Source organism: Schistocerca serialis, chromosome 7 (genome assembly GCF_023864345.2).
Source record: "Schistocerca serialis cubense isolate TAMUIC-IGC-003099 chromosome 7, iqSchSeri2.2, whole genome shotgun sequence".
NCBI classification, from domain to species: Eukaryota; Metazoa; Arthropoda; class Insecta; order Orthoptera; family Acrididae; genus Schistocerca; species Schistocerca serialis.
Genome location: NC_064644.1, coordinates 525,465,250 through 525,600,141, shown reverse-complemented (window position 1 = coordinate 525,600,141; position 134,892 = coordinate 525,465,250). Strand labels below are relative to the sequence as shown.

At 42.4% G+C, this 134,892-nt stretch overlaps 1 protein-coding gene and 1 long non-coding RNA gene across 3 annotated transcripts in view; both read left to right on the top strand.

Moving 5' to 3' along the window:
* LOC126412768 (uncharacterized) overlaps positions 1–1,255 on the top strand; it is a 464,306-nt gene extending 463,051 nt beyond the window's left edge. For both annotated transcript variants that reach the window (XR_007575338.1, XR_007575337.1), the window contains exon 3: positions 1,093–1,255. This is a non-coding gene — a long non-coding RNA (uncharacterized LOC126412768). The remainder of the gene's footprint in view (positions 1–1,092) is intronic.
* Positions 1,256–22,282: 21,027 nt separating this feature from the next.
* Positions 22,283–114,012, top strand: LOC126413203 (uncharacterized). Its single transcript, XM_050083099.1, has 4 exons — positions 22,283–22,353; positions 91,760–91,933; positions 105,301–105,453; positions 113,868–114,012. The coding sequence occupies exons 1-4, from the start codon at positions 22,283–22,285 to the stop codon at positions 113,872–113,874; spliced, it is 405 nt and encodes a 134-aa protein (XP_049939056.1). The 3' UTR covers positions 113,875–114,012.
* Positions 114,013–134,892: the final 20,880 nt, after the last annotated feature.

Here is a 134,892-nt window from a genome sequence, read left to right as displayed (position 1 = left end):
ATACCTTATGAACTACCGGCGCTTGTTCATCTTCGCGATTGTGAAACACATCTCTTCCACTGAACAAGTTCTCCTAACTATAAAGGTATACATTTTAGAGTCCATATATACTAGACAGTTTTTCCTTATTTTGATCCATACTGCCTCCTCCCAAAATATGGAAAGCAAACAGCTAGCAGTAGAAGAGATTTTTCAGAGTATCAAAGGTGAAGAATTGCTGGTAGCTCGTAAGATGTGCATTTCAGAGCCCATGTTTATTGGACATTTTTGCTCCGAATTCTCGTTCCTGTCATATACTTAATGTTGACCATTCCTTTTGGGGCACCATGTATGCTTTGGATATTTACGCTGTATACTTTCCTCTCTAAGAGTAATTTAGCAAAAAACTGTTTATGGAAAACTGAAAATGATTACCTGCTACTTATGAGCCATACAAAGCTGCGAGGAAACTTACCATCAAACTTTGCAAACAGCTTCTTATGCCATTTTTTACCTTTATTATTACCAAGTCTGTGTCGTTTGCCAGCCATGAATGGATAGACTGAGTTACAAAACTGATATTACAGTAGAAATAATGTGTAACTTAAAATGGTTTATCTGTTAAAATTTGTTTTTAATCTGGATATATTTAATCTACTGCTGAAATTTGAGTTCTCTGATAGTCACTAGTTTTGGAGGAAGTTCAGTAGATCCATTCATTGCGAAGAAACTGGAGGAGACGATATTTGGAAGGTCTCATGGTAATTAGACGCGGTCCAACTTTCGTTCTGCTTTGTGCAGCATTCATAATGGGCCGAAGAAAACTCATACAGTCGTATGTACTTTTAAAAATTCTAGACTTTGAACTCGTGAATAGAGAAATCCTAACGCTCAGTCAAATAATGATGCTGAGAATGATGATTACGACTTAACGTCAATTTTTGCAGCACAAGATTTGTTCTTCTAGTACTTAACGAATCAGTTTTTTGACAAATGTACTTCACAGCAAGCTTGATATTTTAAATTGAATATTCTACAAGCCTAAACAAACGCATTATGTCCATTACATTAATATGGAAATGTATTTAATTTCAGCATTATGTTCTGTTTCAGAATGCAAAGGCTGACGTTACCAGGAGCGATACGACGCCAGCAGCACTTTGATGACTGATGTATCAGTCGAAGAAATGGTTTACAGATGTTTTTAGAGGCTTTGTGATTTGCTGACGGAAACAAATTAATTGCAGAAATTAAATACAGACATGTGGGCGTGTTATTTTCATTGTGTATTATTTTTTCATGTTTCCTGCTTCGTCTCGACTATTTTATTTCACTTATGTACCACATTTTAGTGCGAATAGGTATTCGATGACGTCGGCGAACTTACAACGTCCACGGTTCGCACGTTCATTTCACAGCCAACCTTTTCTCGGCTACTGTTCGTTTCATATTTTTCAGTTTGGAATTTTTATTACAGCTGAAATTTTTACAGCATCCCAAGCCTCTGTAGAATTTCTTAAATCAAAGACAAGTGAAACCACAGTGAAACAGCATTGCTGTTGTATGAGACGTCGTCACTGTAAAAATTATTTTCGTAAAAGCTGATCGCTGTCTTACGTAATTAAGTAACGCACGCAACTTACGTAATTAAGTAACGCACGCAAATTTACATTTAATATTAATCCACTGACCTTACACAACATTTCACTTACATTATGTTTCAATTGTTAGCTCTTTTACAGTCTTACACACAGACTCCTCATAATAATAGAACAAATTCCTTTTCATCCCTGATTGCTGTATCATTGTATGACTGGTAGTTGCTTTACACTTTCGAAAAAGATTACCGATCAAGTTACCACAATGTTCGCAGATATATTTTTGATTATGTGTAGTCTTGTCTAGGATATATTCATCAAGTTTCTATTTCTAGTTTCGTAAATATGGACGCTGGCCCAAGTTTAGTACAAATAGGCACTCCTTTTGGACGTTGGCAGAAACAAGGAATACGTACAAGTTGGGAAAAGCAAATATTTTGCATTCATTGAAGTCTTTTTATACAAGAAATTGTGCTCTATTATTCAAAAATGCATCTTACAATATTCTTCTGAAAGAAGAAAATATTATTAGCGCCAGTAGAGTTTCCCAGGAGTCTTACATTAGTTCATAGTTCTTTTTTTTTTTTTTTTTTTTTACTTTATTGTTATTTTAAAACCTGTACAATTCAGGTAGGCTGGCAGCGGCACACTACGCCGCTCTTCAGCCATAGCGTTTTACAAGAGTATAAAACATGGTGAATGACAATGAACAAAGTGACGGGCAAAAGAGAGAGGTCACAGAGACATAACAAAAACACGGAGTCGTTCACATGTGACGATAACAACACGGAAAACACGTCGGCACGGCGCACAAAACACTGGTGAGTCCGACGGCACAAGTGAACGTAGGAGTGGGATGGCGGACACCAAAAACACTATATGACGTCACACACACGAAGCACAAAAGGCGACGATCTCCGGCGCGCGAATGTTCACTATACGTGTGCGAGTCCGGGGACCTGCCAAGAGAGAAGGAGGAGGAAGGGGAGTGGGAGAGCGAGAGGGAAGAGCAGAGATGCCACGGGCAGGGGAGATAGGGGGGAGGGAGGAAGGGGGAGAGGAAGCCCGGGGGAAGAGGGGGAAGGGAGGGGACAGGGAGATGGAAAAAGAAGGGAAGAGAAGAGAAGGGAGGGAGGGTGCCGAAAGGAAAGGACACGGGAAGTGGGGGGTGGGGCAGGGTCAAAGTTGATAGGAGGGGTAGATGGAGGGGACGAGGACATCATCAGGGAGAGGGAGCTGGCGGAAGCCACCTTGGGAGAGGGTATGGAGGGTGGAGAGATGGAGACCGGGTGGGACGTGCGAATACAGGCGCTGCAGCGGGCGGGGGTGGGAGAGGAGCGAGGAAACGAGCGGGTGAGGAGGATCAAGTTTACGTGAGGTGTACAGGATACGTATCCTTTCAAGGAAAAGGAGGAGGTGGGGGAAGGGGATGAGATCATACAGGATCCGTGTGGGGGAGGGGAGACGGATGCGATAGGCAAGGCGGAGAGCATGGCGTTCAAGGATTTGGAGGGATTTATAGAAGGTAGGGGGGGCGGAGATCCAGGCTGGATGGGCGTAACAAAGGATAGGGCGGATGATGGATTTATAGGTGTGGAGGATTGTGGAGGGGTCCAGACCCCACGTGCGGCCGGAAAGGAGCTTGAGGAGACGGAGTCGGGAACGTGCCTTGGCTTGGATTGTCTGGAGATGGGGAGTCCAGGAGAGGCGACGGTCGAGGGTGACGCCAAGGTACTTAAGGGTGGGAGTGAGGGCGATAGGACGGCCATAGACGGTGAGATAGAAATCAAGGAGGCGGAAGGAAGGGGTGGTTTTGCCTACAATGATCGCCTGGGTTTTGGAGGGATTGACCTTGAGCAACCACTGGTTGCACCAAGCGGTGAACCGGTCAAGATGGGATTGGAGAAGGCGTTGGGAGCGTTGCAGGGTGGGGGCAAGGGCGAGGAAGGCGGTGTCATCGGCAAACTGGAGAAGGTGGACGGGGGGCGACGGCGGCGGCATGTCCGCCGTGTACAAAAGGTACAGAAGGGGGGAGAGGACGGAGCCTTGGGGCACACCGGCGGAGGGGAAAAAGGTGTAGGAATCGGTGTTATGGATGGTGACATAGGAAGGACGGCGGGAGAGAAAGGAACCGATCAGACGGACGTAGTTAATGGGAAGGGCAAAGGTTTGGAGCTTGAAGAGGAGACCGGAATGCCAGACGCGGTCATAAGCGCGTTCGAGGTCAAGTGAGAGGAAGATGGCGGAGCGACGGGAATTAAGCTGTTCGGAAAGGAGATGAGTGAGGTGAAGGAGAAGATCGTCGGAAGAGAAGGATGGCCGAAAGCCACACTGGGTGACGGGAAGGAGGCGGTGCTGGCGGAGATGCTGGTGGATGCGGCGGGTGAGGATAGATTCTAGGACCTTGCTGAAGACCGAGGTAAGGCTGATGGGACGGTAGGAGGAGACGGCGGACGGCGGTTTGCCAGGTTTAAGGAACATGAGGATACGGGAGGTTTTCCACAGGTCGGGGTAGTAACCGGTGGACAGGACTACATTGTAGAGCCTGGCCAGGGTGGAGAGGAAAGAGACAGGAGCTTCACGAAGGTGACGGTAGGTGGCACGATCGTGACCAGGAGCGGTGTTGCGTTTTGTGCGGAGTGTAGCAATGAGATCCTGTGTAGTGATAGGGGCATTGAGTTCCGTGTGTGTAATGTTGTCCAAGTACTGGAAGCCAGGAGCGAGGGGAGGGGAAGAGGTGTCAGTTCGATCGGGGGTATCTGGGAAGAGGGAGTAATCGAACTGGGGATCATCGGGGACGGAAAATACATCGGAGAGGTAGGAGGCAAAGTGATTGGCCTTACTAAGGGAGTCAGGGAAAGGGTGATCATCATGGAGAAGAGGATAGTAGGGGGAGGGTTTAGTTCCGGTAAGGCGAGGGAAGGCCGACCAGAACTTGGACGAGTTGATTGGTAGGGTTGCATTTAAACGGGTGCATGTCTGTCGCCAGTCCCGGCGTTTCTTGGCCGCGAGCAAATTACGAACGTGTCGCTGGAGTTGCCGGTGGCGTCGTAGTGTGTCCGGGTCACGCGTGCGGAGGAAGGCACGGTAGAGACGACGGGATTCACGGAGGAGGAGAACGGCCTGTGGGGGTAAGGTAGGACGGTGGGGGTGGATGGCGACAGTAGGAACGTGGGCCTCCACGGCCTCAGACAAGGTCCGCTGGAGAAAGGAGGCGGCATGGGTGACATCGTCAGGGTGGTGGTAGGTGAGAGGGTGGCTATCGACCTGGGTGGAAAGGGTATCCCGGTAGGCATTCCAGTCGGCTCGGGAATAGTCGTGGACATACTTAGGGGGAGGGTCAGTACGAGGGTCGGGGCGAGGGCGACGACCGTCTGAAACGGTGAGGAGGACAGGGAGATGGTCGCTACCAATAGGCTCCAGGACATCCACCGTGATGCGGCCAAGGAGGTTGGGGGAGGAGAGGATAACATCAGGAGTGGAGTTGGATTCAGGACGGGTATGCCGGGGGATGGGGACGAGGTCACCTTGAAGGGTGGAGAGGAACCGATGCCATCGCCGTAACTGGGCAGTGGAACGACTATGGATGTTGAGGTCGGCGGCGATCACGTAGGAGGAAAAGGTACGATCGACGTGGGAGAGGAAGTCGAAGGGAATAGGAGCGTTGGGGCGGACATAGATGGTGGCGCAGGTAACGGTAAGGCCGGGGAAGAAGAGACTAAGGATCAGGTGTTCGGTGGGGTCGGGAAGGAGAGGTTGGAGCCGAATGGGGATCTGGCGGTGGTGACCAATGGCAACTCCGCCACGCGCAATCGGGAGGGGATTATCGGAGCGGTGGAGGAGGTAGGGCGAAGTGTGGACTGTGTGGTGGGGTTGCAGGAAGGTTTCATTGAGGAGGAAGGCATCCACGCGGTGGGTGGCAAGGGTGTGCAGGAACAGGTTTTTGTTGGCGGGAAGGGAGCGTATGTTGTTGAAAAGGATACGTTGCTGTCGCGCCATGACTGGGATTTAAACGAGGGTGTCAAGACGGGAGAAGGTGAAATGGGCCTGGTTGTTGGAGTAGGTGGCGTACATCTTGAGTTGGAAGATGGAACGGGCAGCAAGGGAGATCTGCTGGAGGGTGTGAGGGCGCTGAAAGGGATGAACATTCTGGAGGACGATGGTGAGGAACCTGATGATGTCCTCAGCGGTGGGTGGGGGACGAAGGGAATTGCCAGGAGGGGTGGGGGCGTCCAGAGGACGGACAGGTACGGTGAGTTCAGGAGTGGTTGGAGGGGGTTGGGCTTTACACTTTTGGGAGTAGGTGGGATGAGGGAGATTGCAGGTATTACAGGAGGGAGGGGATTGGAGGTTAGGGCACTGCCGGAGGAAGTGCGCCTGCCGACAATGCGGGCAGGTGGGGGCCTCGCGGCACTCAGCTGTGGGGTGCGCATTATAGCGCAGACACCTCTGGCAGCGCAGGGATTGAGGAGGGGAACGGGAAGGGTCGACCTTGTACCGCTGGTGGAAGAGGAGGGCACCCTCCTTCAGGAGACGGTCAATGGAGGGGGCGTCCTCAGAGAAAACCCGCATAAGGCGGGTGGGGCCGGCCGAGTTGAAAATGCGGCGGACCGCCCGCACCTCCAGCGTGGGATGGGCCTGGAGCTCCGCCAACACCTCCTCCTCCGTGATCGACGGACTGAGCCGCGTGATCACGGCGGTGAGGGTCGGCGGGCGACGCGGGGGTTGGGGTTGGCGGGTAGGAGATGGAGAAGGAGCAGGGGTAAGGGAGGCGTTGGGACCAAAACGGGTGATGGGGAGACGGGAGAGGATGTCAGTATGGAGGGTTGGGCTGGGGGAGGAGATGAGAACAGAATCTCGGCGAGGAGTGAGGAGGGAGATGGGGGCACCAGGACAATGCTGGCGAAGGAAGAGGGTGAGGTTCCGGGCTTCAAGGAGAGAGGGATCAGGACGGGAGAGGAGGTAGCGGTAGGAGGAAGGGAGAGAGGAGGAGGATGAGGGGGCAGGGACAGGCGGGGAGACTTCCATGGCATCAAGGGTGGGGGAAGGAGGACGAGGTGCAGCCTTTTTGGAAGCAGAGGAAGCAGGGGTGCCACCGGGGCGCTTGACGGCGGTGGAGGAGGTGTGGGGGATGGGAACAACGGGAATGTGGCGGGGAGGGGCAGGTCCCGGGGCCGGAGTCGGCGCCGGAGATGGTGACGGTGACGGTGAAGGCGACGATGACGATGACGGCGGCAGAGGCGGCGGTGATGGCGAAGGTGACGGGGAGAGCTGGGCGTGGGCAGTGGCCCGACGGGCCACCACCCGAGCTGCAGCTGCAGTGACAGGCTGGGGGAGTGGGGGGAAGGGATCAGAACGAGAGGAGCGGGAGGAAGAAGCGGGAGAGGGGGCGACAAAGATAGAGGGTGAAGGGACAGTGAGGAGAGGTGGAATGGAAGGAGGGAGGTGGGACTGGGCACACCAAGTTATAGTGGTGGAGGCGGCGGAAGGGGAGGTATAGACAATGGCGGTGGTGGTAGTAGTGACAGTGGTGGTGGGGGCGGACATGACGGGAGAGAGAAACAAGAACGAACAGAACGAAGAGGAGAGGACAGAAACCGGGGACAGACAAAGACGAAGACGGATGAAGACGAAGACGGCCGTAGACCAGGGTCAGGACGGCGGCGATGGCGGCGATGGTGGCGACCAGGCGGCACCGGATGGCGGCGGCGGCGGCGGCGGCGGCGGCGGCGGGCACCGGCGGCGGCGGCGGCGGCGGCGGCGGCGGCGAGCACCGGCAGGCGGCGGGCACCGGCGGCGGCGGCTGCGAGCACCGGCAGGCGGCGGCGGCGGGCACCGGCAGGCGGCGACCAGGCGGGGGCGGCGAGCCCCGGCAGGCGGCGACCAGGCGGGGGCGACAGGCGACGAGCCCCGGCAGGCAGCGGCGGCGGCGGCGGCGGCGGCGGCGGCGGCAAGGACCGGCAGGCGGCGACCAGGCGGGGGCGACGGGCGACGAGCCCCGGCAGGCGGCGGCGGCGGCGGCGGCGGCAAGGACCGGAAGGCGGCGACCAAGCGGCGGCGGCGGCAAACAGACGACACGGCAAGGATCTTCCACGTCGAAGGCGCACCCTGAGAGTAGCCCAGGCAGTGAAACTCTTCGGTGAAGAAGAGAGGGAATCCAACCCTCGAATGGTTCATAGTTCATCCAACCGACTAATAAATCAGGACATCATTGTCTCCTGAGGTATGCTATCATCATTAACTTATTACACACCTTTTTTGTTTAGGTGTTCCGTACATACAATGTGACCAAAAGTACCCGGACTTCTGTTAGTGGACATTATTTCTGTTGCTACTGCTTCTCAGCTGACGTCACTGTAGTCCCCAACTCCTTTTATACTGGCGGATGCGTCTCTTGTGACATCTGGTGGTCGACTGCGCATGATATACACTGATGAAGCAAAACATTATGACCACCTGCATAATAGCTTGTTCGTACATACATACATTAATACTTGTTCCATAGATCATAAATACATTTCGTAATGATGTGAAACGTGTGACTTTAATGTAAGTTTTCTTTACACAAAATAATTGGTTTTTACAGTTACTACTTCATACCTAAAAACTCGTCTATTGAGTAGGAGTTGTCATTCATAAATTCTTTTCATGTGTTTCTAAATGTTGGTTGGCTGTCAGACTTTTAATGCTATTTGGCAAATGACCAAAGATTTTTGTGGCAGTATACTCCAACCATTTCTGTGCCAAAGTGAGATTTAATCCAGAATAATAAAGATCATCCTTTCTTCTGATGTTGTAGCTATGCACCTCGCTGTTATTTTTGAAATGGGATGGGTTATTAGTAACAAAACTCAAATGTTCAAATGTGTGTGAATTCCTAAGGGACCAAACTGCTGAGGTCATCGGTCCCTAGACGAACACACTACTTAAACTAACACTAAGGACAAACATACATATCCATGCCCGAGGGAGGACTCGAACCTCCGGCTGGAGGAATAACAAAACTCATAAGTGAATATACGTATCGCGAAGGTGCTGTGAATATTCTGAGTTCCTTAAAATAAATGTGTGCAATGTGATATTTGATGGGCTCCAGCCATTATTCTGATTACACGCTTTTGTGCAATGAATACTTTCTCTCTTAATGACGCCCCAAAATATGCCATATGAAAGGAGTTTACTGATATATTTATAGCCGAAATTTGCAATAACCCTAACAGCATAAGTAGATGAACCTAACCGTTTCAGCAGATCAGCGATGTGTTTCTTCCAATTCAATTTCTCATAAATGCATACACCCATAAATTTCAAATATTCTGCCTTAGCAGCAGACTTCATAGACTATATTTATCAATGATGTTATGCCATTTACTGTACAGAATTGTATAAACTGCTTTCTCAAAATTTAGTGAGAGTCCATTTGCAGAGAACCACATAATGATTTTCTGAAAGATATTATTTGCAATTCCCTCAGGTGATTCATGTTCGTTAGGTGTGATAACTATACTTGTATCATCAGAAAAAAGAACTAGCTTTGCACCTTCATGAATATAGAGCGGCAAGTCATTAATATATATTAAGAACAATAAGGGACCCAAGACTGAAGCATGTTGAACACCATTCTTGATACCTCCCCAGTTAGAGGACTTTGCTGATTTTTGCAGACTCTGTACTATTAATTTCAACCTTCTGCATTCTTCCAGTTATATACGAATTAAACCGTTTGTGCGCTGTTCCACTCATACCATCATACTTAAGCTTATCTAGAAGAATTTCATGATTGACACAATCAAAAGCTTTTGAGAGATCACAAAATATCCCAAAGGGTGATCAGATATTCAATGCATTTAATATTTGAGAAGTGAAAGCATATATAGTATTTTGTGTTGAAAAGCCTTTCTGTAAGCCAAATTGACATTTTGTTAGTACTTCATGTTTACAAATGTGATACTCCTATTGAATACATTACTTTTTCAAGAATTTTGGATAAAACTGTCAGAAGTGAGATTGGGCGGTAGTTGTTAGCATCAGACCTATCCCCTTTTTTATGCAATGGTTTAACAACAGCGCATTTCAGTCTACTGGAAAACTGCCCTGTTTCAGTGAACTACTACATATGTTGCTGAGAATTCTACTTATTTCTTGGGACCAAGTTTGTCCGTCCTTAGAACGAAATACATCGCTGATTCTGCGTATCACTGATCCGTTAGTTTGTTGGTAGGTTTGTGGAGGTATGTGGCATTAGAAGTCTATGCACAGGTCATGTAATTCGCGTAAATAACGGGCCGCTGATTTGCGTATGCGACGATGGCTCCGGATGCCGACCCATATGGGTTTGCTAGGATTTACGTCAGGCAAATTTAGAATTTGGACTCTGAGACATCAACGTGAGTTCACAATAATGCTGCTCAAACCACTGTTTTATGGTCAGACGCCGAGACACGGATAATTGTACTGCTGAAAGATATCAAGCATGAAGTAATGCAGGTGATTCGCAGCTGTCAGCGTGTCTGCCATTGCTACCACAGGTCCCGTGCAAGCGCAGGAGAATGCCTTCCATAGCACAATACTGCTTCCACCAGTCTGTGTCCGTGACGCGCTGTACGTTTCGAACCGCCCTTTAGGTCGGTGACGGCGTTTGTGGAGGCGACCACCGACCTAGTGTAGCAAAATTCTGATTCACCCGAAGAGCCGACCCGTTTCCCTTGATCGACGGTGCCCGCAACAGTCGTGAATCACTATGTCGCTGGGTCAACATGTGGACACGTAGGGGCGGTCTGCGATGGAGCTCCCTGTTGAACAATGAAACACTTGTGTGTGCACCAGCGATGTGCTCGTTCAGCAGAGATGCCGCAGATCACCACCTATCCTACTTCGCAAAGCAGACAAGCAACTGAACCCCACTTTCTGTGAAGAGCCGTGGGCATCCAACCATTAAGTGCCTAATCGTAGTTTCAATATCCTTTTACCTCTTTCTGTAGATGCTCACGACAGTATCACGTGAACATTCGACTTGCTTCGCCGTTTTCGAGACGCCTGTTCGCAGGCTCTGAGTAATAATAGTGTGCCCTTTGTCAAAACTCGATTATCTGAATGGATTGCCGCATTCGCACCATCTTCGCTTGGGTGATACCCCATCTGTGTCTGCTCCGCTTGCTACCGCGTCACTTGCCCGCAACGCCACCAAGCGGCATTCAACGGCGCGGTGGGCAGTGGTCGTAATGTTTTGGCTTATCAGTGTAAGTGTGCCCTTATACTTCTGATCACGCACTCTAGCTTATCGTTGAGATGAATATACAACAATCTCAATGACTTTTTCGCAAGACCTGGCACGCCAATTTCAACATTCCATGACGTGAAGGGAGGATATACAGGGCGAAAAGTAGTGAAACCGACAAACTCTGGGAGGTTGTAGGGGACATAAAAACATATTTTTCCCTAATGTCATTTTTTCCTATGAGGAGTATTTAAACCGGTGGAGGCCGTATTACGATCTTCTGTTGTAGGCAACTACTGTCCACCAGTAATAGTGCGTTATCTCTGTTTACTAATGGAGCGATACACCTGGAGCGAGAACACTGATATGGTTGGTGCGTACTACGTAGCGCACCGCAACGGACGAGCTGCACAGCGGGTTTATCAACAACAATATCCTAATCACCGTATCCCGCATCATACGACCTTTGCTGCAGTGTACCAACGTCTGCGTGAGACCGGGTCATTTAGCAGGTTACCTGGACAGGGACGCCATCGCACGGTAAGAACGCTGCAATTTGAGGAAGCTGTCTTGCAGCATGTGGAGCGGGATCCTTCAATCGGCACTCGTGCAATTGCACGTAACATGGGGACGAATCAGACGAATGTACGAACAGTACTTCGAGAGCAATTGTTACGCCCATTTCAGTTACAGCGTGTCCACAACATGGAACCAGTTACTTATCATCCCAGAGCACAGTTTTCGCAGTGGTACCTGGAACAGTGTGAAATGCAACCTACATTTCCATCCTCTGTGTTGTTTACCGATGAAACAACGTCCGGGCGTGATGGAGTCTTCAACATGCACAATTCGCATGTTTGGAGTGAGGATAACCCACACGTCACAGTTACTAGCGCTCATCACGTGCGGTTGTTCATTAATGTGTGGATCGGTGTTGTTGGGGATTGTTTAATTGGGCCGTATCTGCTACCTACGCCATTAAATGGCAGGGAATATTACAATTTCCTCGCCAGAATTGCTGGAAGGCGTCCCGCTCCCTACAAGACAACGCGTGTGGTTGCAACATGACGGGGCGCCGGCACATTTCAGTCGTCGTGTGCGTCGATTCCTGGACCGATGGTTCGGCATTTTTGAAAATCTACTGTAACTGAAACTTGGTTGTGGTAATGTGTTGTCTCTTGGTCATAAAAAAATGGAAAAGTGTTTGTTGGTTTAATTAATTAGCCGCCAGAGAAATACTCCTAATAGGAAAAAATGACATTAGGGAAAAATATTTGTTTTGATGTCCCCTACAACCTCCCAGAGTTTGTCGGTTTAAATACTTTTCACCCTGTATACAGTACGTGCAGTTTTACCGTTTAGCTGTTAATCGTTGAACTATTAGGGTACCTCCCTCATTATGAGGTAAATTATTTGAACCATAGCATTCATATCTGTGAGAGATGTAAGTGTCATCTGAATGCTTACCGCTTTAAATAACTCAATAATCTGTCAGATCATTTGAAACCTCCCATTAGAAAAATTATGAATGACTGTGCTGGTAAACCTCTTACATTATTTGATGCTCAAACAGTTGAGCAAAACTGAACGTACTCACATATTTCTCTCTTTACTTATTCTGAAAATCACTAAACTGACAATCAATATTTTTTTAGCGCAACGCAATCTGACTTTCAATAATCCCTAAAAAAACAATGGCCCTGACTAACAATAACCTATACCTTTCATGAATCACTTACCTCACAAAAATCTTCGTTACTCTAACTACTGCAATACAGCGAGCGTCAATACTGCCAGCTAAATAAAAGATTCTAACTACTGAAGGCACTAACTACTGATAGGCACATTATTACGCAGAGCCTGCGAACGAGCATCTCGAAAACGGCGAAGCAAGTCGAATGTTCACGTGGTAATGTCGTGGGCACATATATATATATATATATATATATATATATATGAGACATCCATCTTTACAAATTTCCTTTTTCTGGCGGACACATGTCCAGATCGTCCTCTTATAGCGAGTGATCTCTCAAGACTCTGGCGTCTCTCTCTCCACATCCACCACTGCTGGCGGCTCACCTCCAACTGCCCAACGCTACGTGCTGTTCGCATCCTATTGCCCAACACTACACCAGCGAATATTTCAACAATGAGTCCAACCAGCCACAGACTGCACACAGCACTGTCAGTGATTTTCATACAGAGCGCTACGTGGCGTTACCAACATAAAAACCTAAACAGCCCACTTACACATGTCAGAGTATAAGTCTTGTGGGGGATAGTACACAGGCATTTAATCTATGGTGGTCAAGCATAGTTATTAAAATACTCTGTGATAAAGTATCAAAGGCCTTGTACGTCGTGATGAAATGTAGTATGGCATGGGTTATTTTGAAAACATAACAAGATCGAAAATATGATACATTGAATTGTCTTAATGGCAGGCAGCTCATTTCAATATCCTTGCCAGCTTTTATTTAAAGATGGCTCCGATAGTTTTTGAAATTACTGGCACTATTACAGTAGGCTCTTTTCTTTCAACTGAGTTTCTGTCTCCTTTCTTATACCTCGGCAACACGATAGTTGATAGGGAACTGTGTCTGGTTTTCACATCTGATGTGTGACGGAATACAGAGACCAGCTAACTGTAATTACTTTTTTTAATCATAAAGTTAGAGAAACTGTAGATATCGTCTGCTCTAGAATTGAGCAGTTTGGTGACTGCATATGCAATGTTCGTAGATTAGTTAATTTTCCAATGGAAAATACCTACGTTTACCAAGATTGTGCTCGTTATAGTTAACCCCAGTAGTCACTGGACTGGGTGTTATTTTGAATTGTAGCCACAGATTACGTCAAGTACAATGCAATCCACAAATTTTATACAAAATGACTAGGTATTCTATTCAGTCTATTTTTTTCCAATCATATGTTCCTGAAATATATAGTTTCATGTCTCCTACCGTGATCTACACATCGAGCATCAATGACAAGTGAGAGAAAACAATTTTTACAAACCACTGAAAGTGATTAAATATTTATTCGTATCTTATCGACCAGGACGCAATGTCTTTGATATTAAGGATGTGTCAGAGACGAAAAAACAAGGGATTAATGAGTAGGAGGTGTGTATCATGCCAGCACTGAAGTAATTGGGACTGCAGATGACAGCTACAGAATAAGATATGTAGCTACTCATGTGGGCTATCAGAATGTCATGTTGTTTAGTCTTGGGGGAAATCGAAAGGGACATTGTTACTGACATTTCAATAAGATTTTGTCCAATTCAATGCAGGACACCGTAAGAGAAACTTAAACTAACTCCAATCCAAAGAGAATTCATCATGTAAAATTGACTTAAGTGTATGACGTGGTTTTGCGATTATCAGTGCCACATCCTTCACCCACAGGACACAATAGAAACAAGGATGAGGCTAAACTAATGCATGAATGACAGTCTGGAGACGCAACGAGGCAGCACCTCTGTAGTGTCACATAATGAAAAGGCTCCCAGTGTGAATGGGCCGTGCCGCTACTGCCGGCCATTCTAGATCGCAGCGGCAGAGGGAGCTCGTGGTTCGGAGCTACGTGGCGTGTGGCTCAGTGCGCACGCTCCATCGGGTTCGCCGAATCCCACACGACTGATGTTAGCATTTGATGCAAATGTTGCAATTCTGTTGCCAACTTTGACACCCGAGGGATCGTACCGATACATGATGACACATTTTTCACGTAAAGTTTAGATCCACGATTTTCACGTAAAGTTTATATCCAAGAAATGATACCTAACGCAAGTTGACTCTATTTCAAAAAGTGGAAAGGAACATATTAAAGGCGGTTACTACTTGCTTTGCACAATGGAAAGAATAGTGGGTATAAGTGTGTATTTAAGTGAATTTGATTATTCAACTTCATTTCTACAAGCTAATGATCTAATTTCAAGAATGTGGATTTAACATCCCTTATAGCCAAGTAACATGCAATGAGCATACGTGGCTCAGTCTGTTAACTGAACACTTTGTACCTATAAACGTGACGCCTAAAGAGAAATAGCAGTCACATCACACATAATAAGACATGCAGCCAGTTCTCTCAGTATTTTCAGGCCGTCACTTACCTTCTGACCTGTAAGGCATACAAAGACCTATAAAAGTGTGTGTTTGCTGATAACATTAGCGACTCTCATCGACTACTGTGTCTGCCGAAGGCAGAGAAGATGTAAGGGTTCATGAAGTTAAATGCCTATTGCGCTGTGCACACAGTAGCAAGACAGTAATAGAATCCTTAAACATGAACTTTTCGGTGACAAGGAAACAGGAATAAATTGGTAATTATTTATTCCAAAACATAATCATTGGTACAAGAATGCATACGATCGTCTATACGTGAAACACACAGCGTAGTAGACTACTAAAAGAGAAATATGCGATGGGTAGTTTTGGAAACATATAATCAAATTTTGGATAAATCAGTAATACATTAAGAGACAGAAATATCTAATTCTTTGCCTAATTTTATCTCAGACACAAACATGTCAACGCAAAATAAATTATAACAGCATGCAGAGTGAAGTCTCCTTTCCAAGGGATTCACAATCAGCTGTGCTGACAGGATCATATCACCACGCAACCTAGAATAAAAAGTGAAAAACAAGTTAAGTATTGCAAATGCAATCATTAGAACGATTTGTTTTACGAATTTCAACATTAAGTTCTCTTCTTCTGGAACGAATGGAAATATAACGGATTTTTAGTATCTTATAACTGTGCACTGCGCTCCACATTCCCACTGCGTTTGTAAAATTTCGGAATTGCTTAATTCACTCGCTCGGAAGGCCGCACAACTTGCAAAGAATGTCAGTTTAGCCAAGAAAACATGGGAACAGGCCGGCCGGTGTGGCCGTGCGGTTCTAGGCGCTCCAGTATGGAACCGCGTGACCGCTACGGTCGCAGGCTCAAATCCTGCCTCGGACATGGATGTGTGTGATGTCCTTAGGTCAGTTAGGTTCAAGTAGTTCTAAGTTCTAGGGGACTGATGACCTCAGAAGTTAAGTCGCATAGTGCTCAGAGCCATTTGAACGTGAGAACACGTCGCTGCACAGGTAGCTCCCTTCCACCTCAGGAGAAGATAGGATATAAAATGCATACTGGAAATAGCCAGCAAAGCATTTCTGAAAAAGAGGAATTTGTTAAAAACTAATATAGTGTTAGAAAGTATATGCTGGGAGTTTTTATCTGGAGAGTAGCTTTATACAGAAGTAAAAAGTGCACGGTAAGCAGTTGAGAGGAGAAGAGAATCTTTTGAATTGTGACTCTACAGAAGAGTGCTGAGGATGAGATGAGTGGATCTAATAACTAATGAGAACTGAATAGAATTGCGGAAAAATGAAATTTGACTAGAAGTAGGGATCGGTTAATAGCACACATCAAGAAATAGTCCCTCTGGTAAGGCAGGAACGTGTGTGAGATTGCAATTGTAGACAGAGATTTAGGCATGAGTGCTGTAGACAGGTTCAAAAGAATGTAGGTTGTAGTGGTGACTGAGAAATGAAGAGAGTCGATCTGCCTCTAACCTAGAGAGCAGCGTCAAACCAATCTTTGGTCTGAAGATCACAACAACCCCAACAATAACAATAACAACAAGCATTGTAACCATTATTATAATAACTCCCGCAAATTTTGTGAAACACCCGGTCATCAATATTTCATAGCACATTTGGGAGTGATATTTTTGGGGGTGAAGGTGTATCTTCAATTTGATTTGTAGTTTCTTCAGTTGATGCACACGGCTTTTCGGAACTGTTGGAGCTCTCATACCCATGTGCTATGTCCCCACGCATTTCTGCGTTATGATGTATATATAATATGCTTGCAAACAGCACATCTTTCACTTCAAATAAATCTTCATTATCCAGAACTTAAATTCGACGTGCGTTTCACGCAGCAGGTTAAAAACGTTCACAGGACTTTGATGATGAAACTGAAATTCAAACATTAGCTGCTGTCAAGCACTGAAGTAAATTCAGAGGTGACAAAATTTGACTCTAGCACGGGTTTCAGCCTTACGCGAGTGGTCGACTTCAATTCTTCGGCTATCTGAGCAAGCTTCACGTCCAACCCAATTTTCCAACTTGTCACACTGTACATACGTAGCGTCTCCTGTCCATTACCCTCATGGGTCGCAGTCACACTTTGATTCCCGGAAAAGGTCAGACTAAGAGTGCATCTGCACTGAATGATCGTTAATTGCCGTCAAGGTGTATATACTATGTGATCAAAAGTATCCGAACACCTGGCTCAAAATGACTTACAAGTTCGCGGAACCCTCCATCGGTAATGCTGGAATAGCCTTGATAACAGCTTCCACTATAGCACCCATACATTCAATCAAGAGCTGGAACATTTATTGGGGAATGGCAGCCCATTCTTCACGGAGTGCTGCACTGAGAAGAGGTATCGGTGTCGGTCGGTGACGCCTGGCACGAAGTCGGTGTTCCAAAACATCCCGAAGGTGTTCTATAGGATCCAGGTAAGGACTCTGTGCAGGCCAGTCCATTACAGGCCGTACATTATGAACAGGTGCGTGCTCGATCGTGTTGAAAGATGCATAGATTGACATATGATCAAGTGCCAATATTATAGATTAATGCATTAACTAGATAATCTTGCTCATGCACTGGTACGGAGTTTTATCATTCTTTTCTTGCAACGGCTTGCCGCAGGGTACGAGGGGTCCTCTGGGGTCACGTTCCTCCAACCACTTCTTTCCTATGCGTAATTCTGGCGTTAGCGCTAACACAGGGCGCTGATTATGTGCGGAAGTACGTTTTCTTTCATTGCTTCTGTAGCTATTTGAGCCGGCCGCTGTAGGCGAGTGGTTCTAGGCGCTTTAGTGCGGAATCGCGCTGCTGCTACGGTCGCAGGTTCGAATCCTGCCCCGGGCATGGTTATGTGTGATGTCCTTAGATTAGTTAGGTTTAAGTAGTTCTAAGTCTAGGGGCTGATGACCTCAGATGTTAAGTCCCATAGTGCTTAGAGCCATTTGAACCATTTTTGTAGCTATTTGTTTGATAGTGTTTTATATTATTCTGTGTATTATGAAAGCTGTTTACTGTTTATGTCATTATCTATAATATTGGCTCTTGAGCATGTGCCAATTACTGTCTCTTATCTCTTCTTCTTTTTAACATTGTCTTTTGCCGTGTTATATTTCATCGCTTTTTATTACTGTAATGCATCTTACAAGCCCATTACAGACTTTACCGATTGTATCCCCCCCCTTTTATTTTATGTTGTGCAATTAGTCATTGAAGACTATGTGTATACCCACAGTAGCGACATCTGGTGGACTTAACAACACAAACATTTTGTGGCTACTGTACGGCAGTTTGTTTTGAACAATAGTGCTGCTGACAAGACGACTCTTGCATATGCTGTTACTTATATATATTTGACGACGCTGGTGCGATTAACATTTGACGATGCCACACTGGCTGCAGTACATTAGGACATGATTTTATAAAATAAGTATGCCTCTTCAAACATAAAGCGCAAGAATGTTTATGTATGTCAGTAGTACTTATCATTATGGTCTATTTTATTGTTTTAGGGTGTAGACAATCTGCTAGTGTATTTATGTTTTTCCCTATTTTGCTGCAGATCTGAAGATGGTCATTATGCTCCGAAACCGATGGTCTGATGACAAAAAGTTTGTGACCATAGACGTAAAGTAAAGGAAATTTACTTGTCAAGTCTTTTCCTCAGACCTTAATGTTGTTTCAGATTTTCATCTCCTGATGACATATGAAGTCCTCATTGATCCTACTTCCAAGATATTTAAATGCTCAGCGTCAATCAAGGCGTTTTAATTTATTGTTTCTTTTCTACAAACTGTTCGCAACACATTTGCAGATGGTATCCGCATACACCACTGAGTGTACATGCAAAATTAGATCATTGTACGACACACAGTTCAGGAGATATCAGGTCATGAACACTGTGTTGCGTGAAAAACTAGCTTTAGTTAAAACGAAGCGAAAATTATTCCGACTATACTCATCAAGTGTTTCATAATGAGTGTACTTAGTGTCTTCCAACAAATTTTAAACGTAAGTAGTCAGGCGCCTGAAGCTGTTTTATACATGTATGTTCGATTCTTTAAAAAATTTGGGGAGGGGCGATGACTGGTTCATAGTTAATCAGATAGGTACAGCTTTGTATTTTAAGAGCGTTTTTACCCAATGGAGACCTATGGAGACCAGAAATAAGTACCGTCTTTCTGCTGACAGTTGTGCACTTCCATGAGACAGGGGTTGTTGAATTTCTTGGTGACGCCTCCCTTGCAGCGAGCCGTAAGTGGGCGGAATTCTCGGGTGCAGATGGATGGGCACTGCGCCTCACAGCTCGCCAGCAATGACAACAGCACTGCACAAGAAGAAAACACGGGAATAGCACCACATTATCGTGTAATTCTAAACACGGCATTATCAGTAAAAGTATAGAAACCCTTCAGATTCCAACATTTGCTAGCTAACGTAAAATCATACCTCTCGTGACAAAAACAGTCGTGAAAATCGTTTATATAGTAGCACACTGCAAGCATTGATTCACTGAAGAGCCAAAGAAACTGGTACACCTGCCTAATATCGTGTAGGGCCCCCGCGAGCACGCGGAAGTGCCGCAACACGACGAGGCAGGGACTCGACTAATGTCTAAAGTAGTGCTGTAGGGAACTGACTCCATGAATCATGCAAGGTTATCCATAAATCCGTAAGAGTACGAGGGGGTGGAGATCTCTTCCGGACAGCACGTTGCCAGGCATCGTAGATATTCCAAATAATGTTAATGTCTTGGGAGTCTGGTGGCCAGCGGAAGTGTTTAAACTCAGAAGAGTTTTACTGAAGCCACTCTGCAGCAGTTCTGGGCGTGTAGGGTGTCGCATTGTTCTGCTATAAATGCCCACGTTCGTCGGAATGCACAATGGACATGAATGGACGCAGGTGGTCAGACAGGATGCTAACGTCCATGTCACCTGTCGGAGTCGTATCCAGACGTAAGAGAGGTCCCATATCACTCCAACTGCACACGTCCCACACCATAACAGAGCCTCCACCGGCCTGAACAGTTCCCTGCTGACAAGCAGGGTCATGGATTCATGAGGTTGAAACTTCCTGGCAGATTAAAACTGTGTGCCGGGCCGAGACTCGAACTCGGGACCTTCGCCTTTCGCGGGCAAGTGCTCTACCAACTGAGCTACCCAAGCACGGCTCACGCCCCGTCCTCACAGCTTTATTTCTGCCAGTACCTCGTCTCCTACCTTCCAAACTTTACAGAAGCTCTCCTGCGAACCTTGCAGAACTACCACTCCTGAAAGAAAGGATATTGCGGAGACATGGCTTAGCCACAGCCTTGGCGATGTTTCCAGAATGAAATTTTCACTCTGCAGCGTAGTGTGCGCTGATATGAAACTTCCTGGCAGATTAAAACTGTGTGCCGAGCCGAGACGCGAACTCGGGACCTTTGCCTTTCGCGGGCAAGTGCTCTACCTCCGCTGCAGAGTGAAAATCTCATTCTGGAAACATCCCCAAGGCTGTGGCTAAGCCATGTCTCCGCAATATCCTTTCTTTCAGGAGTGCTAGTTCTGCAAGGTTCGCAGGAGAGCTTCTGTAAAGTTTGGAAGGTAGGAGACGAGGTACTTGCAGAACTAAAGCTGTGAGGACGGGGCGTGAGTCGTGCTTGGGTAGCTCAGTTGGTAGAGCACTTGCCCGTTAAAGGCAAAGGTCCCGAGTTCGAGTCTCGGCCCGGCACACACTTTTAATCTGCCAGGAAGTTTCATATCAGCGCACACTCCGCTGCAGAGTGAAAATCTCATTCTGGGTTCATGAGGTTGTCTCCATATCCCTACACGTCGATTCGCTCGATACAATTTGAAACGAGACTCGTCCGACCAAGCAACATGTTTCCAGTCATGAACAGTCCACATGAGCGGGCCTTCGGCTACGAAAGCCCATATCGATGACGTTTCGTAGAATGGTTCGCACGCTGACACTTGTTGATGGCCCAGCATTGAAATTTGCAGCAGTTTGTGGAATCGTTGCCTTTCTGTCATGTTGAACGATTTTCTTCAGCCGTTGTTGGTCCCGTTCTTGCAGGATCTCTTTCCGGCCGCAGCGATGTCGGAGATTTGATGTTTTACAGGATTCCTGATGTTCACTGTACACTCGTGAAATTGTCGTACGGAACATCCCCCACTTCATCGCTACCTCGGAGATGCTGTGTCCCATCGCTCGTGCGCCGACTACAACACCACGTTCAAACTCATTTAAATCTATTTGATGACCTGCCATTGTAGCAGCAGTAACCGATCCAACAACTGCGCCAGACACTTGTCTTATGTAAACGCTGCCGACCGCAGCGCCGCGTTCTGCCTGTTATTTGAATACGCATGCCAATACCAGTTTCTATGCCGCTTGAGTATAAATGAGACGCTGGTGTTATAGGACAGGTGGACGGGAAAGGCTCTTAACTACACATCTGTGGGCTGTGGAGGAAGGAAGGGGCAGGGGACTGGCCTGTTAACACGATGGATTGTCAGGAGAAATGAAAGCGACAGGAGAGAAATGGTTTACAGTGGTTGTCCCACGTAATTGCACCAGTAGTATTTCGTAAACCATCCAAGGGACGAACTTTTAGACAAATGGAAGAACACAAAACTCCGAATATTTATTTATGTGCCATATGCAGTTTAGCATAGAGTTTCGAAAACTACTGGTCTTTTTCAATGTGTTTGGAGAACTAAATTAGATTGCTTTTAAGAATTACAGTACAATGATCAAGCAAGTGTTAATATTTTATAAGAGCTTTAACTGAAGTTGGCGTTAAGGCTGAAAAGGAAGGTTTCACTTTACCAGTTTTTGCTAGTGACAGACTGTACTATTGTGGTACTTTGTGCCTTCACGTATACGCATCGTTTTAAATCCATCATGCAGTAAATGTGTGTTATTTACCAAACATTTTTTTTCTGTTTCTTTCAGACCTATCTACTTTATGTGCAAAGATATTATGTCTTTCATTTTTGCTTATTAAATTGAAACAGGCGATTTTCTCAAACATTGCAGTATTGTCATCCGATAGCGACTTCAAAACCGAATATCAACGTGTCACCTGTGGACAGGAGAAGTCATCACGGAGCCGTGTGCTCTCAGCTGTCCTCCGGGGTTTCACTCGTGAGTCCATCTCGCTTTTCTCGCTTTATGTCAATGACATTTCATCTGTGCATCACTCTTGTGACTACCACTTATTCGCTGATGGTCTCCAGTTGTACCTGACTGCCAATCCAAAGAACCCTGCTGTGGCTGTCGTAGGTATGAATGACAATTTGTGATCAGTATTATAATGGGCACAAAATCCATGTTTTAAACCTACAACTAAGATGTCACTGATCATCCTTGATGCGTCGTCCGAAGAGCGGTGTGCCAAAGCAAGGCATGGCCACACCTGCTCCAGATTCTCCACCCCACCGCAACGGCTCGTCTACTGCAGCTCGGCCCAATTTGGGGTCAGTGATCAAGGCGACAGCAACGTCTTAGATAGGCCACCAGTGTGTTAAATGCCCTATGCGGAACATTATGTCCATTAGCCTTCAAGTGAAGAGTCTTGTAAATTTGTCAGTATGAAGTGATATTTTATTACTCAGAGACAGTTTTAAATGCTCAGGACTTTCGTTTGGAAATGGATTACACAAAGTTATGCAAATCTTCACATCTTACACGTTATAAGCTCCACTCCATCTCCTTCTGGAGCAAATCAAAGAACCCAACAAGGGCCAGCGAGTGCACTTTCACATGGCAGAACAATCCTTATACCAAACTGAAAGTTGATCAGCTGACATTTTGGGGAGATACCTCTTAATTGTATCCAAATATACATATCACAAAACAGTAAAAGACCCTGCGATAATCTTAGAAGAGTATCTAAATTGCGAAGGAAAAAAAGCTGTTTCATCGTGCAGGAAAGATCTTTCCTTTCTACATGAAACGCAAAAATTTAGAAATATTCACCCACCTCAAATTAGACAAAAACTAGAACATTCTTTGGTCCCGCCAAATTTTCATTATTGTGATGTAGTTTTGCATGGCGCAAATGTTGTAGTAAAAACTGCAAAACTGCAGACGACGCTAGCTAGCTGTGAATACTTGCGTAAGATATGTCTGCAACATCTGGTTGTTTGATCACATCAGTCCTTCCTGTACTCAATTAAGTTGGATGTGATGTTCACAAGCTCAGTATACTCGTCAGTTTCTTAGTCACTGGGTCGGTAACACCTCACCTCACATATCAGATACTTGCCATAGCAGCTGTACCAGATGGGATACTTCCAGCATCTGGGCTGTACCTTGCATAAAACTAAGTCTTTTTCGTTACGTTATCCGTTGCAGCTATAAATCTTTGGAACAAGTTACGCTGTGGCCTGCGCCTTGCCGAAAACCACTCGGCATTCAAAAGGATACCAAGCTTTTCTTTTGAGGATCGGCGTAGGTGGAACCAATGTCCCTGTAACGTTGTAAACTATCTATGCCTTTCTCATCCATTTCTGTTTCTGTTTTTTATCTCTCCATCTCATCTGCTAATATTACCCTGTCATTTCTCGCTCTTCCTCTGACTGGTCAACCTTTTCTCCACATGGATTCCTTCTGTGCTGTTGCCACACATTCGTGTAGTATCATTATCCACGTTCGATAAGAACCTAATAAGGAAGTTGTTTGATTAAATGTTAGTAAGAGTGACTTTTCTCAAATTATATGCATTCATTATTACATGCTGTCATTATTATTATTGTTGTATGTATAGCTCACATACTATACAGATTGTAATGTTTATACACTGAGGAAGTCTGACTGAGGGCCTCAAGGCTTTAATTTTGCCAGGTAAAATAGATGCATGGATAAATAAACAAATAAATGTACTGGGTGCAGCAAACAAAGTCTTCCAGAATTTCAGGACACACTTCCCATACCTACAAAAATGCTCACGTTGTGTACAGCTATGATATGGTTGGGAAACTTTTCAATATGATGCCTCTCGTCATTGGTTTACATCCCATTTTGTTGGCTTCTTTACTGAAATTATAACACGATATTAGCAGTGGTGGTAGTTCTACAATAAGAAATGAGGCCGCATCTACATTATAATTATGCTACTTAAATACACTGCCTAACAAAAAAGTAACAGATCCGAAAGACATGGTCGGTTATCAAGTAACTTCGTACATGTACACAACAAAGGCAGGTATTTCAGATGATTAGAATTGCAATTTTTTGTGGCTTGGTAGAATGACTACCGGCGTGAATTAGCGCTGTTCGTGTTTTGTGTTGTTACCAGGACTGGTAGGATGATCAAGGGGCTTGAAGAGCGTCAGATGTTAAATGACCAGTCTGAAGGAGACGGAGACGCCGCACACTCGTGTGGGCGGTGTTGTCAACATCTGACTGCTTTCGAAAGCGGTCTCATCTTGTGTCTTCATTTGTCCGGCTGGTCGAATTGAGCAACATACAGTTTTGGGGCACTGGAATGTGAGGACAGCATGAGCTTTGACTGCATGGGAACTTGAGGGCAGCCGTACTCTTCGTTTAGGTTCCTGTCTACCAGTTTTGACCACCACGAGGGAGGATCGCTGTTTTTTGCTCCAAACACCTCATAAACAGCTATACATCTGCGCCTGCCATCCGGCAAGTAATGGTCTCCCTGCAACACACCGTGTCATCACATACCATGAGTCAAAGACTTGCAGCAGCCATACTAAGGAATTAACATTCCATGCTTATAATTACATTTTCCCTGAGACATTTCAGTCACGTCTTTACGATAATGTTGGAAGCCGAAGAAATGAATTGAAACTTGTCCCGCGGCCGGGACTCAATCACAGGTCTTCTTGCTTACTAATGCGAAAATGCTGACCATTACACCACCGCACCACTACGGTCCACTGCGCTGCACAAACTATCCAAGTCGAATGACCTCCCTAACAAACTTCAGTTCATCTCCAGCTTATTTCCCTCTTACATTGTCACTGTTACCAGGGCTCTCCGTCATTGAAATTGCATCCCAGCGTTGGACGTAGTGTGAAAGTCCTGTACTACATGTGATCGTATAGATCTTATAATTAAATTTTCCCTGAGACATTTAATAGTGACAATTAAAGGGGGAAATAAACTGTAGATATTAACTGACATTTGAGAGGGCATTCGACTCCGGTAGTTCTTGTAGGAATGTCGACCGTAGTCTTGTGGTGGTGTAATGATCAGCATTTCTGCTTAGTAAACAAGAAGACACGGGTCGCGACACAAATTTTATTTAATTTCTTCAGCTTCCAATATTATCGTAGTTCCATGCTTAGATTACCGTTACCACCACAACACAAACGGCTGCGTTTGGAGCGAAGCCGTGGCTGGAAAGCATGGACGATATCAGCTATCAACTGCAGTTCTGCAGTGCAGTGTATCAGATGCATCATCTGCAGCTAGCATTGCCAACACCGACTCAAAGGAAGGCCTCGGCGCTTGTTCATGACGTCACGTCAGCTAGGCACGGCGAACGCCGGGTCTGTTGCAGGCATACTCATAATGGTGGTGTCTCCCTCTCTGATGCAGGAAAATGTGAAACTATTGGCGGTAGTTGACCAACACACATTGTTCTGAGAGATTTCTGCAACAATTAATTGTGCAATTATTTACACTTCTTAACAAATAGTGTACTCCTAAACGTAAATTTCCACCTGTTTTAAGGCTTGACATACAAAAACAACTTCATGGTCCAGCAGCAACAGAATTCGTGCTTATTTACCCTATTTGTAAATCTGAGGAAGTTACGTTTGTACTGGGCTGCTCTTACAAGAAACTGCGAACATATTGGTGCTCTTCTTTCGGTATTTTGGTTGACTATGGGGTCAGGAACGCTGAATGTTAATGAAATATCTTGCGATTGTACACGTTGGGGGAGGGGGTGGGGGACAGAAGAAGAGGCAAAAGAGAGATACTTGTTTTATCAAATAAAATTTTTTTATCTTATAAAGTTTCTCATTTCAGTTGCAAGAGGGGCATCTTTATCTTTTCTAATGTGCATTTTTAAAAAAGTTTAAGCTCAGCAGTATTTTCGATCTATGAAGCTATTTTGTTTCCTGTTTAGAATTCCTTTCGTTGAAAACGACTGTAATCTAATGACTGGCAACAGTTGGACATTTACACATGTAAATTAGTTCACATTTCCAGTGACGATGTCAAACGAAATAAATAAATAAATAAATAAATAAAAAACGAGTTAATTGTAAGGGGGTTGGGATAAGTTTCGATAACAAAATGGATGAAGTAAATATAGTTACTTGAATGTAAAATTTCCGAAGCTTGCAATGGGGCAAAGCATCTTCTCATATCGATCTACGTTTGTTTCGACAGGATTCAGTAATACAGAACTATGATCTTCATTTGTAGCTTTACGATAGTAAGAAAATCTTTCATCTAACTAAAACTGCAGATTCCAAAACAATACCAAACATTTTGTCCAAAAATAAGATATTTACAGTGATAAGCACGCCCAGGCGTTTCTGCCTGCAACAGACCTGGCGTTCGCCGTGCCTAGCTGACGTGACGTCACCAACAAGCGCCGAGGCCTTCCTTTGAGTCGGTGTTGGCATTGCTGCCTCTGGCTCACAGAGTCCCGGGTTCGACTCCTGGCCCGGTTGGGGATTTGCTCTGCCCAGGGACCGGGTATTTGTGTTGTCCTTATCATTTCATAATCATCATTCGTGCCGGTGGCTACGCTGTACCGTGTAAAAATTGGGACTTTGTACGGGCGATGATGACCGCGTAGTTGAGCGCCCCACAAACCAAACATCGATGAGTATGTCAGTGTCCTGGGAAGAGCTCTTCCAGTGTTTTGGAGAGGCGCAGCGGTGTTATTCCGCCATGCAGAGCCATCAGGTGTGGCTGGTAGTAACTGGGGGAACACTGGTGACGCAACAGCACGTGACGGATAACGTCCGCCCTCCCGCGTTACTTCTCATGCCACAGTTTCGTGGTGCCCTTTAAAAACATGACAATGGTGTCCAGACATGGCACGTGTCTCTAAGAACTGTCTACGTGATGCAAATCTTCACATTTATATTGTAATAAAGTGAACTAATATCTTACACGTCGTAGCTCTACTCCATCTCCTTCCGGAGCAAACCAAAGAACCCACCGTGGGACCGCGCAGTTGAGCGCCCCACAAATCAAACATCGGCGAGTATGGCAGTGTTCTGCGAATCGAACCCGGTACCCTGTGAGCCAGAAGTAGCAACGTTAGCTGCGGTCGATGCATCTGATGCACTGCACTGCAGAACCGCACTTGATAGCTGATACCGTCCATGCTTTCCAGCCACGGCTTCGCTCCAAACGCAGCCGTTTGTGTTGGGGTGGTGACTAACATGATGTTCAGGCCTGTCCCCGATAGAACATGTATGACAGACCACCTCGGAGAGGATACTAGGGCCTGATGACACCCTCTCCTACAGTAACAGTGCAGACACCGCGGCCAGAGGGTGTGCGACCTCTTGTGGGAAACGGCCTCATACTGCCAAGTTCTACGGGAATCATCACTGGAAGATAATCACTTACCCTCTCAGTAGGGCATGTCAAATATTTTGACTTCTTTTTTAAAAAATGAGACAGCATAAAGTGGTGTTTTGGCTAGCAGTTCCCAGCTATATTTACGACAAAAAGGTAAAAAGCTACTTCCATTTTGCGATTTTTCTACGTTTCACGTAAAATTCTCAGCAAACTTTCTTCTTTTAAGAAATGCCTTCTTATTATTAATTCTGTCTGTACTTCTGCTCTAAGGATAAGAATATCTTTAAAACGTACAAACTCTTTTTATGACACTTGTAAAAGTTTTTAACTCGTAACACTCGTTCGTAGTGTCGTGTCTTTCTGTTAATGTCATGCAGGTAGTGACATTTTCTTGTCTGTCGTTTCTTCCACTTGCAAAATCTGAAATTTCAGAAGAATGGGTCGTAAAACGAAGACGAAACTGGTAACTATGACTCAAATCAGTAACTTCATTGGAACTGGTCGTGAAATGCTGCCTTCCGAACTATGCGTGAGATTATAAGATATGGGTGTCTGCTAAGAGACCAGTATGGAGAGAATATCAGAAATTATCCAGAAACCACCCTTTCGAAGGATATTTATCAAAACTACTTGAAAAATGGGTTCTAGCAAACGGCTTTTGTGTGAATTAAAGCCACAGTCCTGAAGAAGACAGTAGAAAACTTGGAAAAGGCCAAAAACATATCACTTAGCAGAGGAAAATGAAAGAAGTTTTCATAGTAACGGTAGACAAGCTTTTTCATATCCTCAACTGCAAGTGTGAGATCATGCTGTATTCAGAATTTGAGGGTCCACGTCCAGGTGGTGTTGTCAGTAAACATGAAGTGTACATCTCCTTCTCAGAACTAGTGTTTATTAAAGAACTAGTGTTTATTAAAGGTTAAAGAGAGAAGGTAGGATCTATTGGTGGGCATAAAATTGGATTACCAGATGTACTTGAGCACAGAAGACAAATTAAAAATCGGAAGAGGCAAGAAGATGAATTAAGAAGAATTTCTGAATATAAACAGAAAATTAAGGAAGGGTTAACATTAGAACCAAATGAAATTCTTTTCTCCAAAGAAAATGGAGGGACAACTGATATTAAAGAGGAAGATTGTGAAGATCCTTTGCAGACACCATGTCATGATTCTGATGTTCCTTTTACTTCCTTTTCTTCAAGTGCATGTCAGTAAATACATCATAATTGCACGTTGTTGTATTGTGCAGTAGTATGGCATGGTGTTGGTCTACATGCTACAGCTACTATTGCAACAGCTCCATATTTGGATCCTGGATTACTTATTGAAGGAGACAGGAAACTTGCTGTTGATCACAATAAAGTAAAGTGGACCCAAGAAAAAGCATGAAATCACATGACGAAAAATGTAATACTCGATGCAGGATATGCAACATTGAATATATCTTCTTTAATGAACGCCAAGATTCAACAAGCAGCTAACTCAAGTCTTCAGTTTCCAAGTACGGTGAAAGAAGAACATTACATTGTACGCAGTGAGCAAGGAGGAAGATATCTTTGACATTTTACTCCAGAAAAAGATTTAACGAAAAGGAAACTCGCTGAAGTTATTCGTAACCACTTGTGGATCTTCTAAAGAATTTCAGCACTAATGAAAGTTTTCAGGTACTGGTGATGACTTGACGGATTTTAACACTGATTGGGAGGGAGGGATCACGCATTGGGTTGAGACAAAGCTGAATCGTAAACTCATTTAGTTGGTTTGTGCTCTTCATATTAATGAGCTACCTTTATGCCACTTGATCAAACAGTTGGATGGGGAAACTTTGTCTAAGAACAAGTGTAGTGGTAACATTGGCAAAATGCTTGATTGTGCAACAGAACTTGAAATCAGTCTCTCATTCGTCAGAATATCCTTTCCAGAGCATTTGGTTTTACTGAGTGACAATATTGTCAAAGTCGTCTACAGATCAGGCTTATGGTTGCGGACAACTCAGGCTGTTAAGACAAGTCCGCTTGCAACTGATCTGACATTATTAGAAATTGGTCCTGCAAGCCAGTCTCGGAAGCTAACAGCTGCAAGTAGGATATGTCGCCTATGGGTTTAAAACATTGCCCTAATGGTGACAACTTGAAGGCGTTACAAGTGATTGTGGAATGCATTGATGGCGTTTACTGTCGCTGCTGGTTTACAATCAAACCGAAAGTCCCTTGGATGGAAAGATCCCATCACATTCCTGATCAACTGAAGCTCCTCAAATCATGAAAGAAGCAGTAGCAGATATTGTTTGACCAAGAATCCTACATTCATCAGGGTTCACATTTAGTGAAATGGTGCTTCAGATATTTCTGTGCTCGGAAGACCAAGAAGAAAGAAAAGCAGGTCTCAAGAAGATAACTGAAATGAGGAATGAAGACGATGATAGACGTAAATCCAGCTTCACTTTTGGAACTGATTGACTGGTCAGAAAAAGTATATGACCAACCACTTACTTGTGAGCTCAAAACAGCAGAAATGAAAAAATTCGTTCAAGGCGAGATGTGTAAAACGTGTAAGAGGAGCTTCTGGGAAAATGTATACACATGATAAGCGAGAAGGCTACACTGGAGGCCAGGAAACAACCAGAACAGTGAGGTGTAGAAATTAATCGAAGCAGGATTTGATGAATACGTCTTTTTTACAAAGTGTTTTGTTTGTGATAGAAAGAGAATATAAAGAAAATTGTTTCAGTTTGTAAGTAGGTTGTTTAGGTTTTTATGTTGGTAACGACACGTAGCGCTCTGTATAAAAATCACTGACTGTGCTGTGTGCAGTCTGTGGCTGGTTGGACTCATTGTTGGAATATTCGCTTGTATATTGTTGGGCAGTTGGATGTGAACAGCGCATAGCGTTGTGCAGTTGGAGGTGAGCTGCCAGCAGTGGTGGATGTGGAGAGAGAGATGCCAGAGTTTTGAGCGGACGATCTGGAAGTGTGTCCGTCAGAAAAGGAAATTTGTTTGATTGGATGTCACAAAATTATGTATATAATGACTTTTGAACGCTATTAAGCTAAATACATTGTTTTTTGTCTATCAAAATCTTTCATTTGATAACTATGCCTATCAGTAGTTAGTGCCTTCAGTAGTTAGAATCTTTTATTTAGCTGGCAGTATTGGCGCTCGCTGTATTGCAGTAGTTCGAGTGAGGTTATTGTTAGTCAGGGCCATTCTTTTGTAGGGTTTATTGAAAGTCAGACTGCGTTGCGCTAAAAAAATATTGTGAGTCTGTTTAGTGATGATCAGAATAAGTAAAGAGAGATCTGTCTGAGTACGTTCAGTTTTACTCAGCTGTCTTTGTATCGAAGAACGTAGACGTTTTCCAGCACAGTAATTCATAATTTTTCTAAGGAGACGATTAGAAGAATTTTGAGCACATTTTCGTGGAGTTTATATTAATTTATGCACTTTTTCCGGAAATTTCGATATACATTACAATCAAGAGCAAATTCACCAAGCTAACTGTATTTTTGACCTCTAAAATGGCACGCCCTACCTCTTAGCCTATGAAATCCTATTTCGTTCCTCCTCCCCTTGTGGGCCGTTCACTTTTTGTTACACAGAGTGATTCACAAGTTTATTTGGAATGCTAGACTCGCTAAGTTCGTTTTATTTAATTTTTATGTTTTTATGTTTATACACTTGAATTTCAGAACAAATTGTAAATATTTAATCTGAGCTGGAGTGTACTTTAACGTTACCTCTCTCGAGCTCCACTCAAGCAGTAGAAGTCTTGCCGTCGGTTTTTTAAAACCCAAATGATAGAGGGAATCAAGTTTCATCTCCTAGGCATAACATTGTGATCCAGGCGCGACCGTCCCGCTTACTTTAGTTACACACTGCGACAGCAGCGCGCCTAGCGTTTAGTGAGCCACACTTTAGAATACGATATCTGATGAAAGCGAACAGTATCGTCTATATGGATCGTAACATGATTTTTACCAAAAAAAGGACCACCTTTGTCATGTTTAACGTTTCGTGAAGACTGTGTGAGGTATGTCTTGTAGCCTACAGACATTTAACGAAGGTTAATGTATATCTTTAAAAGTAAACAGTACAGCGCGTATTAGACCACAGTCTCTGTAACAAAGTATGATTGAATAAATGGTCTCTAGCATGGAAATCATGCATTTCCGGACGTGTTCATTAGCTCTTTTTTGTTCCTTATCCTCTCATCGAACAATTGCTAGGCTTTGTACACGATGGAAAAAATCACCCTGTATGTCTTAATTTACCCTAAGCTATACATGTTTATGTATATAATATTAATAGATTTACCGGAAGCTGTCCAAACGGTACGAAGCCATATTTACTCACAACGCTAAAAACACCAGTGATGAACTCTCTCCTACTAATCGGTGAGCCATGTAATCGTAACGCAGTCCACTTCCTACTTTCCCCTCCCGTCACACAATGTCACGCGAGTTCTCTCCATACAAGTTCAAACTGTATTTTGGTGGTCTGTTAAAGTAGCCCCAAAGACGGTAAAAATTGCCTTGAAAGTCAAAATAACGTCGTTTTACGGAATGTCTCTGATGATCTTCAATACTTTCGAAATTGCGATCTGCCAACTCCACATTTTTGTACAATTCCATTGAAGTAAACTGGAAAACAAGTCCATAGTTATGAGCCCGCCAAGTAACAGATGATCACTTGTCCGGTTGATGCTGTGAGTACAGTAGGTAATGAAGTCATCGCATGTCAACTTAAGCGGTGACGTACCTCAACTGTTTGTCTCAGCATCAATCACGTGAGGAGGGTAGTCGAGTAAAACATTGAAAACTTTATTAACATCTGTTGTTTGGATAACTCACAAACTGCATCACAGTATATTGATAATTTTTACTTATGGACTGTCTGACAGCAACTGAATAAAGCACAATTTTAGTGCCATACGCGTTTCGCCTTTATTTTCTGCAAGGCATCATCAGTGACAGGTTGCGTGGACAATTTCTTACATATTACCTTCCTGTTGCATTTTTGGCGTTGTTCTTCATCTTATGAATGCCAATTTGCGGTTTTTTTCCACATTCCACAGCACTATGAACTGAACGCTTGTTTCAATGCAATGCCTTGCAGAAAATAAAGGCGAAACGCGTATGGCACTAAAATTGTGTTTTATTCAGTTGCTGTCAGACGGTCCATAAGTAAAAATTATCAATATACCGTAATATTCCATGCAACTGAGGAAGATAGGACGACAAAAGTTGAAGATGTCAGAAATTGCACTTTGATTTTGTGGTGCAATGAACAATGGAACATCAGCTCAATAACACGAACATTCAAAATGGAGAATAAATCGCATGTTTAACACTAAATTGTTGGTGAAGCACACACCGTATTACCCACAACTGCAAAATACACGATTCACGTATGGAAAAGAAGACCGACATGTGATGGTCAGTAGCACTTTTTAATTACATTAAGCAATTTGGGGGAATGACTATTAGTGTACTACTGACCCAGGACAGCATATTAATCAAAATACAGTGTGTAACTGGCATACATGTAAATATTTTTATTGCTGGCTGATGACACTGAACCAAACAACATTACATCAGTATTTACTTAATTTGTAGATTAATAATTATATTAGAAGATCGTTTTTAGGTTGGTTAGTACCTTCAAGTACATGTGGAAAGAACAAGCGATTAATACGGCACAGCAGGTGAAGCGCTGAAGCGTGGAAGCGAGAACGTAAAACATTTAGCCTATACTTATAGATGTAGTCTACTTGGTTGTGCAGTTACGACGGTGCAAAAACATCAGGTAGTAAATTATGTGACGTGTATGTGCAAAGACTATTCGACTCAGAGAAAAACAAGCAACACTCTGATGTGTGGACATATTAAGGTATCATATACAAAAATATTTGCGCTTACGTCCTGTATACGGCACACGAAAGTTACAAAAACCTAACTCGTCTCATAGCACAGAAAAACCGACCTCTCATCATGTGGTCCAGTACAAAAAGAAAGTAGAGTGAAATCGGACATAAATACGGCAGGTAATTTATAGGAAAGCAGTAGCCAAATAGTTCCCAACATTTTCAGTGGTGAAAGAAACTAAACGAAAATAGCATGACTAAACTAACCTATAGTGATGTGGTCCAGCACACAAAAAAAGTGGGATGGAATTAGACAACTGAATATTTGCGTAGTATTTACAGCAGTGGGAAGAGAACTACTGAAACGTTTACTCGTTTTATAGCATGACTATACTGACCTATGGCCACGTGGTTCAGTACACAAGCGAAGTGGAATATAAACAAACACTTAAATCGGTGATATACGGGAAAGTAATAGGCAAAACTATCCTGTGACGCATGTGGAGGGAACGACAATTTCATTAAAACATTTACGTAACACTCATAACATATGTTTATGAGGAAGAAATGTAATTACTTCACACGCCTGACCAGGTATACATGAGTGGACTAAACCTGATGTGTCTGTCCCCAAGCACCAAGAAAAAAGTCCCCTTTGTCCGTTATTGAGCACACACGATTGGAACATCTGTATGAATAACCAAATCATTAAATATGGGGATAACCCTCGGTATCCTGGAGTAAGGCTTGGCTGGACTCTAACGCACAGAGCCCACTAGAGGATACAATACAAAAATTGAAAACTAGAAATATCGTCCATTCCGAAATCATTTGAAAAACCTGGAGGTGTGTTCTTTCCGAACTTCAGCGATGGCACTGGCACATAGCCTAACAGGGTATCGTGCACCTGTATGGGCCAGAAGCGCCCACCTAACGAACATCGATACTCAGCTAAGAAAAGCATTGATGATAGTTGGACCGCTTAGTCCTGCACATGTTGATTGGCTACACGTATTAACTAATAGAGGACCACCAGAAATCGGAATAACTAAGTTACTATTAAGAGAGAGTGTACTGTGAACATTTCAGTGACAGGGTTGTTCTCATCAGAATCGACAGCAAACCAACACCGACAACGATAGTTCAGGTATACATGCCCAGGTCGCAAGTTGAAGATGAAGAGATGTAGGAAGTATATGAGGATGCTGAAAGGGTAATGCTGAACGTAAAGGGAGATGAAAATCTACTGGTCATTGGGGACTGAAATGCGGTTGTAGCAGAAGGAGTAGAAGAAAGAGGTCACTAGAAGCGTCCGATACCACCCGTCGGCTTTGACCCGTGACGTAAGTCTGTTGTGGTATGTGACGTCACCACGGCATGAAGTTCAGTTTGCGAGTGTCGCGTATTTGTAGATGTCTTGTTGTGCTGCCGGTGGTGCTCTCTGGCGGCGTGTTTGTAGGTTGTGGGTAAGATTTTGTTGTTGATTTAGTGTGCGCTTGTGATGTGTTTGTAGGTGGCGTGTCGTTGAGGTTCGGTGGTGCTCTCTGGTGGGGTTTGTGGGTTGTGTGGTGTGTGTCGTATTGGGTTCATTTGAGTTGTTGACGTTGTCGGCTGTTGTTATGGTTAGAAGTGAAGATCAGTGGCATACTGTGCAGTGAGTTGATGGTTTAATTTTTGTTTTTTTTTTTATGGTAAAGTAGTGTTGTATGTGGTTTGTCGTGTTTGAATTTTTGAGATTACTTTTTTATGTCGCTGTTAGGAATGGATATGACCGACAAAGTGAACAGTTTTCGGCTGTGGAGTATGATGGATGACACTGCTATGTCACTCATCAAATTTTTGCAGCTTTTTGGATTACTGGCCGAGCTGTTGAAGTGCTCTGTATGTGGCGAGTACATGAAGTTAACGGAAGTTCCGGTGTCTCGGACCAGGGACGGCTATATGTGGAGATGCCGGCGTGACAACGTTTGGCGCTCCATTCGCCGGCGTACCTGGTTCGAGAAGTCTAGGTTGGGCATGCGTGAAATATTGTTGATGAGTTACCATTTTTGTTATCAGTCCTCACACAATTTTTGCGCGCATGAGGTGGGTGTGAGTGAGCGAACGGTCCGTGATTGGGATTCTTTTTGTCGGGAGATTAGTTTGGAAAAAATTAAATACAGGGGTAAGTTGGGTGGGCCTGGAGTAAAGGTTGAGACTGATGAGTCACAGTTTGGTAGGAGAAAGTATGGGAGGGGTGAGCCTGTGGTTGGTTTATTGGTGGGGGTGGCTGTGGTATCGGGGTCTGGTTCTTCTGAGCGTGTGTTTGGCGTTGTGGAAAATCGTAAAAAGAGGGAGTTAGTGGGTTGATACAAGATTATGTAGAACAGGGGAGTACTGTAGTTTCTAATGGGTTTGCGTCTAATAGTGGGTTCGGTCAGAAGGGTTACAATCATTTAGTTGTTAATCACAATCTAGAGTTCAAGAATTATGAGAGTGGGGCCTGCATAAATACTATAGAGGGTTTTCAGGGGGTGGAGCTGTTAAATCTGTGATAGGGAGGGGGAAGAGGCCCTCTTCCAGCCTTCAGGCTCATTTAGATGAGTACTGTTGGCGGAAAAGTGTGCCTGAGGGGATTTTTAGGGTTTTCTTAAGGGCTGTTAGTAAGATGTACAGGTCCAGGGTTGTGGGTTAGTGAGGTTTTGAGGGTGGTAGGGGGGGGGGCTGGATGGTTGGCTGTGGCTCTGGGAGGGGGGTTGGTGAGGTTTGGGGAGGTAGATGGGTGGGGAGTGGTTGTGGATTTTTGTTTTTGTTGTGGAGGATTCGTTTTGTTGTGTTTTTTTTAGTTGTAGGCTGTGTGGTTTATTTTTGTTTTTGGTTAGTGTTTGTTTCTTTGGTTTTGATTTTTTTGGAGGGGGGGGTTGGGAAGTTTGTTTGGTTGTTGTTTATTCTGTTGGTGTGTGTGTGTGTGTGTGTGTGTGTGTGTGTGTGTGTGTGTGTGTGTGTGTGTGTGTGTGTCCGATCTACACTCCTGGAAATTGAAATAAGAACACCGTGAATTCATTGTCCCAGGAAGGGGAAACTTTATTGACACATTCCTGGGGTCAGATACATCACATGATCACACTGACAGAACCACAGGCACATAGACACAGGCAACAGAGCATGCACGATGTCGGCACTAGTACAGTGTATATCCACCTTTCGCAGCAATGCAGGCTGCTATTCTCCCATGGAATCGATCGTAGAGATGCTGGATGTAGTCCTGTGGAACGGCTTGCCATGCCATTTCCACCTGGCGCCTCAGTTGGACCAGCGTTCGTGCTGGACGTGCAGACCGCGTGAGACGACGCTTCATCCAGTCCCAAACATGCTCAATGGGGGACAGATCCGGAGATCTTGCTGGCCAGGGTAGTTGACTTACACCTTCTAGAGCACGTTGGGTGGCACGGGATACATGCGGACGTGCATTGTCCTGTTGGAACAGCAAGTTCCCTTGCCGGTCTAGGAATGGTAGAACGATGGGTTCGATGACGGTTTGGATGTACCGTGCACTATTCAGTGTCCCCTCGACGATCACCAGTGGTGTACGGCCAGTGTAGGAGATTGCTCCCCACACCATGATGCCGGGTGTTGGCCCTGTGTGCCTCGGTCGTATGCAGTCCTGATTGTGGCGCTCACCTGCACGGCGCCAAACACGCATACGACCATCATTGGCACCAAGGCAGAAGCGACTCTCATCGCTGAAGACGACACGTCTCCATTCGTCTCTCCATTCACGCCTGTCGCGACATCACTGGAGGCGGGCTGCACGATGTTGGGGCGTGAGCGGAAGACGGCCTAACGGTGTGCGGGACCGTAGCCCAGCTTCATGGAGACGGTTGCGAATGGTCCTCGCCGATACCCCAGGAGCAACAGTGTCCCTAATTTGCTGGGAAGTGGCGGTGCGGTCCCCTACGGCACTGCGTAGGATCCTATGGTCTTGGCGTGCATCCGTGCGTCGCTGCGGTCCGGTCCCAGGTCAACGGGCACGTGCACCTTCCGCCGACCACTGGCGACAACATCGATGTACTGTGGAGACCTCACGCCCCACGTGTTGAGCAATTCGGCGGTACGTCCACCCGGCCTCCCGCATGCCCACTATACGCCCTCGCTCAAAGTCCGTCAACTGCACATACGGTTCACGTCCACGCTGTCGCGGCATGCTACCAGTGTTAAAGACTGCGATGGAGCTCCGTATGCCACGGCAAACTGGCTGACACTGACGGCGGCGGTGCACAAATGCTGCGCAGCTAGCGCCATTCGACGGCCAACACCGCGGTTCCTGGTGTGTCCGCTGTGCCGTGCGTGTGATCATTGCTTGTACAGCCCTCTCGCAGTGTCCGGAGCAAGTATGGTGGGTCTGACACACAGGTGTCAATGTGTTCTTTTTTCCATTTCCAGGAGTGTAGTAGGCAGCGCTGGAGCTTTCATGTGGTGAATTTTCGTTTCTTTTGATCATGTTTTTATCTGGTTAGATGATCATGTGTCGGAGGGGTTGTGTTGCTGGTATTGGTGAGTGGGTTTTGTGTGTTTCTTTTGATCCTATGAGATCAAGGGAAGTGTTCGATTCCAGATTTGGTGTTTTCTTGTGGTTTTTGAGGTAGTGGGGTTTATGAATTAGTTTTGGGGTTTATGATTGGCACGGCATCGATACTTTCCGTTAACCTATATACAAGGGCGGTTCAGAAAGTAACCTCCGATTGGTCACAGTGCGGGTTGTGGGGGGAGTAGCGACGCCTTCTGTGCGTTCACGCACTCAACAGGTCAGTCGGCATCAAGCCATGGTCGAGTGAACGTCGTATCTGCGCTAGTTTAGTTTTTGTGGCAGTTTGAAATGTGTGCTGCAATAGAAAACCCCGCCAAATGTGAAGTGCGTGCTGTCATAAGGTTTTTTACAGCCAAAGGATATTCTGCAGCAGCTATTCATCGTGAGCTTTGTGCCATGTATGGACCAAGAGTTATGAGTGAAGGAGTTGTCCGTGAATGGGTACGTTTATTTAAAAGTGGACGAGAAAACGTTCATGATGAAGAGAGGAGTGGTAGACCATCATTGGTGACTGACGAACTCGTTCAGACAGTTGATGCAAAAGTTCGTGAAAATCGACGTTTCTCAATGTCGGAGTTGTCTACTGGTTTTCCACAGATTTCTAAGACTCTCTTGTACGAGATAGTGACAGCAAGATTGGGTTACCGTAAGTTCTGTGCACGATGGGTGCCCAAAATTCTTACCGACCACCACAAAACTCAAAGAATGGCCTCTGCATTAGACTTTCTGTCACGTTATGAGGACGAAGGAGAACCATTGTTGAACAGAATCGTGACCGGTGACGAAACCTGGATTAAGTACGTGAACCCTGAGACAAAAGAACAATCAAAGATGTGGGCACATTCAAATTCGCCTACCAAACCAAGAAAAGCCTCGCAAGATTTTTCTGCCAGAAAACTGATGGCAACGGTGTTTTGGGATGCCAAAGGGGTGTTGTTGGTTGAATTCATGGAACGTGGTACGACCATTAATCAAGACGTGTACTGTGAAACAATAAAAAACTTACGACGGGCTATACAGAACAAACGCCGTGGTATGCTGACTTCCGGTATCGTTTTTTTGCACGATAACGCCCGTCCTCACTCTGCTCGCAGAACAACGGCCCTTCTTGAGTCCTTTAAGTGGGACGTTATCAACCATCCACCTTACAGCCCAGACCTGGCGCCAAGTGACTATCACCTCTTCATGCATTTGAAGAAATGGCTCGGGTCACAGCGGTTTGATGACGACGAGGAGCTCAAAGATGCGGTCGCAGGCTGGCTCCAGGCACAAGCGAGTGATTTTTATGCAGAAGGAATTTCAATGCTTGTGAAGAGATACGATAAGTGCCTCAATCGCTATGGAGATTATGTAGAAAAATAGTGCAAAGATATAGTTGTAAGATGTATATATTAAAATATTTTTATTTAACTTGGTGTATTTTTTTAAATCAACCGGAGGTTACTTTCTGAACGGCCCTCGTAGGTCAAGGGAAGTGTTCGATTCCATTGGATATTGTTTCTAGTTGATTTTGAGAATGTTGTGGTCGGTTTATTTTACTGGTTTTGTCATTTGGTTTAATGGTGCGTGAGAAAAACTTAGATACACTAAAAGTAACTGCGAAGAGACCGTGGGTAACACAAGAAATACAACAGCTGATCGATGAAAGAAGGAAGTACAAAAACGTTCAGGGAAATTCGAGAATACGGAAATTCAAGTCATTGAGGAATGAAATAGCTGCATGAAATATGTGAAGAAATTGAAAAATAAATGATTCTCTGAAGGATTGACTCAGCATATAGCAAAGTCAAAACAACCTTCGGTGAAATTAAAAGCAAACGTGGTAACATTAAGAGTGCCACAGGTATTCCACTGTTAAATGCAGAGAAGAGAGCGGATAAGTGGGAAGAGTACATTGAAGGTCTCTGTGAGGAGGAATATATATGTGTCTGATGTGATACAAGAAGAAACAGGAGTCGATTTAGAAGAGACAGGAGATCCGTTTAGAATCATAATTGGAGGACTTAAGGTCAAATAAATGATAGATAACATTCCATCAGAATTTCTAAAATCACTAGGGGGAAGTGGCAACAAGACAACTATTCTCGTTGGTGTGTAGAATGTATAACTCTGGCGACATCTGACTTTCGGAAAAATATCATCCACACAATTCCGAAGACTGCAAGAATTGACAAGTACGAGAATTATCGCACAGTCAGCTTAACAGCTCATGCATGCAATTAGGTGACAAGAATAATACACAGAAGAACAGAATAGAAAACTGAGGATGTGTTGGATGACGATTAGTTGGGCTTTAGGAAAGGTAAAAGCGCCAGGGAGGCAATTCTGATTTTGAGCTTGATAGTGGAAGCAAGACTAAGGAAAAACGAAGATACGTTCATAGGTGAGATCCCTTGCTATACCCGCAGGACAGGACAGATAGTTTAACTTGTGGAAAGGGGCCAAAATGAGTGGCTGTCAGTTGCACTCGAACGTACTACTTTATTCATTTGGCGAACTTTACAAGAGTAAAGAAAACGTTAAAAACGGAGCAAGCCAAAATTAATTTGAGAACTTAATTCCCTGTTAAATGCTCCATTCAATCTCACGCCTCAAGGGCAAAATAACTTTAATTTAAAGCCGGCTGACGGCCAACTACTTAAGACTCAAAAACAGGAATTTGAATTTAAAATACAGAAAGCCTTATCTTAAAACATTTCTCTAAATTAGGTTGAAGGCCCATACAATCTTAAGCCCTAAGGGAAAAAGAACTTTAACTTAAGATCGGCTGAAGGCCTATAACTTACGACTCAAAACAGGAATTTGAATTTTGAAAGGCAGAAGGTCTTATCCTAAAATTTCTTTAAATCAGGCTGAAGGCCCAAACAGACTCACGCCTTAAGGGCAAGACAATCCTTAATTTAAAATCGTCTAGAAGCCACACATAAACAAACAACAAGGACAAATAAGAAAAGGCAGCACATCAAACGGCGCCAGAAGTTTCCAACGATCGGCCTGGAATTCAAACACTAATGATCGCTTAGGTGAGACAGGCAGTCGGCCCAACAATTCTCAATCCGACGGAAACCCAACCGACAGACAGTCAACGGACCAAGCGACAGGACAACTTCCACTCCACCCGACCAGCGCACAACAGGGAGTCCAATGGAACAACGCAGAAGGTATCGGCGCCCACAACGAATTACACATTCAGCTGTCAAACTACACGCCGTGTTGTACAGCCACAACACAACAAGGAAAATACACTGCCTGAATTTACGTCAATGGCCAGGGCACATAACCGGAACGTTAACGGCCACAAGGCAGAAGATTCCGATGGTACACTTTAATTAAAAAATAATCGAGTTAAGCTAAACTCTACAGGAGAGCGGCTAGAATTTCGCCAACTTGAAAACAGACGTTGTTGTTCGCGGCATTGTCCCAACAGCCCACAACGAATTTCAAACGATATAGTTATGGGCTGGTAGATTAAGTAAGTGTCCGGTATCGGTGAACCATGGACCTCGTAGCAATGGGAACAGCCCCCCACACTCCGACTGCGAGTGGACACCACCAGCGGCCCCGGCCGGAGACGCCCCCCGGAGACATCCTCGCTGCTCCACGCCAACCGATCAACTGCCCGCACACGGCACAGCCGGAAACTATATGCGCGAGGCCAAAGATAGTACAAGGGTGCGAATATCGATACATGCTGCTGCTGCGACTCGCGGAAAGAGAGGATAACAGCATAATCGCGATAACCGCGGGAGGCTAATCACAGAATAGGAACCAAGTTTTAATGTACAGCATAAACGAGCCAGCCACGCCCACGGCTCAACCTTCCTCCCTTAAACTCAACACAGGTAGGGGGTGACTCAACCCCTGAGCTACCTGAACTTAACTTGGCTAAGGTGAACCCGATACTGCATACCCGAACAGTTATCCTTGACCAACAGATTTACTGTGCCTAAAATACGCATGATGGTGCAAGGCCCCAGAAAACGGGGAGTAAATTTACTAAAATTCCCGCCACGCGCCTGCCTCCCCGGGAAATTGCTGACGTAGACTTGATCCCCTGGGTTCTCGATTGTTTATTATGGGCTCTGAGTGCATTACGTCTGGCCCGGTTCCAGTTTTCCTTGATAACTTGAGGACTAGTATCCACTGGAATAAGATCTTGAATTCCCCGTAAGTTCGAAAGAGGGGAATTAATGGGATAGGAAAGGATCAAGGAGGTGGGCGTAGCTCGCAAAGCTTCATGACTGGCGGTATTAAAGCAAAACTAAGCCACGGAAGACTGTAGTCGCATTTACTAGGCGTTTTCTGATGATAAATAATCAACGTGGACTTAAGATTTCGGTTAACTCTCTCCGCAAAGGATCCCTGAGGATAATACGGGGTGGTCGTCATATGCTTGACACCGTTCTGAAAACAGAAGGCCTTTAAAGGAGCCGAAAAAAAAAGCAGGAGCATTATCGCTAACAAGCTGCTTAGGTGGGCCCGAAACACTGAAGACATTAGTTAAATGAGAAATAGTGGTGGCAGCGGTAACGTTACGGCTCGGGAGGAGCCCAGTAAATCTGGAGTAGGCATCGATAATAACTAGCACATATCAATGACCTTTCTTAGTACGAGGTAAAGGTCCTAAATAATCAGAGCTTATGCATAGGACAGGACTCTCGTTCAGAACTGAATAAACCCTGTTGAAGAGCATTCTTGGGTTTGGCTACATTACACAGGTGGCATTGGAATATCATCTCTCTCACATCCCGGTCCATGGAGGGCCAAGTTAAATGCTCCTTGAGATTTTGGAGAGTCTTATAAGTACCTATGTGGCCACGCACCAACGAATCATGAAAATAACGAAAAACCAGTAGCACCAAAGCTTCAGGCAAACAGATCTTGCACTGCTTAGCATCGCCCACTCTCTTACAGAGAATACCACTCTTAACAACATACTCATCCGACAGCTCTCCTGCCAACACACGTTGCTTAATCTGGGCCAAAACAAAGTCCAGATCCTGATGCTCAGCAACATCCTCAAACAAGAGGGGAATTTCACTCAACACCACACAATTAAGACTGTCTCCCTCTACCTTACTATGTGTAGTTTCGGCGAACATCCGGCTGAGGATATCCGAAAGGATATTTTCAGAGCCTCTCACATGTTTAACTTCAAACTAAAATGCCGAAATACGTACCACTCACCTGGTAGTACGGCCAGTTTTACGCGGCCTAGCTAACACACAGCTCAAATCCTGATAGTAGGTTTCTAAGTGGAAACCCCGATGTTCAAGGTAGACGCGGTACTTCTCTAATGCAAATAAAACGGCCAAAGCCTCACACTCGTAGACAGAGTACTTGAATTCGGCGTCAGTTAACCGACGTGACGTGTACGCTAATGGCTGTCTTTGCCCCTCAAACTCCTGGAGGAGAACAGCTGAAATACCGGCATTAGAAGCGTCAGTTTGAACAACAAACCTTTTATTAAAGGATACTCCAAGAACCGGAGGATTGGCTATTGCTGCCTTTAGCTCAAAGGCAGCTTCAAAATTCTCGCCCTTCCGGGGTAACTTCAAACTACCGCCAACTGAGCAAAATTGGGAGCGAAACGCCTAAAGTAATTCGCCATGCCTATGAATTTAGTAATTCCCAACTTATCAGTAGGCGGAGGCAACGCCCGTAAGTTCGCTCCTGGTCAGTGCGAATACTCTGACCCGACACTATATGACCTAAAGAAAGATACCTTCTGCTTGGCTAGCGTCATCTTACTAGGCTTAACGGCTAGCCCGGCTCCCTGCAATCTTAAAAGAACTTGCTAGATATGCTCCAAATGGTCCTGAAACGAACGGCTATAGATAACTAAGTCGTCCAAACAGCCTAACTTCAAGTCGCCAAGGATATTAACCAGCAAACGAGTAAGCACAGCCGCACTAGTCGCTAGCCCAAAAGGAACTCTGTTAAACTCAAACGAGTTCCAGTCAGTAGAAAATGCGGTAACATGTTTACATTCTTCAGCCAAGGGAATCTGATAATAGGCCTGATTCAAATCAAGGACCGTAAGCCAATTGGCTCTGGCAAACCAAGTAAAAGAATTATGCAGATCAGGTAGGGGTACAGATTCAAGGACAATCTTAGCGGTTAAACGGCGGTAGTCAACCACGGGTCTGAAATCGTGCCCCTGATCTTTAGGTACAAAGATATTGGGGAAGCATAAACGAGATGTAGAAGGCCTAATCACTTCTTGTTGGAGCATCTGAGATATTTTAGCCTTGAGTATCTACACCTTAGGGGGTGAGAGGCAATATGGGGACTGCCTAGCCGGAATACTGTCGGACAGACGGATATGATAATCAAGATCGTTAGTAACACCCAAGTTATCACTCAGGAGCTGGGGAAAACTGTGCAGCAAATCGCGTGACTGAGAAGCCTGATGGAGCAATAGATGGACCAGATCAGACTCGTTAGCTACGGGCTCAACGGCCAACGCGCCGACATTTCTATGCACAATAGGTTTAGCGCATTTGCAAAGGCCAAACTTCTCCTCTGGAGCGAACAAAGGAAAAGGTATGCCCAGAATAATCCAAGACCAACCCCGTTTTATTGATGAAATCACACCCCAAAATTAGATCAACCGGCAGTTCCTTAACCAAAGCTAAAGACATAGGCCAAGAAAAATTGCCGACCGATACTCCCCCGGACTCAACCTTGCAGGGGCAACAGTTGGCCATTGGCCACCCGAAATCTCTGCACCGGGGAAGTGACCGACCGAAGTTTCGTAAGTTTCCCAAATTCCAAAAACCACTCGAAGCTCAATAATGAAAAGGAACAACCAGAATCCAAAAGAGCACAAATCGGCTCTACACCTACCCGAGAACAAACGTAGGGCAAGGGCGTTGATGAAGGAGCGACCACACGAGCACGCCAAGTTCTGAATGCTCGATCCCGAGTTCGCGGGCCAGCCCGGCGTCATCTACTGGCTCTGTTGCACGAGGCTGAACACAAGCGCGCACCAAATGAGTCGTACTGCCGCACCTGAAGCAACGCCGGGGTTCCCTTCTGATAGCTTCACTGGACGCAGACACTCCGGAATCGGCGCCGACGTCGCGCCCCTTAACCTCGTGACGTACATGGTTCTCAAGTGGTAATGCGGATGCTGCTACGACCACGTCACGGAGCTCTTCCCAAGCTGAAGGCTGCTTACGGTAGACAAAATGCGACTTATCCGCGGCGAGCATTCCCCTAAGAACGATAGAGACCAACTCTTGTTCAGGTAAATCACTTAACAAGGCCAAAAAGGCTGTCTGAACTCTATCGACATACTGATGTAACTGCTCCTCAGCGCGCAGCACTTCCCAAATGTAACGACACTCAAGCTGTTTAAGAATCCCGGTGGTCAACCTTTGCCTAATTACGAGCTCCCTTAATTGTTGCTAGGAAATCCATTCCCCCATCGCTCGCGAGAGGAGATTCTGCAACTCTCCTCTAGCTAACGGGTACAACAACGACAAAATTACTTGGTGCGGAATGCGAAAGGCAGCCGCTTGTTGTTATAAACGAACCAATAACCATAATAATTTTTCAACCTGATCAAGTCGCTCCACTACCAACTTGGTAATATCTCGGAAGAAATAGGTCAGAGGATTAGGCAACTTGTCAAATACAGAATATAACTTGACAGAGGATGTAACAGTACCACTCCCGGGTTGGCACTCACCCTCTCCCTGACAGCCCAAGTCCCGATCTTCAGTCCTCCTCCCATCCAACTCCAAACACGTAAGCTTAAACTGCGCTCACAGAAGTTCGCAACTCAACGGTTAATTTTCTGTGATGATCTTCAAAAGCTAACGCGCCTAAATCCGCTATCCGTTTAGTTAAATGCATTAACTGTGCCCGCACCCTATCCAGCCGACTGTCAATAGGTTGGGTTCCCTCCAAAACACAAATAGTGTGCTCAAGGCCTCTTAACAGCCTGAAACCAAAATTCAATTGTCGCTCCTGTCTCACCCACCACCGCCCATGTGACGTCAACCGGATGAAGAACGGTAGCGCGCAAACGGGGTGCTAATTCTGGAACACTGCCCTCAATCGGCTGGTGCCTTATTGCCAACACCTAAACAAGGTGGTCCTTTCTGAGCAGGCCGATCCCCGGACACTGTCTGAATGCGATTACGATACGCACCTGAAACAAGTGGCAGCCAAAACAGTATGGTGCCAGAGAACACCAAAAGAGAACAATAGTGACTGCAACTGGAATGGCAAGCATAAGCGAAACCACGCTCTGCTACCAGTGAGATCCCCTGCTATAGCTGCAGGACAGGACAGATAGTTTAATTTGTGGAAAAGGAGCAAAATGAGTGGCTCTCAGTTGTACTCGAACATACTACTTTATTCATTTGGCAAACTTTACAAGAGTAAAGAAAACACTAAAATCAGAGCAAGCCAAACATTAATTTTAGAACTTAATTCCCGGCTAAATCCGCCATTCAATCTCACGCCTCAAGGGCACAACAACGTTAATTTAAAACCGGCTGAAGGCCAATCACTTAAGACTCAAAAACAAGAATTTGAATTTTAAAAGGCAGAAGGCCTCATCTTAAAACATATTATAAGCGCGATGCCAAAGATAATACAAGGGTGCGAATATCGATGCACGCTGCTGCTGCGACTAGCGGGGAGAGAGGATAACAGCATAATCGCGATAACTGCGGGAGACTAATCAAAGAATAGCAACCAAGGTTTAATGCAAAGTATAACACGAGCCACCCACGGCTCAATAGGATTAGATCTGGAAAAAGCTTTCAACAATGTAAAATGGTGCAAGATGTTCGAAATTCTGAAGAAAAAAGGGGTAAGCTATAGGGAGTGACGGGTATATACAATATGTACAAGAGCCAAGCGCGAATAACTGACGTGGACGACCAAGAAAGAAGCGCTCGGATTAAAAAGGGTGTAAGACAGGGATGTAGTCTTTCCCCCTACTGTTCAATCTGTACATCGAAGAAGCAATGATGGACATAAAAGAAAGATTCCGGAGTGGAATTAAAATTCAGGGTGAAAGAATATCAATGATACGATTCGCTGATGACATTGCTATCCTGAGTGAAAGTGAAGAAGAATTACATGGCCTGCTGAAATGAATGAACAATCTAACGAGTGCAGAATAAGGGTTGAGAGTAAATCAAAGGAAGACTAAAGTGACGAGTAGTAGGAGAAATGAAAACAGCGAGGAACTTAACATCAGGATTGATGGTCATGAAGTAGATGAAGTTAAGGAATTCTACTACCTAGGCGGCAAAACAACCAATGGCGGACGGAGCAAGGAGACTTCAAAACCAGACTAGCAATGGCACTGTCATTCATGCCCAAGAGAAATCTACTAGTATGAAACATACGCTTTAATTTGAGGAAGAAATTTCCGAGAATGTGCGTTTAGAGCACAGCATTGTATAGTAGAGAAACATGAACTGTGGGAAAACCGGGACAGAAGAGAATCGAAGCAGACGACTATTGAAAATTGGGTGGTAAGGAATGAGGAGGTTTGGCGCAGAATCGGAGAGGAAAGGAACACGTGGAAAATACTGTCAAGAAGAAGGGACGGGATGATAGGACATCTGTTAAGACATCAGGGAATAACTTCCACGGTGCTAGATTGAGCTGTAGTGGGTAGGAAGTGCAAAGGAAGATAGAGATTGGAATACATCCAGCGCAAACACAGGAGAGGAATTCGTGGCATCAAACTAGTCAGGAAGAAACAAGAAAAAAACCGCCGGAAATCAAGGTCACCACATCGCAAACATATGAAAAGGTGTTTCCCCACGATCCGGGAAAGTAATGGAAAAGCTTGTGGAGTAGAAGGAAAGTGAAGAATAGAAGCCAGATTGATGATCCAAACAATACAAAAGAGGGATTTAACTTTTAGAGAAGTATATCGACTATTCTAAGCCTTGTAAGGATAAGTGTCGAAGGATGCAGGGAGATGATGCCTCAAGAACGACCCTCAAAGCGGGTGTGAACCCAACTAGTCGGTGTGCCACCTGATATAGTTGTGAACTCGAGGGCATACATAAACTCGCGGACAGTGCCATTTACTGGCTTAAAAATGTCTTATTGTGTACAATTTAGCAACACGTAATGCTGAGTTTTTTTATTTTAAAGTGTAATCTCTTTTTTTAATATTCGCCTTGTAAATGCCGAAGGAACAAATGAGTGAAATAAATACCTCCCCTGGCGATCGCCAAGCGGACAGCTTTCTTGCTACGTTTTATTGCGAAGCTAGGTCACAGTAAGCTTATAAGGCTTCTAAAAACTTCTCTGAGATAGAGATTCGTATGTGCAAACACAGAATCAAAGTTACCCTGAGCTGTCGCTCTGAAAAGTTGGCGCCATTACTGAAGGGCGCTACGAAAGAACTCAACTACGATTACCAGGCTGATCTTAAAAGAAGAATGGGGAACACACCTTCAGCAATCAAATCTTGGTGAGTTTAGTGCGGCTCGAGCTGTGAAAGCTGTTGGTGGATTGCCGGCCGTCACGTTTCAAAATGAAGCACGTAACATTGGTGGGCCTCACCAACTGCGACAAGGTCGCGCATACAAACAGTGATCCAATACTGTCAAATGTTTTTTTTTTAAATTCAAGTCTTTGATAAGAATATGAATTCTTTAGACGACGACCGGTTTCAGTCCGTAATGACCATCCTCATATCTATAATATACAAATTTATACACCTAGTGAGCAGTGTGTCTTTCAACATAATACAGCAATACGTATCACAATATACTATCACACAACCAAGGAGATGTACAGAAAATACGGTAAAACGTACCTTTTTTACACCAAGTCCTAAAGTGATAACGCCATAATGGCATCGTCAAAACATATAAATATGATCAGCATAGCATCGTCATATAGGTTTAAAATAAGATGTAGAATAGGCCGCATCGTCCACACAGTCATTATTGCAACTGGCTACTGAAGTACAGTAGCTACCAGAAATCTGTTTGCCTACATCATCCCTAGATGTCGCTACTGTCGGCTTAGATGTAGTCATTTATGCAAAAAAATACTCTGATAACGAATACAGTTACCCATATAAAATTATTAAAAGGAAATATATGAATAAAATACGACCGATCCTTTTCCTGGTGAATTTACGGTGAACAATTAATATGTGTATTACATTGCCTGTAGCAACCTATAAATTGCCTATGAAAGATAAAATGTCTATATGACATCTGAAAAAAGGACAGATCAATAATCAGTGCCATCTGTTGGGTCGGCCGCCAGGATGTTATTTAGGCGTGCACCGATCTTAAGAACTTAACCACTAGAGGACTCTAATACAACGTGATATATCTCCCACAGGAAACTTTTAAACAACATATTAACAGTCAATAAATAAAATTATACAGTCTGGTTATACATTCAATGAGCAGGTAGAACATAATCAGTTACAGGATTAGTGCGATTAATGTATGGAAGTAAGGCAAATGACTACTGTTTTCGACATAAATCATCAAGTCAGGCTAGGTATAAATACGCGAGTATGGGTAACTGTATTCGTCTTTTAATGTATCACAATTTAGTTTCTATGATAGTTATCAATTTTAAAAGTCTTCTACATGTATTTTAGGTAATGTGTATTTATCAGATAATGTTTTTTGTATAAATGACTACATCTAAGCCGACAGTAGCGACATCTAGGGATGATGTAGGCAAACAGATTTCTGGTAGCTACTGTACTTCAGTAGCCAGATGCAATAATGACTGTGTGGACGATGCGGCCTATTCTATAGCTTATTTTAGATCAATATGACGATGCTATGCTGATCATATTTATATGTTTTGACGATATCATTATGGCGTTATCACTTTAGGACACGGTGCAAAAAAGGTGAGGTTTACCGTATTTTCTGTACATCTCCTTGGTTGTGTGATAGTATATTGTGAAACGTATTGCTGTATTATGTTGAAAGACACACTGCTCACTGGATGTATATATTTGTGTAATATAGATCTGAGGATGGTCATTACGGACTGAGACCGGTCATCGTCTAAGGAATTCATATTGTGATGAAAGACTGGAATAAAAAACATTTGACATTGGTGGGCAACCTAAGAATTACTGCGTCACCAGACGTAAGCAGGAGGGCATTTCAAACTTTGCATATGATAAAATTTTCATGTTATATTGAGGTAGAGTGCTTTCACTGATTAATGTAGTAAGGGGAGAAAGCAATAACATGGAAATAAATTGTTTTCATGTCATACGTGTGACAGAAGGAAAGGTCCTGAAATTTTGCAGCATACTTTTGTTGGAGCCTGATTCTTTTTGATCTGCTTATTCTCTAGCGAACTACAACCTTTGAGTAAGTTTAGTTGTAGACGTTAATGAAACTGACGTGTATAACAATCAAATATGGGCTTAAAAAGACTTACAGACTAGAAATGGCAAAACAGCCAGTACAGAGTAACCAAAGTGGTGTTAATGTTACACGACCAGTGCTGTTACGGTGAATGAAATCCTTACCGAGTACAGCGGCAATGTGGCACTTCATGGTTGCTGGTTGTGCTGTCGGTGGTCTGCTGGGCTCTTTGTTCGAGGCGCTGTCTGTCGCAGAAGATCCCCTTCCACTGCTTCTGGTGCCCTCTGCTGGAAATACGACCTACAACGTACTATCGTTTTACCAACGGCTTTGACAGTGCCTTTGCTTCTGCGTACTCGTTGTAGATAACAGATTGGAGTACTGACATAAGTCGCAGATACTCTGCGTAAAACAATAATGTTGGCCACTGATGGGGCGTGTATATGGATCGTAATAATCCAGCATCAAAAAAGGCCTGAAGATGGCGCACTGAAGCGCTGAAACTGGTAGCTAGACAATAGACGATAAGGCACACAATAGATCATAAGAACGGTTATAGGCGTTTCATTTTCCCCAAGGCCTCCAGTCAAAAGGATGGACCTGCAAAAGCTCTTATAAAGATCTCCCTATCGCTGCCGAAGATCACTCTCGATGGTGACCTTCCTTTATGACGTCCTGCTGTAACAGTGAGAATCGCAGGAAAATCAGTCATAGCCTCTCAGTAATGAGCACATAAAATTTGTTCCAAGGAATGCATTCTGCTATTCTAGGCTGTATTTCTTGACACAGCACTGTTGAGTTTACACACAAGGTGCTATTACACAACATGCAGTACTTGACACTAGTGAAAAATAATGATCCCATTTAACACTCTTGCTAATCATACACGACCGGCTTGCGCCAGACTGCTTCTGAGAAAAGTTCAATACAATTTTACAAGATAAGTGTTCGGTGACTTAACATCCGCGTCCGCCCTTGTCGGTGACCTGCACCCAACACTGTACCGTTGTCCTCCCCTCATGCTGTAGGTTTTGTGCCATATGCACCATATTACGATTTACTCGATACCGGTGGACTATAAATGTTACCCCATACTCCACGAATCACCTTAAGGCATGTGGCGCACGTGGCCACTATCATTTCTCCCTTTTTCTCTCTCAGTTGCGAATGATGTGCGGGCAGAAACACTGCCGTAAGCCTCCACTTGAGCTCCAGGTATACAAAGGACGAAGAAATTCATTCGTTAATTCTTCTCCTGACGTAGGCCTCGGAAATGTTAGCGAGATGCTCAATACCTCTCTATCAGCTTCTGCCAGTGGCGTTTGATGAGCTTCTCAGTGACGCTTTTTGCTTACTAAACTGATCTTTGACGTAACGTGGACCCCTTCTGAGTATCTCCTCTGGTTCCGTTGGCAGTTAGATCTTGAGGAGAATGAAAATAACTTTAAAATAGCTGATGGGTAGCGAAATAATAGTCACACAACGTTTCTGGATCCTTTCTTTATTCTCTGAGCGTTTCGGCCTCACCCAGTCTTCAAATGACCTGCTGACTAGTATATTTTTTTACAATCTTGCGAAATTACAAACGCGTATAAATGCAGCCCCTATACAAACCACCATATAACAACAAGACATTTAAGATGTAATACATACCCTTTGATACAAAGTGGACATACAACTCTGACAAAATTGTCAGGTAACGTCTAAAGCGACATAAGATTTACAATTCCACAGAACAAAATGAGGTTTCATCTAAACATTTGTGCCACAAACAGCCGAATGATGTGGCTGGCGGAAGTTCCCGCGTAAGAGAACTACACCGAAGCCCCAAAGAAACAGATATAGGCATGTTGTTGTTGTGGTCTTCAGTCCTGAGACTGGTTTGATGCAGCTCTCCATGTTACTCTATCCTGTGCAAGCTTCTTCATCTCCCAGTGCCTACTGCAACCTACATCCTTCTGAATCTGTTTAGTGTATTCATCTCTCGGTCTCCCTCTACGATTTTTCCCTCCAAGCTGCCCTCCAATACTGAATTGGTGATCCCTTGATACCTCAGAACATGTCCTACCAACCGATCCCTTCTTCTAGTCAAGTTGTGCCACAAACTTCTCTTCTCCCCAATCCTATTCAATGCCTCCTCATTAGTTACGTGATCTACCCACCTTATCTTCAGCATTCTTCTGTAGCACCACATTTCGAAAGCTTCTATTCTCTTCTTGTCCAAACTAGTTATCGTCCATGTTTCACTTCCATACATGGCTACACTTCATACAAATACTTTCAGAAACGACTTCCTGACACTTAAATCTATACTCGATGTTAACAAATTTCTCTTCTTCAGAAACGATTTCCTTGCCATTGCCAGTCTACATTTTATATCCTCTCTACTTCGACCATCATCAGTTATTTTACTCCCTAAATAGCAAAACTCCTTTACTACTCATTTCCTAATCTAATTCTCTCAGCATCACCCGATTTAATTTGACTACATTCCATTATCCTCGTTTTGCTTTTGTTGATGTTCATCTTATATCCTCCTTTCAAGACACTGTCCATTCCGTTCAACTGCTCTTCCAAGTCCTTTGCTGTCTCTGACAGAATTACAATGTCATCGGCGAACCTCAAAGTTTTTACTTCTTCTCCATGAATTTTAATACCTACTCCGAATTTTTCTTTTGTTTCCTTTACTGCTTGCTCAATATACAGATTGAATAACATCGGGGAGAGGCTACAACCCTGTCTCACTCCCTTCCCAACCACTGCTTCCCTTTCATGCCCCTCGACTCTTATAACTGCCATCTGATTTCTGTACAAATTGTAAATAGCCTTTCGCTCCCTGTATTTTATACCTGCCACCTTCAGAATTTGAAAGAGAGTATTCCAGGTAACATTGTCAAAAGCTTTCTCTAAGTCTACAAATGCTAGAAACGTAGTTTTAGATATAGGCATGCGTATTCAAATTCGGATTCATGGAAACAGGCTGAATACGGCGCTCCGGTCGGCAACGCCTATGCAAGACAAGTGTCTGGAGCAGCTGTTAGATCGGTTACTGCTGCTACAATGGCAGGTTATCAAGATTTAAGTGAGTTTGGATGTGGTGTTATAGTCGGCGCACGAGCGATGGGACACTGCATCTTCGAGATAGCGATGAAGTGGGGATCTTCCCGTACGACCATATCACGAGTGTACCGTGAATATCAGAAAAAGATACTGCAGAAACGGGACCAACGACGACGGGAGAGAATCGTTCGACGTGTGACAGACGTGCAACTCTTCCGAAAATTGCTGCAGATTGCAATGCTGGGCTATCAACGAGTGGCAACATGCGAACCGTTCAACGAAACATCACCGATATGGGCTTTCGGAACCGAAGGCCCACTCGTGTACCCTTGATAACTGCAAGACACAAAGCTTTACGTCTCGCCCGGACCCGTCAACATCAACATTGGGCTGTTGATGGCTGGAAACGTGCTGCCTGGTCGGACGAGTCTCGCTTCAAATTCTGTTGAGCAGATGGACGTGTACGGGGATGGAGACCTCGTGAATCCATGGACCCTGCATGTCAGCAGGGGACTCTTCAAACGGTGGAGGCTCTGTAATGGTGTGGGGCGTGTGCAGCTGGAGTGACGTGGGATCCCTGATACGTCTAGGTACGACTGTGACCGGTGACACGTACGTAAGCATCCTGTCTGTTCATCTGCATCCTTCATGTACATGTGCATTCCGTAGGACTTGGGAAATTCCAGCAGGATAATGTGACACTCTACATGTCCAGAATTGCTACAGGGTGGCTCCAGGAACACTCTCCTGAATTTAAACACTTCCGCTGGCCATCAAATTCCCCAGTAATGAACGTTATTGAGTATATCTGGGTTGTCTTGCAACGTACTGTTCAGAAAAGGTCTCCACACCCTTGTACTCTTACAGGTTTATGGTTAGCCCTGCAGTATACATGGTGTCAGTTCCTTCCAGCACTACCCCGGATATTAGTCGTGTCTACGCTACGTCGTGTTGCGGCACTTCTGCTTGTTCGCGGAGGCCCTTCACGATATTAGGATAGCCCTGCAGTATACATGGTGTCAGTTCCTTCCAGCACTACCCCGGATATTAGTCGTGTCTACGCTACGTCGTGTTGCGGCACTTCTGCTTGTTCGCGGAGGCCCTTCACGATATTAGGATAGCCCTGCAGTATACATGGTGTCAGTTCCTTCCAGCACTACCCCGGATATTAGTCGTGTCTATGCTACGTCGTGTTGCGGCACTTCTGCTTGTTCGCGGAGGCCCTTCACGATATTAGGCAGGTGTACCAGGTTCCTTGGCTCTTCTGTGTAATTGGCACTAGGTGGCGTACAGGCTTGGCGCTGCTGTCGTGGGTGATACGTCATTACAAATACAAATAATATCATAAATTACAAAAATTGTTCAACTTTTCGTGAACAGTAATCTTTTTTACAAGAGTTAAGGCCAATTTCAATTAATGGCACTGTGGGAACAGAGACAACTTTAAATTGACATGCTTTTTCATAAAGCATATTTATGTAAAAAAGTAATAAAAACATACGATAAAAAACGATCCGATTAAGACCTGTGTCATGAGATAAAAAATAGAAAATGAACCATAAAGCGTACAGATGTCCACAAACTAACCGAAGGATGTACGAAAATGCAAGATTTTTGTGTTTACTTTTAACTTCTATTTGTTCAGTAACAACTTGTCAAAAATGCTAAAGAACCATTGTCTGTTGCTGGAAACGTGTACGTTCATTTTTACATCTGGGGTTAAACGGCGGTTAGTGTGAATTTCAATCTCTTAAAGGATATCCAGTGTTCTGCCTTATTGTTCCGAATGCAAAATGGTTAGGCTATTTTCGGTTGACTGCAAACAATGGTTTTGTTCTCTAAGGTGACTCCCAAGGCCGCTATTGTCGCTGGTATACGTGTGCTCCCTAAACATTGTCTGAAATTCTCTACCCATCTGGCCAATATGAAAACTATCACAAGACCCACTTTATTGTATGAACACCTGTGTTACTGTACTTGTTGTATCCTTAACAAGATTGTGGCGTAAAATTAGACCTAGTTTATTATTTGTTGGGAAACCTGCTTGTATATTAGATTTTCTGAAAGCATCAGCAAATTTTTTCGGAATGTGAGCCGACATAGGAAAGAGAAATATGGGCGACTGCGTTTTTAACGCTAGCTGTTTGCTTGTCCACCTATTTAAATATTTTTTTTACCCAGTTTCTGATTTTCTTTTTCGGTAAAGGCATTTGCTACACCACTTGAACTACCGCGTCAATTTCCCTATCAGCTGTATCACTACCTGAACCAAGTTTTGCAATCCGATAAAACACTAAAATGAAGTATGCTCGTTTGTGCGTCACAGGAATGATTACGACTGTAGCGGTGGGTTTACGGAAGAAGTCAATATTTAATTTTGTACCCGTTTTCTTTATTTGCAAATCCAAGAAACTAACGGAGCCATCGGTTTAAAATTCTGTAGTGAAATGCATTTTTTCATGTGTAGTGCTGAGAACCTGTAATAGTTCCTGAATTTCATCCTAACTACCTTGATAACTAACGAATATGTCATCGACATATCGACGGTACAAAAGAATTTTCCTGCAAAGATCCTTAGGTGCTTCGAAAAATTTGTTCTCAAAATCATTTAAGAGTATTTCAGACAGGATACCTAACAGACTGGGTCCCATTGCAAGACCGTTTTTTTTTTCAAAATATGGCTTTTGGTTAAATGTAAAATAGTTAAAAGACAACAAAAGTTTTGTTATTCCATAAGTTCTACTGCATATTCATATTCTACCTTTCCAAATGACAGGAGGCTTCTAAAGACAATTCTTGTCTCTTCTAAAGGTATGTTTGTATAAGGGCTCTTATTGTCAAATGAAACTAATACTGAATTTTCTAGTATTTCAATGAGAAGGTCATCAAGAAAAATATTACTGAAGTAAAAACTTGTTGCGAATCATGCAGAGTTTAAAAATTCTCACAAGCTAATATAGCGATAAAAACTTGTAGTGCTTTGTCGACAACCGTAAGTAAGGTACAGTCATCAAGTAAATTACTTTCCGAGGTAAAGAACCTCAGTCTGAAGTTACACCACAATAAAATTTTGGTCGCTAAGGCAGATAAAAGTAACTTCCTCGTGCTGATTAGAGACACTGATTACATTTGAAAGACTGAAATTTTTCACGGATAATGAAATAGTAGAAGTGGCATCTATTACACTTCGTCATATGTGCTCCATCTCGTACAGTGCATTTTTAAACTGTCATCGTTCTGGTGTGTTTCTGGTGTGTTTTAACTGTGGCCAACTTTCATCTTGTGCGTGTGGCTTCAGTGTAATTTTATGTGCTATGCACGCCGCCAGCTGTGTTTTTTATCTTTATGTGGACATTTTTTTAACTGTCCTACAATGAACATCTCTGAATAAGTGAATATTTAAACCCCCACTGTCTCTTCTTATTTCCTTTTTTAAGTCCCCCTTGTATCGCCTTTTCTGTGTATGATTTCATCTTTTTATTTGTACTGTCACTTGGCTGAAGAGAGGGGCACTGTGCCACTGACAGCCCTCCCCTGCCCATGTGGGGCTGGGGAATGAAATTACAATAAAGAAGAAAAAATTTGCAAGATTGTAAAAAAATATATTTTCCACCAGGTAGTCTGAAGATGGGCAGAGCTCGAAAAATGTACTGAATAAAAACAGGACCCAGAAACATACTGTCACTATTATTTCGCGACTAACCAGCTATTTTAAAGCCATTTTTATTCTTGTCATTACAATGGTGGCACGCCTCTACCGCGAGTTTCAGTCACGTCTTCTGTGGATCTTAAAGGTGTACAATTTTGGGAGTGGTGGTGCGGGGTGGGGGGGGGGGGGGGGGGAAGGAATACAGTATTGAAGGTGTCTTCGTCGACCTTACTTGGTGTATTGCGCCCTTCTCTCATCGCCGACGAAGAAATACTTAAACCAGCTGCTGTGAGCCACTGCTAGAGGGCTCCCCAGTTGCGTGAAGCTGGTGCTACACACGAGACCAGAGAGGGTGGCGGATTCGCACTACCTCACTGCCTACAACTATGATTGGTCTGCGCGACGTTTTAAGCGCTCGCAGCTCGTCCTCAGATTACCTTCAGATTATCCTGAGACTACTCTCAGATCACCCTGAGTAATACATAGTGGAACATAGAGAGGTACAGTAAAGAGACTACCGGATACAAAATTATGTATGCTTTATGTTGCATATGTTATAAATACCTTTATGTTTTAATCATTCTATAATGTATGCTGTATTGTGGAGTGTCACCTGTTTCACTACGTCGACGGTAACAACAAAATGGTTCAAATGGCTCTGAGCACTATGGGACTTAACATCTGTGGTCATCAGTCCCCTAGAACTTAGAACTACTTAAACCTAACTAACCTAAGGACATCACACACATCCATGCCCGAGGCAGGATTCGAACCTGCGACCGTAGTAGTCGCGCGGTTCCGGACTGAGCGCCTGAACCGCTACGGTAACAACACTTAGAATTAATCTCAGGATGGCATCTACCTTTCCTACAATGTGTGTGGATTGTGTATTGAGCGGGGGACCCAGAAACGAAGGAGAGGCTTGGTCCCCGCGGTAGCCCGCAGTGGTTCACAACCCCACAACCACCACTGCTCACACCGAACCCAGGGTTACTGTGCCGTTCGGCCTCCCCCCCCCCCCCCCCCCCCCCTCGCCCCGTACCCCTTATACCAGACGAGTGTAGCCCCAAATGGTTGCGTGGTAGAGTAATTATAGTGTATGCATACGTGGAGGCAGTGTTTGTGGAGCAATCGCTGACATAGTGTAACTGAAGCGGAATAAGGGGAACCGGCCCGCATTCGCCGAGGCAGATGGAAAACAGCCTTAAAAACCATCCACAGGCTTGCTGGCTCACTGGACCTCGACAATAATCTGCCGGGCGGATGCGTGCTGGGGTGTGGGACCTTCCCGCTCGGGAAGCAGCGCGTTAGATCTTGCGGCTAGCTGGGAGGGCTCCTACAATGTAGTCGTTACGCTTTAAATTGCATGATAGCCATACTCTCAGATGTTTGATGGAGGCAGCTGCTTCCCGAAATTATTCGGCTGTCATGTATTCCTACAATTATGGGCATTTCCACCTGTTTATGAACAGTACATACATTTCTGTATGTTGAAGATCCACTGCCAGCCACTGCATCAAGCATCGATCCTGTGCAGTTTTTCTTGCATTCTAGCTAATATTTGCATATAGGTCGGAGGATGCCATTCACGTATCGTACAGCCATTACGGCGCCTTCCATGAACACCAGCGGCATACGTCGGCCCCAAATAATGCCATCCCAAAACAGCAGGGAACCTCCACCTCGCTGCACTCGCTGGACAGTGTGTTTTCAAGGCGTTCAGCCTGACTGGGTTGCCTCCAAACACGTCTCCGACGATTGTCTGGTTGAAGGCATATGTGACACTCATAGATGAGGTGAACGTGATGCCAATCTTGAGCGGTCCATTCGGCATGTTGTTGGACCCATCTGTAATGCGCTGCGTGGTGTCATAGCTGTAAAGATGGACCTCGCCATGGACATCGTGAGTAAAGTTACACACAGTTTGAGTCAAAACACGACGTCCCGTGGCTGTACGAAGAGCATTATTCAACATGGTGGCGTTGCTGTCAGGATTCCTCCGAGCCATAATCCGTAGGTAGCGGTCATCCACTGCAGTAGTAACCTTTGGGCGATCTGAGCGAGGCATGTCATCGACATTTCCTGTCTCTCTGTATCTCCTCCATGCCTGAGCACCATCGCTCTGGTTCACTCCGAGACGCCTGGACGTTTCCCTTGTTGAGGGCCCGTCCTGGCACAAATAACGACGTGGACGCGGTCGAACGACGGTATTGACCGTCTAGGCATAGTTGAACTACATACAACACGAGCTGTGTACCTTCTTCCTGGTGGAATGACTGGAGCTGATCGACTGTTGGATCCCCTCCGTCTAATAGGCGCTGCTCATGCATGGTTGTTTACACCTTTGGACGGGTTTAGTGACATCTCTGAACAGTCAAAGGGACTATGTCTGTGATACAATATCCACAGTCAACGTCTATCTTCAGGAGTTCTGGGAACCGGGGTCATGCAAAACTTTTTTGATGTGTGTATGTATGTTGCAAAGAGTAACGGTTGTGTAATGTTCCCTTGAGGTATCCCTGAAGTCACTTTTACGTCTGAAGGTTCTTTTTTCCAGACACTCTTAAAAACAGTCACAAAAACAGATCTGGGACTCCATACACACATATTGTGTTCAGTGCACAACAGTGCAAAACTGTTTTGTTTGTCTTCCAGAAGTCAAGGAACGGCACCAACCTGGTCGCCAGTATCTACAGCCTCCTGAGTCTCATGGACAAACAGAGGGAGATGAGTTTTACACGACAGTGTTTGAAGAACATTCTTCAATATGTGGTCTGTCTATGCAACCAAATGTTTGTTTGTTTTGTGCTAGACGCGTTTCGCATCTTTTTATTTATGCAGCATCTTCAATGGCCTGCAATACATGTTTGTTTTATAGAAATAATGATTGCGCTATATGATGATTATAGATACTGTACTATGTTACTGTTTTTTGTTATTCTGTTATTGTTAGGTAATAAACAACTTTTGAAGCACAAGTTTCTTAAGGTGAAATTATTGTTTGATTCTACTTCCGATTTTGTGATGTTATTTTTTCCTAAGGCAGATCATAATGACAGGAGACCAGGATAATGTTGAATGCATGCTTCAGAAGTTTAAAGAGGCGTATGAAAGCTGCGGCCTCACAATTAACTTGACATAAACTGAATAACTGAAGGATGGTGACAGTACTTTAGAGGATCTGGAAGTTGAAGCCAGTAAGATCATAGCATGTAAGATATCTTTTAGTTACGATGTCATCAAATGGAAAAAGAGTAAATGACATCCATACAAATTATAAAAGTGGATGCTCGTTCGTACACGTGTGTATATATATGTTGCATGGGGGCTTAATTAAATATGATTGAAAATACTTTTAGTTTTTAGTAGCTGTATGTCCGATTACGCTGTTTCGTAATCGGTTGGCCCTGACTAATATTATTACGCTATCTGACTGCCAAGAACAGCAACAAGAATGAAATGAAAATTTTCGTTAACACAATTAATTAATTAAGTCCCCAGCAACTATAAAACCTACAAAACCAAAGCACAAATGTAATTGTTCTGTGTGTGGGAGTGTGACTCAACGCACACATCTGGCACGGTTCTTCTTCAACAAGACAAGAAATTTCAAATACCATTTATACTGACGTGATAAAAGAAAATTACAAATACTATAATTGCGTAAGGAAAGCAGAATTAAACTCTAATACAAGAACACATGCCAGATGCTTTGTTGACTGAACCTGTAATGACGCATTATTTAGGATACTGAAATAAAAAGATACGGAGTTTATTACCTCATTTATATTGATGAAAATCACTCTAATCCTTACATTATATCTCAACCAGAACTCTCCAATATCACATCTCAGCAAGCACTGCCTAATAGCACATCTCAACAAACACTCTCTGCTACAACATCTCAGCACAGACTACTCCGAGTCCTCGACAGGCATTGACTTCCACGAGTTCTTAACAGGCACTGACTACTACGAGCTCTCTCCAAGCACTGTGGAGGCGGCTTAATAATACTCTTTGGCGCAATCTCTGGCGCAGTGGCTCAGTGTAGCCACCCTTCAATGTATGTCCCACATCTTCACCTAAACCACTGGGATGATTTAAAGCAAACTTGGTACACGAATAGCTTACTGTCAGGCGAGAATCACTGGTCTAAGGGGCACCTTCGTACGAAACGGGTGAGGGTGAAAAAGAAGCGTAACCCATGATGTATGAATTATAGAATTTATTCATCTAGTATTTTGAGAGCATTTAGCAACTTGCAACAAACTTTACACATAATTTCAACCTTTACAAATTTTTTCTCGCTGACAACCCCTGCAAAATGATGAAAGGAAAAATGTTTATCGCTTGCTGCTTATCTGCTTTCCATGCCGCAAAAGTACCGTATACGGATAATATTTGTATTTTATTACTTATTTCTGCTAACTCTATTCGCAACAAGATTTCACAGACGGTAGCACAAGGCCGGACATCGTGTGTTTCAGGCATGGATGCACAGCTATAAGTAAATGCCTGGGCAATGCGAGGTTTCTCCGCTGGTAAATAAGTGTCTGTTGTGGAGGTTAAGTTATTACTTTGCCCGGTTATGTGCTACATCTGTGTTATTATTTTAGTGGCTAACATGATCAGCGAGTTTTACTTGTATTAATTTGTCATTTATTAATTGCCTGTTTGATGCCAGGATTTAAGTTCTTCTTCAGTGTTAGTAGTTTTCTGTTGTAACTGTTCATTCTGGTAATTTTCATATCCTATCCCTTGTTAGATGCATTGTGCTAAAGCTTTATTCGGTGTTCAGTAAAGGAGGCAGAATTGCTATCTTCGTACTCCCAGCTTTTTATGTATTCTTTGTGACCAATATTGACATTTGTGCCTGTAATCTTCAGGTACGCTCATTTTCAATGTTGACGTCCTAACTAGTATGCAGGCTGAATCGCCTTAAACTTGTACTGCAAATATTGCGGAAACGGAAAGTCCTATTGGTTTGCGGTTTTCACAGAATGGACTGGTTTTCAGGGACTCGTATTAGCCAATAAACAGACTGCAGTAATACATAGAAAGTGTATTTTTGTGCAATCATAAATTTTTTTAAAAATGGAACAGTGCCTATTGAGATTAGCAAACTGCTCGTAGAAGTAGGGTTAGTTAGAATGTCTGTGGTGTTTGCTGCAGGATAGTAGTGCGATTCGCTTCCGAGATGCATTTTGAAGAGTTCTCACACCGACACTTGTCTGTGGCGTTCAACCTGTGCAGTTGCTAGGTGCGACGTTGTTATGTTTGCTTACAGTGTACCCCCAAGCTATGCATAGCACAATACTAACACCTCTTCCTCTTTTTAAGCTCAACACCTCTCATTATGGAGGGATGCTTACTCAGTTTTTCAGGATAGCAAACGTGAAGAAATTGTGGTACAAAATATGGCCCAGAGATCACCATTGTGTGTGTGTGTGTGTGTGTGTGTGTGTGTGTGTGTGTGTGTGTGTGTTTGTGTAGTGAGTGAAGTGTTATGAAACAATGTGTGTATAGTGTGTGCAGTGACTGATAGTGAGATACGAGTGAAAAATGTGGCATTACATTATTTAATAAGTTATTTGTAAAAAAAGTATTGTATACCAGGAGTAAATCTAATGATTGTTTCTTACTAGAAGTCTGTAAATATATGTGTGTACGAATTAGCTTATTTTAAATTGATCTAAATTTGTAAATACTTTAACATGTCCTATATCCTTGTAAAAAGAGATCTACGGATGAATAAAGCTACTGCTACTACTACTACTACTACTACTACTACTTTATGTTCCTTGAGTGCACTGCGACTTGCTGGTCAGTTAGTGTGCGACAGTCCAAGCAGCAGTTCGTGAGTGGACGATGGGAAAAAGCCGACATGCTCATGGTGTATGGAGATTGTAGGAACGAAGCAGTTCGTTCTTGTACAGTGTGAAGTCAACCCTTTAAGCCATCATTTTTCAACCTCCAACCACTTTCCTGAAAATGGTAGTGGAACATCTAGACAACGTAACAAAAGGGTGGACGGCGGGGGGGAATTACTGTTCTTCCTGTTTTTGCAGTTCATCCGCACGTTAGCTTCTGCGCAATTGCATGAGGAAGTGGCATGTTTCAGGCAAGTGTCCTACAAATTCTCCAGTGATATAGGTTCCATCCCTATCATATCTCTCTCCTTCAAGAGCTGCATGGAAACGATTATGAGAATCGTGTTAGCTTCTGTATATGGGCATTAAGACTGGACATCCAGGCGTATCATGTGTCTTGTGTAGTGATGAAGCCACATTTACCAATCGTGGCCAGGTAAACAGCCAAAATGTGTACTATTGGTCTGTTGACAGTCCCTGATTGTTTCGTCAGGTGGAATATGAATGTCGATGGAGTGTAAGCGTGTGGTGTGGGGCAGTGAATCAGCAGCTCATAGGCCCGTTTTTCATCGACAGATACTGAGGGAGTGGTGCAGTGTTAGCACACTGGACTCGCATTCGGGAGGACGACGGCTCAAACACGAGGCCATCTTGATTTACGTTTTCCGTCATTTCCCTAAATCGCTTCAGGAAAATTACGGGATGGTTCCTTCGAAAGGCCACGGGCGACCTCCATCTCAATCCTTCCCTAATCCGATGGGAGCGATGACCTCGGGCACAAGTATCACAGCCTTCTAACAGTCCATCTGCTAGAATACGTTCTTCTGCAGTCCAAGAGGAAACCGAGGTACAAACATGATGGCTATGCAGCCAGCCCATAGTGCGCGAAGTACTACAGCATGTCTTTACGAATTGTTTCCAAATCGATTGTATCCAGAAGACCTTTACCTTGCCCAGCGTGTTCGCAGGATTTGACGCCTGTCTCAAAGACATACTATCTACTCTCGATGATATGTAACGACGTATTACTGCAGCCTGCTCGCACATCCCGTTGAAATGCTAGCACGTGTGCAGCAGTCTTTCCATAGCAGACTGGAAACGTGTATTTCCACTGCTGATGGTCATTTTTAACACAATCTGTGATGGTCAATTGTCTTCTTACCGGTCAGAATCCACATAACTATTGTGTGCACTTACGTCGTTCTTTAGTGTATGCTACCACAGGTATGAGAACTTTTCAAAATGCGACGTAACAAACACCACTGACGTTCTTCTTTGCCATGTTTTTAGACTGTTGACCTCAACAGGCATTGTTCCATTAAAAAAGTGTGTGTTTGCACCAACAATAAAATTTCTAAGAACTATTACTGTCTGTTGATTGACTAACAATACGATCCCCTGACTACCAATCCATTCTGCGAAAACCGCACGTTAGTAGGACTTCCCATTTTCGAAAGTTGTGGTGCCAGTTTTAAGTGATTCACCTGTATATCAGATCCTTGGTATTTGTCTAGTTTTTCTATTAGTCTTTGTAAATGTGACTTTAGTGTGTTTCTTGTTCTGTAAGTTATAAGTAATCCTCGTTTATGCTATATATTTGTTATCATGTATGTTGCTTTCATTGTTATATTAAAGTGTACCATTTATTTTTGTTAATCATATCCTGGGTGCTCCTGTTCTGCTGTGTGTTTGTGCATTTGGTAGTATGTGTATTTTGTGGGGTTTTGTGGTGCTTGTATCCTCTGCTTATCTTCATTTTTCTTTAGTTGCATTTTGAGTTTATGGTTGAGTCTGTGTATCATATGGGCAATATAACCATTGTTTTCCACCATGACTTGTATTGCTTCTAATTCTTTTTCATAGTTTTCTTTGTGAGTGGGATTGTATTCAGTCTACACATTGTCTGTCTGGGAGCTGCTAGTTTGTGGTTTTGTGTCAGTCCGGAACTGCGCTGCTGCTATGGTCGCAGGTTCGAATCCTGCTTCGGGCATGGATGTCCTTAGGTTAGTTAGGTTTAAGTAGTTCTAAGTCTAGGGGACTGATGACCTCAGATGTTAAGTCCCATAGTGCTCAGAACCATTTGAAACATTTGAATTAGGCAGTTAAGAATACTGATTTTACTTATTTCAGCCTATTAACTTACATGCTTCATTATGTAATAAGGTTGGCTATTATTGTATGCAATATTCGATTTAAATCCTGATACAGTTGTTTGAATTAATTGGAAAATGTTGTGGAGTTTACTTAATACAACGTATATACTGGCTGAGTAAGTTGTTCACAGTACATTTATACACAAGTAACTTATATTTTTCTCATCTGCCCTTAGGCGATAGGTGATGTGCAGGTACTTGGCTCTTATCATCATCAGCATATCATTCACTCAGTCCATCACCAGTTAACTACCTTACTACGTTCATTATAATACTAGGACAGCATTATTGCACCTGTTTTATAAATTTAAATTCAGATAGAAATGACTTACAACACTACGGTTGTGGTAATGAGGCGATTTTCTTCCAGATTCATAGACAATAAACCATTATATAGTTTGTAAAACGTATGGTTGTAGAACTAGACAGGTTCTGGAGCAGTCTGCATCGTCTTGCCGACTCAGCACAATCAGGAGTACCTCAACGTAGCCTTGGACGAAACGTCAATTATTGAAGAGTTCCATGGACCACGGCCATACAACCTCATTGGTCTGCTCGCACATCTTATGATGCTGCCACTAGGTCCTGTAATGGTTACAGCCGCCACTCCTGCATCAATAAGAAAGACTCCACAATGCATCGCACATGACCATTATCGAGCACATCTCTGGGTAACATCACACCACACCATACCTGCCTGTGCTGGCGTGTCTGTACCTGCAGTTTGGAATGTGGGTAGATGTACATCAGTCGCCTATTGTATTCTTTAAGTTGTACACCACCTTCACAGTTGGGTACACTATTTCGTTCTTTAGAACTGCACGGCATCATATTGAGCTGTGTGCTGCGCCTCCTCAGCTACTGTGACTGTAGCTCGTGATCTGCGCCCATGTCTCCCCCCACATTCACAAAACACAATAACATAGTGATTAACTTAGGTGTATTGGGGCATGCAGTACATTCCAACATAGGAACCCCGTTAACAGACCCATTCTTAAGGCCTTAACCACCCTTCAGTTTCAGAACTGAGCAATATACTATTTGTGCTACACAAACTGTCATGTTCATTATGGCCTTGCACCAACAGGTAACTGGCCACTGCATTCCTTGGGGTGTGCACATTTTTTACACGAAACATTAATGTGAAGGAGTACACAGTTGTTTCAGACAGTAGAACGATTCACATTTTCAGTCCTCAGGGATGTGGTAACGTAGAAGTGCACTAAAGTACGAAAATGGCAGGGAAATTGAACACTAGATATATATAATACTTTGTCCCATACATCTTCATGTTACAGCAAAACTGTAATAAATTGCCCCCACAACTGTAACAAATTGCCCTAAAACTGTAAAAAAATTACGCCGCGTTTTAGCAATAATTGTAACAAAATATCCTCAAAACCGCAACAAATTGCCCAAAAGAGTAACATATTGCCCCAAAATTGTAACAATTTGCCCCACATCTGTAAAAAATTGCTACAAACTGCAACATTTTGACCAAAAACTATAAAACATGACTGACCTTAGCGCAGTCTTCATGGTGACCAACCAAAGGTCTTGAGGCTACTGGTACAGTCTGCATGGCGCCAAGTTTAGAGATCGAGATGGTCGTACGTAACATCATTGATTACGTCAGGATCCATGTTGGCGATACACGATGATGGACCTGGGATGTGGCTACAACCTGCAACATTGCCAGTACAAAATATTCCTTCCAGTTTCGGTGGCCCTGAGCCGTTCACCCCCACCACTCATCCTGAGCATGCGGGCTTAACCGGCAAGTGGACTTGCATTTGGGCTCTGTACTCCACAGTGAAAGGTTGATCATCATCATGAAGCTCATCAGAGGTCTGTCACCCCCAGACAGAAAAACTAATTCCTGCAATCGATTGTGACTATTAAAACATGTCTCTCTCTCTCAATGTTTATCATTATTGTCCATTGTGCGTATTTGTATGTGTTTTCATAGTTTTCATTTAGTTCTGCCTTAGCACAGCAATAGCTGATGCAGTGTCTCATACACCTGAGCAGCAGCAGAAACCGGCAGTACACAGAAAGCCGCCATGGTGCAGCTCCTGATATATCGCAGCAGCACACGTAACTGTTTCCAAACTTCAGGTTTCCAGTATATCTAAACAATGCTCCGATTGTCGCACCACCAGCATTGCATATTCCGTGTGATACACTAGAGCAGAAACAAAGTCAGCATGCATGATTATTTCCAGACTTTGTGCTACAACCAAAATCTGCACCACTCATCAAATCACGCTGACATCGTGCTATAGTGCTGCTATGAATTTGGTGTTATTCTCTGCACTGTAGAAGCTAAATGTGAGTGACAGTAAATGCATGGTTGTAGACCTGTCCTCATATCATGTGTTAAACGCTGTGATAATTTCTGAAAATCCACGCTTTAGCGATATGAAAGTAGCGCTTGCAAACTGCGAATGCCATCAGTTGTGTCAGAATTAAACGCAGACAACTGTAATGTTCAATGCTCAAATGTCTGTAGTGTAAATGGATTGTCATACAATATGTTTTGGGTACTAACCAGGAACAATGACAATAGTGTGAGTGTTTTTGGATTTTATGGGAACTCACCAGCTCCCTTACACTCATTAAAACAAACGAATGTAGGGATAATCTCTAAAATTGCTGCACACTCAGGCACTCGAAATGACCACTCAGTCACTCTATCTCACATACACTAGAACAACTTAGAAAGAGGGAATGTAGCTACACATGAAATTAAAACACAGAGAAAACAAAACACAGAAGAGCTGGAAGAGAAGCACAAGGAAATGTGATTCCGTCGCCACATATAAAAAACTCTTAACACGTTAAAAAGAACTCCTTAACATTTTTGGAAAAATATTGAAGAATTCACAAAACTTTCAAACTCGAACCACATTCGTTTCAACGTTGCTTATAACAGAGGGCAGATCCGGCGGCATATCCGCCGCGGCCCTCTAATCGAAAAAGAAAATACAGTCCAATAAAATGTGGCGCACAGAGATCTGCACTCCACCACACCACACAAACTGGAGGGTCCTCTCACCAGAACAAGAAGCCATTCGTCATAGGTCTGTGACCTATACGAAGACCTCGTCCCGTCAACGTGACAGGAAGGAAATATGCCACGGCCGCGTTGTGAGCTATAGTAGATGTAGCGTATTGTCTGTCACGTCCAGCCACTTGTCTGCCAGTCGATGCATGATTTGTACCTCAACAGTGAAGTGACAGCATGCAGGGGGATGGCACACTGAAATAACTGAGGACCACGACACGCCTCCTTGGCTACTTTAGTTCCCCACAATACCAATGTGGAAAGGTAACCAGCAGAAAGAAATTTCCTTCCCCAGCCGTTGTACTTGGAGGAGGGTGTTCTGGATATTGTGCTTTACTTTATCTGCTGGGTACAAATGTTGGCGAGAGTGAAGGGCACTCAGAAAATAGACAAGAAATCTAGCAGTGGAAGAACGTCTGATCTGGTCCAGTGCCCGCAAGATCGCATATAATTCTGGATCGAAGACAGTAAATCCTTGAAGCAGTCTGAGTTTTAGGACACGATACGGCGAAACGACAGAGCAACCAACTGAGGTCCCCTGTTTAGACCCATCCGCAAAGAAAGGTACATAGTTATGGTGCTCATATAAAAGTCAGAAAATATCTCCAGGAGAGCACTCTTTCTCGTACTGTACCAAATGTCCAATTGTCCTGGGTCTCAGTGGTAACCAGGGAGGCAGACAGTTAAAACCCTGCAGTGGCGATCGTATGTGCTCCACACCGAGTAACTCCAGCACACGGCACACACGGATCCAAACTGGGATAGTGGCTCCGGGACAGTTGGAGAAATGGCGTTGCATAGGCGGACGAGCAACAGTACAGTATGCAGATGAAGTCAGATCTGCGAGGAACTTACATACCTGAAGAGTTGCCGCCGTATGTTGAGTGGCAGAGACTGGGTGTGGGACTGGTCCTACAAGCAACCGTGGCCAGCCGAATCCCCTTATGATGGACAGCGTCAATCATCTTCAATTAAGAAGGACTTGCTGATCCTTTTTTTTTTTTTTTTTTTTTTTTACTGTGCACCCATAGTCCAGCTACGAACATACGAGAGCCCTGCTATGCTGGAGCAGACGCGCTCTGTCTGCTCCCCGAGACCTATAGGTAAGGTATTTTGAGACGTTCAGTGCCTTGGGGGTTCTGGTTTTCAGGTCTCTCAGATGCGGCAATTTGGAGAAACAAATGAGCCCAGAAACTTCACTGAGTCTCTAGAATGTAGGACGGTGTCCATCATATGCAAGTCAGATAAATTGGAAGTATGAAGAGAGCCATTAAAATGAACACACACACTTTCCTGGAGGCAACTGAAACCCTATCTTTGCAGCCCACTCCTCTAAACTCCACAATGTAAATTGCAACTGATGGCTCGCTGTTACAACTCTGGAGGAGGAACAGAAAACATCAAAATCGCCCACAAATAAGGAGCACGGTGCAGGATGTTTTATCGTAGACGCGATACTGTTTATGACTATGGCAAAAAGGCTAAAACTTAAAACACTGCCCTGAGTAGCACCACTCTCTTACTCGAAACCATCGGACAGTATGTCACTGAGACAGGAAAAACCTCATGAAGAAGAAGAGGGGGCCACGATAGCGCCATTGATGGCGTTGTGCAAAATACAGTGTCTCCAAGTAGACTCGTATGCCTTACTGACATCGAAGAATATTCCGATACAGTGATGTTTACGTAGCAAAGCATAATGGATAATCGCCTCTAACAGAGTCAAGTTGTCGAAGTGGACTTAAATCTCTGGAATCCACACTGAGAGCGGTAAGAAGTAGTCTGGTCTCTAACAACCAGACTAGACGACGGTTAACCATTCGCTCCAGGCACATTCCTACACTACTCCGATAACTACTGGGACATGTACTTTCCTCTCCTGCTTTGAGGAGAGGTACCAAAATTCCAAAGGAATGGCTCTGAGCACTATGGGACTCAACTTCTGAGGTCATCAGTCCCATAGAACTTAGAACTACTTAAACCTAACTAACCTAAGGACATCACACACATCCATGCCCGAGGCAGGATTCGAACCTGCGACCGTAGCGGTCTCGCGGTTCCAGACTGTAGCGCTTAGAACCGCACGGCCACTCCGGCCGGCAAAAATTGTCTATGGGTTGGGGTATTGACCTGACCACCATATCAAATTAAAACGTGTAGGAGGATTTCGTTTGATACTGTAGACAAATGTTGAAGCATGCAGTACTGCGTTTGATCGTGACTGGGTTCAGTATCCTGAGTCTCAGACAGTGCCGATTCCAGGTCCGCTATGGAAACAGAGCAGTTGTAAGAATCGTGGGATCTGAAGTTCAACTTACAGTCGCACAGTAGTGGTGGACCTTCGGATCTTGGCTGGCACTGGCAATGGTTTTCGCAAAATACTCTGCCAGCGTCTGAGCGATGTCTCTGGGTGTTGTTTGGAGACGCCGCTGTTTCATCACTGTTGCTATCGGTAAACTACTGTGTTTACCACAGGTCCTCTGCATGGTTTCCCATACTTTCGTAGAACAAGTAGAACGATTGATAGAGTCTAGGCACGCTTGCCGTGACCTTTCCTTGCTCTCCTTAATTACAGATCGACCCTTGCCTCTTGAAACTCTAGAGGTTATGAGGTTGTCTGCTGTTGAGGCGGAATTTAAACTGTCGAAGGGCCACACACCTGTCTCGGATTGCTGAACGGCACTCATCGGTCCAACAAGATAGAGATCGCCTCCTAAGATGACCTGAGGACTTTGGGGTGGAGAAGTCATCAGCATGACGGCTCAGTCGCGTTATATAGTCCACCCAGTCCTGGACGCTGTTGCGGCGTTCAAGTACAGCTAGCTAGCTGAACAGCGCCTAATTAGATTTGCTCATCATCCATTTCGCTGGCTTCTGTTCAACCAACCCTCTGTCTAGTAGGTGGATACACAGTGAGAAGTGATAACTGGAATGAAGGTCATCAGTTGCTTGCCACTGTGATGAATCTGTAACGGTGAGAGCAGGAGGAGAGGTCGATGGCTGAGGACGACCCCATAGCAGCCGAAAATGAGTGGATCGCCCCCGCCTGTGTTGAGGATGCACAGTTCCTGAGACGTCATGAAGTTCTCCACGACTCGATCCTTGGGCAAGTACAGTTTGGGGCCATAATACACTATGGGCCCTGAAATTACCCAGTATGAGAAACAGATGGGGAAGTTGCTCAATAAAGCTTGCGAGAGTCTCAGAGTCCATGGCATCGTGCAGAGGTAAATACAGGGAGCAGATTAGTGATCTTTGACCCACATGAACGGCAATGGCTACTGCTTATAATAGAGTAACCAAGAAGAGCAGAGGACTGATGTGGGTTATTGACAAACACAACATCTCCCTTGGTTCTGTCCACAGTCAGGTCAACTTACGGTGGTGGACATAGCCCAGTAGCACAGGGGCATCCGTAGCTTTGAAATGTGTTCCCTGTAAACACAAGCACAGGGGGTCTGCCTATGCCTATGCCAGCCCCTCCACAATGAGTCCTGAACCCATTCACGTTCCACTGTGTTATGGGAGCCATCTATCATGGGGCTGTATCCTGTCTTTCCACTGGGACGGAAGTGGATGGAGTTTGAGTCCATTGGCTCTGAAGCAGAAGCAGCAGAGCCCTCAAGTCGAATGACATCCACAGTATCTGTGATTGAAGAATTCCATTTCCTTTTTTAGACTGGGAGGGGTTTGGAGGAGTTACCGTAGTAGCGATTCCTGATTTTTTACCGGGCTCTGCCTTTGGAGGTACTGGAAGGTCCGCAGTGGTGGCAACTGCCGCTATATTTGATGTTTGTGGGAGTGCTATGGGCTCTGAAACAACTGCAGCTTGAGATGTTCACTGACAAACGTAGCATCCTCCTCTTGTGTAGAAGCGTTGGCTGTCGAAATAGGCTTTTTAAGTGCTGGAGCAAAATATGTAGTGAATGTGGGAGGCTGCATGGCCTTATAAATCTTCTTGGATTCTGTGTGTGGGATGCATTTTGATGTCTTAATCTCCTGTATCTTCCATTCGTTGAGGAAGATACTGCGATCCTATTCCACACAGGCTGATACCCAGAGCAGTTTGGGAGGGAGGAGCAGCTAACGCTGTCATGGTCGGTCTTTCCACATTTACCATAAGTGTCTTCTCTGTCACATCATAACGTGGTGTGCCCAAAGAGCTGGCATTTAAAACAACATATTAGGTTAGGGATATATGGTTGTGTGCTTAGATGAAGGAAACCCTCCTTGACATTCTCTGGGAGTTTTGTGCTGTTGAGGCTTAAGGATGGAGTCAGATGTTATGAGATCCCCATCCACCCTTTTCAAAATATTTTGCTCATTTGTGATACCTTCCTGAGCCTACGAATCCTTCAGTTCTTCCTTGAGAATGCTGTATACACTTAGAAAAATCCACCCAATCACTTGCATCAAAATCACATTCACTTTTCCCCATCCAACCAGTATTCCATTCAGCCTCTTCCACACCCCCATACTGCTCATCCTCACACACTACATAATTATTCACCTTTTCAACTTCATCTCCCTCGTCACACACTAATTTTCCACAATCTGTAACCCTGCAGTTACTCTCCACAGCACATCCTACCATCACAACACATTTGTTGTTGTTAAAGGTGCTTTGGAGCTCCGTTTAATTGGCGTATTCCGCAAGGTGATTTTTTTGAACTAGCAGTTTCAATCGACAAAGTTCCATTATGTAATAGCTTGATGGATTTCAGAATACCTGAGATGCCCTCTAAACCTATCTGAATATAAAAAGACGAAACCTTCTCATGGCTGTCCTCTTTGAGCTTCACAATCAAAAACACGTTGTGACCAGCAGCATGCATCCTGTTACTAGATACATAAGAACTCCGTATAACCACTGAATCAGGAGAACTGGCTATATGATCCCTCTTGTTAGACTGGATGATAGCACCTACCAGCATCCCACACTTTCCGCTTGCAGGTGGACAAGAAAATTTCGGAGGATCAATTTCGGTCCCACGATCAGCTAGGGAAATAATGGCCCAATCAGAGTCCCCCATGCCTCAGTAAGCCTTACACAACTGAAATGCAGCAGGTTCCCCAGAGGTTGCCCGGTGACAGCTGTATCACCTCAATATCCATGCATTTCAGCAGCACACAGCACACCTTGAGATTGATAGTTTTTTACAGAACTTCATTCCATCCTCGCGACCTGGTCAATCCAGGAACCCCATTCCCTGAGACACACAATGGTCCACCGCCGTGCTGCACGGTAACAGAGCACTGGCGGTGCTAACTAGCCCCCAGATAAGGAACGCCGCGGTCGCCAAGCCCTTACCCAGCGAAACGAATGCCGAGCCCCTGAGGACAACAATGAAAATATCACGAAGCGCATTCACTTTCAGGAATCTACATTCAGAAGCTTGATGTGCGATAACTGGTGCACCCCCTACGCCATGTATGAGGGGCTTGGGTAGTGGATCTATGTGTATGGATTTTTTGGAAATGTGCGGCATGTTTTTATAAAGTTTACCTATCAGAACACTTCAGAGGAAGTCTTTGCCCCTAATTTCATGCATATTGTGCTTCAGCATGCGGTATGTATGATGCATTAGAGTCATCACTATCTGAAGTTGTTAGACAATTATGAGCATATCTATACTTACTTGCATACCTTACAACGTGAGCCCAAATTAGAGAGAACGAAAATAAATGAGTAGTTATCTCTCTAAAATGTATTTCATTTAATCAAACACCTATAACATGTTGAAAAAATTTGCAGTTAAAGTTATTAAAGTACAAATGGCTATTAGAACAATTTACATGTTCAGTAATTTATATAAAGAAATATGCATCCACGTGTATCTCAAGGAAGCAATGGAAACATTTACTTATATGTATGAGTGCACAGCAGAACTGTACAGTCATGCTCAAAAGTATCCGAACGACCTGAACTACATTTCGCCTGATTCGCATGCAATCCACATAACGCAGCTGTTTAGCAGGTTCTCTAATCACTCCTTGGTACAGTCGTTTGACTATTGAAAATGGTTCCAACAAGACACCACGAGAAAAAACTGCTCTGTATTGCAATAACTCAAGATGTAAAGCTATACCAAGATACTACAAATATCAGGGAACACCTTATCACAGATAAGACTGTCATTAAGGCTTGTGAGCTCGCATTTATTACAATAAATGACGTACCTGAAATGTTACTACTCTCAGTACTACGTCAGATAGGTAACGCACGAAGTAAGTTCGTCGTTTTCATGATTTCTTCCTCAGAGTAACATACCGTACTTACTATTTAACACAAAAGACATTAAAAATTTAAGTTATTCACGAGCAGCTAGATCAGAATATGTATGAACTTCAAATGACATGACGAACCGTCTCGTTCTTAATATGGATTCAAACCCAGGTCATGCAGACTAAGCAAAGATTTCGAGACTGACGGAAACTAACAGTCAATCCTGACTATGCATACAGAGAATGATACACCTCGATTTTAGACAGTATCACTTAGCAAATATCAACTTTAAATTACATAACGTAAACATTTTTAACAAACAGGAATTCCTATCCAGCATCTATTGACCCAGTTAATGAACTACGAGAGATGTTAAATATTCCTTCTTCACAAGTAACTTACTTGAAATGCCTTCAGGCAAAGCTTTGTGTTGGACAGCGATTCGAACCCAGAACCTAATCAGATTGTTATCGATATACAATCAACTGTGCGTATCGGATTTTCTCGGCAGTAGCTAAAGGTTTAAACTGAAATGACGAGACGAAACATTAATTTTTTCCTTCCCAGGACTCCAACCCGAAGCCTATCTCTGTTATATTCTAGAGAAAACGAACATTAAATATGGGTTCGTTACACCAGCAGCGACATGGGAGCATGTTTGAACTAGAGATAATATGACGAAGAGTTCAGTGCTGACTGGGAATCGAACCCCACACATATCGTTGTTGACTACACACAAACAGACATCAGCTACCGAATTTTTCTCCACCAGCATCCTTGAACTTACAGTTGTCTCGCAAATAGTTCTGTGTCTCACTGGGAGTCAAAAACGTCAGATATCGTTAGTGCTGACAACGAATGAAAATACGTTAAAAATCAAAATTATTATCCACCAGCAGATAGGTGTTCTCTTGCTAGCGCTTGATAATACATGATGAAAACTTTAGTGCTGGACCAGGATTCGAACCCATTCAAGCGCAATATGTGTAAATGTTGAGGAATCTGCAGTTTTGAAAAGGAATCAAATTCCACGTTGGGGCGGTCTGAGTTGCATTCCCAGTTCAGAACCAATTTTATCGACATACAGAAGCTCAAATAAAAGATGGAATAAGCGGCCTGTACCCTACATAGAGTTTGTTTCGTCACTAGAAATGAATAACTAGTATAATAAAGGTTACTGGTGATAGAGTTTCTACATTCGCCACTCCTGACTTTATTGTGGTTCAACCTAACGTCTACTTGGTAGAGAAGGAATATCATGTTTAATGTGAATTTCAGACCACAATGCCATTACACCTTCTTCATTTGGCGTAGCCAGAAGAGAATAAAATCTGTCCCTCCCTATCAAAAATCATCGGCTGAAGTTTAAATCGAACCGAGAACATACGTATATCAACATATTATCAATCTAACAGACTACTCAATCCTCCGCTCAAAACGCTGTTGCGCGACAATGGAACAGAATTCTGACACAGAGGCTCCATGTAGTGGTTTGGAGCATGTTCAGTACATTCATTTACTCGCATGACCGAATCGGCATGAACTAGCTGCCTCAGTTACCCAGAGCATACATTCGACTCTATTTTGTAATCACCGAAATAAAATCACATAACTGCCTCCTACACAGAACTGCCAACAGCGTAGAACGCAGAAATTTAAATAGGAAGTGCTCCTTTCCACTTGAGCTACTCTATTGCGCTATCTGTTTGTTGAAAACGTCGTGCAGTGCAAAAGAAAAGCTGTAACTGTCTGTCTCTCAGAAGTCTAGATCCGGTCATATGCATTATCTCACAACACTGTGGAATGCGGAAGTTCTGGAGGAATTGTTACTGACTTCTGGACGTGTCATAGCTACGTGTAAGATAGTGGTGTCAAGATAAGCGTCGGGCACCATAGGTAAGCTATCGCGAGTTCGAGTACATTCACTGCTACATTTTTTTAAAACGCAATTCTGTGATCTGCTGAAGTTATCGATCTAATGGAACTTGGAACATAATTCCATTCACTTCTCAACCCAAAATAGTGGCATGTAAAAAAAGAGCTAACTTTTGTGTTATTTTGTTCTTTTCAGGTTTAATAGACGGCTAGGCAGCAGATGCGTCTCAAAGCCTTTGTATTATGTATGGGGAGAGCGCATAGCGCCAAAATACGCCATAAAAGTATTTTCTACATTAGCTGTCACGTGGTGGTGGCATTTTACTCTTCTTCAAACCTTGTTTGAAAGCTGTAACTCAGAACAAGTTTTCTGCATGCATGTAATCAATAAACCGTATGTGCATTGTCAGACTGTTATAAATAATATCAGAGAATTTGCATTATCGTTGATGATAAATTTCTCTCTCATGTTTACTATTATTTTAACAACACAAAAGAAACCTTACACAAATTGTGCACTGTACTATAATAAATGAAATAAAACCACCCATGATAGCCTTACGAGGAAAGTCTGTTTTATTAAAACTATCTGTACACAAGCATGCCTCTATTGGCATGATTTTGTAAAATACTACTCACTTAGATTTCGATTGAGTCTGTGCTTAATTGGTATGCTGTATCATTCTCAAGAGGTATGCAAATGTGGCATTTAATTAATAAAGTTATGTATTCCCAGAAAGCCAAAATTAGCTTGTCATCAGCGCTAAGAGGCGTTACCTGTACTGCAGCATTGTAAGTTTTCCACCACTGCACTATGAGCCGAAAGTATTTTCTTGCAATTTCCTTGTCGATGTTTGATCTGACTGCTTGTAGCTCCTTCACAGAAGGGATAAAAACGTTGCCGTCAGTGAGACTGGAACCGCGAACCTTAACAAACGCGTTTTCACGGGTCAGCACGTACTCACATAGCCAGCGCTGTGATATGTATTCTAGTTTCATCTTACGTGGCCAATTGTGGCTAGAACTCGTAAACAGATACTTAAATGACGAGATTAGTCGCGATTTCCACGTGCAACGACTTTCCTGGACCGAAAACCGCAAATTTACAATCATTTTTTACACTTCAAGCGATAATAATTCAGATTATTCAATGGAAATGACACGGAAAAATCAAGTGAACTTTGATGCTTAATTCCGTACACACCAGGAAGTAACTCGTCGATCACAGAGTTGCCAAACATACCTTGCCGTGTTGCCAAATCTCAGTTACAGTACCAGCAGGAAGAAGGCGAACCGATGTGAGCCTACAGAGGCTTGGGAAGAGACCATAGCTGGCGTCTCAAAGACGCAGCTGCTACAGCCTGACATATGTAATGCGTCTGATTCGCAGTTCTGTAACTAGGTTTAGGGACTCGAACGTAGTTACTAAAAATACTCAGAACTGACTGCAAACTAAGCATCAGAAATCAGTAACTCTCATAGTTGTTTTTATATTCTTTTCGTAAGTGTACTCAAAATTAAGAAACTCATTCAAGGATGTTTTCGTACCTCACCAATAGTCGAACACAACAAAGAAATAAAAATAAATAATGTGTTTGAGTGTGTGAGAGAGAGAGAGAGAAGAGGGGGAGAGAGAGAGATAAAAATAAAGAAGAATGAGAGAGAGAGAGAGAGTATAAAATTGTTGTAAAGAAATTGAATCATGTTATGTAAAGAAATGTTTCATTAAAACGACACGTTCCACATCATTACAAAATGTCGTATTCATGGTCTATGGAAGAAGTATTAATCTAATCATCTCCTATTGCTAACTAGCCATGAAGAGTCATGAATTACCGAAATTTTCGCCAATATCAGTAACCACATCAAAACTTGAAAATAAAAGAGGACAGTTTTTATAATAAACCAGGACTCCTATCAAGACTCTTTTGTCCCTGTTAACTGACCACGAAAGATGTCTGATATACCTCCATTCAGAAGTAACAAAGTGTGCATGCATTTAAAGATGAAGCGCATGATGTGAAGTTCTGTGATGGGGATACGAACCAAACACATAATCGGATTGTTAACTAAGTAAAATCAAATGTTACTTATCGGTTTTTCTTACCAGCTGCTAGGTGTTTCAATGTAAAACAAGGATACAAACTTTTGTGCCTGAGCGACAATCGAACTGCACACCTACCGTCCTTTATCATCCACGAATATACCTTAAGTACCAATTGCTTACTCACCAACAGTAAGATGTGTGTGTGTTTGACCAGAAATAGACACCTATTGCGATTGTTGGCAACACATGAACAGACATTAAAAATGAACGTTATTTTTCACTAGCAGGTCGGTGTGCACGTGATAGGACTTGAAATGAAATTATGAATATTTTTGTACTGGATCAGGATTTGGATCCACATACTTACCTTTGGAGGAGACCTAGAGAAGATTGCAGTCTTGGGAAAAGGAACGAAATGATTGAACTATACTGTCCCGAGAGATTGAGATCCTTGAAAGAGGGGATACGAATTCGAATCACAGTCCAGCACCATATTTTTCAACGACTCTAGTTCAATCAAGTACAAGAAAATAAGAGCCCTATTCCTTTAAATGGCTACCGGTTCATCAAATAAAATAAAATTTTCTAATGTAAGTAAGTTCACTGGCGACAATATTTCTGTTTGCTGTGCCTTTTGCCTATGTCATTTCCCAGTTGGTAATGAAGGAACGTGATGTTTAATGCGTATTCTGTGTGATAACGTCTTTCTCTCGAAGGTCCCAGAGGTAAAGTAAATACGTGTGTGCCTCTTAAAAGTAAATGTCTGAACCCACGCATTGCACATGTGATAGCTCGTTCCACCAGACCATTGTGGCCACATTACCCAGCCCCAGGAGTGTGCTGTAACGGATGATGTGCTTAGCTTACAATATTAGTCACGGTGGAAAAAATGCGAGTCTGTTAAATGGTTAAGTAGAAGCAAGCTTCTGACGCTGAGATTATGCTATTCTCATGTCAGCAGCATTGAAAGACTCTTCTAGGCATCATAGCCTCGATGTGAAGCCATTTTGAAATTATCGCTAATTCGGCAAATTTCTTAGTTCGAGAAAATCCATTGTGAAGTGTGAAGTTACCGGATAATTCGAATAGTACCGTTATTATTATTATCGTCTTCTTCATACTGCTGCTGGAACACATGTGATTGAAGATCATTTAATGCCTTTTGGTCACTAAAGGATAGTTGCCCAAGAACAGGTTCTTTCCCTGTCTACAGAATCATTTTCATGTTAATATCAAACATCAGCAACTACTCGTAGATTACATTGAAACTAAAGTAATTGATTAAGACCTTATTTGATAACAAAAACGCGCTGCCTTTCTTCATTTACTTGCGACTAGAAATTGCCGTCGAATACTGTCAAACCAAAAGCCAAGGGATCTTACTGCCTTCCGATATACGTCACGGTCAGTTCTTCCATTTGAAGTGATCGATGTGACCTGTTTCAAGTTGTGTATGACAGAGAATGTTTTAGAAAATCAATTGTTTTCCTTTGCAATAAACAGAAATATTTTCATTCTAAGCTATCCAATTCCAAATTTTCGCAATGTTAGTTCCTATTTAATATTCGCTTCTATAATGTAGGAAAGTATTTCACAGTTGCAAAACCTGCATCCAACTCATTGACCTTACACTTAGTCGCTGGCCATTCAGTCCAGCTCAGAGTGATACCAGTTTAAGTAACCCAACGTAGCGAAGACTGTTTGCCAGTGCTCTTTCTCACCGGAAAATACGCAATTCACTCACTGGACTCCATACGTACACTGTAACAGTAATTTCTGTGCGTATGCAATGCATGCGGATTGTAGAATTCAGTGTTGCTCTCTCTTCCACATTTGTATACAATGCGCCTGACCTAAACGGGCCCTTTATCATTACACGCCCTGGGCAGTGCAACATCATACTGACAACAGTAATGTGCTTATATTGACAACCTCACTGTTCGTTTTACCTGATTTGGTAATCATTTAAATAAAACAATATGACCTTCCAGTGGGAGACATTTCGTCCCACTTTTCCTTCTGTGAAATTTATCACTAAGCTTTTTTGGCTTCCAACCAGCGAAATGCGGCAGAGTACGGCCGGTAAACGATTCACAAACCACGATTTAGTGCCGTTAAAACAATTTCTTTAAACATTGTCATAGCTGAAGGAATTTAGTTTCTTCTTAAATCGTCTTAAACAGCAACGTTCACAGATATCTCAAATAGGAAAACTCTTTATCCAGGTACGAAGGTTGTAAAACAAACTTCACACAGTTTGTGTCAGGTTGATCTTTTCGTCCTGCTGACATGAGAACAGCATAATCTCAGCGTCAGAAGCTTGCTTCTACTTAACCATTTAATAGACTCGCATTTTTTCCACCGTGACTAATATTGTAAGCTAAGCACATCATCTGTTACAGGACACTCCTGGGGCTGGGAAATGTGGCCACAATGTTCTCGTGGAACGAGCTATCACATGTGCACTGCATGGGTTCAGACATTTACTTTTAAGAGGCACAAACGCATTTACTTTACCTCTGGGAACCTTGAGAGAAAGACGTTATCACACAGAATACGCATTAAACATCACGTTCCTTCATTACCAACTGGGAAATGACATAGGCGAAAGTCATAGTAAACAGAAATACTAGCAGCTGGTAAGAAAAACCGATAAGTACATTTGATTTTACTTAGTTAACAATCCGATTATGTGTTTGGTTCGTATCTCCATCACAGAACTTCACATCATGCGCTTCATCTTTAAATGCATGCACACTTTGTTACTTCTGAATGGAAGTATATCAGACATTTTCCGTGGTCAGTTAACAGGGACGAAAGAGTCTTGATAGGAGTCCTGGTTTATTATAAAAACTGTCCTCTTTTATTTTCAAGTTTTGATGTGGTTACTGATATTGGCGAAAATTTCGGTAATTCATGACTCTTCATGGCTAGTTAGCAATAGGAGATGATTAGATTAGATTAGATTAATACTTCTTCCATAGACCATGAATACGACATTTTGTAATGATGTGGAACGTGTCGTTTTAATGAAACATTTCTTTACATAACATGATTCAATTTCTTTACAACAATTTTATACTCTCTCTCTCTCTCATTCTTCTTTATTTTTATCTCTCTCTCCCCCCCTCTTCTCTCTCTCTCTCTCTCTCTCTCACACACACACACACTCAAACACATTGTTTATTTTTATTTCTTTGTTGTGTTCGACTATCGGTGAGGTACGAAAACATCCTTGAATGAGTTTCTTAATTTTGAGTACACTTACGAAAAGAATATAAAAACAACTATGAGAGTTGCTGATTTCTGATGCTTATTTTGCAGTCAGTTCTGAGTACTATTAGTAACTACGTTCCAGTCCCTAAACCTAGTTACAGAACTGCGAATCAGACGGGTTGGAGTCCTGGGAAGGAAAAAAATTAATGTTTCCTCTCGTCATTTCAGTTAAAACCTCTAGCTACTGCCGAGAAAATCCGATATTCACGGTTGATTGTATTTCGATTATAATTTGATTAGGTTCTGGGTTCGAATCGCTGTCCAACACAAAGCTTTGCCTGAAGGCATTTCAAGTAAGTTACTTGTGAAGAAGCAATATTTAACACCTCTCGTAGTTCGTTAACAGGGGCAATAGATGCTGGGTAGGAATTCCTGTTTGTTAAAAATGTTTACGTTATGTAATTTAAAGTTGATATTTGCTAAGTGATACTGTCTAAAATCGAGGTGTATCACTCTCTGTATGCATAGTCACGATTGACCGTTAGTTTCCGTCAGTCACGAAATGTTTGCCTAGTCTGCATGACCTGGGTTTGAATCCATATTAAGAACGAGTTAGTTCGTCAAGTTATTTGAAGTTCATACATATTCTGATCTAGCTGCTCGTGAATAACTTAAATTTTTAATGTCTTTTGTGTTAAATAATAAGTACGGTATGTTACTTTGAGGAGGAAATCATGAAAACGACGAACTTACTTCGTGCGTTACCTATCTGACGTAGTACTGAGAGTGGTAGCATTTCAGGTACGTCATTTATTGTAATAAATGCGAGCTCACAAGCCTTCATGACAGTCTTATCTGTGATAAGGTGTTCCCTGATATTTGTAGTATCTTGGTATAGCATTACATCTTGAGTTATTGCGATACAGAGCAGTTTTTTCTCGTGGTGTCTTGTTGGAACCATTTTCAATAGTCAAACTACTGTACCGAGGAGCGATTAGAGGACCTGCTAAACAGCTGCGTTGTGTGGGTTGCATGGGAGTCAGGCGAAATGTAGTTCAGGTCGTTCGGATACTTTCGAGCATGACTGTACATCAAGGTTAAACAAACAGTTTTCCTTATACATCATACATAGATATCTTACAGAACTGTTCTTGATGCAAAGAAGCATAACTTTGCAATTCAGTTATGCTTTGTCGATGCGCCGTAGCACATTTTTTGCATAATATGAAAAGTAATAGTTTAGGCATTGCAATGGCAGAGGGTGAGAGAGATTTAACAGTTATAGCAAAAAATACCCTACGTTACAATAAAGTTGTAGCAAAAATCTCCATGTGACATATGTGTTATATAGCTTTTTGCAGAAATGTCTCAAAACCGACTACTTCAGACATCCACTGTATAATGGGTGTAGAACCATAAGAATACATCTAGAGAAAGGACTTCACAGTCCAAGTTGTTGCTGTGTTGAGGTGAGTTAGCACACCTTACGTAAGATGAAATTTAAAAGTTAAGGTGATGCTTTTTCAACTGTCATTGGACTTAAAAGTTGATTAGTAGAAGAGACAATACGTGTAAATGCTCAAAAAATAAAGTCTTAATATCTGGGGGGAGGGGGGGGGGGGGAGGGAGACGAACTCTCCTGTGTAGCACCCTTACGTTTGGGATAGTACATAGCGTTAGGCAGACAGTATAGTATAAAGCCGTACTTGAATGCGATTCCTTAATAGGACAGTATAGTGCGTTAGCCAGATGGTACGGCGTAACACTGTACTCAAATGCGCTACTTTACAGGTCACTGTAGTGCACTGCCCAGATGGTATGGTACAGTGCTGTACCCAAACACTGTCGTGAGTTTATAAGAGTGTGCAGTAAGGAGGCACACATGAGGGGCAATCTCCCTTCCTCCCAGAGACCTCCTTTATCTGAAAAAAGTGCATGCTGAACTCTTAAGTTTCATCTCACTTCTGGCATTTGGCTATAACCTCAACCTTTTGAAAGCATAAGTGTTGTAACCTCTTCTCTGAAAGCTATAGCATCACGATATAAATTACAATATATTCATTATAGTAGCCTGGAAATCTTTTGTATCTTGAAAGCGAAGCTTACTGCCTAGCCTACGTATCCTCATAGCCTAATGTTAATGCCTGTATCATTAACAAAATACCTGCTGATCTCAGATTCCTTTGCCTGTCCTAAAGAATGTGATTGACTGTTATATCATTATGGAATTTCTATATCAGAGGAAAAAATTCGTTTCAGAGAGTACGCCATTATCCGTTCCCATAAGCGTACAGTTTCAAATAATTCTAAATCCCTACTTAATAACTAATATTAATACAGAGAACCATACAGTGATTTACAAAATCACACAAAATAAAACAATTCTCTTTGATACTCTAGTCTGAAACTGCTCAAAAAATATAGAAAAGGTCATTATTTACTAGCAGTACGAACAATTCTACCAGCACCGCAATCTCGAAATATTATTGGCACCTTTATTCGAGGTTTTAATAGTATCTTGCCTGCATACCTTAGATAGCGAATTGCGACCTACATTGATGATATACTAATAACAGAGATTACTTGGCAAAGTCATAACCAGGTGCTGGACAAGCTTCCAAGTGTTGTTTATGGTTGTGGAAGTATATTAAACTTAGAAAAATGAGAGGTCAAATTTGTTGGGCATATTGCGATCGTCTTGGGGACCCAACCTGTTCCTGATAAAGTTGAAGCAATCAAAGATTTCCAGTTACTTCAAATAATTAACAAATTTGTGCATTTTTTAGGTCTTTCAAATTTCTGTAGTAGCTTTGTCTATCTCAGAATGTGGTAACTACACCACTTTTCAGGAATTTCATAACATGGAATGCTGTTCTAGCTGATCAAAAATACCCAGACACCCGTTGGTGAACATTAAAATGGGTTGTGTTCAAACTTTATCTGCATGATGACATGAACTCTGCTGAAGATACTTTCATTTAGATGTCTTAGTGTGTGCTAAGGAACAGCAGCCCATTATTTCTCAGGAGTCGAAACCAGAGGAAGTAGAGATATTGGACACTGAGGTCCGGAGCGAGGTCGACGTTCTAGAGCATCAAAAAGGTGTTCCATTGGTTCAGGTTGGGGGACTTGGCTGGCCCGTCTGTTTTAGGAATGCTGTTGTCCACAAACCATTCTCTCACTCATGCTCACACATGAAAACAACTGTTCTGTGCAAACAATTACTCTAATGAAATTTGCTGGCAGATTAAAACTGTGTGCCGGACCGAGACTCGAACTCGGGACCCGAGTTCGAGTCTCGGTCCGTCACACAGTTTTAATCTGCCAGGAAGTTTCATATCATCGCACACTCCGCTGCAGAGTGAAAATCTCATTCTGGAAACATTCCCTAGGCTGTGGCTAAGCCATGTCTCCGTAATATCCTTTCTTTCAGGAGTGCTAATTCTGCAAGGTTCGCAGGAGAGCTTCTGTAAAGTTTGGAAGGTAGGAGACGAGATACTGGCAGAAGTAAAGCTGTGAGAACGGGGCGTGAGTTGTGCTTGGGTAGCTCAGTTGGTAGAGCACTTGACGGCGAAAGGCAAAGGTCCCGAGTTCGAGTCTCGGTCCGGCACACAGTTTTAATCTGCCAGGAAGTTTCATATCAGCGCACACTCCGCTGCAGAGTGAAAATCTCTTTCTGGAAAAATTCCTATAATTTACGCAGTGTGCAATACTGCGAAATGTGTTCACATCTTTTTGAATCTGTCGTTTCCTGAAACGCAGTAAGACAACCAAACCCTAACTGTGAGAAACACCCTCGTACCTTAAAACAGCTTCTTCTGTAGTTCACTGTTGGCAGTGGACATGATGGCAGTTAATGTTCTCTAGATATTCGCTGAATCCAAACCCTTTCATTGGACTGCCACAGTATGCAGTGCGATTCATCTCTCCAAGTCACTCGTTTCCCTGTCTAATGGTATAGTTCTTTTCACCACCTCAAACGTCGCTCAACGAAAGGTGAATACAGGTATGCGTGGCTTATGAGCAGCTGCGCGGCTGTTGTACCTCACTGTTTATAACTCCATATGAACATTCACTGTACTAGCTGAACTGCTGGTAGTACTTTAGAAATCACAGGGGATTCCTTCTGTTGATTTCATGTGAAATTTTACAACAGTCCTCCACAATGTTCCATGCATTCTGTCCACCAGTCTATGAGATCTGCCAGGTCTTGGGTTATCTGGGGTAGTTCATTCACGTATCCACTTCACAATCACATCACCAACAGCCAAACTGGACAGTTTTAGAAGGCATGAAATTTCCATGGTGGGTCTGTTACTCAGAAGAGGTCCAACGACTGCTTGATCTAGCTCTCCTGACTGACCCAATCTGCTGCTATTGCTTCTCAATTTATGACACGATACTCCCCACCTCCTTTCATACTGCCAAGCCCACTTCTTGCGAATTTAATGGTCAATTTCACGTTATAGAGGGGTGTCCGGATGCTTCTGATCAGATAGTGTATGTCGTCGGATAATTGAATTCTGTCCTCCAGGTTCTCATGAAGTATGAACATAACTGTTAAGTTACAGAGCTGAAAGCATTGGCTGTTGTTGGCGGTTCACTAAGTTTCGTTGTTATTTATTTGGTTGAATGACAAAAGTTTATACAGATAACACAACTTTACAATTTTCTATGAGCACCAAGCTAGTACAAGGAAAGTCAATTTCACTGTCGCTTAAATTTTTGGAAAGGAGAATTTGTCTTTTGTATTTAGGTGTGACATTTGAGAATTTCATCACATGTTCTCTTGCGGATGTAGTCAAGAAGCAGGACAAGGATCCCTTCTTGAAGGAAGTCATGTTGAATGGAGAAGTTGGTACACTCATTACAGTTATGTGAATTCTGGACCTAACATGTACTGAAACAAACACTTTGATATTTGTTGTTTCATTAACATGGAAAAGAGGATTTGCTGTATCTCAGTTACATGCAAGGCATGTCGAAAGGCGGAACCTCCGATGGTAATTCATCAGGTTTAATTGTTTTCTATCATTAGTACGAAGTTAAGGGAATATGCTGCTTTTGATGTGTTTGGACTTGTGGCAAGAACCTCCAAGGGTATTTCGTAGATCGTTGTAGCTGTTTAATTCACCTCGAAATTTATGTCTTTGACATTCTGAAGGGAACCACTAGTAAATCTGTGTCACATGCTTTTGTGAAAAATTTTCTTATATTGGTTGGTCACATGGAAATAAGAAAGGAGGATAAGAGTTTATCATCCCGTTGACAGTGTGGTCATGAGACATGAAGCACTAGCTCGGAATATGAAAGTATAGGAACGGAAATTATCTGTGCCGTTTTCAAAGAAACAGTCCTGGAATTTGCCTCGAGCAATTATACAAATAATGTAAAACTTAAATCTGGATGGCTAGATGGGGATTTGAATCCTCTTCCTCCCAAATACGAATCCGGTGTGCTAACCACACTGCCACGTCGCTCACTTTGGTCATATTCATTATTCATTTCTGATGACAGTCTGCGATATTGGAACAGAACTCACTGTCGACGGAAATTTAAAACTGTTTTTATTTCAGCATATCAGTCTACATCGAACTCATCAAAGGGTGTAATGAATGAACTTAGGAAGTTTGTCGTCTTTACTATCATCATCATCCTTGGTTTTGGGAAACGTAATTCAACAAATGTGAGCAAGTTATTAATGAGTTACCAAAAGACTCCATTTCGTTGTGAGAGTACTTGTACTGAAGAATAAGTATCCTCTGGATAAGGTTTGGGAGCGTGTGCATTTATCTTGCATCTTGAAGCTACAGCATACACATGCGATAAAATAGCTTCGTCTGATATTCAGCAGGCATTGTAGAGCCTCTTCTATTAGCAGATCGACGAATAACTGTTTAACCAATGATTGATGTACGAATTCCGATTTCAGTACATGATTTATGGGTGAAATACTTAAGTCTAATGATTGAGGAAAGTGTACACACCCCCAAGGGCACGATGGTGGGTTTAAACAATTCGTCATTCTGAGCTCTAGGGCCCATTGTTGCTAGTTAAGTAATTTGGAGTATCTAGTAAAATAGTCATTTTTGACTGAATCACCAGAGAGTCCGAAGGGTAATGGTAATCTTTGTACATAAGTTAGGATAAGATACTGTCAACACTGTCTTAGTATATGAACACATTGGTTAGTGTGACCTACCTGTCACTCATTAATGACTCTTTTGACATGTGGGCACAACAAAACTTCACAAGATTCATGACACAAAGCTGTATATCTTCCTTTTATTGTACTATCGAACGACGAAATTGAGCTGTGGCTGGCTCATGTTGTGCATTGGATTAAACCTTGGTTGCTATTCTGTGTTTAGTCTCCCGCGGTTATCGCGATTATGCTCTTGTCCTCTCTCTCCACGAGTGGCAGGAGCGGTGTGTACGAGTGTTCGCACTATCTTTGGCCTAGTGCTTATAGTTTCTGGTTGTGCTGTGTGCGACCAGTAGGTCGGTTGGTTTGGAGCAGCGAGGAAATCTCTATGGCACAGGGTGTGGCCAGAGCCGCTGGTGGCGTATACGTGTGGTCGGAGTGTGTGGTGCTGTTCCCATTGCTACGAGGTCTGTGGCTCACCGACCTGGACACGAAAGTTGAGTTTTGACTTAATCTATCAGTAAGTCACGGCTTTTCACATTGTATCGTTTGGATTTGTTGTCAGCTGTTGGGACAGTCCCACGACCAACAACGTGTGTTTTCAAGCTGGCAAATTTTAGCCACGCTCCAGTGGAGTTTAACTGTACTTGGTTATTTTGAATTGAAGTGCGCCAGCGGAATCTTCTGCCTTGTGGCCGTTAACGTTCCGGTTACCTGCCCTGGCCGTTGACGTAAATTCAGGCAGTGTATTTTCCTCATCGTGTTGTCGCTGTCCATCACGGTGCCTAGTTTGACAGCTCAATGTATAATTGGTTCTGGGCGCCAATACTTTCTACCTTTGTTCCATTGCACTCCCTGTTGTGTGCTGGCGGGTGGAGCGGAAGTTATCTTGTCGATGGGTCAGTTGACTGTCTGTCTGTTGGGTTGTCTTCGGTTCTAGAATGGTTGGGCCGACTGCCTGTTTCACCTGAGCGAACGTTAGTGTTTGAATTCCAGGCCGACCCTCGCAAATTTCTGAGCACTGTTGGGTGTACTGCCTTTTGTTATTTGTTCTTGTTGTTTGTACTTGTATGGCTTCTAGCCGATTTTTAAATTAAGGTTGTTTTGCTCTTCAGGTGCCAGATTGTTTGGGCCTTCAGCCTAGTTAAAGAACTATATTAAGTTAAGGCCTTTTGGCTTTTAAAAATTTAATTTTGGTTTGAGTCTTAAGAGATGGGCCTTCAGCCGATTTTTTAAAAAAATTGAAGTTGTTTTGCTCTTAAGGTGAGATTATTTGGGTCTTTAGCCTAATTGAAAAAATTGATTCAAGATAAGGCCTTTTGCCTTTTAAATTTCTGATTTTGGTTTGAGTCTTAAGTTATTGGCTTTCAGCCGATTTTAAATTAAAGTAGTCTTGCCCTTGAGGCATGAGATTGTATGGCGTGTTCAGCCGGTTATTGTTGTTGTTGTTGTTGTTGTTGTCGTCTTCAGTCCTGAGACTGGTTTGATGCAGCTCTCCATGCTACTCCATCCTGTGCAAGCTTCTTCATGTCCCAGTACTTACTGCAACCTACATCCTTCTGAATCTGCTTAGTGTATTCATCTCTTGGTCTCCCTCTACGAATTTTAACCTCCACGCTGCCCTCCAATGCTAAATTTGTGATCCCTTGATGCCTCAGAACATGTCCTACCAACCGAGCTCTTCTTCTAGTCTAGTTGTCCCACAAACTCCTCTTCTCACCAATTCTATTCAATACCTCCTCATTAGTTATGTGATCTACCCATCTAATCTTCAGCATTCTTCTGTAGCACCACATTTCGAAAGCTTCTATTCTCTTCTTGTCCGAACTATTTATCGTCCATGTTTCACTTCCATACATGGCTGCACTCCATACAAATACTTTCAGAAACGACTTCCTGACACTTAAATCTATACTCGATGTTAACAAATTTCTCTTCTTCAGAAACGCTTTCCTTGCCATTGTCAGTCTACATTTTATATCCTATCTACTTCGACCATCATCAGTTATTTTGCTTCCCAAATAGCAAAACTCCTTTACTACTTTAAGTGTCTCATTTCCTAATCTAATTCCCTCAGCATCACGCGACATATTTCGACTACATTCCATTATCCTCGTTTTGTTTTTGTTGATGTTCATCTTGTGTCTTCCATTTAAGACACTGTCCATTGCGTTTCCTTAATCTAGCTTCTAAGATAAGTCGTAGGGTCAGTATTGCCTCATGTATTCCAAAATTTCCACTGAATCCAAACTGATCTTCCCCGAGGTCGGTTTCTATCTGTTTTTCCATTCGTCTGTAACGAATTCGCGTTAGTATTTTGCAGCTGTGACTTATTAAACTGATAGTTCGGTACTTTTCACATCTGTAGACACCTGCTTTCTTTAGGATTGGAATTATTATATACTTCTTGATGTCTGATGGTATTTCGCCTGTCTCAAACATCTTGCTCGCCAGATGGTAGAGTTTTGTCAGGACTGGCTTTCCCAAGGCTGTCAGTAGTTCTAATGGAATGTTGTCTACTCCCAGGGCCTTTAGAGTTATTTTACGTAAACGTACCCCTTTTACGTACATTGCATTATTCTCATGAACAGAGACATATAACTATGCAACAATTTTTCTGTTGTCTTCTTTAGAATTATCACAGTAGTGCAGTTAAGGCTACGTGGTGCATTTTCTCCATAACCTGCAGTTGCAGAAACGTCGTCACTATCTCCGCCACAGAATAGTATGCTTTTTCATGCATTATAGGTTACAAGTGGCAAATACATTTGTGCCGGTCAAGTCGATACTATACGACGAGAGTTCATACACGATTAATTAATTAATGAAAATCGCTCCACTACCTGTGAGAACTTTATTGAGTTCACTGCTGGGCTTAGCCTTTTCATTAGGCCTTTTTCAATTGGTTCTGGGAACTATATATATTAATCTTATGTACAACAGAAGAAGAGAAACAAAGACCTACACACGTACTACGTGTGTAGATAGTGTGCAAACTTGTATTAAATTGTAGAGAAACAACGTCAAATGATTAAAAAAATTCAAGTCATGTGGATTTAAAAATTTGTGTATCCAATGACAAAGTGCTGAAATTGGGCTGTCAAGATCGTAAAAACAATTCAGTAGCAGAATGAGATTTTCACTCTGCAGCGGCGTGTGCGCTGATATGAAACTTCCTGGCAGATTAAAACTGTGTGCCGGACCGAGACTCGAACTCGGGACCTATAGTATACAGTATATTAGAAGTATTGGCGTGCTTTAGTTTTAAGAGGATTTGAGTCCTGTGCAGTGTTTGTAGTCAGTGTTCAAGCTTGTAACTTTCGGAATCCCTTCAGAATAACACCCAGTTGTTCAGAGATATGCCACATCCGAAATACTATTATGGCAGTCATGTTGCCTTGTCATGGTTCTATGATAAATAATTTTGGGATACATTTCAGGGCAAACCATGCTTGGAGAGTTTCATGAACATCTAGAGTTAATTTTTTATGAAGTGCTTGTCTTCCAATCAATCAATTGTATGGTCGATGTACATCTTTTGAGTCACAGACAGATTTAGTGAGGAGAAATGAAGGTCTAATGTCTTGTAGTATATTGTCTTAACGGGCATTGTAATTCTCATCAAACAGTGGCGAACTATTTCTGATAAATTTAATAAGTGAACATAAAAATTACGAATGTTTATTTTAAAAAAAGCTAATCCCTGAAGGGGCGGATACAAGGTGAGTACGAATGACGAAGCATACTACACCTTCCATTCTCTTTTTATGAAGAACCGGATGTCCCTCGGAATTCTGCCGTAAGCTATTGTCAGTGCCAGATTCGAAATGCGTTAACATACTGACCAGTCTGTTTCCGAGACGTTCAATACAAAGGCATACATGTGCTAAACTTACTTGAGGAGTTCACAGCTATGTTTCTTCCAGTCAAAATTCTCGTTAATATCCACGCCTTAAACTTCGGAACATTGAACATTTGGCAACTCCTGTTATGTGCTACTATCTCCTGCGATGTTACACTCTTGGCTGCGTTTGTTCCATAGTAGGGAGAGTCTATTAGTAGGCTGTTTCATCAGAAAAATTACTCTCAGTATCTTCTGCCGTCTTCTATCTAAGCGTATCTGTAGTCATTTACGTGGAATTTACTGCACATCAGAAAGCATTAAGAGTATTTGCACAGCCACCATGTTCTGATGGATACGCACACATGCGTGTGTAGAATTTATAAGCTGGAGGAACTAACGGGGTTCACCGACGCGTGAAACAAAACTCGTTTCGAGGTCATTGGGAGGAGACCGTGTTCGTAGAAAAAAGGAAGGTCCGAGTGACGTGATCTACGCACTGGGATTCACACGAAGAGGCTGCTGCTTATATAAAAGACCAGCTGCTGCCGCTGCTAGCTCAGAACGGACTCGACACCGCAGCTATGAACTCTTACATACTCGTTGTACTCGGTAAGTGTCCGTGTTATCTAATTAACAACATACGTCACGGGCGGTATGTAAAATGCTAAACCTCACGTAACGTGGACGACGTTTATCTGTGCGCTTAATTACTGATATTCAGCAAGATAGAATGATCCGCGTTGAATAACAAAGAGCCAGTAATAACACTTAAACTGTTTATTATTCATTTATAATAATTATGCCTGTATATTAGCTGGATGCAAATTCCAAAATTTCACTACTGAAATATGCTTGTAGAGGTACAAAATGAAGTGTTTAATATTTTGTTGGTATCCATAACACAGTTTAAACATCGTTTTCCATCAGGCACTTTAATTTTCTTTTTTTACAGTCTACGACGCAGTTTGATGCGTCTGACAGAAATCTCTCTGTGACACAACACTAAATATTTTTTATTTTATTTTCGCTGCAATTGTACCTCAGTTTTGCGATGCTGTGTGCTTCGTGTTTCAATACAAATTTACCTAGTTGTTGCATTACAATATTTCTTTCTGTTCGTACTAAACACGGTGCTTTAGTACCGATATCACAGAGACGAAGTTTATGTGACAGCACACCGCGCTTGGTACACGCGGCTCTCGGGGACCAGAGTACAGCTACAATACCTGAGGATGTCCGAAACCGGTCGTGCGAAAATAAAGAAGTTTACAACGGAAGCGGTATTTTCAACCTCTGCTAATTTTTGTTTGTTGGGTGTGAATACTGTACTTGTATCATCAGCAAAATCAACTGGATTTGCATCTTTATGGATATAGTAAGAACAATAAGGGATGCAAGACTGAATACTATAGGTCCCCACTGCTAGTTCTTGTTTGGTGGGTTGATTACTATACTTGCATCATCAGCAAGGCTTTCCATCTTCGTGAATATAGAGAGACAAATCATTAAATATAGTAAGAACAGTAAGGGACCCAGACTGAACACATTGGGACCCCATTGGTGGTACCTCCCCAGTTTGTGAAATTTGCAGATTTTTTTCATTATGTGAACTGTTTAATTCAACCCTTTGCACTCTTCCAATTAAATGTGAATTAAACCATTCGTGCGCTGTCCCACTCATACCACAATACCGAAGCTTGTTTGGAAGAATTACATAATTTACACAATTAAAATACCTTGAGAGATCACAAAAAATTCCAATTGGTCATGTTCGGTTATTCAGAGCGTTTAATATTTGATCATTGTGAGCACATGTACGATTTTTGGTTGAAACCCTTTTTCAAAACAAAAGTGACACGTTGTTAGTGCTTTAGTTCCACAGATATGTGAAGCTACTCTTGAATACATTACTTTTTCAAGTACTCGTATTTTGGATAAAGGTGTCAGAAGTGAGATTGAGCAGTTAGTTTTTCGAACATCAGATTTATCCTTCTTTTTATGCAATGACTTAACAATAGCATACTCAGTCTATCAGGAAAAGTGCCCTGTTTCAGTGAGCTATTACATATGTGGTTGAGAGTCCTACTTATCTGCTGGTAACAAGCTTGTTGTACTCTGTAGGAAGTGCCATTAATTCCAAGTGAGATACTACTTTTGAGTAAGTTTATTATTTTCCTAATTTCAGAAGGGGAGGTGGACAGATTTTCAATTTTAGCAAACTGAAATAAAGATTGCCTTTTCTAAAGGATATATGATTCCTGTTTCCTTCACAACTATTAAAAATGATGATTATAAATATTTTCAACTTGTGGATTTTTAAATAAACTTTCCATACAGTTCAATGGAGTGCCCATCTTCCTATGCTCTTTGTTGCCCTGTTTCCCTTTCAACAATACCCAAATTCTTTTAATTTTACTTTCAGATGTGCTAATTGCAGACATAGTACATGTGCTTCTGGATTTTTTAATAATTTTCCTTAATAACAGTACAGCACTTTTTATAGCACAGATATTTGTCTGTTGCTCGGTCATTATTCTTTCTTGCTATTACATCCATTTCTCTCTTCTGGTTACCAGGAATTACATGGTTTCTTAGAATTATATTTCACCGTCTCCTTAGGGAAACTATTTTCCAATTTACTCACAAACATATCATGATACAAAGTTATAGATATTTTAAATATGCATCAAGTTCTTGATACACCTCATACTGTTGTAACTGCTACAAGCTTTCCCTAAAATTTGCAGTTGTGAAGTGGTTAATTGAATGCACCATTTTGGAGGATTTTTGTGCATTCCTGTATGAAGCTACCTCAGATACTGGAATTAGCTGTGCATCATGATCAGAAAGATCATTGTTAACAGGATAAATCATTAATTGATTAAATTTTATCTTGGTCTATGAAGATATTACCTATCAGTGTTCTGCTTTCCTGTACTACTCTAGTATGAAGAACTATTACTGATGCCAAACTGAAAGAAATGAGTAATATTTCAAGGTCATTCTTCCTGTCAGGCTGTTTGAGAAAATCTACATTGAAATCACCACAAATAATAGATTGCTTTCCACTGTCTGACAGGTAGCACAACAACAGTTCCAAGTTTTTCAGAAATAACTGTCCCAATGGGGACCTATAAACATTTACAATTATAAAAGCACCATATTTAGTTTAAGCTCAGAGACACATGCTTTTGTACAATGATCTACACAAAATTTTTTAGTTTCCAAATTTTTGACACTATAATAGCTTATATATGACCTCCTTCTTTCTCCATATTGGCTCTCCTTATATGTGCTGAAAGCTTATATGCACCCACAAATACCTTTTCCAAATCTGTGACTATATGATGTGCAGACAGGCATAGAACATCTATTAAATCCTCTGTTTCTAAACCTTCAAAACAAACAGGAATCTCATCTACTTTGTTTTTTAATCCTCTGATGTACTGATGCAACACACTAACATGGTTTCTCACTGCACTTTTATAAGAATCTTGTGATATTGTAACATCTTTAGTACCTACTTGCCCACTGAGTGAAACAATGCGGTGTTCAAAGGGACCTTCGTGTTGAGGATAATTAGAACACTTTTAAGTAAAAAAAACTTTGTCTGTCACTCCCAGGCAGAGAACTTTTTCATCCTAGTATGAAAAAATTTCACTATTCTTAGGCCAAGGATCAGTGATACAACTGCACAAGACAGTCATATTCTCGTCTTTTTTGTCGCTTTCTGTCGTTCCTTACTTGCAGCAAAGTCGATGGAGGTGTGTTCTGTCTATGCAACTAAATGAAAGGTAGTTTGCTTTTTGCCATACGCTTCTTTTATTTGTGTAGTATCTTCAGCGGCCTGAAATACATGTTTCTTTCTATACATATAAGAAATATATTACATTGGAGTTAAAATATATTACTATGATACACTTTGTTATGTTTTTTTCTTGTTTTTCGCATTAGAAACAACTCCTGTAGCATAGATATCGTGATGTTAAATAATTGTTTGGTGTTACTATTTACAGTGTTCTTAGTCCATATGTGTGGTCCTGGAGATGTGTCCATTGGGTGATCATGCTTCAGTTGGCGGATCTCTGGCGCTTTCTCGCCAACATTTGTTATAACGTATCACCTGCACTTTTCATTTTGTGATCTACATGTGTGTGTTGTTTACAGAGTGTAGTGCTGCCAACTGTCGCCTTGTGTTCATCTTCCCTCTCTTGTTTGTCTGGTATCTGTGGACTGATATTTTTCATTTGTTGTGTGTTCATATATACATATATATATATATATATACATTACATTTCCTATTTCTGTTTGTCTGCTTATACTGATTTCGTCAATAATTACCTTGTTTTTCATTGCAAGGGCTCTTTGAATGTGAAAGTTTTCTTGTAATGGCAGGAGTTTTTTGTTGTGTAATTTCGTATTTTTCATAAACGCATCTGCAGTTCGCAAAACGGTGGTTTCTTATCCCCGGTGGTGGTCATTTCTTCCTGTGGGAGGTTAGGGCTGATTCTGAATTTCGTTTACTTTTTCTCTATCTTTCTCTATTTGCAGGTAAGCTACTTTACCTGTTTGTGTTGTCTTTTCTGTATAGTTCCTTTAATGCGTTAAGTAATGTGCCTGTACAGAGAGTAGTGTTTTTATTTAAAGCTAGTTTGCCTTATGCTGTTGTCATCTGTATGCTGAAGTTCTATTGCCACGTTGTGGTATAGGTTGTGGCTGGATTTCAGTATTTTTAAATCTGTTGGTATTATATATGGGTGGCGGGTAGGGGCTATTGGGTGGTCAGCAAATGTGTTATGGGTGCTGTTACTTTTTAGGGGTCTGAGGTGTTCTGAGTATCTTGTTTTGAAGATCCTGCATGTTTATCTGATGTATACCGATTGGCAGGTGTTGTATGTAAGTTCACATATTCATGATCTGTTGAATTTGTCTCTGCCTGTCTCCTGTTTTCTGAGTCTTTTCTATGTTGTTTTGTTTGTCCTGTATCCTATTAGAATTCCTTGTTTGTTCAATATGTTGCCTATTCTGTGGACAGTTTTGTTATTGTGGTTCAGTATGTGCCATTTCTTGTTTGTGTTGTTGCACAGTTGTGTCTTACATAAGACAATTCTTTGCATGCTGTGTTGATCTGTGTTGTGTGAGGTTTTATGTGTGTGTTGTGCATTTATTCATTTTTCTCTTTACAAATTTGTTGGTTTAATTTCTCTGTCATATGGAGCTTGTAACCATTTTAACGATTTTCCTCTGCTATCTGTTTTATCCTGTTTAGCCCATGTGTGTAATTCTGTTAGCCTATGGGTGTTCTGTTCAATCTGTGGAGCATGAATATGAAGTTTGGTCGCCTGTGTGGTACTGGGTGGTTCGATAGATTGTGAATGGTGATGCTTGTGGTTGTCAGTTTACTGAATATTGTGCAGTCATGGGTGTTGTTCGCTTTTTGTGTGATGAGGTCCCGAAAGTTTAGTTTGTTGTCTGTTTCTATTTTTTTACTGAGAAGGGAATTATGGATGTAAGTTGTTTACTTCATTGTGAAGCTGTTCTGTATGTGTGGTTGGTTATCAATGAGGAATATTATATCATCAATGTAATGGTACCACTATACTATTTTTTTTGTCTTACTATGTGTGTTAAGATCCTGTTTTCTAAGTTGTTCATGAATATGTTCGCTAGGAGGTCACTAACTGGTGATCCCACTGGCAGCCCTTCATGTTGTGAATAAAATACTTTGTTCCCCATGAACTAATTTTGTCCTGTTATGGCTTTGAGTATGGTTGCAATTTCATTAATGTGTGTGTCTGGTGTCTTTCCTTGTTGTTTTACTCTTTGTATGGTCATGTTGATTTTTTCATTTATTGGAATACAAGAGTACTTGATGTGACATCAAACAATAGAAGGCTTGCTGTTTCTGGTATGTCTATGTTCTTAACCCTCTCCACTAGTTCCATTGAGCTTCCTAGGTTCCTACTGTTTTTAGAAGCATCTATTTTGCTTTAGTATTGTATGTGTATGTTGGGCAAGGTGGTATGATGGAGTATTTCTGAAACTGATGACCAGCCTTAAAGGGGAATGTTCTTCGTGTTCCTTTGGTAGGGGTTTTAGAGATGGTGCCTTTGGATTTTTTGTGTCATTCATTTTATCTGGCCTACTGAGAATGTATTTTTGATGTATTTGTTTCGATGTTTCTCTGATGTCTTAATGTTAGGTCACTGGTCAGTTCAGTGATATTGTTGTCCTTCAGAAAAACTAATGTTTTACCTATGTGTTCCTTTTTGTTCATAACCACACTAATGTTCCCTTTGTCTGCCCTTATTAGTATGGCATTGTTTTGTTTTATTTTTTTAGCTTGTTGGTTTTAGTTTCCTCTGGTGTTTTGTCATTACAGATTATGGTGGATTTGTGTCTTCTGATTATCTCTGTTTTTTCTGCAGCATCTAATTGTCTTGTTTATGTTCACATTAAAATTTGTTCTTTTATAATGTGCTCAGATTCTTTATGAGATCTTCTATTGTTTTATATGAAATGTGCGTATCAATGTTGTATTTTGGTCTCCTTTGGAGTAGGATTTCTTCTAGTTTGGCGAGAGTGATGTCAGTTAGGTTGACCATTCTCTCATGGAATTGATGTTTTTGATTGTGATGACTGTTTGTGGTGGGTGTACCTGTGCTGCTTACAGTCTGTTAAGTTTTTTTCTTTTGTTTATCCTATTTTTCTTTCTTTATTTTCTGTATGTGTGCCTTTTCTCTCTCTGTTATTTCCTCAAAGTGAGCTGATATTGCAAATTTATTAGCCAATTATAAATGTATTTTGTAAAGTTCGTTATTGAGTAACTGTTTTTTTAGAGTGTAGTTCCCTAATTTCATGTTTTAGCCACATAATCTCCACCTTCCTTTTCACTTTACTTGGTTCAGATGACACGCTGTTTACAGAGTTTTTTTATATAGTTTGGAATTACTTTATGAGTTAAACAATTTGTATTAAACTGTTTGTTGGCAGTTGTCTTCCAAAGTTGCATTAAGGTGTTCCTGTGTTTATTGTAGAGTTTGCTGGGGAATGCCAGACTGGGCAGAACCTATAACCTATAATTCAACTGCAAACACTAAAAGAAAGACATTGCTGCAGATCCAAAAGATGAATATTGTCAGTTGTTGTTTGTAAATGTGACTAATTTGTTTCTTGTTCGGTAAGCAGTGTTTAATCACAATTTCTTCAATATGTTTGCTATGTGGTATGTTGATTTGTGTTTGTATGTTAAAGTGTACAACTTGTTTCTCCCCCCCCCCCCCACGCCCCCGCCCATGAACCATGGACCTTGCCGTTGGTGCAGAGGCTGGCATGCCTCGACGATACAGATAGCCGTACTGTAGGTGCAACCACAATGGAGGGGTCTGTTGAGAGGCCTCGCAAACATGTGGTTCCTGAAGAGGGGCAGCAGCCTTTTCAGTAGTTGCAGGGGCAACAGTCTGGATCATTGACTGACCTGGCCTTGTAAAACTACCTAAAACGGCCTTGGTGTGCTGGTACTGTGAACGGCTGAAACAAGGGGAAGCTACAGCCGTAATTTTTCCCGAGGGCATGCAGCTTTACTGTATGATTAAATGATGATGGCGTCCTCTTGGGTAAAATATTCCAGAGGTACAATAGTCCCCCATTCGGATCTCCGGGCGGGGACTACTCAAGAGGACGTTGTTATCAGGAGAAAGAAAACTGGCGTTCCACGGATCGGGGTGTGGAATGTTAGATCCCTCAATCGAGCAGGTAGGTTAGAAAATTTAAAAAGGGAATGGATAGGTTAAAGTTAGATATAGTGGGAATTAGTGAAGTTCGGTGGCAGGAGGAACAAGACTTTTGGTCAGGTGAATACAGGGTTATAAATACAATATCAAATAGGGGTAATGCAGGAATAGGTTTAATAATGAATAAAAAATAGGATTGTGGGTAAGCTACTACAAACAGCATAGTGAACAAAATTATTGTGGCCAAGATAGACACAAAGCCCATGCCTACTACGGTAGTACAAGTTTATATACCAACTACCTCTGCAGATGATGAATAAATTGATGAAATGTATGATGAGATAAAAGAAATTATTCAGATAGTGAAGGGAGACGAAAATTAAATAGTTATAGGTGACGGGAATTCGACAGTAGGAAAAGGAAGAGAAGGAAACATAGTAGGTGAATATGGATTGTGGCTAAGAAATGCAAGAGGAAGCCGCCTGGTAGAATTTTGCACAGAGCATAACTTAATCATAGCTAACACTTGGTTCAAGACTCATGAAAGAAGATTGTATACATGGAAGAACCCTGGAGATACTAGAAGGTTTCAGATAGATTATATAATGGTAAGACAGAGATATATGAACCAGATTTTAAATTGTAAGGGATTTCCAGGGGCAGATGTGGACTCTGACCACAATCTATTGGTTATGAACTGTAGATTAAAACTGAAGAAACTGCAAAAAGATGGGAATTTAAGGAGATGGGACCTGGATAAAGTGAAAGAACCAGAGGTTGTACAGAGTTTCAGGGAGAGCATAAGGGAACGATTAACAGGAATGGGGGAAGGAAACACATTAGAGGAAGAATGGGTAGCTTTGAGGAATGGAATAGTGAAGGCAGCAGAGGATCAAGTAGGTAAAAAGACGAGGGCTAGTAGAAATCCTTGGGTAACAGAAGAGATACTGAATGTAATTGATGAAAGGAGAAAATACAAAAATGCAGTAAGTGAAGCAAGCAAAAAGGAATACAAACGTCTCAAAAATGAAATCGACAGGAAGTGCAAAATGGCTAAGCAGGGATGGCTAGAGGACAAATGTAAGGATGTATAGGCTTATCTCACGAAGGGTAAGGTAGATACTGCCTACAGGAAAATTAAAGAGACCTTTGGAGAAAAGAGAACCACTTTCATGAATACCAAGAGCTCAGATGGAAACCCAGTACTAAGCAAAGAAGGGAAAGCAGAAAGGTGGAAGGAGTATATAGAGGGTCTATACAGGGGCGAAGTTCTTGAGGACAATATTATGGAGATGGAAGAGGATGTAGATGAAGATCATATGGGAGATACGATACAGCGTGAAGAGTTTGACAGAGCACTGAAAGACCTATGTCAAAACAAGGCCCCGGGAGTGGACAACATTCCATTAGAGCTACTGACAGCCTTGGGAGAGCCAGCAAGATGTATGAGACAGGCGAAATACCCTCAGACTTCAAGAAGAATATAATAATTGCAATCCCAAAGAAAGCACGTGATGACAGATGTGAAAATTACCGAACTATCAGTTTAATAAGTCGCACTTGCAAAAGACTAACGCGACTGACCCTACGACTTATCTTAGAAGTAAGATTAAGGAAAGGCAAACCTACTATTTTAGCATTTGTAGACTTAGAGAAAGCTTTTGACAATGTTGACTGGAATACTGTCTTTCAAATTCTGAAGGTAGCAGGGGTAAAATACAGGGCGCGAAAGGCTACTTACAATTTGTATAGAAAGCAGATGGCAGTTATAAGAGTCTAGGGACATGAAAGGGAAGCAGTGGTTGGGAAGGGAGTGAGACAGGATTGTAGCCTCTCCCCGATGCTATTCAATCTGTATATTGAGGAAGCAGTAAAGGAAACAAAAGAAAAGTTTGGAGTAGGTATTAACATCCATGGAGAAGAAATAAAAACTTTGAGGTTCGCAGACGACATTGTAATTCTGTCAGAGACAGCAAAGGACTTGGAAGGGCAGTTGAACGGAATGGACAGTGTCTTGAAAGGAGGGTATAAGATGAACATCAACAAAAGCAAAACAAGGATAATGGAATGTAGTAGAATTAAGTCGGGTGATGCTGAGGGAATTAGATTAAGAAATGAGACACTTAAAGTAGTAAAGGAGTTTTGCTATTTGGGGAGCAAAATAACTGATGATGGTCGAAGTAGAGAGGATATAAAATGGCAAGGCAAGGAAAGCGTTTCTGAAGAAGAGAAATTTGTTAACATCAAGTATAGATTTTAGTCTCAGGAAGTCGTTTCTGAAAGTATTTGTATGGAGTGTAGCCACGTATGGAAGTGAAACATGGACGATAAATAGTTTAGACAAGAAGAGAATAGAAGCTTTCGAAATGTGGTGCTACAGAAGAATGCTGAAGATTAGAAGGGTAGATAATATAACTAATGAGGAGGTATCGAATAGAATTGGGGAGAAGAGTAATTTGTGGCACATTTAGACCAGAAGAAGGTATCGGTCTGTAGGACCTGTTCTGAGGCATCAAGGGATCACCAATTTAGTACTGGAGGGCAGCATGTAGTGTAAAAATCGTAGAGGGAGACCAAGAGATGAATACACTAAACAGATTCAGAAGGATGTAGGCTGCAGTAGGTACTGGGAGATGAAGAAGCTTGCACAGGATAGACTAGCATGGAGAGCTGCATCAAACCAGTCTCAGGACTGAAGACCACAACAACACAATAACAATTTCTTTCTGTTAGTCATGTCATGAGTGTTATTGTTTTCTATTCCTGTGTGTGCTATAGAGTCTGTGGGGTTTTTTGGTGTTTGCTTTCTCTGCTTGTTTTCATTTTTCTTTAGTTGTGTTTTGATCTTTGGTTGAATATTTCTACTAAATGGATGTTGTAACCATTGTTTGTGGCGCTAGACTGTGTAATATGTGCTGTAGGGCTGCTAATTTTTGATTTCACGTATTTTGGATGAACCATATACAATTTTATCTGTGTCTGTTAGCTTTCTGAATATTTCAAATGTTTGCTTATTGCATCTGTCTTTATTAATACACCCAAGAAATGTATTTGCTTTTGTGTTTCTTTTTCTATGGTGAATTGAATATTTCTATTCATGTTGTTTATGTTTGTGTGTAGTTTATCTATTTTCTCTATTGGTTCATCTACCATATCTATTCTGCCATCCACATATCTGTAACAGTAAACAATTTTGTATCCTTTCTTTGTGATGAATGTATTGAATATACGTTTTCTATGTGACTGATGAATATGTTTGTCAGTGTTTCTGAAACTGGGAAACTCATCGTTTTGCAAGTAAAATTTCTTTTAAAATTGGAAGTAATTTTGGGATATGATTGCTTTGAGGCTTTTGGTTATTTCATTAATATTGTATGTAGGTAATTTGTTGTACATCATAAGTTTTCTTCAAGTAGTTTTATCTTATCTACAGTGAGTATCAATGTGTACATATTCTGGATGTCCAAAGAGATGAGCAGTGCTGTTTGAGGAATGTGCAAGCGAGTCTTTTATTTGTATTATGAGTTCATTTGTGTTTTTCACAGTTCTGCTGTTCTTCATTTCATAATGTTGCATTATGATTTTGTTCATGTGCTTTATCACATGGTATGATGGTACATTCATGAAATTAATAACAGGTCTCAAAAGAATAAGGGTTTTGTGAACCTTGGGTGGACTCCTGAGTGTTGGTGCTTTTGGGTTCTTCTGTATGATGCGTTGTTTTTGATTATCTGTGAGTGTGTGTTTGATATCTTTGAGGTTGTTTTTATTTATGAAACTTTCTGGCAGATTAAAACTGTGTGCCAGACAGAGTCGAACTCGGGCCCTTTGCCTTTTTACTTATTTTTACAAAAGGGCTCAGATTTCAGTTTGGTGGTGTTGTTCTTTAGTTTTTCTATATATTGTTCTTTATTTATCTGTGCTGTGCTGTTTCCTTAATCAGGTCTTGTGACCATAGTGATGTTAGATTGCAGATTTAGTTTCTTAGTAATGTTGTTTTCTGTTTGAAGTTTCCTGTTTTGCTCTTCCTTTGAAATGATGATTACATTGTTTATTTCTTTCTTCTCTAGATATCGTGTTTGCCCGATATTTACAGTTTATTTTTTTGTTTCTCTTCCTCTGTCAGGATACTTTCTGTTCATACAATCAGGTTTTCTGTGTAATGGTTATGTATTTCTGTACTGGTGTTGCGTTTGAGACCTTTCTCTAATAGCAGTGATTATTTCTCTGTTAATTCCTTATGTGGGATGTTTATTAGTTTTGTGGTGGTAGGTGCATTGCACTTTGTTATGTTTTTCTTTCTGCTTATTTTTGTTAGTGTTCTGAGTATTCTGATTATTCATTTGTGTTTGTCCTGTGTATATTGCAGTGTTCTTGCTGTGATGTGTTCAATATTTTACTTTATGTTGATCATCACAGTTGGGTTGTTACTAAATGCAGATACCTCGAGGTGTACATAATATCACATTCCACCAATTTTTTAGTATAAAGTGATTTGATATAATTTTTTTAACCAAGTCTCTTCTGCAAATGATTTCGTTCTGTGTGCTACCAAAGACTGTTACTGACCTTTACATTAATGTAAGTTAATTACATTATTTATTGTGAAAGTCTGATTGAATATAATGTGTTGAATGGTATTGTAGAGTCTGAGATAGATATTCCTCAACCTGTTATATAACTAGACGAGAAATGCCTGATACGGCCATGTTATCGTCGTTTTTTTCTTTTTCTCGTTTTCTGTAGTTCCTTAGATGCTACAAAATACATTGAAGTGTCTTCTGCCTATGCAACTAAATGAAATAGTTCGCTTTTTGCCAAACGTGTTTCTCTTCTTTGATTTTTGTAGCATCTTCAATGGCCTGTAATACATGTTTATTTCTATACATATAAGAAATTTATTATGTAGTAGTTACAATATATTACTATGCTACATTTTGTCATGTTTTTCTTCTGTTTTTTCAGATTAGAAACAAGTTTGGTAGCATAAATGTCCTGATGTTAAGTTATTGTTTGGTGTTACTTATTATTTACAGTACTCTTAGTCCACATGTGTGGTCCTGGAGATGTGTTCATTCGGTGATCATGCTCCAGCTGGCCGATTTCCGGCGTTTTTCAACCAACATTTATTATACCATATGACCTGCACTTTTCATTTTGTGATCCATATGTGTGTGTTTACAAAGTGAAATGTTGCCACTGTTGCTCTGTGTGTAACTTCCATCGTTTCTTAGTGTTGTGTGTGTGTGTGTGTGTGTGTGTGTGTGGCTTGATATTTTTCATTTGTTTTGCGTGTGTGTGCGTGTGCATGTGTGTGTGTGTGTGTGTGTGTGTGTGTGTGTGTGTGTGTGTGTGTGTGTTTGTGTGTGTGTGTGTGTGTGTGTATTTTATGTTCTATTCCTTGTGAGAGTGTTTTTTTAATTTTTTTGAGTGGATATTTGTGTGTGTGTGTGTGTGTATTATTTTCTAATCAGTTAGCTCTTACTCTTGAGAGGCTTTTCATAAAGTGTACCACATGCGATGATAGTGGAATTTGCACCAGAGAGCCCAAATGTTACTGCCGTAAATTTTATTCACCATCATCATCATCAGTTATACTGCCTACATGCATGGTAAGTTCCTGACGCCACTGCTATTTCCATCTGATCCTGTTCGAGTGCAGCTGCTTCCTAGTTTCCTATCTTCCTCCCTTCATATCATCCAGCATTTTTATTCTTCTCCTTGCTAATTTTATCTGTCCTTCCACTGTAACATCGATACGTGACACAAGAACTCCTTTTTCTCGTAGTATATATCCTACACAGTCTGTCTTCCTTTTCTTAATCGGGTCCAGGAGAACTCTTTCTTCCCGTACCGTTTCCAGTACGTCACAGTTCTTCACTTTCTCCATCCATTTTACTTTCTCCATCCTCATCCAAATCCAAAACTCGAATGCTCCAATTTTTGTACCTTTCTCTCTTCTTCATATTCCAGCTTTCACAGCCGAACAGAAAGATACTACACATGGAGCATTTAACCAACCTTTTTCTTAACTCCAACCGCAATTTTCTGCCAAGCTTGCACTGTCAGCGTAATTCTTGATCTTATATTTTGCTGTTCGTCCAATTATCAATTACAACGCTCCCCAAATATCTGTACAGTGCTACGTATCTGCCCAATTATCCATATATTCTTTTCAAGTTCATATCCTCTTTGTCATGTAATCTCATCAGCTTCGATTTCTTTGCTGTTGTTCTTTCACAGCTGTGGCGGCGCTCATTGGCTGCTCCAGTGCAAAAGAATGCGGCACCGTCTGCCCTTCAGTTTACCAGCCTGTGAGAGCAAGGTGTGGCTCCGTCACCCGGCAGTTTGGAAACCGCTGCAAGATGAACGTCTACAACTGCCAGCACAACGCCGGTATTATCACTGTCATTACTAATGTTATAATTATTATTATTACCATCAATATCGTCTTCACTTTTATCTACATATTTGTCTGGAATAGTCGCTTCCTTGCTAATACGGAAGACAGTCTCCACTGTATGGTATTGGCTTTAGCAACCACTCTCAATTTTAGACACTTATTCGCATCTGTTTACTCGTTTTCCTCTACGTGTGCCTTGGAATTCCGACACCCTGGTATTTGAACGTGGGAACACTGAACACAGAGTTTACGCGACTCGCAGGCAAGTTGGATAACGACATTCCTTCTCTTTGATAGCGCTGATTCACCGACAGGGACAAGAGCCAGGCCAAAGTCATGCGCGGATGCCAGAAAGCGAGTGTGACAAGAGGAAAAAAGTATCCTTTTATCAACGGCAAGTAAATAGCTCACCGGTCCCAAAAAGTATTTATACTAGGCGAGTCTACTTGACAAGTGCTCTGTTTGACGTAGGGATAACTTCCTTTAGTGAGACATATACTAACGTCTCATCACTGAATCAGCTAGTGGACTGAGTTGTTGTTACCGTGCTGTGCTGCAAATACTTATTACAGGACACATCATAGCACAAACAGTAACTATTCGTAGGGATGATGTAACGCACTTAATAATTAAGACAAACATGAAGTAATGCACTGTAGCACAACGAACCTACCCCGTATCAACCATGTCAAAAATATATACGTGTTATGAAGTGCAAATGAAGAGTTACAGAACACATCTGTACGCCGTATGCACCGTAACTGTTCATTTGCACTTCATAATATTTGTATACTTTTGACATGGCTTTTGTATTTTCGGAAATACCATCTGTTACAATGATATGAAGACAGGTCCTGGCCAAAAACTAGTCATCGAGTAAGTAAAAAGGAGAAATTTGCAACTTTTGATGGTTTTTCTTCGTATTGATTAATAGAAGTTGCTGACCTGCAATTATTTCAGCAAGCTGGAAGTTTATTAACACTAAGAAAGTTTAGAGAACTACAGACCGCTTCTGCTGTCACCGACGAAACGAGAGAAATTACTGTTCGTACGGTGGCATAGGGACAGTCCCATTTCCCTCCCTCCTTTTGCGAGTGGAACAGAAATGGGAATGACTAGATAAATAGTAGTGTATAGCGTGTAAGGTGTCGTCCTCTTCCCTCCCCCGCCCCCCCCCCCCACCCACCACCCCCGTATGGTGGCTTGCAGGGAATGAATATGGATGTGAGTCAAGGGAATTCAAAGGAAATACCCCACACAGCTTAACATGCGATTCCTATGGAGCAGGTAAACCGCCACCTCCGTCCTGTGGCGTATGAGTCAAACAGCTGGAATTTGTCTTTCATTATTCCATGTTCGTTTCTCAATGTCCCCGTGCTGGTGGAATCGTTTTTGTTCGGACAATATTGTCATATTCATGCATCAGCTATTGCTATATAATTTGTGACAATTAATAATGACGGGCGAGTCCAAAACATCAATGCCTATCAGCTGAGGCATAGTTTTGCTTCACAGAATGGCAAGTCTCGAAGCTCTTGTTCTTAGACCCAGTCACCTAAATGTAAGTTGTAGTTTCACACTTTTTTTTTGGTAGATAGTACTGAAATCAGAACACATGTGGCTTTTATATGTCGGCTCTTCAGTGACACTCGACGGGTTGTATGTCCTTACGCGGTATAGCCACTACTTTCTCCCATCTTCCGCGCAACATGCAAATCCCGCGGCGGAAGAGCTGGGCGTCTTTTCAGGATATCCATGAATCGATCTAGTTCCGCGCTCGTTCATATTACCGAAAGTGCTGGTCAGCCAGGCCATGTGCCACTGATCGAAAAACGTGGTAGGGAGATGGAACAATGCCTGAAGAATACGGCGGGTGGGTGAACTTTCATTTCAGCGCCTCCAAATATGTTTTGACAGGTTTTGCGACATGGTATCGAGCATTGCCATGCTGCAAAATCACCTTTTCATGTCCATCGCTGTATTGTGGCCCGTTTGTCTATCAGTTCTCGGCTCAAACGCATTAACTGCTTTCGATAACGATCTCCTGTGATTGTTTCCAGCGGTTTCAGTGGCTGCTAAACCTCCACTGTTCTACCACCATGCCGGTCATCGACGTCGAAATCACCTTCCTTGAAGCGTTGAAACCATTTACTGTCCGTTATTTCACTGGCAGGTGCCTCACCATAGGTCTTATCCAGAATTTTATGAGACTCAGCCGCAGATTTCTTCATTTCAAAGCAGAAAGTTAAAATTTCCCGCAACTGACGGGAACTGGCTTGTAATTTGATGTATTCAGTCGAGAATAGCCTTCTGATGCATTAACAAATCCACTAATATTTTGATGGACTATTCTTTTCACAAATGTCTGAGCTTATTGTGTGACACTTACGACCTACCACCTGCACCACCACTTGCCGCTACTGCCATCTATTTCAAAACGGCAGAAGCAAAGTTGTTGACCTAATATAATGCATTAATAACAGTTTTTCCAGTTTTCCATTGTTTACTAATTTACTGGGCAGTATACGTTTCGGTAGTAGAATATCATAGGCAGATACCTTTTTACTGCCTTTGATTGACATTTGCTTGCACTATTTTGCGTAGGTTGATGATGTCGGTAATATTAACTTACAGGTAGCTTTTGAAATACATGCGAATGGGATAGTGCCTAGCTCTATTTTGACAACATGGTTGTAAGTTGGCGAAGCTAGTGAAAGGTAATGGTAACAGTATGATCTGCAGCATAGCCCGAGATCTAAGTCTGTCATTGGCATCATTCTCCCCAGATACAACTGACGCCACTATGACGACATTTATCAAATAAAAAATAAAATGTAGAGAATGTGATGGTCCTAAACCACTTTCCAAATACAAGTGTTCATAGACTCCTAAGCTGCAGTGTAAAAATTGATAGGTACAAAGTTAGAAAGAAACAGACTCCGTTGGTAAGTCAGAAATCTAGATCCTGAGACTTTACACAGCGTGAACTAGTTGCCCCTACCGATATTGTTCTATGCAGCCATCACTACGTCTGAATCAGTAACAGTATACACACAGGCAACAGCGTGGAAGTAACCCAATGAAAATTTTATACACACAGGGTGATTCAACTACCTTCACCGATGTCGTTTTAGGCAACCCCACATGACAGAAAAATGTTGTTGGCCAGTTCACTTTGAAGATGTGAAGCACATTGTCAAAATGTCGCAGAATAACTGATAAGGTATACAAAGACATATTAGACCTATCGTATACATTTTATGAAACTACTGTAGCACAGTTATATATAGCATAAATTTGTTACTTCTGCACTTTTCATTTTGATATATCCCATTAATTTCATTGCTTCTGATAAAAGAAGGACTAGAGACATTTGGGTAAGTATGGCAAAAGTAAGGTAATCTTGGTCGAATAATACCATGTTACACATGACCAACCCTCACTTGTCTTTTTAACAGTATAATTCCGTCTGCAAATAGTCTCCCAAAGCTCTGAGAGGAAACTTATATCGATTACGTGGCTATCGCCTATCTGGAACCATTCCTAATTCAGATGTAGTGCAGGTTGCACAAAACGACACCGGTAGGAGCAACTATATCACTCTGTTTGAGAATGGTGGGAGAGCTAGATTATATTAAAAGCGTCTTGAAGACTGAATGTTATGTAGACAATAACATAATGGACAATTGCTTAACAAAGTGGCCAGTGCAACAAATGTGAAGCCAAACTAAAGAAAATATTTTTTATCCTTAGGAATTGTATGCAAATTTGTTGCAGTAGAGTTCAAAGTTGCCTATTCCATATAATATACATTTGCAAACGCTGTGCATTCTTTGTAACTGAGGAAGCAAAACTGGTCACTTACTAATAAGAAAAGAAGCTCTTGAATGACAGTTTCAGGAGACCGTTTTCTACGATATGTTGCGATTAATTTCTGTATTTTTTTTTTCTAAATTCCTTAAACTTCTATTACTAACAGTTAAAATTTCATTGCTGTGCTGTAACGTAAAGATAAGTTTTAACGCAATAAAAATACAGTTTATTGTCCCATTCTGTCACAGTAAAATAGATAACTTTATATTTTTAAATTTGGATACGATATTTTCAATTTAAGTGTATTTCATAAGTAAGAAATATAAGGGAAAACCGTATAGAAAGCAAATAATTCACAACATAAAACTTTAAAGATGAAATTAATTTTCTATAACCTGTACCATTCAGCTTAAAAGACTAGTTTTAGGATGCACTGAAAAAATAATTATATTGTACTTTAATCAACTTCAAGCTACTGAGTGTTTTTGTGTCTCTTGTAATGTATGATATTTTTCCATTACAGGTAAGTGTATTGTATTTCAAGTGATAATGCACAAATAATATCGACCTTACATTAGTAAGTTCATGGGAAAAGAATTGTTGAAGTACTTGGTGGTGTATTGTTCAAGTACTTGATGTGGTGTGATCTGGCATGCAGTTTTTGATGGAAAATATCAGGCTATAAAATCAGCATCTTTTAATGAGCGTACTAAAAGAGAGAAAATCAATTGTGGCCAAATTTTGTTCTAATGATCAGTGTCATCAGCTGAAGTTCTTATTCATGATGTTCATGCACTCGTCGTGTACACTAAGTGTATGCTCTATTCCCCTATACAATAGTTAAAAAGAGCATGCCATTGCAAAAATAATTGTTGTTACTTATTTTCAGAGAAAACTGCAATGGTAATTCCAGGGTACCCTCTAACTAGTGAAGTCAGTGGCCATATGGGTGACGAAAAGAAAGATATATATTTATAGATTCCATTGTTATTGTTAAATTTGCAACAAAAACTCAATTAAACACTTCATAGGTCAAGTATTAACAGTAGACATTGACGACCAAGAAGTGACTTCCTTTAGAAAGAACAGTGCAGACAAATTTTCATTTAAGTTGATAATACTGCATGGATACCAATGTCTCAAATTGTTAAAATTGCCGGCGAAGGTTTTCGTTCCTGGCACAGACATCAATGATATTTCATCTTTTCGTCAAAATTTAACATTTGTGCACCTGTCAGGTTGGAAACAAATATCTTCAGAATAAAACAGTTTAAAATGAAACTTTTACTCTAGTCCCACTCTGCCTCAAACAATGATCATTCTATAATTTTAATATTAAAATAACGGTTGGGACTAACAAAACTAATAATGCAGGCTGGACTACTGACTCTACTTATCGAACTCAAAAATTTCAGATTTCGGAATTCGCACCACAGGATAGTGACTGTTCCCACCACAAGTACAATGGCCAATAAATCAACTAGTATTTCTTTGCCCACATAAGAAAATGGGACTTTATCTTTCTAGTTGTCACGAGTTCTATCTCGTACATGAATATTTTAACAATGAGTAGTGACTGTTCCCAACGCAAGTGTTGTGTCGGTAGCTGGGCCGACACCGTGAAGTTGAGATTGCTGAAAATGAACTCTAGACTAACGCTGTAGCCGATAGTGCACGCACGGCATAAAGCAGACGGGCGTGAAGTCTGGAACATGAGAACTTATAAATGAATAAGAAGAAAAGTATGTAGATGCTTATTACTTATCTTTTAATTATTCTTTGGAATACATCTCTCTTGAATACTCGTAAGCTATAGGCACTGATACAACTGGCGCCTTGCTAGGTTCTCGTACAACTGGGCGGTAGCTAGGTTCTCGTACAACTGGGCGGTAGCTAGGTTCTCGTACAACTGGGCTGTAGCTAGGTTCTCGTCCAACTGGGGCGAGTCCACTCTCGTATCACGAGACCTGCCTTGGTGGTGGCGCTAGGTCTGCGGTCACAGTGGCGACACGCGGGTCCGACATGTACTACATGGACCGCGGCCGATTTAAGCTACCACCTAGCAAGTGTGGTGTCTGGCGGTGACACCACAGCAAGTACAACAGATAATAAGTCAACAAGTACATTTTTCCTGCCTTCTGATAGTGGGAAAATGGGAGCTGTACTTGTCACGGATACTCTTTCCTGTATGAATATGCAGAGTCCAGTCACATTAACGTGACCACCACCTATGTTCGACGTGAACATGGAACAACAACTCATTGACGGCAGCAGTGGAGGGCATATGAAGCGTGTCGGGGGTCGCGGAATACCGTTCAGTCCTTGTCGTAATGTGGGAGCGGAGCCATATCTGATGTCGAAAAGGGCAAGATCATTGGCCTTCTGGCTTAGGGTTGTGGCATTTTCGAAACGGCTAAGTTTGTTTACTGTTCGTTTGCGGCCTGGTTGAAGTACACCGTGCATGACAAAATGACGCTACCCAAAACCGGCGCTGAGGCGACTACGGTGTGCCACGGACTGTCGATGACAGGAGTGAATGACTGCTGTGGAAATGTATATGTGTGAATAGACGAGCAACTGTTGAGCAACTGATTAGCCAGAAGAACCAACTAGCTACCAACGGTGTCTCCTCAACGATTATTCAGTGAATATTGCTGCGTAATGGCCTTGGCAGCTGGTGTCTGTTTCATGAACCCATGCTGACTGCTGTTCATTGATGGCGAAGGCTGGAATTTGGACGCCAGTAACGCAACTGGACGTCCACTGAGTGGCGAGAAGGGCCTTTTCAGACGAATTGCGTTTTATGCTCCATCCGACGAATGGCTGTTGGAGTGTAACGGTGTGGAACGTCTGAAAGCAAACTCCATTAAACAGTTATGGTCTGGGTAATTTTTTGGTGAGGTTCCCTGCGCGATCTCGTGATTCTGGAAGGCACAATGGACCAACGTAAGTGTGTATTTATACCTGGGGACCATGCCAATCCCTGCATGTAGTTAGTTTTTTCTCCGCACCGTTGCATCTACCAGCAGGACACTGCAACGTCTCATCCAGTTCAAAGTGTCCGTGGGTGAATTGAAGAGCATCAGGAGTTTACCGTACTCCCCTGGCCACATGACACCCCAGATCTAAACCCAATCGAGAATCTGTGGGTAGAGGGTAGTGATACGAAGATGGTTGCAGTATATTTCTGGACTCCCCGTTTAATGCTACACCTTGAAAATTTTTAAGCACGCTTTCGCGGCTGAGGTGGTGTCTATCTTCAAGCGTCTGTCAGTTCAATTGTTTCAGCATCTGCACGGCGCTCTCCCACGGGTCAAAAAAACTTGTCACCCTTTGTACCGCCTTTCCTTGTGTATTTTTAATAACCCGTGTTAATCGTATTCGGTATAGGTCTCACATACTTCAGCAAGTATAACGAATTTACTTTGTAGACTATATACATTCGCGCATTAACCTACCAACAAATATGAGCGTATCACCTGTTTTACCTATGACTGAGCTTATGTGATAATTCCATTTCATATCAGTATAACCTGTTACGCCCAGTTATTTGCATGAGTTGGCTGATTCCAGTTGTGGTGAATGAATACTCTAGTCATAGGATATTGATTCTGTTCGTTTTGTGAACTGCCCAACTTCACGTCACAGCAGCATTTAGTAGTTTCGTGATGGAACTCTTTGAAAATATATTTAATTAAAATACCGAGGTCGTAAATTTCGCATTTCATCTTGAATTTACTGTTGTTATTAACCGAAAATACAATTAGGGACTACCATTATTATCACGCGAATACCATCCCATCACTCTGTGAAGGGTTCTACAAGATATAGAACAATATTCTTCTTGCACATTTCTGTAGAATGAATACGTATTTCACCTTAGGCAAATTGCCACACCAATGCTACTATAGCAGAATACTGAACGAACCTCCACTAAGTAGGCCAGTAATGCTGTTTGCAGATTAACGCAATGAGAAGAACTGGCAAGTACAAAGCACGAAAAAGTGAAGTTTGTGGTTAACTTACCGACGTGCTGGTGCCACTCGATTCCTAGAAATTTTTCACCCTGAGTTTCATTCTGTATATGCCGACTGACATTTACTTCTCGTAACTGTAAGTCATTTCTACATTTCTAGAATTGTATTATACTTGCTGCTTTTGAACCAATATGACACCTCTAAGAAGGAATAGTCCAAATAAAGAAGGTGGGTAGTATGATAGCAACCACGTTTGAGACACCTGTCGCTATATTTTCTGCAACGTTGGTAATGGTGTAAGGAAATTTCATACAGGCTCTTAAAAAAAGTCCTACTCTGAACCCGTTGGAAATGATATCCAGAATATGAAGCAAAACGTTAATGATGACGCTGGTGATAATGATGATGAGGGTGTACGGTGAATTTTTTCAGCAGAAGCTGTTCTTACTTAGTCCTTAACGAATCAGTTGGGCGAGATGTATACGTAACACCAAACTTGATATAAGTAGTTTATAACTGCATTTTATAAAAAAATTTCTGTAACCACATACAAACTATCTTGTTTATTAGATGTATGTGGAGAAAGTGTTTAATGTCACCATCGTGTTTTGTTGCAGGTTGTAGGGCTGTTTGATATGATACCAAGAGCACTTTGATGATTAATGAAGGAGCTGAAGAAATGACATGCAGATACTGCCAGAGACTTTGTAGACTAGATATAAATTAACTGTAAACACTGAATAAAGAAATGTTGTCCTAAAATTGTATTATATTATTAACATAGTTTATTTTCGTTTCGAATATCACATCCAACCCTTGATTTATGTTCTTTGCGTCAGTGTCCTTGGACTGTTAACGGCTGGCGCGTCCAAATCACAATCGATCTTTCCGAAATATTCTCGTTTCACATCATTGATACTGAAATTTGTACGAGTACTATGATTGTAATTTCCATAGTACTCTAATCCTCCTTAAAATTTTGGTATAGAAATCGAATCACGCGAAATTCGTTTATTGTTGAAAGCAGCACTGTTGTTGCATGAGACACTGTCAATGAAGAGTAATATTTTTAAAGACAACAATTTGCTTGCATTGTTACCTAAGTACATAACGCACGTAAAGTTACGTTTAAGTTACTGCTGACATAATACGTCGTCTGCTTCACAATATGTTTAAATTAATTTATCATTTTCACTCTTACATATGAACGCCTCAGTACCACAGAAGGACTATCTTTTTAGCCTAGGTTCCAGTCCTTTCTAAATATGTTTGGCAGTTCCTTCACATTTTGGCAAAATTTTCCAGAAAACGTTACTACAGTGTGTACAGAAGTGTTTTTGATTTTGAGTATTTTGTCCAGAAGCTGTTCCCAAAGCTTTTGATTCTGGTTTCTTAAATATGGACACTGGCCCTAGTTTATATAGACATTTTCTGTAACGTAGACTCTGAAAATGAGGAACGTACAAATTAGCAACAGTTGTTTTCTGTATTCAGTAATGTATATTTCACAAGAAATCGTGCTTTGTGGTTAAAAAATGCGGCTTACATATTCTCCTGTCAGATGAAAACATTCTTTTCCCGAAAGTACTACTCCGTAGTTTAAACGTGCTTGAAATAAAATAGAACAGATCATAAGAAAGAGATCAAAGTTTTGTTATCCTCATAACAATAATTTATTAACTACCTCCTCTAACTTTGTGTTCCAAGTAACTTATCATTGAGATGAGCTCCAAATAAATTCCCTTTCCCCTTAAGGTCATTAACGTCTGCAGCAAATTTCCCGAGGAAGAAAAATGTGTGTTCAGTTATACTATCATTTAGTTTTAACTGATTATCCTCGAAGCACTGGGTTGGTTCTTTCATCGCGAAGTCTACCATCTGAACAACAACAACGCTCAGGACTGTGTGGGATGTCAATAAAAATCTCGTCTACATACATTGCTGCTTTAAACAATGGATCAAGTCTGCAAAACCATTAACATTTCCGAAGCAGGTAGCTCTCTTTTCGTTAAAGTGCTGCGCTGCCTAACACAGTTTTCAGTGCTGAACTGTAGTCTATAAGTACACAGGCTGTGAACTTTCAATTACGGTCCAGTATACAGGCTACATTTCTGGATTTGGGAACATCACTCTAATCTTTCTAGCACGCTAAGGTTAATTGTGAAGGTTCCAGTGTGTCCCTGGATGGTTGAAGAATGTCGGAAGATAGTGTCGTGTTCACATGTAAAACACTATTTTTCGCCGGCCGCGGTGGTCGTGCGGTTCTAGGCGCTCCAGTCCGGAGCCGCGCTGCTGCTGCGGTCGCAGGTTCGAATCCTGCCTCGGGCATGGGTGTATGTGATGTCCTTAGGTTAGTTAGGTTTAAGTAGTTCTAAGTTCTAGGGGACTGATGACCACAGCAGTTGAGTCCCATAGTGCTCAGAGCCATTTTTTTTAAAAACACTGTTTTTCCTCTCTTTTCCTGAGAAATGGCGGTACCGGGTAAAAATTTTCAAGATGCTATCGGTGGGCAGTCGTCATGGGTAGACACTGAAAGCACGTATTGTAATAGAGGGAGAATCTACAATATTATTGTTGCGGTGCCCCGTCGATTGTTTGCTAGCTGTGGCTGGGCGGCCGGCAGTCGCGAACACAGAAGTTGACATCTCGGTATTTCAACTGCCCCACGGACTTTTCTTTGGTCAATGTTATATCCTCTGGATAGCACTCGTATGTTCTTAAGATCCATAACCTTATCACATTCTTTTAGAGCTATCGCTGAATTTATATTTTGTGCTAAACGTCTGTGGCGTTCGTGCTTTTTAGTCCGTTCTTTTATTGTGCTTCCCCTTTCGCCAATACAGCTTGAACCAGAAAGCCGCCGACAAACTTTTAGAAGTTGTTCAGGGGTAGCCTACTATAGCGTCTGTCCCCATGTTTATCCTTCAGATCATGGAAGGACTTTTAGTTTACCTTCAAACATCAGAACTAAATAACGAGAGTGCTCTAAGTAGGAAACGGAAAATTATTTTCCCCTTTTGAGATAATATCTCTGAATTTAATTTAATTACTTTCTCTCATTATTTCTCGGCAACGAGAATTACGGTGCGTGAAAATTCCTATCGAGAATTTTTCTTTTGTTAGTCCAGTAGAGGCCAAAGACTTGTTGCGAGTATGAAGATTTGTAAGCTGAAATATCACCTTAAGTTGCTGTAGTATTATTCAGAAAGGTAATGAAAATCGGAATTACTACTTTTTTTCACAGGAAGTGAGCACTTATTTTTATATTTTAGAAAATTTGAATTGCCTGTATAATGGCGGCGTATTGTAACGCTCTGAATGGACGACACCAACGATGCTAGTATTGGCGGCTTATTTTGTGCTTAAAATCCGGATATGGAGAAGGGTGCGAATATTACGTAAGTGCGTACAAGGTGGACATTTAAGAGATATATTCGTAGTATTTTGTAAATTACATACACAGCAGTTCATATACACTGAAGAGCCAAAGAAACTGGTGCTACAACTGCCTAGTATCGTGTAACGCCCCCTCGAGAACGCAGATGTCCCGTGGCATGGACTCGACTAGTGTCTTAAGTAGTGCTGGACAGAACTGACACCATGAATCCTGCAGGACTGTCGATAAGTCCGTGAGAGTACGAGGGGGTGGAGATCACTTCTGAAAAGCACGTTGCAAGGTATCCCAGGTATGCTGAAGTGTTTAAACTCTTTAGGATTGCTCCTGGAACCACTCTGTAGATATTCTGGACGTGTTTGGTGTCGCATTGTCTTGCTGGAATTGCCCAAGTTCGTCGGAATACACAATGGACATCAATGGCTGCAGGTGACCAGACAGTATGCTTACGTACGTGCCACCTTTCAGAATCGTATCTAGACGTATCAGGGATCCCACATCACTCTAACTGCACATGGCGCACACCATTACAGAGCTTCCGCCAGCTTAAACAGTCCTCTACTGACATGCAGGGTACAGGGATTTATGAGGTTGTCTCCATACATGTCCATCAGCCCGATACAATCTGAAAAGAGACACGTCCGACCAGGCAACATGTTTCCAGTCGTCAACAGTCCAATGTCGATGTTGACGGGCTCAGGAGAGGCGTAAAGCTTTCTGTCGTGCAGTTATCAAGGGTACACGAGTGGCCCTTCTGCTCCGAAAGCCCATATCGGTGACGTTTCGTTGAACGATTCGCGCGCTGACACTTGTTGATGGCTCAGCATTGCAATCTACAGCAAATTGCGGAAGGGTAACACTTCGGTCACGGTGAACGATTCTCTTCAGTCGTCGTTGATCCCGTTCTTGCAGGATCTTTTTTCGGCAGCAGCGATGTCTGAGATATGATGTTTTATCGGTTTCCTGATATTCACGATACACTCGTGAAATGGTCATACGGGAAAATTCCGGCTTCATCGCTGCCTCGGAAATGCTGTGTCCCATCGCTCACGCGCCGACTATAATACCACGTTCACACTCACGTATATCTTGATAATCTGCCACTGTTGCAGCAGTAACCGATCCAACAACTGCACCAGACACTTGTTGTCTTACACAGGCGTTGACGACCGCAGTGCCATATTCTGCCTGTTCACAAATCTCTGTATCTGAATACGCAAGCCTATACCAGTTTCGTAAAAATGTTTTTGTTTATTTATAGACGTAATCACATGTTTATGACACAGTCATAACCGGTTTCGGCCATACAATGGCCATCTTCAGAGTCTAAAACAATACAAAAGAAAATTTACATTAAAACCTAAAAGTAAGAGCAATATTTAACCAGGCTTATTAGTAATTTTCTTTTGTATTGTTTTAGAATCTGAAGATGGTCATTGTATGGCCGAAACCGGTTATGACTGTGTCATAAACATGTGATTGCGTCTATAAATAAACAAAAACATTTTTACGAAATTATCAGTCACGCACTCCGTAGACAAAATGTCGTTTATCCCAAAGTATACCAGTTTCTTTGGCACTTCGGCATACAATGTGATTAACTTCGAACACAGATAGAGCAGCAGTAATTATTGTACGTTCTCACAAGAGAGAAGACAATAGATTATACATTAAAATAGTGAATCGCCTTTATTTATTTTATTTTGTCTTTTGGTGGGTTCCACATTTGATGTTTTTTTAATACGGGGACGCTATAATACTTTCTGAGTATTTTGTTATCAGGGAGCCACAGTCTTCTGTGGCTCGTTACGAAGTAGTAATGTAATTATAATTGGTTTGTGACAAGAATCATCCTTGTCTCTGTGAAAATGCCTTCACAGCCGTGAAGTAGCCTGTAATATAGAGTGACCAAAAAGAACACCACACGATACAACACGCAGAGTAACGAAACAAGCCTGAGATACATAAATGCTGTGATGTGGCTGCCTTCAGCGCGTGGACCGCTCAGCCATTGCGTTCAGTGTACCCATACACGAGGAGCATACCGGTCACTCTCCATCAGTAAATCTATCCGTAGAATTTTGTATCACTTTTAACGTACAACTATCACTGCCGTTAAAACAGACCTGACACCGAACCGAGCAGTAATGAACGCAGGCCGAATGGTAACATGGGTTCTACTGCTGTCAACAGCACGAACCGCGAGCTAAGGGAAACAAGACACGCAGCGCATACCGTCGACATTTGCGCTATTGTGTACTGTTTTCATTGCAATATAGGTACAAATGTAATTGAGGCAAGAAGCCAAACGGAATGTAATAACACTGTACCTAGGCGCCGGCGACCGTGGGTCCGCTGTACAAAAATACTCGGGAAGTATCCCTGAACAGCCTCAGAAGGTTTGTTGGCGGAGTTCGCTATCAACCTGTACACTATATTTTCTAAAGTATCCGGACACCTGGCCGAAAATGACTTACAAGTTTGTGGCGACCTCCAACGGTAATGCTGAAATTCGGTATGGTGTTGGCCCACCCTTAGCCTGAGTCTTGATGACAGCTTCCACTCTCGCAGGCATTCGTTCAATCAGGTGCTGGAAGGTTTCTTGGGGAATGGCAGCCCATTCTTTAGGGAGTGCCGCACTGAGATATCGATGTCGGTCGGTGAGGCCTCGCACGAAGTTGGCGTTCCAGAACGTCACAAAGGTGTTCTATAGGATTCAGGTCAGGACTCTGTGGAGGCCAGTCCATTACAGGGATGTTATTGCCGCGTAAACACTCCGCCACAGGCCGTGCGTTATGAACAGGTGCTCGATCGTGTTGAAAGATGCAATCACCATCCCGGAATTGCTCTTCAACAGTGGGAAGCAAGTAGGTGCTCAAAATATCAATGTAGGCCTTTGCTGTGATAGTGCCACGCAAAACAACAAGCAAGCCCCCGCCATGAGAAACACGACCACATCGCAACACCACCGCCTACGAATTTTACTGTTGGCACTACACACACTGGCAGATGACGTTCACCGGGCATTCACCATACCCACACCCTGCCATCGGATCACCACATTGTGTACCGTGATTCGTCACCCCACACAACGTTTTTCCACTGTTCAGTTGTCCAATGTTTACGCTCCTTACACCAAGCGAGACGTCGTTTGGCGTTTACCGGCGTGATGTGTAGCTTACTAGCAGCCGCTCGAACATGAAATCTGATTTTTCTCACCTCCCGCCTAACTGTCATAGTACTTGCAGTGGATCCTGATGCAGTTTGGAATTCCTGTGTGACAGTTAGGGATAGATGTCTGCCTATTACACATTACGATCCTCTTCCACTGTCGGCGGTCTCTGTCAGTCCACAAACGAGGTCGGCCTCTACGCTTTTGTGCTGTACGTGTCCCTTCACTTTTCCACTTCACTACCACATAAGAAACAGCGAACCTCGGGATGATTAGGAGTATGGAAATCTCACGTACAGACGTATGACACAAGTGACACCCAATCAGCTGGCCACGTTCGAAGTCCGTGAGTTCCGCGGAGCGCCCCATTCTGCTCTCACAATGTCTAATGATTATTGAGGTACGGAGTACCTGGCAGTAGGTGGCAGCACAATGGACATAATATGAAAAACGTATGTTTTGGGGGGGTGTCCGGATACTTTAATCACATAGTATTCGTCTGTTGTCGGTCTGAAGAAGCTTTTTATCTTCTGTTTATTGGAGAATGTAATCCTTAAACCATTCGTTTGAAGGATTTTGACTGTGTGCTCTGTCACACTAGTAACAAACGGGAACCTTACAGAAGGTGCATAGAGTTCTTCGTCATCCATGTCTGCATTATTACACTGTTGTTGAGAAAAAGAAACAGAACACTTTGAACGACTAGAGATAGGACGTTCATATTCATAGGATATGAACATTAGTAAGTCCTGCAGAAATGATTAGCATTTAAACAATGTCGGCCCGCGGGTCAACATCGATATCGCGGCGCAACACCACCCACAGGTAAAATGTGCCTGCGGCTCTCGTGGTCGCTATAAACCGAAGGTAATGGATCAGTGACTTGAGAAGACGTACAGGATGCCTCGGAGACGTATAAACATAAGTTCATCTGTGGTGGTTGGCGTTGGGTACTGTACCTGTGTATTCACCATATCGAACACATTTTCGATTAGCGGCAAGTCTGGTGATCTGCGGGCCAGGCAAAAGGCTGACATTTTGCGACGCACATGTTCGTGCAGCAACATGTACTCGTGCGTTGTCTGGCTGATAAATGGCGTCTGGGGTATTGTGCAGAAAAGGTACAGCTGAGGGTCGCAGGATGTCCTTCACGTAGGTCACACTGGTCACTTTTCCCTGGACACGCACCAGCTATGATTTGTGGTTGTACCCAGTAGCACCCCACACCATAAGGCCTTGAGGTGGCGCTGTATGCCTTGTGCGAATGCAGTCAATGTGATGCCGCTCCTTCTGTCTGCGTCGGGCCGAAACGCGACCATTATTTTCAAACAATCAGGACCTGGGTCTATCCGAAAACACTGTCTGGTGTCAGTCGTGTGCTCCGTGACGTCGTTCCATACACTATTGCTGTCTAGCACGTTTCTGCACATTCGTCAAAGCTAGGCGGAGAGGTGGACGACGCGCACGTAACCTATGCCGTAATAATCGGCGACGGACTGTCGCCCAGGATAGTGTACGGTGTGTTATACTGTTCCACTAATGCGTCGGGGCCGAAGATCTGCCCTGCAATGCCATGCGGATGAGGTTCAAATGGCTCAGAGCACAATGGGGCACTTGGAACTACTTAAACCTAAATAACCTAAGGACATCACACACATCCATGCCAGAGGCAAGATTCGAACCTGCGACCGTAGCGGTTGCGCGGCTCCAGACTATAGCGCCTAGAACCGCTCGGCCACCCCGGCCGGCCGCGGATGAGGTCTTGTCGATAATCTCGGGGGTTGGCTGGGAGGTGCGTCCTGACCCATCTCGTCCAGTTCTACGGCCTTCTGTGAACCGGTCTGCACACGCCCTGTCCCAACAGTAAAAAATATATCATTCACATTCAGCGTAACCTACCGACATATAAATTCCGTAACCTTGTAAGAGGTCCGAGCAGATGTAATTTCGATGTATTGCTCATGCGCTGCCTGCAATAGGCAAGGTATAACAGAATCTCTGACCACAGAGCAGTGTTGACTGCAGTAGGAACTATGTAGCTGTAGCAGTAAGTTGTTGCTAGTCTGGCTCTGGTCTCGTCTGGTGTATCGTGCTGGCTGGCCCGGTCGCGGTGCAGCGATGCCGGAGCCTGAGTATTATTGTATAAGGTAAAAAGCAGCCTCGCGCATATGTAGTAATGTTATCTCAAGTCGCATGTAAATGTTTTAAAACTCTCGTAATAATAATCTTCCTCATAAAAAGTAACTTTTAACAACCATTCATTTCAATTTAAAGAATTTACTAATTTCTCCCATCCATGATCATCCCGATTATTGCAATAGAAAAATCAGTTGCTTCCTTTTATAAATGACAGATAGGTCGGCCAGCATTGCACAGAGCTGTGCCGGAAAAATTTATTGTAAGAGCAGATATATCCGGCGACTTCATTGAGGTAAGAATTTTTCCCTTTTTTATTCAGAATGATCTTTCAGGGCCATGACGCAGCAATGCTGTCGTTCAAAATTTACCGGGTTAAATTCACAGTGAATTATTGAAAAGTCATAAGTGAGCGACAATTTAATTGAGAGGTTAGTTACATTGTATTATTACCAGGTTACTGAATTTATTTTTTATTGGGACGTTACACTGAATGTGAACGACGTAATTATAATTTTTTATTGTTGAGAGGTTTAGGAATTTTTCTGTTGTGAGGTTACGCTTAAATGTGAATGAATTTTGAGCTTAGATTAAATCAGAAAGAATTTTGTGTGGAGGTTAATGTGAAAAGAATTTTGTAGGGAGGTTATAAATGTAAATGAATTTTGTGGGGAGGTTACACTGTGAAAGAATTTTGTTTTGAGGTTACACTAAATTAGAATCATATTCATATCATTTATTTTATTTTGTGGGGAGGTTACAACCTACCAATAATAAAATTGTGGTTAACCTCCCAATAGAATTGTGGATCACTCACAACCTTTCAATAATTGACTGTGAATTTAAACTGGTAAATTTTGGACGTCAGCAGTGCTGTGTCATGGCCCTGAAAGGTCATACTGAATAAATTGAAAATTCTTACCTCAGTAAGGTCGCCGGATAACGCAATATATATTTGCTCCTATAAGAAATTTTTCTGGCACAGCGCAGTGCAATGCTGGCCGATAGATTTGTCATGTACAAAAAGAAACAACTCATTTTTCTTTACAATAATCGGGATGACCATGGAGTGGAGAAATCAGTAAATTCTTTAAATCGAGATGAATGACTGTCAAAAGTTAATTTTTATAAGAAAGATTATTATTAAGAGATTTTTTAAAAAAACATTTACATGGGACTTGATATAACAATAGTATATACGCGCGAGGCTGCTTTTACCTTATACTACAACGACCAGGCACCGCCATCGCTCCCCATGACCGGCCCAGCCAACTCCATACACACGACTGCTAGCTACTACCACTACTACTGCTACACAGTTCCTGCTGCTGACAACACTGCTCTCTGATCTGAGATTCTCTTATAGCTTACATAACGCAGGCAGCGCGTGAGCAATTCATCGAAATTACATCTGCTCGAGTGCGCTAGCAACAAATTCCTTAATCATGGACCTCTTACAACCCATTGCGCTGCTGAAACACTTCGTTCCACACGAGCAGCAGCTTCCTGGATGGATGCATCACATTACTCATGCCAAACATTCTGTCATGCCAAAACTAAACAAAAACTACTCTTACTAATATTCCAGGTAATGTTACCGTAAGAACAGAAATAAGTCATCAGTTCATTTGAAGGTTTGTTTTTATTTAAAATTTAGATGTAAGTATGAATGTCATGGTCGTATAAACAGCTGCAAATACAGTAACTGTGTTTTATTGATTCCTGGTCATTCATGTTAATGCCAATCTTGACTAAAATATTTGCCAGAAACTGACTGTACTATACGTTAATATCCGAATAGAAATAAGACATCAGATCACTTGCTGTTTGTTCTTGTAGTAATTCATTTATTTATTTACTTTATTTTGCTCTCATGTTATGGAAATGGAGGAGGATGTAGATGAAGACGAAATGGGAGATAAGATACTGCGTGAAGAGTTTGTCAGAGCACTGAAAGACCTGAGTCGAAACAAGGCCCCGGGAGTAGATAACATTCCATTACAACTACTGATGGCCTTGGGAGAGCCAGTCATGACAAAACTCTACCATCTGGTGAGCAAGATGTATGAGACAGGCGAAATACCCTCAGACTTCAAGAAGAAAATAATAATTCCAATCCCAAAGAAAGCAGGTGTTGACAGATGTGAAAATTACCGACCTATCAGTTTAATAAGTCACAGCTGCAAAATACTAACGCGAATTCTTTACAGACGAATGGAAAAACTGGTAGAAGTGGACCTCGGGGAAGATCAGTTTGGATTCCGTAGAAATGTTGGAGCACGTGAGGCAATACTAACCTTACGACTTATCTTAGAAGAAAGATTAAGAAAAGGCAAACCTACGTTTCTAGCCTTTGTAGACTTAGAGAAAGCTTTTGACAATGTTAACTGGAATACTCTCTTTCAAATTCTGAAGGTGGCAGGGGTAAAATACAGGGAGCGAAAGGCAATTTACAATTTGTACAGAAACCAGTTGGCAGTTATAAGAGTCGGGGGGCATGAAAGGGAAGCAGTGGTTGGGAAAGGAGTGAGACAGGGTTGTAGCCTCTCCCCGATGTTATTCAATCTGTATATTGAGCAAGCAGTAAAGGAAACAAAAGAAAAATTCGGAGTAGGTATTAAAATTCATGGAGAAGAAGTAAAAACTTTGAGGTTCGCCGATGACATTGTAATTCTATCAGAGACAGCAAAGGACTTGGAAGAGCTGTTGAACGGAATGGACAGTGTCTTGAAAGGAGGACATAAGATGAACATCAACAAAAGCAAAACGAGGATAATGGAATGTAGTCAAATTAAATCGGGTGATGCTGAGGGAATTAGATTAGGAAATGAGACACTTAAAGTAGTAAAGGAGTTTTGCTATTTAGGGAGTAGAGAGGATATAAAATGTAGACTGGCAATGGCAAGGAAATCGTTTCTGAAGAAGAGAAATTTGTTAACATCGAGTATAGATTTAAGTGTCAGGAAGTCGTATGGAGTGTAGCCATTTATGGAAGTGAAACATGGATGACAACTAGTTTGGACAAGAAGAGAATGTGGTGCTACAGAAGAATGCTGAAGATAAGGTGGGTAGATCACGTTAACTAATGAGGAGGTATTGAATAGGATTGGGGAGAAGAGAAGTTTGTGGCATAACTTGACTAGAAGAAGGGATCGGTTGGTAGGACATGTTTTGAGGCATCAAGGAATCACAAATTTAGCATTGGAGGGCAGCGTGGAGGGTAAAAATCGTAGAGGGAGACCAAGAGATGAATACACTAAGCAGATTCAGAAGGATGTAGGTTGCAGTAAGTACTGGGAGATGAAGAAGCTTGCACAGGATAGAGTAGCATGGAGAGCTGCATCAAACCAGTCTCAGGACTGAAGACCACAACAACAACAACATGTTATCGCCAGTCTGATTAAAATATTTGCCCTTGCATTGACTTTAATACATGTAAAAAGGAACAAATTACATCTCTGTGTACAGTAGGCCTATGCCATATCTTTTTGTCAAGATCTTTGTTACAAGTAACTGTTGTATAGTGTGTGAAGTGAACTGGCCATCAAAAAGGAAGCGGGCAGATGGGTACTAATGGTAAGAAGCCGCCCATGCCGTCGTAATAAGTAAAAAACTAAATTTACATCCATATCGGCAGATAAACGATAGTAATGGCAATACATTAAAGCGCGTTCCATCTTCCTGTCACAGAGACAGACCCAGCATTATTCTAGAAATAATGATCTAACTTCCAGAAGGTCTCTGAAGATAAACCTGAAAAGTTTCGAAAACCGGTTTATGGAATAAAACACAATTATTCAAAAAAAGTGACTGGCTGCTGATGTAACTGACTTACATTCAATTAACAGTCACGGGTTCTAAAAATCCGTAATGGATAAGCTTAATACTGAAGACATGATCTAATATGTCACAATAGTTGTGCAAAGCAATTATCCCTCGTAACATCTCCAGAAGCTGTAATAATTTTTCTAGCTGCTCAATTTAGTTTTTGAGCGTCTTACATGTACAACCAGTCGTTTTTGAAGACTAATTTTCCATCGTTTAGCTTTCATGCATGCCAAATGGAGAAATTGTCACATTTGAACATTATTCGCTATTGCGTTGAAGCTATTGATTAAAGGTTTTGTTATAGTTATGTTTAGTTATGTATCTCTGAGAATATTATCTTCAAAATGCTAAATTTTGGGTCCTCTGTTACATGACCATTACCATGAATATTTTACCTTTCTAGCAGTTTATAACAAGAACAAAGTTTACCTCGGCTGGGGTGGCCGAGCGGTTCTAGGGGGTTACAGTCTGGAACCGCGCGACCACTACAGTCGCAGGTTCGAATCCAGCCTCGGGCATGGATGTGTGTGATGTCCTTAGGTTAGTTAGGTTTAAGTAGTTCTAAGTTCTAGGGGACTGATGACGTCAGAAGTTAAGTCCCTTAGTGCTCAGAGCCATTTTTGAGCCAAAGTTTACCTCCTCAAGATCAGATTTTTTTCTGTGTTAATATCCTGCTGCTTGTAGAAAATGCACTCGGGTTCCTGCTACCACGACCTCGCTGTTCCATACTTCCACAACGGTACCATCTCTTTGTACCTCGCGACATTTGAACGTAAATTAGTGTAGTGAAAGTAAACGAAGTGAATCAAACAGTACAGTACTTACTCTTGCATGGCACAAACACGAAAAGGCCTCGACGAAGGTATACATGCCCTGATGACCTTTGTCTGAGGCAATATGCTGTGCTCATTATACTGACTCGTTAGGTCAGATCCAGGTGAAACATTTTAGAATGCTTAGATTCCTCTGACATTAGTTCATATAAATTTCACTTCGCAGGAACAGTCCTAGCTTATTTAAGCTACAGCGATTCTAAGTGCTACAAGTGATACTTCCAATCCCGCTTCTTCAAAGAATAGAACTCCCATGCATTAAACAGCCAGTTTTTCACACATTTCAATATATATGACATCATATGCCCTAAACTATGTATCGTAGAATTTTACAATTATATTAAGTGGTATACATGGATACTATCTGCAAAAAGTGAAGAAGTATGAACTAAAACGTCATTCCTGACACTTCAAGTACAGCGAAATACAGTAAGAGATGAGCTTTTTTCCTTTCGTCGGTTAAAAGAGTTTCGAAAAGGCCTGAAATCAAGTGTAAACTTTGTAGGAAGTCGCTGATGGTTTGCGGTTGTTTGTTGATGATGCAGTGGTGTACGGGAAGATGTCAAATTTGAGTGACTGTAGGAGAATACAAGATCACTTTGACAAAATTTCTAGTTGGTGTGATGAATGCCAGTTAGCTCTAAATGTAGAAAAATGTAAGTTACTGTGGATGAATAGGAAAAACAAACCCGTAATGCTCGCCTACAACATTAGTAGTGCCTTGCTTGAATTTTAGATTTCTGGTTGTAACGTTGCAAAGCGGTATGAAATGGAACCAGAACGTATGGATTGTGGCAGGGAAGGCGAATGGTCAGCTCCAGTTTACTGGGAGAATTTTTAGGGAAGTGTGATTAATCTGTAAAGGAGACAGCACAAAGAACGCTAGAGCGATTTATTCAGATTAAAAGTGAACCGTGATTTATTTTCAAAGAATATTCTTGAGAATTTATTTTATTTACTAGCGATTCATCAAGAACATTAACACATTTAATCACACTATGTAAGCATGGAAGTAGTTGCCAGGGAGAGACTGATGAAATCATAACCAAATTCCTTTTAACAAATGGGAATTTTATTCACTTTAATAGTGCCTAAAAGCATTTTTTAAAAGAAACAAATTTAAAATTATAATCAGAAAGCACTCTCTAAATATCAAAGCTACAATTTATTCAGAGGCAGAAAGAAACAAGTTTTGACTGTAAGAGCTTTCGGGCGGAGAACCTTGCCGCTCCCTTTTGACACGGCCGTAGTTACGACCGCTCACAACAGCCTCTGAAAGACTGCACTGGTGCAAATCTGCAACACACCAGATAACTTTAAACTAAGAGTTTTAACAATTTACACAAGCACACATACTATGCATCCCCCGTAGGAGGGATGGAAATGGTAAAAAACGTTAACAATTAAAATATTAACCTTACCACCGAAGGTGCAACTTGATTTTAACTTCTAAGAAAAGTCTTACGGTGAAAGCGTGGCAACTTTATGTACTAAAATGATCATTTAAATATAAGCCCATGAAATGCAATCTTATATAAAATTCTAGAAGGTTGGCCAAGCAATAGTTAAGATGCTCTACAGTACACAGATACCGCCTCTCAAGATCATAGGCAATAATATCAAAGTTTCCAAAGATCAAAACATGTTTCAGGTATTAGGCCGTTACACGCCAAGCAATAAATTCGTTAACACATCATATCCGACAAACATGACAGAGGCAGCTACTAACGTACGGTAAATTGGTAAGGAGATTACCGGACAACCCGAACCGCAGGTTGCTCTAACCCGCCCCTACTCCTCAAGGGAAAAACGGACCACCCAATTTATAAACAACCACCTTCCCGCAGGTGGGCAAACGGAGAAGAATGGTGGGACGACCCCAAAGCAAAACGGCTGGTGACCTCACGAAGAAAACAAACAGAATTTAGAGTAAATCAACCAACATATCACCAATCACTTAACTTCTAATAGACTGCGATTTCTCGAGAAGACCTGGCGCAGCACCCCCAAATCGCTCTCCCGAACCGTCTGCTGCCAGCCACTTCAACGGACGCAGGAAGGCGCGCCGATCTCCCGTCTCACGGCGTCGCAGCTCGCACCGGCCAGACTGATGTCGTGGTTTGACTCCTGTTGCTCTCGTGTCGAGCGCAAAGCCACTACCCCTCGCTATACGCCGCGGCCCACTGGAATCACGTGGCGACCCTTCATGCGCCGACACTCAAGACGGACAAGTCATCTTGTGTCTCAGTGCGCGACCGACCAACCGAACGATCCAACCGCCAATGACCATTGCCTGAGCAAACTCGAGCAGACTGGCGGCCTAATGCACAGACTCAGATGCAGGAACTAATCCCCGACCGGGCGACCACTCGCTGAGTTCTCTTACTGGCGGAGCAGAAAGACTCTCATTCTGCCGGCCTTAAAGGTTGATCCGAACGACAGACATGCTAGCAAAATGCGGACGAGAGACAGACTAGCAAGCTGGGGACGAGAGACTGACCCAGACCGACTGACGAGCTCAAAGCACCCCTTAAATGCACGTGAACAGGCAGCCTTTCCCCTTTCCCACCAAAGCTGTGATTGCCACAGCGGCGCCACCGCCAGAAACGGAGGGCGACTGCTTCACACTACACACTCTTCAAAACAGCAACTTTTACCACGGCTCAAAGGGCATTCAGAGATGGGCTGCAAGATTTGTAACTGGTAGGTTCGAACAACACGTAAATGTTACAGTATTACGGAGATGCTTCGAGAAGTGAAATGGGAATCCGTGGAGGGAAGGCTACGTTCTTTACGAGGAACACAATTGAGAAAATTCAGATAACCGGCATTTGAAGCTGACTTCAGAGCGATTCTGCTATCACCAATATACATTTCGCTTAAGGGCCACGAAATTACGAGAAATTAGCACTCAAACGGAGGCATATAGACAGCCGTTTTTTTCTTTCTCTGTTTGAGAATGGACTAGGATAGACAATGACTAGTAGCGATACGGGGTACCCTCCGCCACGCACCATACTATGGCTTTTGCAGTATATATGTTGATGCAGATGTGGAACGTGATATGGGCAATTTGCGCGCCATAAATTACAGTGCCTCAAAAGATATACACACTTTCTTATTTTAATATTTGTCTGACTCCGTTTAACTTAAGGTTATACACTACTGGCAATTAAAATTGCTACACCACGAAGATGACGTGCTACAAACGCGAAATTTAACCGACAGGAAGAAGATGCTGTGATATGCAAATGATTAGCTTTTCAGAGCATTCACAAAAGGTTGGCGCCGGTGGCGACACCTACAACGTGCTGACATGACGAAAGCTCCCAACCGATTTCTCATACACAAACAGCAGTTTACCTGCGTTGCCTGGTGAAACGTTGTTGTGATGCCTCGTATAAGGAGGAGAAATGCGTACCATCACGTTTCCGACTTTGATAAAGGTCGGATTGTAGCCTATCGCGATAGCGGATTATCGTATTGCGACATTGCTGCTCGCGTTGGTCGAGATACAATGACTGTTAGCAGAATATGGAATCGGTGGGTTCAAGAGGGTAATACGAAACGCCGTGCTGGATCCCAACGGCCTCGTATCACTAGCAGTCGAGATGACAGGCATCTTGTCCGCATGGCTGTAACGGATCGTGCAGCGACGTCTCGATCCTTGAGTCAACAGATGGGGACGTTTGCAAGACAGCAACCATCTGCACGAACAGTTCGACGGCGTTTGCAGCAGCATGGGCTATCAGCTCGGAGACCATGGCTGCGGTTACCCTTGACGCTGCATCACAGACAGGAGCGCCTGCGATGGTGTACTCAACGACGAACCTGGGTGCACGAATGGCAAAACGTCATTTTTTCGGATGAATCCAGGTTCTGTTTACAGCATTATGATGGTCGCATCCGTGTTTGGCGACATCGCGGTGAACCCACATTGGAAGCGTGTATTCGTCATCGCCATACTGGCATATCACCCGGCGTGATGGTATGGGGTGCCATTGGTTGCACGTCTCGGTCACCTCTTGTTCGCACTGACGGCACTTTGAAGAGTGGACGTTACATTTCAGATGTGTTACGACCCGTGGCTCTACCCTTCATTCGATGCCTGCGAAACCCTACATTTCAGCACATTCTACAGATCTCACACCAATCGAAAACGTATGGTCAATGGTGGCCGAACAACTGGCCAGTCACAATACGCCAGTCACTACTCTTGATGAACTGTGGTATCGTGTTGAAGCAGCATGGGCAGCTGTATCTGTACACGCCATCCAAGCTCTGTTTGACTCAATGCCCAGGCGTATCAAGGCCGTTATTACGGCCAGGGGTGGTTGTTCTGGGTACTGATTTCTCAGGATCTATGCACCCAAATTGCGTGTAATGTAATCACATGTCAGTTCTAGTGTAATATATTTGTCCAGTGAATACCCGTTTATCATCTGCATTTCTTCTTGGTGTAGCAATTTTAATGGCTAGTAGTGTACATCCTAATGGGTAGACTATGACAGATTTTTAAACTTTTAGATTCGGCTAACAGTTGTATGAAGTACAGCAAATGAAATTTTGTCATCCTTGCAAGTCGTTAGCTGGGCAACCTGTAAGTGGACCTGGATGATTGGTTGACCGTTTCAGCCACTTGGTAATATAGGTACTTCCATATCCTCTGTCCTACGGCAAAAACATACAACACTATCTCGCCTCTTTATCATCCCACTTCTATTTGCACGTCCTCCCATCACGCAGCCCAGACTTCAAAGCTGCATTGCGCAAAACACTGAAGTCTGATGCTGGTGGTACGGTTTCATCACGTTTCGAATACAGGTAACAGGTTGTAACATCACTATCAGATGAGGGACCGATGTTATGACGGAATATGTCTGCCACACAGCCACAGCGGGCTAGGTGCTAAAACGCCGTTCATTGAGATGGGACGAGGTGTCTGCCACACCTAAGACACAGGGCAGCGTCGCCACTTGGCGCTTATAGTCTGCTACCGGACAACGAGAGAGCCTCAGACATTGTGGCCGAGGAGGTCGCGAAGTCTAGGGGTGGGCCTCCATCTGTCATTGTCAGGCAGAATGCGGTTATGTGCTCACCCCGTGTTACGGCCGATTCACGCTCTAAAGAATGGAACAGGAGGGAACATCAACACATTCGATAGTGAAGTGCAAATTGTGGCAGTCACACAGACCATTAAAGAAACCAGACTAAACAGGGAGCATATCGTTAAAGTAGAAGTTTTTGTCACTGACAGTATTGATGGGGATGGTGTTGTTGTCTTCTTCTTCATCTTTCGACTAACCCATTTGGAGGGTACGATGAATAAACTTGGGCTATTAGATTTCCTTAGTTTCCAAATTTCCTTCATCCTTTTAGAGTATTGTTTCCTTCTTCTTGGTCCACTTTCGTCTAGTTAGTTGTTTTCTTTCTCTCCTGAAATTCTGCCTTTTGAACTGCGTTTCTAAAATGTGCTCTGTTTTCTATTGTGTCTATTGGAATTCCAGCGTTTTCCATGTCCTTTTCAGTCTCTATGAACCATGCGGGCTTGGATTTGTAGCTGTTGAGTAATGTGAATGTCTGTTTGGTTAATCTGTTGTTACCTATTCTGAATAAATGCCCAAAAACTTGTAGTCTTCTCTTCCTCATTACATCAGTTAGTTTTTCAATTTTCAAGTATAGCTCTCTGTTTGGTCTTAACCTGTATTCACTACTATCGTTTCTTTCAGCTCCCAGTATTTTCCTTAAAATTCTTCTTTCGACCTTCTCTAGTTTCTAAAGATCTCCATTTCTTGTTAGATTAATTATTTCTGCAGCATACAGAGCTTCAGGTCTGGCCACTGTTTGGTAGTGTCTCAATTTCGTGTTCCAGGACAAGGATTTTTTGTTATAAACGTTTTTGGTCATATGAAATACTCTTTCCATTTTGTGTACTCTAGTTTCTATAGCTGTCTTTTCTTCTGCATTGTATGTAATCCTCTCTCCAAGGTATTTGAAGGAATCTGTTTTGTGTATTGTATTGTTGTCAACTGCAATATTTTGAGGAGCATCACAGATGTTTGTCATGTTGTTGTCTATCAGTATCGGAAGTTAACGTGATCTCGCCACTCTCATTCATGTTATAATAGTGGATTATGTCGCTATGTTTGTTCTTCTGTTTGTTTTCATGAAACATTGCAAAGGTCTCATGATCACTAGGATATTTTGAAATGCTGACGGGATTTCAATTATAAGTAATCAAAATTTCCGCTGAAGTTGGATAATATATCTATGAATGATCAGAAGATGCCTAAATAGTATAGAATGCTGGCAGGGTAAGCCAACAGAAAACTAACTGTACAGGATTAAATAACCAGATTTGTGAAAGGTGAATCTTGACGAATTCTGGCAGTAGATCGCCAATTGAAAGCCTATGACCGTCTTGAAAAATTATGCTAAACGTTAAATTAAAATTTTGAATAAAGTGTTAGCCCGATTTTCTGCCAATTTTCAAACATGACTACCTGTTAACACAATCTGACTCTTCAATGTGAATGACAGTCGTAGCGCTTTCGAAATTTTGATTATTTCTATGTGAAATTCTGTCAAAATAATTTCAATTTTTCCTATGGATGATCTTCCACAAAATATGCCAGAAATTTGAAAAAGAAAATTTATTTATGTTTTACAATAACAGGACGAAGGAAAAAACCTACACTGTGGATACATAAGAACATAAATTGATATTTTTTTTGTTAAATAACACTCTTAGCAGTGAAAAGTTGCTTTTAGGAAAGGAGAGAAATACAGCCGTTTTTGAAGTTATTTATTACTTAGAAAGAAAATGCAGTGGATAAGGTAAAAAGGATCTATGTATTGACTTCTACATATCGTTTGACGTGTTTCCATGAAAATATTTTCTTTATTAAATAAACTGAGTTGTTGCAAAATGTTTGAACAATAGTTTTTCTTTTGTTTAACTTTTCAGGAGTTTACCACAAAAACTTTGTCAAGTACATCCGCCACGCATTTTGCTTTGGCCGTTAACAAAGTTTATCTTAGCTAGTTCCTTAATTCTGATGACGTATTCTGACTCTTTGTTTCACGAATATAATCTCATAACCCCACTCTCACCATTCAGTACTGGGCTTATCAGAGTGGCGATGTTGTTACTCTGTCGAGTGTGAATACGTCACCGTTCGATATGACCTTACATTCCTTTCTTTTCTGTTCCATTTGGTTCACGTCCGTAGTGAATCGATCTTTAGAGCGGCTACAGGTAAGCAGAAATTTTCACAGTAAGAAAAGCCTCTTGAAAAATGAGCTGAATAAAGGGTAGGTCCACAGCCAGACATATGAGATTTGCAGGTATCAGAGGAAACGCAGCCAGCCGGAGTAGCCGAGCGGTTCTAGGCGCTTCAGTCGAGCTGCGCGACCGCTACGGTCGCAGGTTGGAATCCTGCCTCGGTCATGGATGTGTGTTATGTCCTTAGGTTAGTTAGGTTTAAGTAGTTCTAAGTTCTAGGGGACTGATGACCTCAGATGTTAAGTCTCATAGTGCTCAGAGCCATTTGAACCATTTTGAACCATTTGAGGAAACGCAATTTGCCATAACAAGAGATTCTCTATGAAAAAAAATCTTTTTTTGGGAGTGTGTGTGGTCTTTCTAGGGTGCGATACCTCGAACGTAATACAACAGCTATGAAATTCATTGTATAATAACTCGATTTGGTGGGAAGAAGATCATCAGTTGGCCGACGAGATGCATGGAGACGACCGTAGAAATCTTTTGCAGAAGGCTAGGAAGGAGATCGTCGTGGTATTGCGTTTCAATGCGAGACTTCGGAGTTGGTCTTCCACTGCTAGTCTTCAGAGGAAGTTCTCGGAAGCTACTTTTGATGATAAACGCGTCACTACAGCTCGGAAATCGCTTTGGACTTTGCTCCACAAATCGCTTGACAAATACGTGCATTAATATATATTTCCGTCAACGTGTACTTGCCAAGTTCCATTCGCATCTGATCACGACTACACTCGGTAGTAACGATCCAGAGAGAACTTTTTTAGTACACTTCTGCTCATTAGATTTGCGTCACCAGGAAGGACACTGACTAACGAACTTCTGTTATTGTACTTATACAGAATAGTAGGTGGAATACATGATAAAATTTGTAGGTGTTGTCGGGGTACGTAGGGTGCAAAATCTGACAGGGAAGCCACCTCTGGCAGCAACAGCGGCTCGTACGCGGCTGGACATAGAGTCGAGGCGAGCTTGCATGACACACACGGGTACGTCATTC

Coding starts and splice junctions, on each gene's coding strand:
- LOC126413203 (XM_050083099.1), top strand. CDS start 22,283: ATGGCCACACCTGCTCCAGATTCTCCACCCCACCGCAACGGCTCGTCT. Junction 22,354..91,759: donor GCAGCTCGGCCCAATTTGGG/GTCAGTGATCAA, acceptor ACTCGTTTCGAG/GTCATTGGGAGGAGACCGTG. Junction 91,934..105,300: donor TTACATACTCGTTGTACTCG/GTAAGTGTCCGT, acceptor GTTCTTTCACAG/CTGTGGCGGCGCTCATTGGC.